Source organism: Chaetodon auriga, chromosome 14 (genome assembly GCF_051107435.1).
Source record: "Chaetodon auriga isolate fChaAug3 chromosome 14, fChaAug3.hap1, whole genome shotgun sequence".
In the NCBI taxonomy this organism is placed as follows: domain Eukaryota; kingdom Metazoa; phylum Chordata; class Actinopteri; order Chaetodontiformes; family Chaetodontidae; genus Chaetodon; species Chaetodon auriga.
This window is the reverse complement of record NC_135087.1, coordinates 2,957,415-3,101,593: the sequence shown is the minus strand read 5'-3', so window position 1 is coordinate 3,101,593 and position 144,179 is coordinate 2,957,415. Positions and strand designations below refer to the sequence as shown.

The window sequence follows — 144,179 nt, the reverse complement described above, 5'->3', positions numbered from 1 at the left end:
GGAGAGCAAGTATCCAGCCATGTGCTCTCCATATGCTTCACACAGTGAGGGAGGACTGTGGATTTCCGCTGTGATGCTTCAAACAGGCCCGTCTCTCCCCATCATTCTTCCACTATCACCCCCTCTTCACAAGTCTAAGCCTCACAGGCTCAAAGAGAGCAGCAGAGAAAAAAATTAGAGGCTGTGTGTGTGTGTGTGTGTGTGTGTGTGTGTGTGTGTGTGTGTGTGTGTGTGAAGCAGGGTGAAGTGAGATGAAATGGGACCAGATCAGAGATGTCAACCGCTAAAGAGAAAGATGCAAAAAGAGAGAAATTGAAAGTTCTACCTTCATGCAGGTTGCTTCATTTGATCAAAAACAAGACACGAACGTAAAGGCTAGAAAATCGCTTATTTTAAGGAACATATTGAGAAAAAGCACAGAGACGGAGAGAAGGGTGGAGAATTCATGTGCAAGATTTGTGTAGATCAGCAGATCAAGACGGAGTCGAGAGATCAAGACTGAACAAAAGCGTCTGAGAGAACAAGACGGGAAGGAAAACAGACTCTGGGGTGCTCAGACTGAGCGCTGATTGAACAAGACTCTTCCAAACAAAACATAAAATAATCCCAACTCAAGGTATTCTTATTAGGTATCTTACAGGCTTCTGTGTCACCAAATAATCCTTAAATTACTGGAAAAGGTAAATAACTAAAGGTTTTTAATATCTAGTGTCTGTCTAGAGTCTAACGTCTGTCATATTCTGCACATAGATTCCTCGCTAGCTGCGGCTAATATCTATGGAGCCTGTTAATTGGATGCATGTGGTGAAAAAACACCACCTGCAGACACAAATTTATGTGAACAAAGGGAGGCAAAATCTTTCTTTGTGTTCAATCTGAATGCACCATAAGACAGAGACGGAGATCGAGCAAGAGACAAACAGACCAAGAGGTTATACCACAATCTGAGCGTCATGTGCTCTCATTGTACTGACAGCGCTCTCTCTGCTTGGCTCCATATGGGGGATATGAAGGAGATTAGGACAATCCTCGTCGACCAGCGTGCCTGTGTGCCATGTGACCCCTGAACATCGGCTACAGGATTAAACTGTCTGCAGGTAATTTATTAGCAGTGATGTTCAGCAAGGCAGATGCTGCACAAGAGCCGTGCAGACGCGCAGAAACATGACAGAGTCCTCGCCACGCTGAGCGACGCCGAACCACAAACGCAAATACAAAAGTTATTCTTGATTTATTTTTTGAAAGTAAGGGGCAAGAAAGTCGAGGAAGGCAAGAAAAACTGGCTGTCGTGTTTAAAAATTCAAAAAACAAAACTTTCTGATGCTTCTTTCAACTGTGAAAAATGAAAGCGCCTCTTAAAATCACATCCGAAATAGCTTCTGTCCAAGTTTTTCACCAATGAGGAAAAAGTCCGTCCATGTGCGCCGATACAGTTTTCACCATCATTTCGATAAAGACATGCTTTTGTTCGCTGTTTGTGTTTTCATTCATAGATTTTCGTGTGTGTGTGTGTTCTAAAATGCACATTCAGGATCTGGTTTTATAGACGAGTGCATTTAGTAAAATGGGTTTCCTGTAAACGTATAATGAGCCCGAGTTCCTGGTGTTGCTGGTCACAAATGTGGAAAGGTGGCCTGTGGCTCGAGTGGTAGCCCACAGATTCCTGTTATACTTAATGAGCCACTTCTTCTCCTGTTTATTCCAAACAAACCAGAAACATTACTTAAAAACATCCAGGAAATTCCTCCCAGCGAGGGCAGAGCTCTAAAGACGCGTCATTTATTAGTGAACTTTTACTTGCTTGCTCATCGTGGACTGAGTCATTCTGGCTCAAATGAACTGAAGTGTGTTGAAAACTTCTGTGTTGTTCAACAATCCGCAGTGCTTTTAATCTGCATTTATAATATCACGTCTGTTTCTTCCTCTTTTCTAATGTTTGGGTGAAATTTCACTCACTCATGAGGCGTGTCAGTGAAACACGTTGATGGATGCTGCACGAAACTAAACTTGCATGAGAAAAATATTTTTATTTTTACTCGAATGTTTTCTGTTTTCCCCAAATGAGCATGTTCCACAGCAGCAATCAACCGGCTCACATGTTCTGCATTACGAGCCAGACCGTGATATAACTCCAGTGAAACAATATGACACAATGAGACGTGAGGTTTGAGTGGAACCAAACAAGACTGAGACGCGTCAAATTAAAGACATTCCTGTCAAATTTGCAGGCGAGAAGGATATTTTATTGTTTCCTAGTGGTAATTCTTCGCAGCTGCTGCAGTGCTGGTGGTGGCGAAGCAAACAGTCGGGCATAAATTTGATCTAAATCGAGGAAAACGTCACGATCAACAAGAGACTAAAGAGATGGCCAAGGAATGTGTGGATTTCCTGGAAACCTGAAGGGAGTGCGGTGATAGCGTGCAGCATTACTTGTTCTGTGAGGCGCAGTGAAAACACTTGACAGCGTTTCATGGATGAGTGTGTGTTACCTCAGGAGCTAAATCAGTCAAGTATTTATTTCCTCATTTTCCAGATCATTTGAACTATTGAGGAATCGCTCCAGAGGTCTAAACACAACTCCCCGCGATGCAGACAGTCAGCGTCCTCCCACTGCGGAGCAGAAAATGTTTCCTACTCCATTTCATGTCTCTCCACAGGCAATAAATGGCATCTCTCAAAGTGAGGAATAATTCTGCAGCGTGGGGGAAAAAAAACAACAACAATAAAGAACATAAAAGTTTTCACGTTGATCCTTTCTTAGAGGAGGAGTGAGCAGTCTGGGATGTGATGCTCTCACACCTACACAGGTATTTAAAGTGTGACTCATCGTCATGTTGTGTTTGTCTGGGTGTTACGTGAGCCGAGGAGCAGAGGGTGTGTGTGTGTGTGTGTGTGTGTGTGTGTGTGTGTGTGTGTGTGTGTGTGTGGGATGCGTTTATGCAAACTTTGAGGAAAACGAATATAGAAATGTCATCCAAGATTGTTGTGGCATACGTGTTGGAAGGATATAACTTTTTTATTTATTGTTGTTTATTCAACCTTGTTGTCTGAAACGTCCTGCTTGATATTTACCAATCAACAGTTAAACAGAGGAGCTTAAAGTATTTGGAGTTGAGTTTCAGTACATTTGCTCTAATGGCTGCAGATGCTGATATTTGTACGTGTTAGTGTTTTAGTTTTCATCGCATCATAATCCTCACCTCTGATCTGCAGCAGATATTAGAAGCGAGCTGTGCATCTAAAACAAATTAAGACTTTATTGTCACAACAGCAAGAATAAAAGGTAGAAAAAGAATAAGATCAACTATCGAGGCTATGTATAGACATAATATGCAAAGCAGCACGAAAAAAATTGCCTTGTGGTGAATGTTGCAGTCTCAGTGGATTTTAAATTGCACACGAGCAAAATATGAATAATAAAATACAGTGTCTTTGTACTATTGCGCATTAAAAATATATAAGCACAGTAAAAAAAATCTATAATATTGCACAAGATAAGCTGCACGACTTTGTATCGCACACATCAGTTAATGGATATCAGTGCATTATGTTGACATAAATAATGGAGCAGGTGTGCAGTGAGCTTAATGCGCTTCCAGCAAAGGAGGAGGAGTTTTTAATGGAACAAAACGGGGAGACTCTAACCCTAACCCTAACCCTAACCCTAACCCTAACCTTCAAAACGGCTAAACTGGGTGCAGTTACAGTATTAAAGAGTGTTTGACTTCACAATAACATGATTATTGTCTCACACGATATTTAATCATCTAAACTCGTGGTTTAATTCAACACATGAAATTAAATTTTGCTAAATTTTAAGTGTTTACTTCACTGGAGGCTCACAGGATGTAGCAGAAAAGCAGCAGAGCACATGCTGTGACAGAAACAACAGAAAAAGTGCTTTATGTGTGTCCAAAGGTCCAAGGTCTGTTTATGTGGTCACTGGGGTGGAGTTTCTCAGTGACGCAGGCCTTTATTTTGATTTAAATGCCTTATAAAAAGTGTCAGTGAGCCTGTTTTCCAATGTTCAAATCAAGCTTTCAACAATGTACAAGAACCCCTCCCTGCTTGAAATTTAGACAGCCAAATGAAGGCAGGACTGAGGCTGGAGACACTTTTTAACGACTCTGAGGGGCATATTGTCTCCGGTATAAACAAAGGTGCACAGTAGAACACCAGATATTGCTTTCTGTCATGCCAATAACATCTTAAACACACTGCGCTGAAGACGAAGGAGAGAGCCGAGCTAATCCGATTTTCAGAGGAGAACGACTCTGTCGAAAAGGGCCCGAAAACTGTAATTCAGACGTAATCCAATCCAGCAAATTACAGATTCTGCCTTTTATATCAACAGCAGAGAGAGAGTGAGAGGGGGAGAGGGAGAGGGGGAGAGGGAGAGGGAGAGAGAGGGAGAGGGAGAGGGGGAGGGAGAGAGGGAGAGGGAGAGGGGGAGAGGGAGAGAGGGAGCGCTGCTGCAAATGTGTGGCTGATATAAGAAAATAAAAGGCAGACAGAAATCTATGAGGTCTTAAATCACACAACAGCAGAGAGGTGAGTGCGATCATCCTCAGAATCTTTCACAGCGTAAACAACACAAACACGCCTCCACGGACTTTAGAGACGAATATTATCCAACTCCATCTCCACCATAACAAGTGAACTGATATGAGTGCACATACAAACAATCTGACTTGGACAAAAAAGCACAGACTGAACACTAAGTTCAGAATATAAAAACATTAAATAAAGAATACATACAACGACATTCACAGTGTGCAGGTATGATGTTTCAGTGGCAGTGAGTGATGGATGTACATGTTAAAAACTGCCTTCATGCATTATAATGCTACTGGAAAGGTTGCAAAGATCAAACTGGTTTCCATAACAGATGCAACAGAAGTTGGCGGTACAAGCTATATTATGCATGGCTGTAATAAACAGAGTAGAAGAAGAAGCCTCACCCTCCTGAGAGAAAAATGGGAGGTCTGCAGGAATTTGTTTCGTTTGGGGGAGTTTTAATTGTTCTCTCACGTCGGCGAGTGTCGGCCATGTTTCACACTGTCTGCAGACGAAGATTATGTAGACGAGAAAAAAAGACAATGAAACGTGATGGAAACAGCTTCTTCTTCTTCTTCTTCTTCTTCTTCTTCTTCTTCTTCTTCTTTGTAAATACTTTTTTTTTTACGAAATTGAGGAAGTTTCCATCAAGCTTTTCATATGTGATATTTGAAACATACATAAAACACCTCGGTGGAAACACGGCTAATGACACGTCCGACGCAATCTCGCAGTTCGTTTCTTCCTGAAGGAGGAAACAAACGTATCTGGAGGGAGAGAAGAGCGTGGAATATGTGGCTTTAATTTTAAGACAAATTAGCACCAACAACAACAACTACACAGGCAGAAAATAGAGGCTAGCAGTCGTCTCCAGCACCGTCTGTTTACACTTCACACGTCAAAGTGACAAAGATGGGTGGACGTCATATATGATGATGTTCAGAAACATTAATTAATCTAATAATCAACCAGATTAAAAAAACAAAATCAGCCTCGTATGAAAACCTCGTTGTGCGGAATTATTAAAAATATTAGCCCATTATGTGCACAGTAAGAACTTTCTGAAGACAGGATAATGATCTGTTTCCTTTGAATAGTGAAGCTTTAATAGCGTCTCAGAGCGAAAACCCTCATCTCCCAGCGGGGTGGTGTTTGCATACAGTGGGAGTTTCATTTGAGCGTCGGATCCTCCTGCACACACAGCGCGATCACACCTCAATAAATGACTGAACGACAGTAAACTGGGAGGGAAAATTGGAGGAAAACCAGCAGAAAAAAAGAAAAGTCAAAGAATTTCTCCGGCTACATTTGATGGCACGCTGTGAGTCTATACATTAAATAGAACATCCACTGATGCACAACTCAATGAATATTCATGGTGAGCCGTTTGTCGTGCTGTTCGCTTATATGGAAACGCTCTGGATCCGCTCCATCATTCAGCAGTGTGACACCCTGCGAAGCTTGTTTTCCTCATTAGCATGAAAAAGTTTGGATTCTTTAACTTTCTGTGTCACACGTTTGGTTTTCATGCGTATCCGCTCCTCTTCTCCTCCAACACACTGCTGCAAAGGGAAAGTTTCACTCCGGGAAAGGATGGATTTGTTGGAGTTCAGGCTGATTAAGATGCAGCTAATTAACGAGCAGCTCCTGTGACGCCTGCTGGGATTTTGTAGTTCTTATGGAGCCATGACGGAGGCTGCTGCACCGCAAACAGAACCATCAGTAACGCCGAGTAATTCTGACATATGTCCCGACGTTTAACATTTTCGGTTTTGCCAGTTAGCATTTACATGTGGGATCTTGTGGGATGTGCGCTCCAACAAGCAGGCCGCAGCTGAAATGAGCTCCATGACGCAGCTTTCCCACGGCCATGAACATCCCAGCAGCGCTATGGAACATGACAAGCCATGAAAGCTCGGTATGAAGTTTGGGAAAAGTGCTGGAAAAGTTTGGGAATTTAAATGTAAAGTGCGTGTGGGAACACCGATGATGTGGAGTTTAGGAGTACTTGCAGCATCCCCCGATGAGGACGTTTTCCCTCTCCTCCTCCCTCGCTCTCTAAATCCAAGCTTACGGAGCTCATGTGAGGTTTAAACTCTGAATGATACACGCACCCAGTGCCAGTGGATTCTGGGTATCTGATTTCTTGGCCCTAACAAGCCTGTGATTGATGAGACTTCAGCCATGGCGGTGCGGCAGCGGCAGCGAAGCAGAGGACGACCTTCCTCAGCCAACCTGCGACCAGTCCTGAGCGAAATACCACTCGCGAGTACCTCCCCGTGTTTGATTTATATGTTTTGGCCATCTGGGCCGGTGGCGAGTCAGGACAGTTTAAATAATGTCGAGTAGGTTGTCAGTCTACGAGATTGGCTCAAACACTTTCCTGAGATTGTCAAAATTGTTGGCACTTTGCAGCAGAACCGTCTTTCAGTTTGTCACAGACTCAACCCCATCTGGCGTCCACATATGCTAAAACAAACCACAGACATGACTTGCAAACAGTATGTGATCCAGGTTCACTGAACTCTGACAGCCCAACTTTTTTTTAGCCTAACAAGCCGGTGATTGATGCCATTTCAGCTAATGGCAGCGGAGAAACGAGCTGAAAGGAGCCTTCTGCAGCCGAGCAGGAAAACATTTGGATGTAAAATGTTTAATCTGCAGCCGCCGGGGGCACGCACCCCCGCGGCTGTGCGTGCGTGTGTGTCTGCAGAGAGTGAAAAGTTCACTCTGTGTGTGGACTCTGAGTCAGACCTGGGCCACGAGTGTGTGTGCAAATACTTCTTTTATAGTAGTTTGATTTAACCTACTTTAAAGCCAGATGGGTGGGTTTTCACCACTTATGACAACACCGTGAGCGCCAGAGAGTTATTCAGCAACCACAAGGGAGTGTTTGAAACTTAACTTGATGCTTTTTGCGGTGATTGACAACTTATCTAACAAAACCCGATGCTGTAAACTCCACCCATCTGGTACTGCAAGCAGATTACAACAAACACTTTAAGTCAGAATTATCTGCAAACAGCTTTTTAGATGGGTTTCAGGGAGAGAGTGTGCGAGAGGAGACGCAGCAGAGGAGGAGCGGTGTGGTTTTAATTAGGCGGCTGTTGCAGCGTTGCGGCTTGCGACGCGGTGCCAGGACGTCCCGGGAGAAACAGCACTGACGCCTTCGAGGCCTGCCAAGCGTGGCCACAGCCTATCCCAGAATGCCTCTGTCACCGTCACCGTGGGGAACGGCGGGGCCACAGAACATCTGAGAAAACAATCATTTTCGCCCCAGCGTCGCTACAGAAACGCTCCCATTTTTCTGCCCGGGGAGACGGCGGAGGCCAACAGGCCGGGGTCGACGTCTGTGTGGCAGACGTGCTGCGAAACGATACGTCACGTCTGATACCGTCCACGCTGATGCATCACATCCCAGAGAATGCAATGAAACAGGAGAGCGTTCAGTCCTCTGTGCACGGCGTGGTCACAGCGCCGCTCCCGCATGACCAACTCACCGATGAGCTTTCATTTGCCTCCACGGACTTCCAGTATAAACTGAGAAGCAGTGAGTAAGGGGTAACACTTCCCATTAAGGCATAATTAGTAGTTGATTAATCATTAATTAATGCTTTGAAGTTCACTCATAAGTCATTAAAGGACCGCTTCACCGTCTCCACACACAAAGATCAGCTCAACTCGACCTGTGAAAACAGCTGTGTCATGTTTTCTGTGGCTCTGAAGAGAGAGTTCTGAAGTCTGGGACAATAAGCCAGATGACGTCAGCCTCCTCGAGACATCACAAAGCCTGCGTTACCAACTGGCGGCGTCGGGCTTGAAAGACGAGGGAACTTAGCAGACATGGAGGGTTTAAGAAAAGAAGGCTGGGATGCATTATGGGAATTGTAGGATCCATTTTTGGAGTTTGACGCTCGCTGTCTGAGGCCTCGGCTGCATTGATATGAACCATTTAAAAACTGGAACAGTGCTTCACTAGAGCACACCTCGCCAGTGTTTGACACTGGAGCATCCAGACAGGAATTAATTTAACCATTAAAAACTATTTGAAAGTGAGAAACATATGAACGACTCATGAACGCTGGTTACTGCAGATGTGATGGCTTAGAGAGTAAGTAAGTTATTAATGATGTCTCATGAGAAACTCATGAGACATCTGGTCTGCATTTATAAATCTAAGTAAGCTATAATTACACATTCCTCCAATACAACACCCCATCTAATGTTTTAAATGTGAAAAGAGTTCTTAATGAATTAATTTTGGTCAGATGTTCTTGAAGATAGATGGTGGTCGTCCTGATGAGACAAAACTGTGGCAGGAGAGGAGAGAGGAACTTATCTGTACAGTGCTTTAATTATACAGCAGTAATTACAAAAGTGCTTCCCAGCTTTCCAGAGACAAGAGAGAAATGTACGAACCACAACTTATTAAGCTTTAAAATGATGAAAAAGCAAAAGAAGATCAGTCTTAAGATGCTTTTAGGGACGTGCACTGATCTGGCATTTTCTTCAAAACCTGAATCCAGGAGTTACTCTTACAAATGACTCATTACTGATCTTTAAAGCATTGAAAAATGATGAATACTTTATTAGAAAGTGTGACATGAGTGTTTGCAGGTGAGGCAGAAACACAGTGGACTAACAAAATTCTTCAATGACAGGAGATTTCCCAGGTATCTTTGTCACAGCTGGACCTCAACATTACTGGAAACTGCAGCTTGTTTTGAGCAGCGTTCAACTGGATTTTACGACGCTCCATCATCTCCTGATTAAGACGCCGTTGGCCTCGCCCTCAGCTGTCACCCCTCAAAGTCCGATGACGACATGGTTGCATCTCTTGGAGAAAGCATTCGCACTGTGCAGATCAAAACGCATTTTAGATAAGCTTCATCTGCCTTCGCGTCGCACGCTGGCGAGTGCAACGTGGACAAACCCATAAACACGGACGGGGAAGCGTCTCCCGCGGCGCAACGCCCACCCCCACCTCCTCCGGTTATTCGTTAAATCTCGGCTCTATTGGTATTGTTCGCGCTGTCCGCCGCGTCTCAACACAAATCAATAACACTGACAGTTCTCATAAAACACATTTCTCAGTATGGACTCAAAGTGGAGCCATTTGTGGAGCCCTGCAATTATGTGATGAGCAGAGGGGGGGCAGAGCGAGATGGGGAGGGGGCGAGGGGGGCCTGTGGGTCGACTAATGAATACCCCGGGGGATTCTCTCTCATCGTGGGGGAAGAATGAAAGTATGATGGTGCAAACGACATTCGAGCTTTCTTTTATGTGTGACAATTCCCGCCCTCTGCGAGCAAACATTAAAACAGGATGAGGCCGAGCACAGAAAACAAATAGCAGCCCTTGACTTTGATTACAGGTCTGAGCAAATTGGAATCTGGGTACAAAGGGAAAACCGCACTGTGTGGAGGACCCATAATGGATTCTTCATTAGAGTGTGTACGTTCACGTCCACGTCTGCGTTATCTGTCGACATCCATGTGTGTGTGTGTGTGTGTGTGTGTGTGTGTGTGTGTGTCCCATGAGACCAACTGTGTAAGTACATCTATTAAGACTCCAGTATAAAGTCAGCACTCACCCTGAAGTGAGCAGATGAATTTGATTTGCACAGATTTTGGTCGTTTTTCCTTGATGTTTGTGCTTCTGCCGTTGGTGAGTCGGCTTCGTTATGAAGTGTTTTGTCTGTTTTAATTGTGTTTATTGGTGATGTACATTCGGGAGTCTGCACAGGGTGTTTTATTTTGAAAATTTACCAGCTTCTGTACACTGTTCCTGCGTCTGACTTCCTGTCTGACTCGATCTGCTCTTTGCAGACTGATGCATCGTCCCTCAAAAATAGACTTGGCGATGAGCTCTGTTGGACACGTCACGGCTGAAATGTGGACGTTACGCCCCCGGTGGAACTTAGGGGGGTGACCTTTCAAAAGACGAAGACGACTGCTTTTGTTTCCTCTTCTTCCACTTTGAGGGCTATTGCCGGTTGGTTTCCGGTTCACAACCTCTTCTAATGCTATTATATCCATGTGTAACATAACCAATACCGTCACCTTCTAATGAGCACTGCCCAGTTTATTGGATCCAAAACAGTTGATGGAAACTGACCTACTTAAATTTTGCACTGTGTAATTTATTTCACATCCAGACAGGTGACACACCAAAGAAAAAAACTGAGTAAATGAGTGGAGAAGCATGAGGAGCAGGAAGACCCTGCAGGTGAAACTACTATGAAGACAAGATGCTGAAGATAAACTTGAGACTAAAATGATCAAAACGAATTGTGAGAGTCTTGCATTTATCCTCTTTAGTGTACAACAAGGAAAGTGGCTCTTCAGTGTTTTATCATTGCTTTGCTTTGGATTTTGAATATTTCGCTGAAGTCGGGCAGCAGGTGATGGGTTAACCACTACTGTTTGTTCAGTTTTGGACGGATTGCCTCTGTGGAGCTACAGCGTGATGGTCCATCTCTGCAGCCGAAGCGGAGGGAAGGCTCCACCAACGCTCTCATTTGATGGGTGTTCAGCTCACTTTCATCACGATGAATCATGCATTTGTCACGTCCCTGCAGCTGCGAACAGAAACTGAGGAAACAAGACAGGAGTGTTACAGTAAATTTCCAAGTTGAACACCAATGCGCCCGTGCATCTTAAGCAGTTAGCCGGTGCTTTTAAGCCACAGTGATCTGCAGTGAGTGCAGCAGCCCGCTAAGCCCCAAATATTCAACATCAGAAGCAACCATCATCAACCATCGAGCCTCGTCATCAAGAATGGAGATCATCTGCAGCGTTGGCGATGTGACGCCCGAAGATCAAAACCAGATTACGTCACTGTGTCAGCACTGCGAGCAGATAAAAGCACACGCGATGTTATTTTACACGCCTAATGAGGCAGCTACATTAACTGTGAAAGTGCCTTGCTAATTATCGTCCCTGGTGGATTGTTGTCAGCGCAGAGTTTGCCTTGAGAGGGCCGTGCCCAATCCGGATGCATAAATCATCAGGACACGGTTACAGGCACTCTGATTAATAGAGGTTAATGCGGGCGGGTGCTGGGACTTCCAGGAGATGGGTGGCAGGTCCTTACATGGTGGATGGAGAGAGAGTTGTGTCGGCTCTGTGCGTGCGTGATGTGAAGAAAATGAAAACTTGACATAAGCTTCCAGAATCCAGCTTTTAATGGTATTTCTGCTTCATTGGAGAGCAGAGTCGAGAGTGACGGGAATCTCAGAGGCACAGAGGGTGTGTGATGTGGGCCAAACATCAGACTCGCAGCAGCGCACCGACTGCACACACACTTTTACCCAAACACAACATATTAATTGTAGATGCTGTTAAAGCCTGAATATGTATTTTCTTTGGTAAATAAAAATAATAATAATTGGGATAGAGTCTGTTTTCGAGCTTCTGTGTGGTTCTGGTCACGAGCTGTGTGGAGCTGCTGCAGCCTGACATGACAGCGTGTGACGGGCAGGCAGCACGAAGGGCAACGTTAAAATAAATGACCTGTGACCTGGAAGGGTGTAAAATCGCGGCATAGTACCCAATCACACCTGACATCTGTCATATGTTTAATGTAAATAAATGTAAATTGCAGCGTATTATTCCCATGAAGCACTCTGCTGCGCTCATGCATATTATTGAGAGCTGAAACAGCAGTAATATTGGATTAAAGCGGTAAACTGCATCTGGACTGACGTCTCAGTGGATCTGCATGATGGCTGAATTGGGAGGTGTCAGCTGGTTCCTGGTGGTGCTGCTGCTGTGTCTCTATCCTATCTATGAACAGCTGACTGGCTGACAGGCGATGCAGGTAGGATGTCATCTAGTCCCCGTTTACATCTGGTATTAATGTGATCTGTATCTAATTAAATTATGTGGATAGTAACCTCTGATCGAAGGGGCTTTAGCGTTCAGCCCGTTAGCATTTCTGTTAGCTTGACTCCTGAGATCTGAGACAGACCACCTTTAGATGTGGTCATACCAGTGGAGCCACCATGGACACCTTGGACACCATGCTTGTGCAAGATTCAAGCCAATTTTTGCATGCAGTGTAATTGGCATGGCATCACATTTCGACCTGCATTTACTTACACTGTTGTCCAAAAAAGTGTTCCTGATGATGATGAAAACAACAACAATAACACCAATAATGATGATAAAAATAATAATAATCATACGCCTGAGTGAGCTGGGGTCGGGGTTGGGGTATCTCCTCAGGACCAGCTGCTCCTCACCTGCCTGGTGCGTCAGTCAGCGGTGGTGAATGAAAACTGTCTTTAATCAGTCTCATTTTTTAAATCTTTTTACTTGAAAACTACTTTTGAAGGAGGAAGAGTGTGTAAAATGGGAGCATTGCGACCCGCCCTCACCTGACAGAAAGCACCAAAAAGCAGAGAGTTGAGCCTCCTTACTGCGTGCCAACCACTGAGCTCCAGATTCAAGCCTTATCATCATCAGGTATAAACACCTTGCAGGTGTGCTGCTCGGCTTGCAGCCACTGCAGTGGTTTTAAAACAAATGGAGGAATCTGGACTGAACCGGGCCGTCTCGGTGGAGGAAGCAGACACAGCTGGCACTCTCTGTGAAGCTTGCTCTCGTCTTGGAAGGTGGAAATCTAAAACATTACCCATTAAGCTAAAAGAGAGCCACCTGATGCTGAAGACACAGATGATTACACTGCACGTAGCTGGAAACTCCAATCGAGGGCCTGCAATCATTTTTGGGAGAAATGGTGGATCTGTCACTTTCAAATGAATTTTTTTGTTTCCTCCCTCGTGTTTGTGCTCACAGGCGATATAGTGGAGGGTTGGGGGGGGGTCGGGCCGAGGGTGGGCCCCAGCAGTGCCGAGGGACATGAGGTGAAATGGAACCCACGCACTGAAAAGAGACAAGAGCCCCGAGGCGCACAGTGGACTTTTTTTTTCCGTCCCATCACACCTGTTTACAAGAGGAAACGGTGATGTCACCCACTTCACACTTGGGGACAATGGTGGCTGGAAGAAAGCAACAGGTCGTGAGGGGCGGTGGGAGGAGGGAGGAGGGGAGGGAGGGGTTGTCGAGGGGCCTGAAGAAGCTCTCTGTTTTATTTACCATGGATACTATGTTTTGGCCCCTTCGGCTTGAGCACAATAACACTTGTGGGTTCAAGTTCCTGCTATCCCCCGTTTCTCTGTCTCCTTCCTTTAATTCTGCACCAGCCTCTCTCTCATACATCATATGGCTGGGGCTCAAAGACATGAATTTCCCATCTATTGAGACTTCTCTGTAATTACCTTGAGAGGAGGAGGAGGAGGGGGAGGATAAAATGGGGAAGTGAAGAGAGGGGGGCACATATTAAAAGTGCCTGAAAAAGAAATACTCTGCATTCTTCTATCACTCTTCACAAATGCAATAAAAGAATGAAGAGGAGGGTGGAGGGGGGCGGGCGGAGGAGGTGTTGGGTATGAGGGTACATAAAAATGGGGTGCGTTCCAGGAGAGTTGGTCCCCGGAGGGAATCTGAATAAATTAATCACAGCGATTGGCTTTCTTTTTTTTTTTTTTCTCGCCTCCTCTCCTCTGGCAGGACGCTGTCATCTAATTGGGCCCTGCCTCGGTGCATGCTTCTGATTGGCCGAGAGGGAATGTGAGAACCTGGAGACCCCGGCCAACGAGGCTGACAGGGGCTCAAAGGGCAGCTTCTCTCCCCGACTTGAATGGAGGGGAGCCGGGGAGGTAGTGGGAGTGAAGGGGGAGGTAGAAGGGGGGACACTATTATACAGCTACTAATGGAGCGGCGGATTTGGAGTGGGATAATTAAAACCAATGGAGGTGGGGGAGGTGCGAGGGGAGTGTGTATGTGTGTGTGTTTTCATGTGTGCATGTTCACATGTTTGTAAGAGAGGAAGAAAGAGCGAGAGGCCATGAGAGGCAAAGGAGCGAGAGGAGAGAGAGAGAGAGGGTGAACCCCACCAACAAAAGCAGGGATGTGTCCCCCCCGCCCGCTGTGGGCTCCCAATAGCCAGACATCTGCCTCATTATAGCCTGCACTTCACTGCATGCTGCCCATTGTCCGCGGCCATTCTGTTTGTGCACACCATTCTGAGGCCGGCAGAAATAGCTGCACAGCCACAATGTCTCTTAACACAGAGCGAGTGGTGGCCCGGAGGAAGTGTTTTGTTTTGAAAAACCTGCCTTGAAATCGGCCATTGCTGGGGAGAGACAGCGATACCCTGGAAGCAAAGCGGGGAAATCACACAGCTTGTTCTGGGTTCCCTTCGCAGCGCGGTCAGAGGAGACTCTGCAGGTTGCGTTCGCGCCACAAACACTGCACCAGGTGGTTTTATTGATTATCAGTTTTAACGAGGCAGAGAGGCTCTAATCAGTGAAATCACCCGCTGCAGCGAGGTGAGTCTGCACTTTGTGGTCGCAGCCGAAACAGGAGCTTGAACAGAGAGGCAGCGCTCATCCCTGCAGAGTTCCAGCGTTTGTCCATGAATCTCTGAGAAAGGCACTTAAACCTTGTCAACAGAAGTTCATCGCTGCTCTATTTCACACAATAAATCAATTTTAAACAGATTTTCTCTCCAAACAATTGAGACCGTGTGTACACAGCGCTGAGATATCCTGCCCAGGTTTGCTCTGTTTAACCTGAGTCGTAAAATAATCAAATATTCACTAAAGCCCAAAGGCACTCGTGGTGAATGAGTGCAGGTGTTTTCACTCACCTTCCCTCTTCACAGGACTGAGTGTGTGCGCTCCTGTTGCACCTGTTGCAGGGGGACGACGTGCACCTTTGGGATTCTTGCAGGACTTTCCCTCTGCAGGCACAGGGTGAAAAGCTCAAGAGTAATTAACGTCTCAAATGATGATCGTGTGGACAGAGAAATGGAGCAGAGCCACGATTACTGTTAGCTTACACCTGTGCTTTTCCACATCTGTGAGTTTGCTGAGCTCAGGTAACTCCCAGCCCACTCCAACCTTAAACTAGCAGAGGTGTAATCAGCCAGATTAACTGTCTGCTCTTTGAGTTGAGTCAAACATCCACTGAAAAGGTTCAGTCCCACCAGAAATGCTGAACCTTCAGCACCTTGAAGCCACAGAAGTTAATGCAAAACCAGCCTGTTTGTAAGACTTTGCTTTTTTCCCCCCAATAATAGAATACGTTAAACTTGAAGCGCGCAAATGCCAATTTTACGACTCAACCAAATCTTCCCATTTAGAAGCACTTTTACAAGGCAGGATGAAACAAACATCAAGGCTCGATCTTCACAAACAAAGCTGATAGAGACAGAACATTTCAGAGGGCGCTAACGCTAAATTCAAGGAAGCAGAGCAAGTTCAGAAGTGTGTTGACATTTAGTGCGATTGGATCTGTTGGATCACAATAAAGGGAAAAGACTGACTAAAAACGTGGTAATGATATTTAACATTCATAACAGTCGCCTGCTGTGTCTGTGGCTGATTCACAGCTGCACCGTTTATTCACCCGAAAGCAACAAACTGAAGCTTCTGCTGCTTCTGTCACTGATTCACAAAAAACTCCAGGAAGAGCTCAGACTTTCCGGTCAGATGCACAGACAGCTTCTGTGTGTGTGTGTGTGTGTGTGTGTGTGTGTGTGTGTGTGTGTGTGTGCATAACTCTCACTGCGGGGATATAAAATTGTTTATGCAGTCACATTGTGAGGAGTCACCTTTCTTATGAGGACAACACAAGTCCTCATAATGTAAATCAGCAAGTTTCAGCCTTGGATTAAAGTTAGTTTAGGGTTAAGGTTCAGCCAGTGGTGGTTATGGTTAGGGTTAGGGTTAGGGTTAGGGTTAGAGTGAGTCTCCTATGTAATGTGATGGAAACTTGACTGTGTGTGTGGCCGTGTTTTGCTCACGTTGTGGGGACATAAATCTGTTTACAGTCACGTCGTGGGGACTCCTCATGGGGACAAAACACAAGTCCCCATAATGTCAGTCACTAAGTTTCAGGGTGAAGACTTGCTTTAAGGTTAGGTTTAGGGAAGTAGTGGTTATGGTGTGTGTGTGTGTGTGTGTGTGTGTGTGTGTGTGTGTGTGTGTGTGTGTGTGTGTGTGTGTGTGTGGCCGTGTTTTCCTCACGTTGTGGGGACATAAATCTGTTCATACAGTCACACTGCGGAGACTCGTCTTCCTCATAGGGACAAAACGAGAGTCTCCATAGTGTAAATCATTAAATGTTAGGGTGAAGACTTGGATTTAGGTTGGGTTTGTGTTCAGGTTTTGGTTCGGGTTAGGCTAAGCTTTGGTTTAGGGTGAGGAAGTAGTGGTTATGGTTTGGTTAAGTTTCCAAGAAATGAATGTAAGTCTATATCCATGTCCCCAAAAGTGATGGAAACACGACTGTGTGTAACTGCGTGTGTGTGTGTGTGTGTGTGTGTGTGTGTGTGTGTGTTAGAACGCCAGACCTGTCTGCTGCTCACAGAAGAGGAAATCAATCATGTTGTCATCTTAACTCTTCTAATAGATACGGCTGGACAGACACAAGGTTTTGAGAGCCAACAAGTTTTGTTGCAAGTAAAACTGCTGTTAAGGAAAAATTGACCATAACGGATATTTTATAGAGATAAAAACAACTGTCTGTACCTGCTCTGGCATTTCTGCTCTTGCTGTTACCGAAAAACTTTGCAGAACTGTTTTCTCTTTTGTTTTCTGCCAGTGCTGCCTCATACCTGCACCAGTCTTTTCCACATTATAAATCAAATATTTAGGCTTGAAACAGCAATTAGACCATCATGGAGCAATAAAACTGTTTGATTCATTAGGAGGGAAACTTGATTCACAACTAGAACGCACTTAAAATCAATCACAAACACCTCTGCACTCTGAACACACAGCTTGTGCGACTGTTATTTTGCTAAAAACTGAAGGCATCAGACTTACTGGTTGACTCTGGCGTCCAGTCAAAGTGAATTTCATTAGTCTGGTTGGACTCCACTGGGTGGGGATTTAGTCCAAGGCTGAATAATAGCTTTCTCTAAACTCTAACTTTCATAACAAGCTATGACAAGATAATCTGAGAGACTTTTGCTAATTCTCTGCACTAATTACATTTGTTGGGTTTGTGTGTTAAAGGTGTTAACGCGTTTGGCTAATTAATCACCGCAGTAGACTTTCATGCTGCTCTGCTGCACACGTTCAACAGAGAGGGAAGAGGAGAAGGCACCTTCATCACTGCAGATTTTTTAACCTTTTATTCCACTTTTCATCTTAAGGGTCTACAATGACTCAGACTTGAGCTCATTCCTTTGATGTTGCTGATGAACAAAACAGGCGAACCTCAGAGAGCCGAGCTTTTCATGTGAATATTTCAACAAGTGACAATTAGTCGTTCATTTTTTATTGCTTCTCCGTGTCTTCTCTTTTATCCATTATGCTGTATTTTCTGACACCATCTTACGTGTTTAGACAGAGATCAGAAGATGTGCTCGTCTCTGTCCATCGACAGATAGAAGGAACCAGTGACCATTCATGACTCAAACCTATCAAACGTCTGAACCACAGCTTGATTTGTAAGGAATGTGAGCGGCCTTCACCAAAAAAAAAAAAAAAAAAGTAAATAAATAAAAGCGTCAAGACAACCCTGGCCTGCCTGCACATACCAAACGGGCACTTAGTTTCAAAGTAGCGCTGCCCACCATGGCCTGCATACTTTCATATACCGTGCTCCCTTTCTTCTCGGGGGCTGAGGTGAATGTGGCCTTTGAGAGTGGAGGGAAAGCAAACATGTAGCCGGCAGCTCTCGCCTGGGAAAAGAACATCCAAACTGAGTGGGCTGTCTTCAGAGCGACAGCCTGTGCAAACAACCTGAGAGGGCTTCATGAGAGTGGGGGGACTGCCGGGTGACTGAGGGGCTTCATGGAGCCAGTTGGGGTCCTACCTTTCTTCCAACAGAGGCTCTTTAACGATATTCAGGCTGCCGTCGGGCTCAGAGATGGAGAGATAGGATGCAAAATGACATTTGAAAAAGCAAAAAACAAAATGATTGATGGCGTGAAATCACATGGCTTCACGTGGCACAAAGAGGGAACTGTTTTTCCCAGAAATTCATGCAATTATGATTAATCGTGCTGGGGTGTGATGTTTTATACCAAAGGTCGCACTTTATCAAATCTGGATCCAGGTTCAGACTGGTTTTCTGAACGTGAATTATCTTCCAAATCCCCATCGAGAAGAAGAAACAGCACAGTTTTACATCACATGAAACGCTGATCAGATAAACAAACCTTATTTTGAATTTCCTGCTCTAAACACTGAAAATCTTGATTTGGAACAACTACAACAAAAGTTTAATTCTGGCCTTTTGGTAACTGTCGACTAATCTGCTGCTGGTGAAGTTTGTCATTACAACCAGGACGAGCAACAGTTAGCGCAGACTTAACCTGAGAAAACTGCTGCCTGTGCATTTGGTGCAGGACTCTTCACAAGCAAAAAAGACAGAGAAAAGATAAAGGATTCAGAAAGAGATGAATCAGAGTATTTTAAATGTCCCTGGAACCAGATCCAAATGAACCTGACCAACTCAACCTCATCGAGACCAGAAGAAACCAAACATAAACCAGAGGAAATTACAGGATGGTGGTCGCTCCATCCTTTTTTTACTTCTTGCTTTCTCGGCAAGTTTGTAATTGACTGATGACTTTTTGGACCTGGACAAGCCTCCAAACCACACATCAGACCTTAATTTGTGCATCATCCTCACCATCCAGCATACTCTCTATTGAGAGGAGCTGATGCAGCTCTTCATGACTGCTGCTTCACTTCAGTTTGAAGCTGACAGCAAATCTGAAAATCTTGCCTTCTGCAGCTTTGGATCATTGTTTGTGAAAGCAAAACTTCAGGTAATGACTTCGTTGTAACTCAAGGGACTTTTTAGATAAACTGGAGTATTGGCTCTTGCCCTGGGCAGAGAATCATGAAGCATTTTTCACGCCATGTGGAAGTAGGTCAATATCTCATTTGTGGCCCCGACCCATAATTCGCACAACCACGCTAAAATTTTTCCTAAAAAACAAAGTAATAAACATTTTTCACACTATCTGACTGAGAAATCTGTGCTCCGCTGGTTGTGAAAACAACAAAAAGCATCCTGCACAGGTAGATAGAGTTAGCGAGAGAGAACAGACGCCGTGAAAAGAATCATTCCTCACTTTGCTTATCAATGAACAGTTGAAGGGGTTTGAATGTGGAGCGATGCGGCTGTGAGTGGTCGCAGGGGGTTTACTGGCTTGTTTATCCAGCGTCCCCCAAGTCGTGACTACTGTTCACACAGCCAGGATCAGAGCCCACAGATCCGGGCTTTGAGTGTTTAGCCCGTGGATTAGCTATTGTGCCGGCCTAGCAAGATCACCCCCCACCCGCAGCTCAGTGGCCACCCCACCCACAACACCAACTCCATTGTGGGCACCCAGCACCGAGGGGGGTCAAAGCCCGGTATTCATGCAGAATTTGAGAATAAGATGGCTAATTTGGGACCCAGTTGTCTTCTTAGTCAACTGAAGTTTATAATTTTTGCTGCATATCAGGCTGCATCAAGTTCAGGACGTTTAAAATTGCCAAATTGGCACATTTTAGAAAGACATTTTAGGAACTCCACTGATTTTACATGTAACCTCTGTGGCTCTGGAGACTGCATGCTGTAACTATTTCTGCTGAGCACACTGACGTCCAGGACTTGTAGAAATGCTGCAGAGAAGCACTGGAAGGATGGATTAAACTCTTCATCAAATGCAAACTGAAGCCACAGTTTGTTGATTTCCATTACTGCTTGTTTACAGATGAAACAGACCCGTTACGCAGCTTCAGAGGTGGAGGACGGCATATTTCTGAACTTTGGAAACGGCCGGGCTGCAGTTTCCCGCCTCCCGGCTCCAGCTCTGTTCTTAACACAAAGACAAGGGAGTGGTAACAATCTTCTCGTGTAAGCCCCAGAAAAAAACGATTTTCCCCAGATGTCACAACACTGCATTACAAAGTGGGTTCAAGCTGTAATGGAAAGTGTAGCATCAAGTGTTTTTGGAGCTTGACTCGTTTCATTTTGGCCTCTTCTGCATCAATTTTGACCACTTTTTACAATCTGTCTCGTAGCTTTATGGAAGCGAAATACTAAATCTCTGCTGTTTCATATTCTGTGTTCATACAAAATGAAAATATTACAAAAAGAAAGACTCCAATCTCTGAAAGTTCCTTCAGATAAGCATCAAGGCAAAGCTTTTCTGCACAGTTTTCCAAAAACATCTCATTTTGCACATCCCTTTTATTTGCTGGGTGGAAATACATGACATCAGAATACATGTGAGGATGTTTTCATGGCTAAATGGCCATCAACATCACCCCTTATCCAAGGCTGCTTTCTCAGTTAACCTAAAAGACAACACAGTGAAGTCACCTTATTGAGTCACATTGTTTGTCCTCCCTCAATAAATAGGGACAATGATATCAGACTCTTTTTTTAGGAGAGTGTTGGACAATGAAGTCCTCGTAAAGAAAGAAAACCCCTCAGAGGTTCGAAGTATGATGGTTTTGTCAAAAACAAACGCCACAATGCATCAAATATCTGTTAAAGAACCATTTTATAGTGGTCTTGAAATAATATTTTTCTTACAGCAAGTAAAACATCCAGCCGTAAGGGGATCTGGAACTGTTTTCTTACCCTTGTCACCTTGCGGATGTTTGAGTTTGGAAATTCTTGACATGAAAACAATGAATTTTACACCTAATTTAAGAATCTGATCGAACTATGAAATAGACTATAAAAACTAAACATTGAAAACTGACGTTCTTTACAGTGCATAACCATTTTGGGCCAGCAGCCTGTGACACTGCAGTTTCCAGCCAAAAAGATTTGTCCGCTCTTTACCAGGAGAATTTATTATTAATTCAAGTTTTTATGATTTCAGGCCCGGTGTAGTAAATCTGTACACCGTCCTTTCACACAGCACCACTGTTCATGCCACATAGCTGCAGTGCCGAGGTGATGGCCTTCCTGAGCACCGGGGGCAAACAGATGGTCGACAACAGCCCAGGAGAGATGCCTTTGACTGGCCGGCAGCGTCAGGAGCTGCCAACAAAAAGCTCTCCAATCCGAGGCCCGGAGAGGGAACAATGGGCCAAATGCAGGGTGAGTCAGTCCTCATTCACTCAGCAGCTGGCTGAGAACCAACAGGTCGGCGTAGACAGCACTCCACATAGACAAGAAGAGGGGAACCTCGCCACAACGAGGTGGAGAGGGAGAGCTCGTCGGCGAATCATCAAAATCATCAGAGAACCAATCAGTGATGGTGTAATCCCAAACCTCTTTGTTGGCTGGCGGTTTTGTTGTAGCACCTGCTTGACACCTTCGCACTTTGATCATTCAGTCCCTCATTTATGGAAGGGAATTCTCCTCTTTCTGACAATGCCCAGGTTCACGTCACTTCTGATGCATCGCACTTTGTTTCTTTTGGAATGTGAACACAACACTCATATGTGGATGGACTCAGACTTAGAAACTGCAAAAAGCAGAGACGCCATCACATTTTCCCTGTTTTGTCTCTGAGTGTGACCCAGAACAAGCCAGCAGCTCTGACTCTCATATGGATGTATGAGACAGATTTGGCAAATATTGAATCAGTCCATTTAAATGCACGTTGAACGCAAGTGGAAACCTCACAGGGCACGAGTGTTCGTTCCTGATGTAATTCATTCAGATTTTGATAATTATTTCTCCCAGGCAAAGAAAACTGCTAACTGAGTGTGTTACAAGCGAGGATGTAATTTCAGCTTTGCCTGCATTTCCAGCCCTCGACCACGACTGTGAAATAAACACTCACATATCACAGATACCAGTGGAAAGAGCCACCTCGTGTCTTTTTAAAGGGACTGTTAAGTGATTTATGCTGTGCAGCGAGATGTGTTTTAACTGCCTGTCTCCCCCCGTCTTGCTGTCTAATGACATTTCTGCCCACCGGTCCGTCTGTCTCACTCTCTGCTAGACGAGGCAGCCTGACTGAGCCCTGTTAAAGTTAATAGCTCTCCAAAAGCACAGAAGCCCAGACAGGCCAACACCAATAAAACTCAAGCAAATTATATCAGAGAAAAAGAGGCACCGAGGAGTCATTTTGTTATGGGGTTCAGCATTCCTCGGCTTAGGAGAAGGAGTCTTGCGTCACGCAGGAATAACTCTGGAACGCTGCAGAAATGATGCAGACTGTGGGCCTGAATATGCACACTGACTCTTGGCATGGCTGAGACATTGTCGAGGCCTGGCTTCGACATCCTGAGAGGGTGAAAAGTGTCCTGGCAAAGCCCCCGTCCTCTTAGCCTCTGTCATACACCGTGTCCTGTGGCAGAGAGCCATTATTAGACATCTGGTTGTTACTTTCCACCAATATACAGTTTGCTGAAAGTCAGCAGAATGTAGAGGTGAAACCGGCATCAGACTGAGTGTTAAGGAGACATGTTGTAGCCTGCTTTGAAAATGATTTGTGTGTTTATTAATGGAAAACATCACGGTTTTGAATCTGAAACACTGCCCACTTATCTCAACTCTTTCTGTTTCTAAGAGATCGATGTGGGTCGTTATAGATGAAAACATTGACCTTTTGAGGCTCGCTGTTCTGTTTAACCAGCAGTCCTCCAAGAAATTATGACCACACTGGATGATTCTGCAGCATGATTTCCATCCAGTGCCAGCATTCAGTGCCAATGCAGGAAGGAGTGTGTCCGGAACATAGCAAGGCACAAAACAAGTGAGGACTTAGAGTTGGAGTGTGGAGCCTGTCTGACTTTTATGCCAGAGAGCAGGGTTCACTTCCTGTCTCAGATCTAAAAATGTTTTTTTTCAATCGTGCCCCAAGTTCAGTAAGTAATCTTCAACTTTCCCTGAAGTAATCTGCAGCCGTGCTAGCAACTCTGTGCTTTGAGCTAACTTTGAACATGCTCTCAATGTTAACATGCTTATGTTTCGCTCTTTGCATGCGAACATGCTAACATTCGCTAATTAGCACATAACAAAACAGCTGAGGCTCATGGGGATGTTGTTTTGCAGGCATTTAGTCATGAACCAGAGTTAGAGACAAATTCACATTTTGACCTGATGGTGTTATAGATGGACAGCTAAAGGCTCTGGGGCCCTTGCAACATTTTGGGGAAGACTATGCAATAGCTGTGGAGATAGTTCAGTCTGGACCAAAGTGGTGGATGCACTGACTGACGCTACCATCCATTGAGCCACTTTGCTAAAAGCTTTGTCAGTAAGCATATTCTAGGGTCTCTGCTGAGAGGCCCCTGACGTCAAAGGCTGCAACTTATGACACATATAACACACCTTTCCATGTGTGTTAACATAATCCACCAGAGAAAAGTCAGACACGCTCACACAATGTTTCAGTAATCTGCTCATGAGTAATTTCCAATCCAGTCCAACGTCAGTCAGGAAGAGATGAGCTGTAAGTCAAGTTTAATATATTACCACCAGGGCTTTAATACTACTCAACAAGCAGAGGTTCATGTAGTGACGATGACACATGGTTTGGCTCGGTCTCCCAGTCTGGCTGTCTGTGTGGATCCTAGTCTGGACTGGAAGGACTGGATCCAGCATTCGTCAGTGATACAACAGACATCAGCATGTTCAGAGAGTGATAATACAATCAAAGACTTTCTACTCAGCTGGTTGCACAAACAAACATATGACATATTCAGCTACTATTGGACCCCTGTCTCGGGACCGCCTAAAGTCTGATTGGCTATCTGGCCTGGGAGAGGCGGGACCTTCATTCAAAGAAGTGTTAAACGAAAAAATTGAGCACAGAAATGTAAGAAACTGAAAGATACTGTAATGTTAGTAATGTTATTCCAACATGTGTGTATGCATGCTGCATTTGTACCTCATGCCACCCCTGCATAAATCAGTAAATCAGTACGCCACTTGGGCCACCCCAGTTAAAAAGTCCAGACACGCCACTGCCTGTGTCTGCGTAATGGCAGCTCACTGCTCGCCCAGACCCAAATCCCCGGGCACTGCTTCTGCCAAGCAGTGTAAATATTTAGGGTCACCCGTCGCACAATGGAAAATGAAAGCCATGACTTTCACTGTGTGTGTGTGTGTGTGTGTGTGTGTGTGTGACAGAGAGAGAAAGACAGAGAGCACTGTATAAGTAAGAGTGTGTGTCTGTGTATACATTTACATGTCTTTGTATTGTATGACAGTAAGTGCACATTTGTGTGTGTGCACTAAAGGCAGCTCATATCCATGTGTGTGTTCATGAGCACATGTCTTTGTGTGTGTGTGTGTGTGTGTGTGTGTGTGTGTGTGTGTCTGCCTGTGTTTGAATGCATTTGGGTTTCTGTGGACAAAAGCCAGCAGCAAATACCTGCAAGTGTTTGTGTGACACCCAGATTCCTTTTTTTCACTTTCAGTTCCATCGCGGGCCGCGACTCAGACAGGAGGCAGAAAGCCGTTATCTTTGTGATGTGGAAGCCGTGGCATTCGGGGCACCACATTAATCACTGCTCAAGAAATGGCTCCCCGCTTAACATAAACACCGTCCTCCAGAAGCAGAGCACGACACACTGCAACGCTCGCCTTTACTGTGTCATTCAGCAGCCTCGGTCCTTTAACTCTCACTTTACCTTCCATCTTCAGGCGTTTTGCTTTTTTCTATATAGCACCTGGTTTTATTTCAACAGGAGTGGAACCAAAAGAGAAAAAGCGAGTAAATTAACCACAGTTTCTTTAGACTGACTACAAATGACTTAAGTATTTACTGCTTCCCCTCATAATTTTGTCCTCGTCAGGGTAAGTTAACATTCAGACCATCAAACAACAGCAAAACTCTCCACTGAAACCTATGAAATCCATCAAGTATTTCCACGTCCTTAATGCAAAATGACCATTTCTGCCTTTTTAGCTGTTTGGATCATTGTAGGACACAGAAGGCCATTGTTCTTGGTTTTTACATTTGCACCCAAAAACTACCAGATTCGATCTGCGACAAAAAAGAAGAAGGTTAGTTTAAACAAATTTCTCTCACTTTCTGTCTCCACGCCCCCAAAAGTACCCACACATATTTAACATCCATATAAACAGTAATTTATGTTGTGATTTTCTTTTAAAAATCCTTAAAGGTTTGGTCCATATTTAGCAGAATGTTTTATATAGAAAGCAGCAATTTGTGTTCACAACCCGCTCATCATCATGTCATCAGCAGGATACGCACAATATACGCATAGTACACATACCAGCTGTGGATTACACAACTGATATTCTTAAGAAATATATGCAGGATTTCCCATTTCCCTGAAAGGAGCAGACATGATAGCAGCAGGCCAGGAGGAGAAAATGTGAAGAAATGCAACTCGAGGCAAAAAGGCTGAAAGGTTTGATATATTAGAGCACATAAACCAGGAATACTGTTTGGGGGGGGGGGGGGGGGGCAGGGGCGGGGATGTGATCCAGGAAGACAGAGGTGACTTTCAGAATAAAAAGAAATCCTGTGTTATTAGTGAACAGGCCTACACTGGGAGCATTTACAGGCACTTTGAAAAGAGCCTCAGAGACCTTGCGACGAAAGGAAAACTATCTGGAGCCGTGGGGGGATAAATATAGCTTAGTGTGTGTGGCCTGTGGTGGGTACGGTGGGGCCTATAGGGCTCCTTCACTCACAGAGAATAGACAGCTTTGACCCCACAAGGAGTCACAGCAGCATTGGCCTGAACAACTCATAACAGTATCATCGTTCAGCGTTTTTACAAGAGGTAGGACAAGGTCTCAGTCCCACATTTGAAACATATTAAACTGGATAAATAAACTACTGAATAAATACCTGTGTCTGTCGCCTGTGTGACTCACCTTGAATGGTCTGCATTCAGCTGGAACGCTAACAGGGCTCTCTTGTGCTCTCTTTACCTCAACACTCCCACATACAGTCACCCTGTTGTGACCTTCGCTGGTCATAAACAGCGGTGGAAAGTACCCAGTTACAATCATGCTACTGGGAAGTGTGGGTTAATTTATCCTCAGTTATCCTCCAAGGATGTACATTTACTTCTGGTGAAGAATTTCAATGAATTACTATACGATTCTTATTTAGGACAGTTTTGTATGAAGACTCAAACCAGCATCAATCAACATATTAGCATTGAGATAGAAGAGCCTTGCTGAGAATTAGCCTATTTTAGCTTTCTGTTTTGGTTTTACAGTATTTAAAGTATGACTCAATGGCACAACACTCATCAAACACACCAGTAGGCAACTTTTTCATGCAAGCAAGCTTTAGTAAACCCACTGAACGCTGCACCAGACGTACAAAGTTAGCGACTAGCTGTTGAAGAAGGTGGAGCATTAGCGGCTAAAGAGCCAGACATTTTTCTCAAGAGCTGCTAGAAACCAAACCAGAGTTAAACGCAGAGTGAATATTGTACTTTCATTCATCAGGTGGACACAAACATGACTTAAAATGAATGCTAACATTTGCTGATTTTTGTGTGTAAGTATGCAGCTGTTTGCTAACACGTTAGCCAGAACAACTTTGTTAGCTTATGGTCTAGAGTTAGCGGTGTGATAGCTTATTTTGATGTTTTTCAAGGCCCAAACTTTGATTTAAGATTTAAATATTCTTATCAAACCATAACAAATAACTGTGTCACATTTTTAAACGCTACACAAAGTAATGGAACAATAAAACTGCTTTGTCTTTTGTGTTGTTGCTTGGGAAAGGCAAATTTTGCGTGCCTATGAGTTAAATATTCCAACATTTTTTTGCAAATTTACTTTGACTTTGTGTTTATTTGAATTTTACATGTTCTTCACTGTGTTGAACTACTAAATATTGTAAAGATACAGCAAAGAGGACACTTTCTGGGATTATTGCCAGACTGAATCTTTGCATCCAGATCAAACTCATGACTTTTACCACATTGCATTCCTTTAGTCTTTCTCTCTTATGGAGCATAAAAGGCATAAAAATACCATTTCATCTAAACCTGAAAAAAAAAAAAAAAAAAATCTAAAAAATACATCTTTCATCATTTCAGATATCAAAGTTGTCAGTGGCTCTAGCTGCCTCACAACTTTCAGACCCTGATTTAAACAACTGTGACATAAAATAGTTTACCCAGCAAAGCTAAATTAGAGTCGGATGGAGATACGGAGATACATCTTTCATCGCTTTGAGCGGACTCAGCTCAAAGTAATTTAGGTCATCCTGCATTAGGGTCTTTGTCAGCACTTTGTCGGAGTAGCTGAGGTTTAGAAGACGAACGGCAGCTTTGATGACTGATTGGCTTAAGGGTTCTTGAAATGTGCATCCAAGAAGCAAAAGTGTTTGACGTCAAGAGACTTAGATATTGGTGTTAAAACACTGTGTAATGGGTTCCTTCTCCATGAGTACGAGACATGATGTGATTAGTGAAACATGTGGATTGTCCAGATTCTCACTTTGTATGTTTTGCATCACGAAGCAACAGTGCATCTTCGTCTCCTTCTCAGCTGAACGTTCGTAGAAAATGGACTGCACTAAACACAAAGTGCAGTGAGACAGTGGCCACAGAAAATACGATGAAGCATTGCTTCAGCTGATCTGAGGCATCCATGTTTGCTGACTTATTTAACGCCACATCAGGTACATCTATGCCTCCAAATACGTGAGATTAAATATGAGATTTCCCGTCAATAATTATCACTTGATTCCTGATATAAATTGTATTCCAGTCAGCCAGCTAATGTGGAATTGATTATTATGCAAATGAAGAATACGTACAGGGACGATATTTGGCTCTCATTTCACTCTGACAACAAGGAAACACCAGGCTCAGCAGAGCAAAAACATTCTGTATACATGTCTATGCACCCAGCTGAATACGGTCGTTTGCATATAGCATTGGTTCCTAGTGTGCATGTTGAAATACTCCAAACCTTTTTATCTCCACCACTTTGCAACCACATCTTGGCTCTACGTATCAATTAACTATCAAAATCTATTGATTAAGTTTTGATAAAACAAACACCGAACCCACTCCACAACTGAACTTTTCCACAGAACTTTTCATTATCAGCCCACCAGGTGTTATAAATTAGCCTGTGCTGAGTTCAGGGGTGCAGCACTTTTGGGGGCAAATCTAATCAGCTCTCTCGTGCCAGAGGAGATTGATGAATCCCAGGTAAAGCAAAGGGATCCATTCCAAACAGTTAATAGTGGTTTGACCTACATTTGCCGCAGACACAATGCTAATCTGAAGCTCATCTCTGAAGGGCTCTACCTGCCGGGCTTGGTGATTGGTGATTAGAGCTTTAATTTAAAGGGAGGCAGGTGAGCTATACAGCCAACATGTTCATTTATATTCCTGTGGGAGCTGAAAAGGGTGTGAATCAATACCAGTGACTCAAAGATTATCTCAGCATGTGGAAATTCACTGGCTTTCACAACCCTAATCTGTTTTGGAACAAACTCTCCCCGCCTATACAAATTTTGGACACGTAGTTCAACTGCAATGCTACTCACTGGTCTTACTGGTGGCTTTCCTGGACCAACCATTGGCTTTCAGTAAAAATTCAAATATCAGCAAGTTGATGCTCTACTTAATATGAACTCATATAAATTCATAAGAGGAAATTGGTGCACTCCTGTATTATTATTATTATTATTATTATTATTATTATTATTATTATTATTATTATTCAGGAAAAGTCATCCCTCCAGCAGTAAATAAGGACACAATCACCACATCTTGGTAATTTTAAATGCAACAAATAATAATCAGAATAAAACATTTCAGCATAAATTTGAAATCAGAGCATGAAGGATGCATGAAGAGCATCTTTTGAGTTATTTTTAAGAAATACTTTGGAATAAATTAGGTGAAACGGACAGAAAAGGTCATAATCCGTCAGTCCAAAGCTGTTCTCATTGTTTTCAGCTTCAAAATCTCATTCAAGATGAAGTCTAATTCTGTATCACTGCTGTTAACATCCTGTGGATCTTTAAATGAAATGTTTTGAAAGGGAATTTACAGACGCTCCGCTCTAATGTGTTCTTTCCTCATTTTTGTCCTCAGTCCATGAATCCGTGCTGCTGCTATCGGCTTTGAAGGGACTAAAGTTAGTATGTTTTTCTGTTCTTCAGCAGCGCAGCTCTTTCGCTCTCTCTAAGTTTTACTCTCTGGAAGCACACTATATAATTTTCTCTAAGCCAGCCGAGTCTCTATTTTTTTCCAACCACTAATTAATTATAATTCAGCACAGTTTGATGCAGTCAGGCCAAAGGAATGCCGGAGCCTGCAAGTCGAGTTTAGAGGAGAGGAGGAGGAGGAGGCTGACAGAGGGATGGATGGATGAAGGGAGGGAGGGAGTCTGTGGTTTCTATCTAGCTCGCAGGCTCTGCCCATTGAAGGGATTTGATTACTTGTATGACCAAAGTCTCAGAGGCAGGGACACAACACGCTGCTGACTGCAGAGGTGTGACCGATCACGCCGCAGACAATTACCGAGGCTGGTCTAACCTCGAGCAGTTAAAGGCTCCGGTCCCGTGTTGGTGTTTAGATAAATGAGAAGCGCCGAGGGACAAAACATCAAACGCAGCAGGTCCAAACACTGACAAACCCACAGGTCTCTCACAATGCAATGTAGGACGTGTTTTCACAGCTTTACACAGCATTTAAGGCTCAAATGTCAGTTTGGATGCCTTTTGTAAGATATTTCATAAAGATCATGTCCCATGATTCAAGTTTACATTTGATGCAGCATACATACAAAGGAGAAATTTTAATTTAGCCCTTGTTTCATTGTGACTGCTTAGAATATTTAGATCAGCAGCAATAACGACCGTAGCTGCAGAGCTGGCTGTGCACGTAACAAACCCGCTGCCAGGCAGGAATGTCAGTGCTGGAAAATTCTGCAAAAACCAAAGATTGTATTTCATGCTGATATTATGTTTTTAAGTCCAATGCAAAGTTTTTCAAATTCTTTGCAAAATGTAAAAATATCTTTGGTGACTCCTCTGTGTCTGTCTGCGCTGTAGGTGTGGTGATCCCTCTCACCCTGCAGGCTCCTGGATCTCTGATGATGAGGCACACCTGCTGAACCTGCTCACCTGTTGTTCATCAGCTCATCAGCCCGGCAGTTCTTCACTCACAGCTCTGCTCCCACTTGTTGATGAGCACTGTTGTAACCTCAGTGGATCTGCCTGTTATCCCTGCACCTCTCCAGCCAGCCACGCTCACCCACATCCTCTGGTATTAGAAGTAAACAGCTTTGCTTCACTTTATTTCTGTGTCTGTGTGGCGGGCCGCCACAGTCTGAGGAATGAATGGGAAACACTTCTACATGCCCATCCACTGCCCCAAATTTCCACATGTGCTTTCTGCCTCACTACATACAGGACACATTGCTTCCTGAGTTGGAGCTCAACGTACCGTTGGCCCTGAACCATGAGGTGCAGAATCATCCAGTATGAACGTAACATAACCCTCTCGGAGCAGATTGGAGCACGGCCCTGTCATATAGACTCAGTTCCCCCAGTGAATGAATGTGCTCTCCAGGCTTTTGGACATGCAGAGAAACGTATGGGTCTCATGATGACACGCAGTTCATGGGATGGCAGAGAGGCCGTCTAATGATGGCGGCCCATTTGAGATTTTCTCACTGTCAGAAATTATGGAGAGCCTCATTATATTTTTACTGCCTTGACATGAAAGAGAAGCCTCAGAAGGAGGAATCATGCCAGAACTGCAAAGACAAACTCTCTGTTGACACCTCCTCGGCCGGCCTCCTCGACCGCGCCAGGGAATCACAGCCTGATGAAACAGCTCACCATATGTTTCACTCTGCAGACATGAGCAATCTGTACTTAAAATGAGCCTTAGGTATTCTGATTGGAAAACTGTGACTGGCTTCATTTACATAAGTGGTCTTAATGAGGTGCTAAACTGAGGAAAGCTGTGGCTGTCGATTTTTTGCGCATGGTTGTAATTAGCACGGTAAATTCAGCCTTAAATCCCTCTGAATGCTCTGAATGAAGGTGTCAGCCGAGCGGCTGAACACTTAAAGATTTAATTTTGTGCATTGTGCAAATTTTTAAATTCCACCTTGCTTTGAAAACCATGCTCATCTGTCACTGAGGAGGCACAATTTACAGCCTTTGGCAGTAGCAAATGGAAAAAAGACTTTTCCGAAGTCTCTCATCTCCAACATAAAAAATACAAGTTTGTTGTGTTCCAGTGTTTACCACAAAACAAATGTCAACCGAAAGTTTTGAAATTACAAAGCAGCTTGATTTAAAGACACATTGAACTCCACTCTGTCATTTTTGCGGAATTGCTTTGAATACCCCCGTTTCCCATGTTCGACATTTTTGTGGTGATGCTACTTCTTTGTTCGTGCAGTTAAACAGCCTCAATAAAAATTTCCCTCATTGATTCAGCAGACGGGTCTCGGCTCCTCAGCCCGCAGCATCAGAGGGCTCGCTAACGTGGGCCCGTGTGGGTGGTCCGCCCGCACCGTCACACAGGCCGACTCGTTCTGAAGGGGCAACGATGTCATCGCGGCCACGTCTGCATCCACGCACACATCACACACACTCAGGGGCTGAAGGTTAGGATGAGGGTGGGACGGGGTTGATTTATGAACACTTTCAATATGTTCCAGAAGAGTTTTCTTTCACAGCGAAAGGGATCAGTCCCACCCCCATCAGCGACTGTAGTGCACTCAAGCTTTGCGATGCACATTATTCATCTTTCGCTCTGTGTTCATGAGAAAGAGGAGCACCAGCCCAGACCTTAACCGCGGGGCGCTTTGGTTGAAACACCGCAGACTTTAAATTGAGCAGAAGATTCTGTTATGCAAATATTTTGTAATGCAGAAGAAGCCTTAATAAAAAGCCTGCAGGGCTTTGCCTCGTCTGGCTGCGCGTCGTCTCTCTGAGGCTAAAAGCAGAATCTGGGAGGAACGGAGAAATCAAGACAACAGCAGATGTGGCCGAGCATCCCTGCAGGAGGGTTGGCTGCCATGACTGGATAGACCGGCCATTCCCGCTAAAATCAATATTTTGCAGCTGTCATTGAGCAAGTCACTGTCGCGTATTTGATTATGTTGTTGTGAGCTGGTGAGGGGAAGCTCCAGGAAAGCATTCTGGCAGCTGTTGAACTCTCAAACTTTCTGAGAGTCCTGAAAATGGAACAGACTGCTCTCATGACATTTTGGGAAATGAGTACAGTGTTTTAAAACGCAAACAACGAGCTCCCTGCGAGGGAAATGTTTTCCCACATCAGCTGCAGGAGACTCAACAAGAAACACTGTAAGTTCCTGAACAGGAGTGAGAAGCACAGGTGAGGAGGTGATGAGGTGCACCCCGCCGTGACCTGGGTGCATTTAACAGTTCACGATAAGTTTTCTGTGGGGAGGAAAGTTACCCGGCGTGGTTTCCAGAGCCCACGAACTGCAGGCTGCACATTTTGTTTTCAGCGTCGTTTCAGTCCACAAAATACTGGCCAACGTTAAAGCAACCACAAATCAAATTAAGTGTGAATCAAATCAATCCTGATGCCTTGGATGGGAAAATTAGTTTTCACTGATTTTATTACGGCTATGTTATTCTAATGAATTACAGAATTTTACTGGTCATTGCATTGTCATGCCATTGTTTTCCATCCAATCAGACGTCTCTGGTCACCAAATCAACACTGAACTGCCACATCATTTTTTTTTTTTTTTTTTTTCTGGTCCTGTTTGGTGACTTCTCTGCGATCGGGAGTCTGCACATTTTGAAAATCGGACAGATTGTCTACACCGTACCTGTGTCTGACATCCTGTCCGGCTTAACCAATCTGCTCGGTGCAGGTTGATTCATTGTAGACTCAGAGAAATGCTTCTGGGACGCTTCTGAAATGGACACAGAACTCGCCCTGTCGAACTGCTCGAGTTGTCCAGAATGGCAGCGATCAGCTCCATCGCGGACAGAACACTGACGTTACACGAATTAAATTCCAGTGGAATTTAGAGGTTACACGGTAAAAATCAGCCTTATTTGAGTCTGTTTTGACAAGCTCAGACTACAGGACTTTTGGACAGATTCACCCCTCCTGACAATCGGAGGAGAAACCCGATCGGGGTCCTTGGTCGATACCCTGCTTTGGCCAAGATCATTCGGTGAGGGTTCACAGATCCAGTCTCAAACTTCTCGAACTGCTCCAGTTCTGCTCCATCAGGGCCGCTCTGATCAGTTCAAACATGTTTGATATTTAGATATTTGGAGAGAGACAATTTTGTTAGTCCAGGAGCATCTGACCGTGTTGTGAAGCAACAGCCAAAGTTGTCTTGAGGCTAAAGTTAGCGAGCCTACACCCGTTGACCAATATTCAAACTGACGGTTAAAATCTCACCTCCAGTTGTGGCTGAAGAGGAGACGACCTGTGTTCGCAGCGTCTCCTGAACCATCTTCTGATCCAGACTCGTTCTGCTTTTGTTTTTTCTCCCTGCAGAGCTTCAGCACAGGAAGCTGTTGAACCACGTCAGCCTCCATTGTGTTTACATCGGCTTCTCCGTGATGTCACGAGGTGGTGCGCTGCTGCCTGTGGTGTGATGATCTTAATGACATCCTGCAGTGTGTGATGCAGCGTATTGTGTGCATGTTTGAGATCAGAGAGAAGAACATCTGTCAAGTGTCTCCTGATCCAACCTGATTTTATAATCAGGTAGGATTTTAAAACTCTGGTGGTCGTTCATTTTTAAAACCGGCTTCTTATTTAAAATGGCTTGAAAATAAACGACAGCAGCCATGTTCACTGCAGTGAATCTGGTTTCCATCATTCAGCGACCAGCCTGGCCTTTTTAATTCTGCAGCAGGGCGGCAGGAACACTGGGGTGAATCCAGTAAAGTGAAGCCAGTGTTTTGGTCGGAGGTTACGGTAAGGAGCTCTCTGAATTGCTGTCCAGTTATAGCAAACCAGAATAACATGCTGCCCAAACACCCCCCCTCACACACACACACACACATAGAACACACATGGTTAGCATCCTGAATAACAGCTATATACTTTCACGCAAGAACCAATGCAGCTTTTTTACTCTGCCATTTTGGGGAACGGCAGCTGTGCCGTGGGCATCGTCACCACAGGGCGGTTGTTTGCAGAGACCAGTTTAGGTCTGTTTGTCTCCCGGTCGTCCCTCTGGGCCCCGAATGGAATAACTTCAGCCCCGTCCTATTACTGTTCAACCCCACAAAACCTAGTCGGAGGTGCTCGATGCTGCCTCCCTTCAAAATAAAGCTGAGGAGAGAAAAACAAACCAGGGACATGAAAGTCTTTGATATCCAACTTTGAAATGATGGGTGGAGGCTGAGGCTGACTGCTTCATTTCAGTTTTGGGGGTAAAAGAGAAGAATATGGTTTCGTTCTTGGCTATTTGTCCTCAACCCACGGGCTTACTAACTGTAACTAAGAGCTGACTGTTAGAGAAGGAATCCATGCAGGATTATTTTAAGCTTAAATTCACCAGCAAATTTCCGCTGCCCAACTGTAAAACTCCCAATTACACTCAGCTCTGTCCAGCGGGGCATTAAAGGGTACCCGTTTGTTTCGGCCGGTCTGCAGAGAGGACTGTATTTGCACATCTTAATTCACACATGTGCACATTTCTCTGAATTACAAAACATGCACAGGCCTCTGAGTCCTCCCTCTGTTTTTTATTTTTATAGATATAAATACACACCCAGTTAGTCTGCAGTAAACCAGCTTTTATTGGGACATAAAACTTTTTTCCATCAACACCATGCAACTGCTGCTGCTGCACACAGGGGCATTTAGGAGCTTTATACTAAAATACCTCCATTCTGGCTCCAGAGGAATTTGTTCATCACAAATTCACTAGAATCACAGAATCACAATCTTCTCATTGTTTTCCTGACTTGCTCCTCTGAGCTCAAACTCTACAGGAGCTCTCGCCTCACTTTCCCTGCACAGATTATGTGTTTAACCTCTGTGTCCTAAAGGAAAAGGCTCAGCAAAACAAGCTTGGCAAAGAATCGAGGCGTATCAATTAAACAGTGGCATCACTGAAGGCAAAACGAGGTGCGGCAATACAGCTGTCGGCTGTCGCGCTATAAATAGATCCAGTTTTAGCTCTGATTGCTAGAAGTGGATCACGTGGGAACACGCCAAAGATGTCTCCAGACAGACAGCTATAAACAGGCCGTTTTTTTTCCGAGCAGTAAATCGACTGTAATTCATGACCCTTTTAACTGACAAGTCAAGAGCTGATTGGAGTTTGATCAGGAAACAGCTGAGAGTTTACACTGAAGAAATGACAGTGGCTCCACAGACTGAATGAAACAGTCAGAATGTTTAACATCATCTCTGCTGTCTTTAGGCGAGACTTCAAACTCATATCAGAGATCAAGCTTTACGAAAGCAGACCAATTACCAGGAAGAGAGGAGCTAATGAAAAGATGCTATTGAGTTGCATCCAGAGTTAAATTCATACGGACTGACAGATAGTAATCCTGCTTCATCTGCGTTACTCAGAACAGTCCAATGAATGTCTTCATGTTTAGTCTCTGATTGGAAAAAAACAACAAGAACAAGAGACAAACCTGAATTAAAAGGCATTAATGCATCATATTTTCCTGGTACGGACTGAATGAACGTCTCATTCCAGAGCATCAAATGCTCCTCAGTGTCTCATGCAGATGCACAGCGTACGCCTTCGCTTTTGTATGAGACGCATCAGGCCTTCAACTGACTAACTCAACTGTAAACTCGTCTGCAGCAGTATTAGACACTCAGAGAAAGGTGAGGAATGGAGGACGGTGGGGTGGACGGATTCTAAGTCAGGATGACTCCATCTGCAAAAATATTACCTGTATAACCTCATGTGTGCATATGTTCACATACATCTTATCTCATCTTATTTTCCACTGTGAATCTATTCAGACATTATGTTGCTGCTGCTGCTGCAGAGTCATTTTCGTTGACTGCTAAAGCGAAATGAATCCCATTCTTACAGTGGAAGCTGCCATTACGGAGGAGGTCAGAGGTCACGACATGCTCAGATCTTACAGGATTACAGCTGACAAATACTCGAGTGTTCCTTTTTTTTTCTCTTGTTCTACACGAGTGCTTTCTGAAGAGCAGTTTGTGGTCGACGGTGCTGCTGTGTTACAGCTGAATTAGCGAGGATCTGCAGCGTGAGTCACTCAGCGGGTGAATCATGTTTTGCCATTTCGAGGGATTATCTTAGACTGGTACATGAAAATTCTCACTTCTTTTGTTTTGCTCCTTCTCTTTTTTTTTTTGCTCCACCATACCTCTCCTCCTCCTTGCTATACGCCTCAGCTTCTTTTCTCCCTCTTTCACCTCCTTCTCACCTCTTCCCCTCACCTCCTCCATCCTTCGCCACCCCATCAGCTGCTGCTGCTGTGGCAGCTTCTTGGGGGTGGGGCGGCGGAGGGGTTCGGGAGATATTTTCGTGGTGCCAGACAGACATAATAAAAAATAAAACCAGAGGGGTGGAAAGGAAAATCTATTAAAGGGGCTTATTCACATCTAACGTTGCAAATATTGCTTTTGGGATCCCTGAATAACATCTTTATAATCCAGGAACAAAACATCAGCCAAAGACACAAAGTTTGGCGGGCAGGAAACAAGAGGAGGCACTTTTCCTTTTTTACTGCTGAAGCTCATCCGCACTCTGAATGAGTCTGCTGTGTGAAGAACACCAACAGTTGATTTAAGCATCTCTGAGTAGCACACGCCAAAATAAAACACCTTTGTGAGCACACTCATTATGTGTCTGGTGGTGTTTTTTCTATCGCTGTCGAGGAAGAAAGCTCCTCCAGGTCAAGATGACAGGTTTGTTCTGGAGGAGGCGTCGAGTTTATTTGTACAGTTTAATGAAACACAGAAAATCTCAGACAGACTTAAAAATGCAAGAACAACAAGGCTGTAAGTCTACAGACATGCTAGCAGCTCTGTCCCTGGATGTGTGAGCAACACGTCGGTCCATCCACTCAGAACAGGCTAAAAGTAGTGAATTAAAAAGGTTGAGCGATGTGATCATGTACATGCTGCTGTCTTCAATCTGTTTCTCCCCTTGTCGCTTGATGTGTCTTGTTTCTGTCCATCTCTTCATGTGATTTCTTTCTTTTCCAGCGTTGCGCTTGCAGCAACATACGGCCTCACATCATACGTCTTCATATTCAGCGTTAGCTCGAGTGCAGCGTATGAAGCCTGTAAGCTCTTTGTATTCTTCTGGCCGTGTGAAGGCGGTGGCCGTCGAGGTGACAGGATTTTAATTTGTCTCGCTCAGCCCGCTGTCTGGCAGCGTGTGTTAATCGCCTAGACGCCACTCTAATGGTTTAACAATAATAACGGACCTGTTTAATAGAAATGAATTACCGTCATTATACAGCGAGGGCCTGCCAATCCCAGCGACTCTGGGCAGCGGCTCAGGCGGGGGGGGAGGGGGGGGTAAGCAGAAAGCTGGAGCTCACTTCTCGCCTCTGCAGCTAAGTGATAAGTGAGGCTGTCAGAAGACTGAAGACCTGCCTCCACAGACAGGCAGCTGTCAGGTAAGAAACATGGGACAGGAAGTGCTGTTGACCAGGCGGGGCCGCGCACCAATCAAAAGCAGAGTTCATCTCAATGATAAACGAGTTACACGCTCTGAGTCAGGACTCACCACTACCAGGGGAAATGAAAGTTTTCTCCAGTTAGAGTAAACAAATATTACTTTTAACAGCCTGCGTGCATCTAAAAACGCTTTAAGTCTGATGTTCAGCTTGTCTTTACATCTGCGTATTTATACAGGACCATTAGACGGTTCATAAAACTTTCTGTTGTTCATAACACAAACAGACAACCAACCACTTTATTGCATGCGGCCGGGATGGGAAAACACCCTTGTAGCTTAAAGAATAATTGGATATTTTGGGAAGTTCACTCATATTGATGCCGCTCTCATGTCTGTACGCTAAACACGTAACTGGAGTTAGCGCCCACTTCGGTTAGCTTAGCGCTGAAAACACGGACTGAGGACTGAAGACAGGTGGAAACAGCTAGCCTGGTTCTGTTTGACAGGAAAAAAATGTCTGTCCTCTATCACCTCGAAAGGTCATTACAGGTTATATCTCTGTTGCTTAATCTAACCAACAGCTTGCAGGTTTGAGGACTACTCGTTGTTCAGACTGCTGAAAAATGGTCGGACAAATTTCAAAATGTTTGGCCTTTTTTCTGTTTTTCATGCTAAGCTAACCAGTATTCTTATCTAATTCCTGGTAAGAAAGCGGGTAGGCATTTCCCAAAATGTCAGACATGAAGGAATACAGCAAAGTTAATGCTGAACAAAAGCCAGATTACACATAAAAAAATGACAGTTTAGATGTGCAAGTGTAATCTGCACTCGACTCCTGTTAAACCATGAAAGCATCTGCTCAGCACCACATTAGCATTAGCATGCTAACGCTCAGCTCATGACAACTTAGTAGGCTAATGTTAAGAAGGTTAGCATGCCATATTTTTGTATTCTAACACTTCAATCTTACTTGTTAGTGTAAGAGTGCCTGTGAAGAGAAGTTCACCTCCATGAAAGCTTGGCGCAGCGAGTGTTAGCACGAAGCTCAACTGGCAACAACTGAAAGAAAGCCAAGCAACACAATTAATTGGTGCTCGATGAAATGCTTCAGTTCAGGCAACAGTTCAAGACAAATTATGTGATTAAAGTGCAAACCTTAGAACTGAAAAAAAAAATACATGAGCAGAAATGTTGAAATTAGCGAGAACACACGTGTCAAAAAGAGGAAAAACACATTTTTCATTGTTCAGCGATTGTTGCAGGTAAACGTTTTAGTCTGACAGCAGCTCTCTGACGGATAGTTAACAATGACTGGAAGCTCTCCAGCTCTTTCCTCCAGCAATCAGTAAGCAGCCTCGCATGCCTGCCTGTTTATGGCATGCCACCCAGCCAAAGAGGCATTGTTTTATTGTTGCTTTACACAATGTGAGTTGTTAAGCCTGAAAATGAACTCAGATTGTATCAACAGCATCTGGTCTTGGTTCGCTCTCTGGGATTGCTTCTAATGGGGAAGAATGTGTCTACCAGCCTCAACAGACTTTTGCTGAAGAGCCTAAAATGTGTCTGCAGACGAGCTGGTTTAGTCTTTTCATGAGTGTTTTTTTTTTTTTTCTTTTTTAAGTTGAATGCATGCAGTAAATTGAGACAAACATGCTTAAATGATCATATTTTGTTGTCAGTTTGTGCTCGCAGTTATTCTGTTTTCATTTGCTGACGTCTCGAATTGCGCTCTTCACATCCGTCTTGCACTTGTTATATTCTGCATTGAGCCAAAAGCACTTCGGGCCTGCTGATAGAGGATCAGCTTTCGCCTTTTCGCATTTATCACTGAGATGATTTCAGCTATAATCTCGTCATCGCTGTGTTTTTACTCCCACGTCGTCTCAGAATACCTTCTCTTGTCCGACGCTGAAAGAAGATGGAGACAGGCTGCAAGAGGCTGATTCAATCCTATCGCTTTCTCTGCTGTCAGTCTGAGGCTCGTCTGATCTGATAAAGTCATATACGTGAACAAGATCCTATGCAGCCGAGCCTCTTTAGGGAGCGAGGCTGAGCGATTTTCTTTTTGTCATCTCTCAGGTATGTATAGGTTGTCGGAACAGGTTTGCGCTCCGGTGCTTGGCAGCTCGGCTCTCTCTGCTCAGCTGCCGGAGATTAATGAGCTGTCAACAGCGAGGGAGGCATTAAAAGACAGCCTTCCCCTGGTCAGAAAAGATAATTACTGTTGATCACTAGTGCTGTAAGAGTAATAAGTGTCTGCCTGTCTCTGCGCTCCTCTGTCTCTGTCTACCTGACTGATTTCTTGCCAGCTCTTCTCCGTACCTCTGTCTGTTTTGCTGTCGACCTGTCTGCATGCATGTGCTGGATCGGCCTTATTAAAATCCATCATCTGTGATTTCCTGTCATTCGTGATTGTGAATAACAGCTTCACCGATAGTTTTCACTGAGCTCCAGCACAGGATGCTGGAGCACATGTGGAGAGGAAACATGATCTTTCATTGTGTCTATTTCTACAAATCGAGACGGACGGATGTGTGTTGTGCAAAGTATCGAAATTACAAACATTTGCATTTTACTTTTATGCAAATATATTAAGTTTGCAGCATAATTAAAGGAAATTACACATTAACCTCAGACAGAAAGGCAGTTTCAGGCTCAGGCTTAGGTTCAGGTCAGGCTAAGACAGGGTCAGAGACGGGTCATGTTCAGGTTAAGGCAGCCAGGTAAGTTCAGGCTCAAGGCTGGGCAGAGAGACAGTTCTATGCTGGGGCGTAGGCGAAGGACAGGTTTAGGCTCAGACCTCGAGGTTTGGGTGCAGACAGAAAAACAGTTTCAGGCTCAAGCACAAAGACAAGTTAAGACAGAGAGACAGGTTTAGGCTGAGGCTTTTACAGAGAGACAATGTCAGGCTCACAGAGAGAGAGACAGGCTCAGGCGCAGACAGTGAGACAGGACCTTGGTTTAGACTTTTGGCTGTAGAAACACAGGCTTAGGCTAAGGTTCAGAGACGATGGATCAGGTTCAGGCAGGGAGAAAGATTCAGCTTCAGGCTTGGACAGTGAGAAATGTCCTGGCTCAGGTTTAAACAGAGACATGGGTTTAGGCCTAAAAGAGACAAGTTCGGGACCAGAGTCAATCAGCAACAGGTTGAGGCTCAAGCCAAGGCCAGAAGAGAGGCTCGGCGAGGCAGGCTCAGAATCAGGTTCAAGAAGAGATGATCAGGCAAACAAATCCAAAAGGCCAGTGCAGGAAGACACAGACTCTGACATGAAGGTGGATGTGTTGACAGAAGGCAGTCACAGCAGTAACAGGTGAACAGGTGAACAGGTAACCAGGTACAGGTAATGACCGGAACATCACACCAACAACATACTGGACCGCCATAAAGCTAAAGGTGGTGAGCTCAGCATGATCAATAATGCACAAAAACACCTCCTCAGAAAGCTTCCTACTATATAGCAACTGGGTTATATAATCAGAGTCCGCAGAGCTGAGACGCCACAGAGAATCTGTCTCTGCTGAACACTTCAGGAAGCCTTCAGTCGCCAAGACTTTGCTCACAATCTGAAGCTTCTCAGGATAAAAACGCACTCGGAGCTCCCGCGGCGTTCTGCGGCACAGGTGCTGTTTATTACCCGATGTAGCCTACGAGCTGTATTCATTACCGATCCATACTGTAAACTACGCGCTGACAGAACCCGCTGCAGACAAATTGGTTGCTTACTGAAACAGTCAAGTCATCCATCTTAAAAACTGGCCCAAGTAAGGGCTGAAAAATCATTCGCTCCCCTTCCGAAGTGTCGAGGTCTGCGTTCAGTGCAGCTCAATGAAGTCAGGGCATTTCATTTGAGACGTGGCTCCTCATTGTCCCTGCCTGAGCTGCGGCTTTCTAGAAGACTTTTATTTTCCTCCTCGGCCTTTTCATGTCTTTCCTCCCAGGTGATGGTTTCCCGTTCTGCTCAGAAATATGAATGTGGAGGAGAAAAGGAGTGAAACAGCTTACGTGACTTCATTTTCCAAACAATTGATATGTTGATAAGTGTGATAAGTGTGGCGTGATAAAAGTGTGATAAGTGTGGCGTGATAAAAACTGCGTTTGAGTTCAAAGTCTGTGTGTGCAATGCAAACATCTTTTATGTCTCTGCGTCTTTCTCCGACACGTGTTTCTTCTTCTGTGCTTTTATGAGTATTTCCTTCCATTCTGGCCCGTCCCCAGCACATACAGTCACTTTACATTCAGCTCTGCAACATTACAGCTGCTGCTTTCCATACATTAGCCCGTATGATTCATAGCATTGACAGCAAAAGGCCACAGAGTAATGACCTCCCTTCATGTGGCTTCTTCAGAGCCGGCCCTGGGTGCAGATACAGATGCAATTGCTTCCAGGATGACATACTTTTCATGTGGTGCAAGCTAAACTGATTTCTTCATCTTCCTGTTGGACTATTAGCAATTTGGATTTTCATGAAAACTGTGCGAGCGAGTGTTGAATGGATCACATTTTTCTATGAGCTCCCATACAGACACATCAACCAATGAAAGTGTGTGTGAATGAATTCATTTGAACATGAGACATCAATCAGTGTATCTGCACCTTTTTGAGCAGAATCTGATTCATTTTTCAGACTTTTTCAACACCTCAAAAATGCAGTTTGTGTGGCAGAAGGAGCTGAAGAAGAAAAGACGGTTATTTTAAAGGTTTTTTCTGTCTCTTCAGGGTTAAGATGTAGATCACAGCCACAGAAAGCACGCATGACTGACAATGATCCCAATTACACTGATTATATCGACATGAATAGGTACACTTTGCTAAAATGGGTGTAATTTCAGTGTATTTTTAAGATGATTTAAACAGCCAACGCATGTTTTTTAAAAAATTTTTGGTGGTCCAGTGGTGCAGAAACAGCAAAATAACATTAAGAAAACATTATCTTGACTACAGTCACTTCACACTGTGTGATCCTGGACTGTCCGAGATGAAAGATGACTGAAGTTGAAGTTGAAAGTAACTCTTAGTGACGTCAAAAACACATTTACAAACCAACTAATCAAACTACGACATGATGCAGAAATGATGCAGAACTCCAGAACGGCAGAGTCATCCATCCATTATCTATAAGAAAGATTCTGCTGTGCCACCTCACTAATGTAACTCTATCACTAAAAACATATACAACTGAAACTAGCACTGCAAAATCTGTATGTTATGATGCTCTGACAGCAATCAGGTGTTATTTTCCTACAGCAATTCGTACCAAAAGATTTCAGATTGACAGATGTGACATTTATCATGAAGTGTTCATCCTCAACAAGACAATTAGCATTTAGCATCATTAGCCCTTTAGTTTACCTGGGAAGGAGCTGTGGTCATAACATAACATGCACATAACTGCTGTGGGTCTGAACAGTTTTCAGGCTTTTTTCTGCGTTTTTCTGACATTATTTACACAAACTATCAATGTAGAATATGACTTAATGTTTTTGGAGCAATATTCCAAACACATCTCCTTCACAGTCATTCAATTTGTCACATTCATATTTCGGGCACAATCTTCCCGGTATGCTACCTATAACCCAAAGGGAACTGCAGCAAACCTGCTCTGTGTGGCTGTAACAAGATGAGAAGTGTTCGTGTTTACGTTGAAGAAACCAATCAAAATCTCCTGTCAGCTTCTTAAGTGGATAAGAGTTGAAACGACAGAAATCCAGAAATTTTCTATATTTTCCAATACAAGATCCAGGGACACTCTAATTTTTCATTTCACTCTCTCTTTGACCTCTTGGTGTTTCTTTTGAACAGCAGGTCATCAGTTCAGCACATGCCTCTGAAATTGGTTGCCGGCACCATCCTGCATTATTAACTTTGCGGCTGGAAGCAATATTCCTCCTCACCGGGAGAAGCCGCGGCTGACTGGGAGATCCTCAGCTGCCGGAGTCTTATACAAACATTAGTTCCTCTAATTAAGGACGGCAGCAAAAGTGCACAGTAATTAGTCACTGCGAAGGTCTGGGAGAAGCGTACATGCAGCTACACCTCCAGGCCGACAAGGCTGGGGAGGATCTGAAGCCGCAGAGCTCCACGACGGCACAGTTCCTCCAGAGCAATAATTGCTCCATATCATTTGTCTGCCATAAATGCCAATATATGCTTTATGAATTAAACATTTTCCCTTCCCCCATTTCTTTGTTTTGGCAATAAAATTAGTTTGAGCCATGAAAACAAGGATTAATTACCCACAGTGAATAAAACGAGGATGGAATCAAAGAGCGCCACGTTTATGAGCGTTGTTTGCCTGCCGACGACAAATATGAACAGCGATTTGATGGGTTTTTGATGACCTCAAGGCTCTCGAGCAACTTCAGATCTTTGAAATCAATAATAGCTCACCGGTGGAACCCGATATTCAAAGAGCCTCCGCTGCTGCCAACCCACATGCATGTGCAAGCAGCAAATTTGGCTTCTTGAAATACTCCCAGAGAAATTAGCTGTCACAGCCAGCAGACGTGGGTATGTGTGGCTTACAGGGTGTTGTCTGGGTGTGTTTATTAGTGGCGGCGATGTGCAGTTTCACTCTGCTTCTGCTGGGTTATATTGTTTGGGGTTAGAAACAGTCGCTGCCGAAGGACTTGGCGCCCCATCTCTTAGAAGTGCAACAGGCACGGACATGCAAAAATATGTAATTACTAATGTCAACTCTCTTAACAGCAAGCATTTTATTTAAGTGTTTTCTGTCTAAAGGGGTCTGAATAGTGCTCAAAGTGGGTGTAAAGGGGTTTTGGGATGCCAGGATTTACAGTTGCAATTAAAAATCTGTGATCTGTGATGGGATTTGCTCACCTGAAAGGCCCTAAAACGCCTCACAGTCAGCCAACACCCTCCTCCCTCATTCATTTTCACATTCACATGCCATCCTGTTTGATAGAACAAGGCACAGTTAAATCTGATCCAGGGGCCTGGGAATTGCAGAGTCGTCCAAAAATAAGTCATCCACCCACTTCACATGATTGACGGCGCACAAAAACCTGTTGATGTAGTTCTGTTGGAAAGCTATTTTTAGCCTTGGATTGATTGAATGGGGAAGTGGATTCACAAACTTTCTCAAACCTGAATAATAATCAGATTTTTATTAGCTTGAATTGAGGTTTATTTATATTGTAGAACACTTTAAACCCAAACTAAGTTTACAGTAAAATGCAGCCTTTGTGCCAAATATGCAAACAAATACATCATGCATGTTCATACCTGCTCTCAACATGCTGCGTTATTTGTATTAATGGTCAAATTAGATCGTACGTATGATTGGAAGTCTGCACAGGGTGTTTTATTTTTACATTTTTTGTGTCTCACTTCCTGTCTTGCTCAATCTGCTCGATGCAGATTGATGTGCCGTCCATCAAAAGTCGTATTCTCAGCAGGTAAAAGTTGAGCTTGATGTTGGAATTGCACGCATTGTCTAGAAGGGCAGCGCTGTCGGACACGTTGAGGACAGAATGTGGACGTTATGCTTGGTTCATTTAGGGCTTAGTTTTCATCAGGTGCATCAGGATGGGACAGCAGGTGGTCGTGTATTGAACCGTGTAAAACAAATACAAACAGTAGCTGTGATCGTACCTAAAGGTTCAGCTTCACTTCAGGTTCAAAACTTCTGCCTTTCAAAACAAAAATGCTTCCACCTGCAGAGAAGGTCATCAAAGATCATCGATTCCTCAGTGCTTATATCAGAAAATCCGAGCTGAACTAAAGTCAGCGTAACCAAACTGAGGAGAAAGTGGACGGTGAGTCTTGAAGCACTGCTCCATGTGCAGAAGCCCCTCAGAGGTTACCGCGCTTCACTGCTCTGTTAATTATTTCTCATTGCTGGTATTTCACACCTGGCGGGGAATGTCGGCGCAGGCCCGGCAGCCGGCAGCCGAGCCGGAGCGTGATTGATATCTGTGGCTGCTTCGCTCTGTCCCTCCGCCCGAAGGCGTGGCTACACAATGAGCTTCTTCTTCTGCTGCTGTCTCCCACGCGTGTTGCTGCAATTCTTCTCTGCTGATCGCTCTGGCACACCTTGAATGCTGGGAGGGGAGGCGGGCGGCTGGATTGATGTGTGTTTGAGTGTGAGTGTGTGCTTGCATGATTCAGAGCCACCCTACCTGTGGCCCAGCTGACACATCCTGACAGCGTTATTGATCTTCCCTCTTAAGTCCACTTAAGGCATGAATGAAAGGTGCAGGTGAAGAGGAGGAGGCTGGTTAAACTGAAAATTTTAATCTAGAGATGATTCAGCCAAAATGTGGCCCAGAACACACTCCTAATGTGCGGCTCTCAGCCAACATTAGGATCGTGTTCTTAATGTTTTGTCTTGTACAAAGCCGACTAATGGCAGCCCTGTGGGGAAGAACTGCATTAAAATATGATATTTACTTGTAAGCAAAGGAAACTGAGATCTGCGATGTGTGTGATGTTGTGGAGCTTGCTGATGCTCAATATCTTTGTCAGCTGTTTCTTGCCCTGCATGATAAGTATTGTCATGAAGTGCTGGGAAAGAAGTGGTAGAAACTGAATCCAAAAGAGCACCAAAAATCAAACAAGTGCGAAGGCAGCACTGTCCTGGAAAGTCTATGAAAGCAAGGGACATGATGCCTATTTCGTGCACACATTTGAGGGTCTCTTGCATGAGTTTAATAATAAGCGGTAAAAGCAGAGATTCAACAGATATATATAAACTTTAATTTACACAAATTGAATCAAAAAGCTTTTAAATATTGCCAGACGATGAGAAGAGAAAGCAACGTTTTGGTGCTGTTTAATATCAGATAACAAACACGCAGTTTTTCTGATTGAAACTTAACTGTTGTCACCTTGCAATGTAAATTTTTCTTTCCTACAGCCACTTCCAGCTTTTGCAATCATGCTCCGCCAACCTCCACCCTCATCTGCACAATAAACCCACAACAAAGTCACCTATATTGTGAATATGTATCTGTGTGCTTGCGGCAGAAATATCCCGAGCAGGTTAAACGAGCATCATTGTGACCACAAGGCGAACATCTGACAGAGAAAGGTGAGTAATGCAACTGCCAAGCTGCTTTTGATCAGGCTCGTTAGCACCTGAACAGCACAGGCTGGTTCTCCTGAGCTGGGCTCTGGCTCCGTTTCATATGAAATACAACACAGTATCCACAATTTATTCATAGTGCAGCAATGAATAATGAATTTCTAGAGGCAATCAGACTGTGCCTCTGAACAGAAAGCTAAATATTTGTCCACGTTTTAAAGTAATCGTTAAACATTTTGGGAAATTTGCTTATTTGCTTTCTTTCAGAGGGATATGAAAACAGCCTCTCTTGTATGAAGCTAAAGCCTGAAGGCTAGCTAAAAAACGACATGTAAAAAATCCACACGAGCTAAAAAATACATCATTTGTGTATTTTTTTACATACAGATTGAACAAATAAGATATAACGTGTTAGTTTGTGAGCTTTAAAGGTGTCGATAGGTGAGTATTTGAACGTTGGAGAAAGTCAAGCTAGCTCTTTCTCTTGGCTCTATGCTAAGCTAGGCTAATGGCCTCGTCGCACTGGTTCCACGTATGACAGACATGCATGAAAAAAGTACTGATCTTCTCATCTAACAAACCAAATAAGTACAAAAACAGCAGCTGCAGCACATTTCAGCAGTTTTCCATATAATAAGATTCTGGTAGTTGTTTTATTGGTGTGGTCATAGGAAACCTAACTGGGAGCCAGTAAGGAGCAAAAGGAGGAAACAACAAGCTCATTCTAGTGAGGCATGATATGTTTAAGTTTCTTCTTCTTCTGTGAATTTTATGTTGTCTTTTAGCAAAAAAAAAACTTAGTCAGTGACTTTAGCTTACCTTTAGCTAATGTTAGCTAGCATCAGTCACTGTAGCAAGCGGCGAGTAGCCTAGCCTAGCCTAGCCTAGCCTAGCCGTGACAGCAAAAACCTGAGGGCATTTTTATGCTTATTAATGTGACATTATGTCAAGATAAATGTCCTGTTTCTTCGGTCAGATGCTACATGTGCTTCCTTTAATCATTTTGCTTTTTTAGTTTGACTAAACGCTGCTGGAGCCGCCTCACAGCAGACTTTAGTGCTCACCACAAGACCCAAGCTTATAGAGTATGCTTCATTTTTGCTGTACTATACTCGAAACGGAAATGATTAGTAGGAATATAGTCAGTTGATAATTTTGATAAATGTTTAATCTTTTAAGTCTTCTCTTGAAAACTAAACGATGGAACGATTAATTAAAAACAAGATAAATCAACAGTCAACTGTCTAATTAGCTGCTGGCTTCAGCCCAGGTGTGAACGTGCATGAACATGAAGCCGGATGTTTCTGAAAATTATCATTCATGCTCGGCACCCAGCCAGGATGAATGATGGGTAAATAAAGGCAGACGAGAGGAAAGAAAGGTTAAAGATGGAGTGCAGCTCCGGAGTCAGACCGGGGTCTATCTTTGAACAGCAGTAGTCAATCGGTTCAGTAAATCCAGCAGGATTGAAACGTAATACTTGTGGGGTTTAAGGGGGGATGGACTGCCTGACATTAACACCCCCTCCTCAAAGATCCTTTTTGTCTTTAGCGTTCGGTGGTGGACAGAGCAGAGCGAACAGGCTGCTCCGAGCGCTTAGCCAAGCAGTTGTGAAAACACACAGATCCCGGCGCCAGGGATCTCGCTGCGCTTTTTTGACCAAAACCGAGAAGCTCTGGCTCAGACCAAGGGGTTCGGAGGGGGCGGCGAGGAGGCGAGCGTGAAGATGAGGGGGTGGAAATTGAGGAAGACTATTGTCCAAGGCTTTAATCGGGTTTCTGAGGCAAGACTGGGCGCATTTAAAGGGGGAGGTCTGGAGTCAAGTAATACTCGGTCCGTCTGGAGCGTTGAGCTCCTGTCAAAACATGCTATCGTGAGAATGCAAGGCCCGGCTATTGAAGGGCACGGGGTGGAGAGGCAAGACCAGCAGAGGTGGTTCGTACCAAATCACAGCTCACTGGCCCCTATTGCATATTTGGAAAAGCACATCAACGCATAAAAGATGAAAAATGATGTTAGTAGTGGATTTTTAATTCGTACAAAACACAAACAGCCAATAAAAAGTAAAAGTCATCCCTCCTTCTAGTTTACCTCCTTTATTGTTTAATGATGATTTAATGGTGGGGGGGTTTTGTTTGTTTTTTTGTTTGTTTTTTTTACACATTTTAATACCAGTCAGTAACAACAGTTTTACAGAGTCAAATAAAATTAGTTAGTAATGTAAAAGACAAAGTAGTCCTTTGCATAAGTCAGTAGATGCATCTTTGGCATCAATTGCAGCCTTCAGTCTCACTCATGTGTCACGTATGGACACTGCAGTTTTTTCTTATTTTTCTTGGTAAAACCTTTATATTTCTGTTAAAGTCCTTGACTTTGTTTATTGTTTTGCACAGTATTGTATAAAATAATGTTCTAAAACCTACATCTTCATCATGTTTTTGATTCAGTTTGTACTTTAGTTTGCTGAGTGTCTCAAAAACGTGACAAACTTCAATGAAGTTTGGTTGAAAATACACATTTTGATCAAAAACTGTTTTTTCTCATGAACTAATCAAACCAGGAGAACATGCATGTGAACCTGAAATTTCTCTGAGATCATTTAGATGCAGATTAAGAATACTTTCCATGATTAAACAGGTGAGGTTAGAGCACTGTGCTGCCTCGGTGCAGCTCTGCGCTCTCTGAGTGCCTTTTACATTCTGTTGTTTTGCAGATTTATTATGTGTGATTGTCAACGCTGCACAGGCTGCCGTTAGTGACACCAGTGACATATTAGCTTACAGAATTAAATAAGCCAAGCCAACAGAGAGAAGCCGTGGGCTTTTATATGAGAATTTGTTCTGTATCTAAAGCACTCTGCAGCTAGTGTTGTTCATGCTGAAGTGCTCTCAAAGCTCTTTCTATTACTGTGGGTTATTTGCGGTCTTCTATTTTGGATGCGACCTATTTAAGAGTGATGTGTGTGTTTATGCAGCCCTTTCACCCCCGCAGAAACACTCAGGTTACTGTGCTGCAGTAATTACGCTCCCTGCTTTTAGCTGTCATAACACAAAATGTTTGGGCTCGGGGAAAACAGGCTAGGCTGTCACACCGAACAAAACCGCTAACCAGACATAGTAACCCGTCTTTAACTGCAGCGGCCGGCTGGGCTGCAATATGGCAGCGCTGACAGCAGGAGGGAGCATGAAAGTGGGCAAACGTCCACTCACGCCAGACAATAAAAGGAGGAGGAGGAGGGCGAGATATATATATGTGTGTGTATAGAGACGGAGAAGAGGAGTGGACTGACAGACTTTGAACTTGAGCTCAAAGAATGCTTTTGAACGTTGTTTATCACTTTTTAAGGGCAGACAAAGGCAGCGATACAGAAAGGCCGTCAGACACAGAGGCAGATGAAGATGAGTAGACGCGCAGACTGGAGGAGACAGAGGCAGAAGAAAGACGAGAGAACCACCAGCAGCAAACTGAGGATCACCGGTCCTGATCAGGGTGGGCTCCTGTCCAGGATCCTGCTTCATCCGGCCCCGTCGAGCCTGGTCCGCTGAGGTGTGGGATGATGGATGATCCTCAGGATGTGTTGGTTCTAACCCAGATTTGAATGTGTTCATGTCTCCTGTGCGCAAATAAATCTTTAAATAAAGATGTTAATACAGTGAGTTTTGAGGAGCAGCCTCGGATCCAAAGGGATTCTGGGATAAATTGCGACTTCTAGCACCAAAATCGACCATGTGTACATTTTCCGGGTGCATGACGTGTGTGACCAAAGACTGTCGGATGGTCAGAAGCTTCAGCTCTATGTGTTGTCTTAAATTTATTGTTTTTTCAGACCTGATGAGTACAATTTGCATAAAAATATGAGATTTTTTTTTCATTGGAATCTGTATTGCCCTTTGTTTTCCTAGGATGGTTAAGTCACACTACTCCAATCAATTGGGTTAGTTAGGCTTAGGCATGAGGAGTGAGACTGGTTCAGCTTAATGTATGAGTGTCATTGATCCTCACAGACGTTAGCGATGCTCGGTTCGTGTCCATTAACTGCAAATGTACACGCTCATGCATTCATGCAAAACACTGCTTAGCAACAAGAGGCAAATTTGAGAAATACATCAAAATAAAACTTGACATTTGGCTGGAGGATGAAAGACCTCAAAGACGTCTGTAGCATTTGTCTTCTGAGTTTACATAAAGTTAAAACTTAAGCTCGTGTGCACATTTTTACTGAAAGAGGGATCAAGAGTTAGCCTGTGAAATGTCAGCAGTCTGTATGACTGATGTCTGCTGAGACGCTTTTGTTCAAGTCTCGCCTGTCCTGCTAGACAACAAGAGGAATCAGGTGGAAGAAAAACTAACGGTGAGATCACAACGATAGCTCGTCACCTTGAGCCAAGACGAGACTCGCATATAATTACTGTTTTTACACTTCTGTCTTTGTAGAGATTAAACAAATGAGACGTGATGTGCTGATTAGTGAGCTTTAGAGGCGCTCATAGCCTGATTTTGTTCTTTCTCCTTTATGCTAAGCTAAGCTAACCAGCTGCTGGCTCCAGCTCCACGCTGGATGGACAGACCTGAGAGTGGACCTGACCTTCTCATCTAACCGTTGGCAGGACTAGCTGGATGAGCTTCAAATGTCAAACTGCTCCTTGAAATGCAGCACATGTTTCTACAGGGTTTTGTTTTTACAGTATCCTGTAGGATCTCCTACGCTCAATATTTGTTTAATTTTCTACGGCGCATTCCTAAACTTGATTTAACAGATCTGTCAGCCAGCTTCGAGTCCTCTCAACTCACCAGAACAGCCAAAAATGCTTAACATGTACATGTCAGGGTGAAACAGCGTGCATGATGATAAAGCGATCAAGGAAATAACGAGCTGAATGCAAAGACAAAGTTTTAAGAAAGACTCCGCTGCAGTAAACTCGACACTTTTTGCCTTATAGTTCCTCTTTTCTTTCTAAGTGCATTAAAGTCCAATATCCTCCCTGTTAAAGGACCATCCTCGGCTGTTTCCAAGGTAACCAGCAGCTGCCATCCCAGTGAACCTCATCCACAACCCAAGACAAACATCCTTACGTGTTTTTTCTGTGTTTATTTCCAATTAAGGTTACTCACCATCGTTAATCACACCATTACCCTCGGGACCGCTGGGAGTCTGAGAAATTGATTTTCAGTGTTATCGTCGTGATTGCTTTAATGAGACGGTTTTCATAATCAACTAATGAAGCTCACTTGTTTGTTGAAGTGAAATTTACACTCTAATAATTGTTTTGCTGTAGCACTATTTTTAAACAATCCTCACCAACAATGCACTTATTTGTCTGAGCGTAGTCTGATCACACAGCGGAGGAGCGTGGAAACTGCCTTTAATGCTGCAGATGTTTGCAGACATGCAGGGAAATATCACCACACAAATCATCCAAAGTTTGGAAAGTTGTGTGCGTCCGGCGCGGCGGCGTGCACAGACTCTCCCTGCCTTCGCTGTGCAGAGACTTGAGTGCACGCTGAGCGGGTGTTTTGAAGGTAGCAGCTCGTCCCCCGGGGCAGAAAGACACAAGAAGAATCTAAAGACTGTCACATATCCGGTCCGAGCGCTGAGCTGCTATCCAGCTCAGCTTAACACCACATATCTTAGATTCTTCGCTCTGAGGTCTCCGATCGAACCCGAACACAAGTGAGGAGGAATGAGAGCGGTTCCACAAAGTGAGCCATTGTTTAGCAGACGCTCATGAGGGAAGCTTGTGCTGCGTATGTGTTTACATCCACCTGATTCGCTGACGCTCAGCTGCTTTGACACCTCACAGAGAGGCTTCAGGTAACGCAATCAAGGGATTTGTAGACAGGTTTGGTTTCCAGTAGCTGTTTCCATTTCCAAAATACTGGCCATAAAGAAAATATGTTCCACAGCTTGGGGACATCTAATAAGTCCTATAATTGTCATCTGTGATTGAATTTCATGTTAATCTGCCGTGTCTGGAATACGTAAATTAAAAATTCCACCCCAGATTTCACCAAACACAGAGGTCATGTGATGATAACTCCCATGCAAATCAGCTTCTTGTGATTTTTTGGGTTGTATCTTTTTCATCTGTTTTCTGTTGTCAGATAACTGAAAAAGTGTGAAATTTGATCGCGGCTCGTAATATGTTGAACAGCAGCCAACAGCTGTGCGGTGACATTGGCTATATTGACGTTGAAAATGAGTGATGACAGAGAAGGTTAGGAGCGACGAAAGGTATCACGCAGCCACAAATGATCTGTTACGTGATACAAACGAGCCGCAAATTTGTATTGAAGCTTGTGAAACATGCAGAAAGTGAGTAAAACAACTCTGAGCTATGTTATCAGTGTGGCTGCTGAAGAGCTGCAGCTCTTCTGAAACAGGATTCTCCTAAACTGTGACGTTACGCAGAGCCTTGGCAGCATATCCGGGGTCTAAAGTCTGTAAATTCAAGTCAAATACAGGCAGCACTGTGACATAACGTGAAGTTCACCCAGGTCTTTTCCTCTTGGATGCAAGCAAACTTTATGCAAATATGAGCAAGATTTGCCTGAAAGTTCTGCAGCGATTTGTCCAAAACCTGACGACAAAATGTATTTATATAAATATATTTTTCAGTGGTGACGAGCTGAGAGTGAGAACATGTCGGACCATCACATTAGCATATTTTCAAAGTCTTTAAATCAGAGGTGTTTTCCAGCGATCCAAACCCTGGAGAGCTTTCACAGAATCGCTGGTTGTGGAGGTTCAGGGCAACAAAAACCCTCCGTACACATCACAACTGCAGCCGTGCTGCTTTTCATCTTCATCTGCAACATGCATAATGTATAACATTGATTTCCATCAGGCTTTGAAGGTTGTACATAAAAGGTTATGTGTTACATAAATGCGGCACTAAAACGGGTTTATAGGGCCAGTTGTCTTCTTATTGCTCCCTGCTGTTATACTCATTACAGTACACCATCATTATTGGGGTGCGGGGCGTGGCTCTTCACATGTGGTCCCCGCCGGCCTCATTTACTCGTCTCAAATGAGCGTCCTTAACGCCATGAAGAATCTCCTAGTTAGGACTTTGGACAGAATTATTGCTTCCCAATGGTTAATACAGCTGTAATAAAGCCTGTGTAGAGTGCTCGAGGACTTCAGATCACATTTAAGTCTTCCTTTGTCTCTGAGCAACAATTCCAGTTTATATGTCATTCTTTCTATAACTTCTACTGGTGTTTCATTCACTACACAAACATGTAAAAAGTACACAGACAGCTCACGTATGGAAAAGAAACGACCAATGACGGACAGCCGGCCAGCTCACAGAAGTCTGTGAAATCTCTGTGTCTGCACTCGAGTGAGAGAAACTCAGACAGAAACTTTCCTGATAGAAGAACTGAAGTAAAGGACTTCACAGTAACGCGCTCCGCCTTTGACTGACAGGTGAATAAAGGGCAGAGATTAGCTCTTAGCAACGAGGATGGAGACAAAACAAAATAAAACACGGTGCCACGAAAGGAGTCACCATGAAATCTGTGTGGTTGTGATTTTATTAACAATATCATTAATAACATTATGTATGCACGATGAGTGAGAGCGGAGCCCTCAGATGTTCATGCGTATGTTTGGTCGTGTGCTGAGTGACAGAATAAAACAGAGGAGGCGTTATTCTTGCTCTCATTAGCTCAGTTTGCAGATATTTTATTCATCCTCACTCTGCCGATTAAACATTTGTGAGGACAGGTTTGCATAAAAGCTCGTCCGTCTCTAATCTGACGTGGATCTTCTCCAAGTAACACCGGTTGTCCGGCGCTGCACACACTTTCCCACAAGTTAGCCCATAAAGTGGAGAATGTGCCTAATCCCGTGCAGAGTTATGACATATGGTCAGTGGCTTAAGTGATCCGGGGCCATCTTAAGATGTAAGTGGAATGCTATTCCCAAAGGGCAGAGGGAAGGTAAATAAAGGAGACAATGCTGAGCAGATATGGGAAAATATTGACACGGCTGACCTCGGTGCTTAACTGATTAAGGGCGGTAACATCTCGCAGCTGTTTACCTAACAGCTACCAGAGCGATTTCTAAAAGCGTGAGCTCTGTTCCGAAATCATCTGCGCACATGTTCGAGGAAAAGTCATTATCTGAAGTTTATTATTCAGTCACGGAAATAAAGAGGATCTAGTCAGCATGCATGCAAGCATGCAGGTGACATGACGCACAGCGAATGGGAGAAGAAGAGGAGGTCCTCCAGCTGATGTAAACATGCAGGGTCTGAAATATTAATAAAGACTTTGTAATTAATTTATTAGTCATAAAATGATGTGAAAATGATTTTTACAGACATGAGGGTACATGCTGTGCTTCTTCATGAAAAGTTAAACGTGCGTTTACAATCAAAACTCTGCAGAACAGTAGCTCCTCTGCTCTCTGGCATCCTTTGGTTCACTGAAGCGTGATGTGATTTACATGATCACATGATTTCTGGTCCTCTTTCATCCTTAAATGTGCAAAGATGTCCAGTGTGGTTTTGAATCAGACCTCGTTATAAGACCACAGCCCTGCTTTTCTGGCCTCAGTCCTTCCTCACTAAGTCTGCACAGGCCAGACCAACGAATCACAGCACATAGAAATGACAAATAAATTGCACTTCCAGGGTAATTCTCTTCAGATCGACTCGTATGGTGATCAATATCGTTCTCACTTTTCAAGTTTCAGCAAAACTAGTTTGAGACAAACTGATGAATGTTCGAGGACCTCAAAGAGTGGGACCGCTCCTCACATCCAATACGCTCCAGCCGAAAAAGCGAAAAACAAGCACCGGTATGTATTGCATGTGTTTCTCTCCTGAACTCATGATTACTGAGCTCCTGCTCTGATCAATACAGATCAATACTGAGCAACTCCTCGGCTTGTTTTTGCTTGAGGAGAGGAAGGCCGAAGTCCGCTCACAGAGGAAACGTGGACAAGAAATATTACCTCCAGAGAGAAGATCGGCCAAAACTGTGAAACAAACATGGAGCAAGTTCACACACGACGGAAGAGTTTGAGATAAAAATGAGGCAAAAAATGAAAAGTGCAATTACATTTTGACATTTTCAGAACAAGACGCTGAGAAACTTTTTGAAAAATGTTGATTGACGCTTGAGAAAATATTCAATTGCCCTTTTAACTGACAGCTTTGAGTTACGTTTACTGCACCACCGCTCAATAAAGAAATATCTGTTCTCATTAGCAATAAATGGCCTAATTCATTGTTCAGGCTCCCTTTACATGATGTGATTCTGGTTCTATTTTGCATAGACGTGATGAAAATGTTGCTTTGTGTCGCTCTGTGTTGGTCTGTTTGTGGTTTTGTCTTGTTTTCTTCACCGGCTTGCTGCTCCTTGTTTCTCAAACTGTAAGTGACTCAGTGATGGGCCTGCCTGTACCGGGGAATTTGTCATCATCTGAATGAAGACAAGTGACAAACAGTGACGAGAACAGCCTGCAGCGTAGCCACCTTCCTTCTTGCTTTGTCTTCAGACTCCTCCAGAGCTTCATCGTGTGCATGCTGCAGATGTGACGACACAAACTTTGTGGAGAACCATTGGGGTAAATTTGGAGGTTTGAAGTCTCTGAAGCAGGAGAGCACAAACTCAGCTGCACTGCGGTTTTAAAAGAGACGTCTCTAATTGACATCTTGCTCCTCCTCGGTGTTTCAGACGGCGTCTCGTCGAGGGTTCTTCTCCGTTACGCCTGTTTTCTCTGCTGGTCCGGGACTGATAACAAACCCCCTCATTTAAACACTCCACAACCCCCTCGCATAAACCCACGAACACACATGCCTGCACGCAGCGTGACACACACACGCACAAAACACCCACACGCAATCCTGTGTACGCATCATGTTAACACACTCGTACATGCCTGCACAAACACACTTTCTATCTCATCCTCGTATGCACACACACACTCGCAGGGAGGGAGGAGTCGGCGCTAAAAGACTTGTAATTTGTGTTTTGCCAACAAAGGCTGGCTAATCCTGCAGAGGGCTTTGTCGCAGCTGCTATTGTGTTTGTGTGGTGTGTGTAAGTGAGAGAGAGGTGGGGGGGGGGGGGGGGGGGGGGGGCTGAGGAAAGAAAAATGTGAGGGAGGGAGAAAGAGAAAACACAAGGGAGAGAGTGTGAGGAAGAGAGAGAAAACTGAGCTTGATTGCTGTTGAGTCTTTTTTTTTAATCTGTGTGTGAGTGTGTGTGTCACTCTTTGTCCCAGCTGTGTGTGCATATCTGCGGGGGGTGGGAGTGTGTGTTCGTCGCCTCCCCCCCCTGCAGTTTTCTGCATGACAGCACTCATTTCAGCCCATCTCCTTCTCTTCCCGTGGCCACTCCTCCTCGACCGGGCTCAGACCTCTGCTCCTCAGGCGGCCCGTGGTGCCGAGGGGTCGCGGGGGTCACGGGGGACGGGAGGGGAGGGCCGCAACGCTTGTTGGAGTCGTTTAGCTTAAGACGGAGATGATCTCTCTGATATCTGCCAGGGGGCCTCGGCCGAGTCGAAATAAAGTCACCAATGTGTGACAGGTGGAAAGAGAGCAAGCTAATAGCTTTGGAGCGGCAAGGGGCTTTTCTCCTCTGCCCTCCCACCCGTCCCGTCCCATTCACAGACTTAAAGAAATCACTGAATCAGACTTACCTTCCAGGGACAAACAGGGAGGCAAACCAGCGGGAGGCTAATCAGAATTAGGCAAATGCATCAGCTGTCACAAAGTGTCTCCAGAGGGGGAAGCACAGGTATCAGAGGGCTTATTTGCCTTTTATTCACAGTTCCAGAAAATTTCATTGTGTCAGATCTTTTTGTAAGAATTTGCTGACGGGCCTCGGCGTTCGATCCAGCGGCCTCGGGGAAGTAATTGGCATGCAGTCTGCACATTTCGCTCTGTGCAGCGAGCTCCGAGGTGCTGAGCTGCTTATGGCAAATTCCCTCTGTCTGGGAGCAGAGATCACAATCTGCATGTGGAGTTCAGTGTTTGCGCGCTGATACCATGTGACAGAGCGTGCAGCTGTGGGCATGTGCGAGCAAACAGATGTGCAAAAGAGGATTTCAACACTGTGGCACATTCACCACTGCGGGCAGATAACAGTTGTGTTTAACACTTAAATGTGATGTGGCAACAAACCGTCTGCTGCTTCGCTTCTCTCTGTTGTGCGTGGTCTTGTTTCATTTCTTGGTTGGACTTATACAAACTTTTTTTCCCGAATGGACCGATAATGCAAACTTGAATTAACTTGCTATGAGCAGGTGAGCCATCAGAGCCTCCAGAGATGCATCAGTTCCACAACTATAAAACCACAGAAACTCTCCAAAACCAAAAGCTTTAAAACACGCACCGCCAGAAAAATAAACAAATTAAAGGTATTAATAAATAAATAAAGTGCTGGAACAAATAACTAATTAAGTGACAACAACAGAGAACCCAGACAGGAAAAACTTGGTTTGACTCGATTGCAGATGAATTAGCATGTGGATGTTGTAGTCCGAGAGACGAAATACAAGTTTCGACACTTAAAGTGGACCTGAGCTGATGATCTGCAGCCAAACCTGCTGTCCAGTGAACTGAGCTATGAGGGCTTCCTGAGCTTCATCAGCTCTCACAGAGACACTAAACAGACATGGAGAACATCAAAATCAGGAGCATAAAAAGATGAGCACGCGCAGATGACAGCTGAACGGAGGTGTGGATTAAGACCAACCACATACACACACACACACAAAAAAAAACCCCTAAAATTAAATAAAGTAATAAAAACACTTTAAAATCAACCGTAACGCCGTGTGAACACGTCACCGACGAGCTGCGTTCGCTGTAGATCATCTGAGAAGCACAGCTCGTCTCACTGTGAAAGCTGCGCCTCCACCTACAAGCAGCCAGCTCACATCAGGTATTTCAGTGCCTTTATGTGACAGATCGGGGCCAGCTGAAGGGAGGCGATGATTGATAAACGCTGTGACATACCTGCCGTCTGCCAACAGCACTCCCTCACAGGCATGCAGGTAAAACCTCCTCGCAGCACTCGCCTCTGAACGCATGCACGAGGCTGTGTGCAAACTTAAGGCTTTCTGGTCATTATGCATCCACAAGCCTTTGATTCCATGTGTTCCTTCCACTGTTTGCACATTTGAAGATGATCAGTAACGTCTTGCATCTGTCTGAACAGACTGCATACAACCATGAGACAAAGTCTGTCAGTTGGTGGATGAAACTCCAACACGCGCTCGTAAAATCTTGTGAAACGTTAAAAACCAGCTTTCGTGTTGTGTGACATGAAGATTTACCTTTCGCCACCTCCACGCAGTTTGTTATGAAATAGCACAAAGAATAAAGTTTTATTGTCACAAAAGATGTTGCCAGATAGTAAAGTTTAGAGTTTATGTGCAAAGAAACGGGACAAGTTGAGACAAAATGTGCGACAAAAAGACAGTTTAGATGAAAAGTTTTACAGCGACACGTCCATGAAGAAGGTTTGATAACTGCTGAGCCGCCACATGAAATACAGCCATTAAAGATGCAGCAATCGTCAGTGAACTGCTCCACCGACAAAGGCAATAAGAAAGGCTGACTGAGGCTCCGGGTGAGGAGAAGCCTCCTCAGACGTTTAGGATCTTGGATGTTGGATGTGTTCGAGACTTGGTCTTTGTGGCCAAATCTAGATGGAAAACATCATTTGAACGAGCGCTTTCTGATTTTCCACCTGCAGAGTTAAGGTTTGGTTAAGTTCAGGCATCTGAGGCTCTTGTGACTGTTGGTTGGAGATGAGATGGAAAACAAACTCGGTGTTGAAGGAGGACGCTTCGTGCATCCAACCATCCACCACTCTGACCTCCTGATCTAACAGTCATGCTGTTGTTTTTCTGGTAAGAACTTAATTAAGAAACAATAATTAGAAACCTGAAGATTTCATCTGCAGTCTCCAAATTGTTTTATAGTTAGTTTCATCCTTGTGTGATAAAACACAACACAGTGGAGGAACCCAGGGAGTGTTAATAACCACCAAATTATTCCTTTAACTCGGTTCACTAGAAAGCCTTTTATACTGTGCAGCATATATTATATTGTGCAACTCATGTGTTGAAATGGTGATTAAGGACTTAGCGTGTCACCAAACGCTTGTCAAGCTCACCTGTGTGGACAGCGAGGAATTAGCAGCGCCTCGTGTCGCTTCACTGCAGATGAGATAACATCCAGTTTGAGTGGCGGATTGTAAATCAAGTGGAGGTGAAGTCTGTCATCGAGGTGCTTTACGAACAGGTCTGACTGGCCTCGTGAGTCTCTCCTCCACCTCTCCACCCACGCCGCTGCGCCTGCAATCTGGCGGATGAGCCCGGCGGTTCTGCGCGGAAAAAAGAGAAACCCGGGGCAGAGATCCGCCTCTCCGCCCTCCCACACAGCCATTAAAACAGCCACATGCAGCAGAAACAGACGGAGAGCGAAAACATCTCGCTCCTGTCAGATGAGGGCAACATGTAACGCGTTCATGTGATGAGAGTTGGCGGAAGTTTAAAGGGCATCGAACTGCCGCACAGCTGAATCATGGGAGAGAGAGGATCATCTCCATGTTTAACCCCTCTTACATCAGCACGCACAAGCCCCGCCCATCCAGCACCTGTTCACTTACCTCTACAATGCTGCACGCACACACACACACACACGCACACACACACACACACACACACACACACTCCTCTCTCGACTGCATCTATCTTTCAAGCCCTCAGTCGTAGCGGCGGCTTTTTGATGTTGGTAAGAAACTGAGGGAGCAGTTATGAAAAAACTCGCAGGTTAAAAATAGCCTTTGGATGAGAAGCGGGCAGAAAATAGCCTTTCATCTGTGTTTGCTGCACGCTTTCCTTCGCTGTCTTCTTCCCTGACTGACAAAGAGGAGGAAATCCTGAGCTGGAGACATGCAGGATGAATGATTATTAGTACAGGCAGAATTAGGGAATAGGTCAGCTGTGTAGAGCCTTCAGGTGTGACACACTGAATATTTACACCTTTTATCTATTAGGTTTCAATCAGGAATCCAACTTGACTCAAACACTGACAACAATCTTTTTTGTACTGGATCTTTATCAAATCAGTCTTAAAAGCTGAAATTAAAAGCTGGAATTCGTCATTTTCCACATGTTGCTGGTGGATGACATGATGACCGAGCCTGTGATGTCTGAAAAAGTCTTTGGCAGCTAATCTGCTGAAGCTATGAAATGACAGTAAACCCTTAAAGCAGCGTGAGATGAAATAAACTGTGTCAACGTGAAATAATCTACGTTTCGGCCGCATTTTTCCAGACACCGAATCCCAGCCTGGATCCAGACTTCTGACTCGCTGCCCACACCTTAGATTTAATCAGCCAGTCAAATAGCTCTGCTTCTGAGCTCACTGCCATCAGTTTTCACCAGCTGGTGACCAAACAGAGATTTGTAGGCAGGATTAAGAACTGGGACACGTCTTCCAGCGGAGCTAACGGCGTCCAATAAAAATAAAGACAAAAATGGCCACAAATGTGTCGACGAGCGTGGATGAGACTGAAGCAGAAACTCTTACATTAGCATGTTTCTGAGCCACAGTTACAACAGCTTCAGTGACACGACATGAGGTTGACATGAGACATGAAATAAAATAGCCATGTAGATGACAGGAAGTGCTCATTTCTTCCAAAAATGTGCTTGAGAATTTGGTTTTGTTGGTGAAATCAAGCTTCAGTGGTCTATTATTTGTCATATTCTGCAAAATGAAACCTGGATGTTCCACTTATTCTGTGATAATTACACTTATTTCTTGTGAAAAAGAGGGACTATCTATGAATCTCTGCATTTTTGGTTGCATTTGCAGCTCAGCTATCATTCGCTGAGTGTAGATATGATAAAGTCATGGATCTTTCTTCGTCCCTCATGAATGTCCAGTGTCCCGCAGAGATCGGGGTGTTCCCTGCAGGGTTGTTACCGTACAGAATACCTGTCAGATCTTTGACTCGAGCTGTATTTGCATTGGATTCTGCTGTATTTTGGTTGTGTTTTCCACCCTGCTGGTGTGGAAATGGTCTGTGTGCTTCTTCCTCCATGGATTCCTCCTTCCATTATCGCTAAACGTTGGCGCGAAATTGCACGAAAGAAGCCCTCGCTCTTAACTTTAGGGGTACGGCCGCATATGCCACCATGACATGAAGTCAGTCGTGTTGGGCGAGCGCAGCACCGAATGCTGATGTGTTTCCCGCCTGCTTGAGGTTTCCACATGATATTTGCACCAGTCAGTTCATCTTCCTGCAGCTTATCTCCGTCACCGCAGGGCCTCCACCTCTCTGCTCCACTCCTCCGTCACTGTATCAGCGGCAGCCTCAGGTGAGCGCGCCACCCAGACGCCTCCGTGTCATTGCCGATGCGGCGCTGTGATCCGAGCGGCGGCTAGATAAAACTCAGACGCTCTGAGAGGAGCAGCTGAGCCGGAGAGAGGAGGAGGGACAGCTGAGTTTATGTAACCTCAGTGGAACAGCTTGTATACTGTTTTGGCTGCGTGCCTGCTCACGCTGTGTTCAATGTATGTTTGCATAGTGAAATGTATAGTCTGCTGTCTGCTGTGTGTTTTTGGACTGTTCTGTCTCTCCAACAGGGATGGAAGAAAACTGAAATTAATCATCTCGACACAGAAAAGTTGCTCAAAAAAGTTACTCAAGTATCCGAAGCAGTGAAGACACGTTTTGGTCAAAAATGACCAGTTATCTTATTGGTTTTAATACTTTTAGAACAAGAGGGAAGAAGGGATACAAGAACAATAAAGAAACATAAAATAGGGAGGAAGAGCACAAGGAAGGAGACAAGAAAAGATGATGAACAGATGGAAAAAGGTGTAAGAGGAAAGCAAAGAAGGAATAACGGATGGACAAAAGAAATCAAAGTGAAGAAGAAGAAGGCAAGAAATAAGAATAGAAGGGTGAAAAAAAAGGAGGAAGGAACAAAAGAAGAAGACTAGATGAGAGGACAGAAGGAGCAAATCTGGAAGGAAAGAAAGAAAGAAAGAAAGAAAGAAAGAAAGAAAGGCTCTGGTCTCATCTGAATGTGACATCTCATTTCGCTGCACTTAACCAGTAAGAGGAGCCTAATTGTGATTTGACTCAGTTTAACTCACTTTGGTTTCATTGCACTTCATGTTGAGATCCAGTTTGGACGGAACGAGCGCTGAGAAAGAAAAAAATCTACATTTCGCTCTAATCCAAGCTCAGATCAGTGTCTCCAACATCTCCACCTTGATTCAATAAAGTTCAATAAAGCTTTTTTCTTTTCACACTGTCTGGCTGGCAGCGAGGCAGTCGGCCAGCTCCTCCAGCTCCTCCAGCTCCTCCAGCTCCTCCAGCCTCCCCACAGCTGATACGCAGCAGGCCCAGCTCCACGTTTTCTTAGATATTTTTTTTCTGCCTCGTGCTTCTTGCCAAACTTTCGCAGCTGCCTATTTAACCAAGATATCACTTGACGTTCAGGTCGAACGATTAGATAACGCTGCTTTGTTTGATCAGACCGAGGCATTTAAGTCTGCGCTGGAGTAGAAGAAAAGCTGCACGGGAAGAGAAAAGTACCCAAAATTGTTGCCTCTTTTATCTGATTGTGCTTTTCTTTCCTCATTTCTACAAATCTGTCTTTTTTTTTGCTGCCATGCAAACAGTCAGAGGCTCTCATGGCCAGACGTTTAGCTTGCTCTCTGTTCTGCTCTTGTTTGATTTTGTGTGACTTTAGTTTATATATAAATGCATATGTGTGCTGCAGTGCTTCTGTTGTTTACCTCCTGTAAACACCAGATTTTCTCCAAGTTTTCTGGGAAGGGAAGGCACGTTGGTAGAAAATAAGAGCGCTGCTTTTTTGACTTTTTCGGGGTGAGTGCTAATGCAAACACAGCTGAGGGCTTGTTTTGTTTGCTCTGTTGACTCTCAGTTTTACACCTCAGCTCATAATCGGAGCATAAGGGAGGTAACGCCGAAGCTGGAAATGGAGGAGGATGGAGCGTGCCAAGGCCCGGACGCAGAACAACCGGCCTCTGTGTGCTGGGACAACAGAGACAAGATTTAGCATCTCGGCACTTTTGTGCCAAACAAGCTCTGAATAGGGGCAAATAATCTTTAACGAACTTCTTTTAATTTACTTGGAGGAGCACATCGGTGGGTTTTTACTGCATCACGAGGAGTCATGTCCTCAAATTCAGAAGTTTTTAAAAAGAGAAGATTCACAACCCTGCGAGAGCAGCCCCAATAGGCTCCTTTGTCACAAAACTCCCTTCAGAAATCTCGCTATTTAATTTTGCCTTCACTGGGACAAACGTTGCATCGCCGGTGAAACACTTTCTCCAGCCTGTTCTTTACTGTAAGCGTCTGTTGATAAATTCTGCACTGAAATATACACATCAGCATCATCAGCCAGCTGAAGAAGCACAGCTTACATTACGCAGAATCCTTCCCTCCCGTTTTCTGTGTGGCATTTTTCAGTTTGTCCTGATATGTTATCGCCACTTGTGATTACTGTGTTTATCATTTAATATGTAATACTCAAAATTCCAGTGCAAAGTGTATCTAGAGTAAGCACCTGCATACTCCACTCTGAGTGTTCACAAACAGCTGCAGCTCGGCGGATTATTCACTGAAATACCCAGAATGCAACATGACATGTCAATGATGAGCTTGACACTACAAACACATTAAAGACCACTCTGTTAAGTACCTGTAGTTTTACGGATGTGCTTTCCTGTTTCTAATCCTCCCGCCTTTATATTCAGGAGGTTTGAGTCGCTTCTCATAAATTATGTTTTCTGTGATTCCATTTGGTTTAAATGTAAAATGCAGAAATGCAGAAATACTCGATCTTCCCATACACAAGGGAGCCAATGCGGAGAGGCTAAAAGGGGAGAAATATGATCATTTTTCCGCGTTTTTGCAAATGTTTGGACTAGTTTTTCCTGTATTGTTTTGAGACAGGATATGCCTGATTTTTGAAATGTTCCATAGCTGAAAAAAGGGAGCTCTTGAAATTTGATTTACGTGCTGAAGAACACATCTTGATCAAAGAAAACTCCTTCGATTCCTTGCAGTGGAGCTGGAGGTCAGCGCAGTGCAATCCGGAGTAGCTGTACCTTAAGACGCGCCTAAAGTTTAGTTGATTGGTTTCGTCTGGCTTCAGTGATAAATACAGTTAGGTATCATCTGCATAGAAATGAATATTTATGGAGTGTTTGCTGATAACATTACTTAAAGGAAGCAAAGATAAGGTGAATAGTTTTGGTCCAGCTGTTTCTAAGGTTCCTGTGTTTGAAGATAATGTGTCTCCAGTTGCGACTTTGGTCTGTAATAAGAAGAGTTTATCATTAAAGACGCTCATGATGTTATTACTATTGACGGCTGTAGGAATACATGGCTCAATAAAGCTACAGCTCTCTGTCACCTGTTGAACTGAAAAGAAAACGTGGGTTTTCAAAGGGAATTCAACAGTTATTTAATGATGGAGTTTAATAAATGTTCAATTTCAACACCATATGGCTGAACACGGCCTCCGACTCCACCTCCTCTGCAGGTGCCTTCAAGACTGTGAGTATTAATATGACTGAGAAGGGAGAAGCTTTATTTAGACTGATGTTCTCTTCCAGGTTTCAGTCAGTCAGACAAAATAAATCAATATTATATCTGATATTAAATCATTACTAATACAGCTTCAGATGACAGTGATCTGGCATTTGATAGTCCACATTTAATTATCTCATCTTGTACTGTTGCGGTGGTGGTGTTCACTTTCATTAAGCTTTTAAGCATAACTGCTCTTCTGTTTACATTTGATTTAATTAATGCACGTGGTCCGGGGGGTTTGGGTGGGTAACAGCAGAGAAGTGTGCAGGACTGCCGCTCTGCCTCCTGGTCTCAGCTCTGAGCTGTCATGGTTTTGGTTCACTAATAAACTCGGTCAGATTTCTAGAAACGAGAGCTGCTCAGTCCAAACTGGGATGAACGCGTCTCTCCTCATCAGAACAGGTCTTCCTGCCAATTAGCTACAAAGCCCACATAGTTTGCTGGGTGTCATTTGCTAAAAGGTACTAATTAACACATGATGTCGGGTTTGTTCAACATGCACAAAAACCAAGAGTGTGGCATCGATCTTCTCATCTAAATCTCAGCAAGAATAAACGCATTCTCCAAGATGAGTGGCTCCACTCAGCCTGCTGTTTCTTTGGAGAAGAAGCCTGTCAGAGATGCTTATTAGTGCTGTAGCACATTCAGAACTCTTCATTATTCCACCGTAGTTGTCAAATTCATCCAAGACACAGTTGGACTTGCTTTAAGTTTCTCCAAAGCCAACAGTTTTTATTAGGTTCCACGAGCCGTTAGCAAAGCATGCAGCAGAATTCTAAGCCCCTGATTGGCTGTTTCTTATCAAAATGCTTGTTAGGGGTGAAATTTGACGTCACTTTTGATTCTTTTTAATCAAACGACCAGATATTTCCTAATTCAGTCATTTATCTTTATTGCTAATGATCAATAAGGAGAATTTCATGTCCGTCGAAGCTTCAACTGCCAGTCACCTCAACGCTGTCTACGCAGAAAAGTGATGTTGACCTTTGCTTCCAGACGCCAGGACACCCACCATGTGCCCTCAAACTGTGCAGTAAATGCATGACAGCCAATGTGGATGGAGGCCCAGCTGGTCCAAACCTCACTTTGAGGAGCCGATGAGTGGAATCAAAAGGCAAATTTCTAAATGAATCCCCAGTAATCATAAATTTAAATTGGGCTTCTAACTCCAAATCCAATCTCCTGCTGAAATTAGTCCTGTGTGAAAGGAGCTATTGTCTCACATTAATTACATTCAGGCGGTTTCTTCTTCACAGGTCTTATTCGGAGAGTTTTGAGCACAGAGATCCAGTTGTGCCTGAGCGACTCACTCTCTCGGCCTTTAGATGTATTTCTCTGAGCAAACACCCGGGAGCTCCGAGTCAAGCTGTCAAACTGCTCTGCGCCTTCACCAACGAGCCCTCCTCTCTCACAGCGAGGAGGACGTCAAGCCACAGCGCGAAATGACTCGCCGCTCGGTGGTCTTCAGGAGAAGTGTAATGGGAGTGACTGTGCCGAGCAGGCAGACCGGTTCACTTCTCGACCCTCTCCTCCAAAAGGCTCCCATTACTGAGGCCATTACACCCAGCAGAGATGGAGAGACAACACAAACAGTGTGCTGGAACCCCGCAGAGCCACAGCAGAGCGCCAGGCTCACCTCACATCCTGCTTCAAAGCCGCTGATCTCGTTTCGTTTTCAGGTGTGGGCGCTCATCGCAACTCGTGGTTATGTGAGAGTCGCTGCACGCGGTCCCCAATCGACTGCATCTCCCCGCTCAGGGGTTGTCGTTGCATACATCAGATGCTTGTGAATGAGCGCATGTGTGGATGCTTAGCTGCATAAATATACTGGAAAAGATCCAAACAAAATATCTGCAATGTGGAAAAAATGTGCTGCTATCAGACTGAAACATCTGCCACTGAGGTAAAGAGAAAACAGGAGATAAGATTTCCCGAAACAGACATAAAAATCAATTAAACAGCTGTTCGTGTGGCACCCTCGTGTGATTCCCGTCGGACTCGTTTGTTATAGCTGAAAGGACATTTTTAAGTTAAGATGGATGGAGCAGTTTCATGAATGAGATTTTCCCTCCAAACTTTCTGGTTTCATTTAAAAACCAGAAAACATCAAACTCACATCTGTCACTAAGGCTCTAAATGTGAATTCCCAGTAAAACTCATTATCTTTCTGTTAGCTGTGTTGGATGATATCTAACATGCTATTAGAAATCAATGAGTAGTTATCAGTGCTGCTTTATGAATTACTACTCAGTGTTTTGTTTCTGCTTTTTTTTCTCTTTTGTCCTTGTTGACCCCATCTCCTTTTTTTTCCACGTCCGTTGATTGAGTGCAGCGTTTAAACCGGACTCGATAAAAGCGACTCGGACTGGGATTCTACCTTCACTGTCACCTCTCCGGCATGTCACAAAAGAGCAAAGACGAGCGAGGACAGAATGAATGAATGCCAGTTTCTTGTTTTCTTTACTTTCCCATTAATCATCTCTCGACCCCTCCGGTTCACCTCGTGACCCGCCGCGGGGGTCCCGACCCCCGTGATGGGAACCGCTGGCATACAGTACATGTTTGTGCGTGACGGCGGCGGAGACGAACTGCGACAGTTGTGTGTGGGTCAGCGGCACAGAGCAGCATCCAGTCGAGTGTGAAGTGGCCTCATGATCCCCTCCCTCCCTTTGTGCTGCATCTTTGTCTGGCCGGAGTCACTGGTGTTAATGATTAGTCCTGCTGCTTTTGTCCACCTCTCGCACACAAAGCCGGTGCAAGTCAATTGGTTGTTGCCCACACAGGCGATGTGCGAGCCCGCAGAGCAGCCAGCCAACGCTGCCAGCCGCTCAGGGTTATCAGCGAAAATATGCACCCTGATAACGGCGCTCCGAGCCCACGGCCGGCCGCATTTTTCTGGATGTTTCCCTCTTTAGATCATCGCAGCTTAGTCATCAAACTGCACTCTGAGGCTTTCTTGTTGTTTAATTTTTAACTCCGTTTTAAATGAAAAGGCCTCACCTTTCATCTCCTGCTGATCTGTTCCCTGGGGGATGAGGAATGTAAGTGGAGGGGATGGGTGTGTGTGTGTGTGTGTGTGTGTGTTCATTAGAAGTCAGGGTGTTGCGGGGGTGCAGGGAGGAGCTTTTGTTTTTCTACTAACATGAGCAGTTGTGGAGGAGTGTGTGTGTGTGTGTGTGTGTGTGTGTGTGTGAGGAGGAGGTCATCTGGTCAGTTTGCCCATCAGTACTCGAGCTGTCTGACTGAGCATTCTCACCATCTGTATGACCTCTCCTCCTGACCGGCTGGCTTTTGTTCCCGAGCTCGCCTCCCTCCCGCCGCCGTTTCTCACAGAGCGCTGCAGCCCGAAGGGTCACCGAGCCCGGCCTTCATCATCGCTCTAATCTGTCTCCTCTTCTTCACGTGCTTTAACGGGAACGAATTGCTGTTTCTCCGTTTGACTTTCCCATGAGGTTGAGCACAGACGCAAAATCACCTGTTGGGTGTTTTTGAAGGAATTTATGAAAAGTTTAAAGTGTGGTGAAGCCACACAGAGTGAGTTAGCTTAGCTTAGCTCTGATCGCTTTGTAGAAATCTGTTTCCACTTTGACATTAAAGCATCTTATTCTTTTGTTTAGTGTCCAAAAAGCCACATTTAATCAACTTAAAGGCAATGCTGCAAACTAATAAAACATGCAAACTTCCAAGAGGGGGCTGAGTGTCTTTTATTAGGACAATAAATGAACTTTATTGTCATTATCGTTCAGGTTTGAGCCATTTGCTTGTTTAAAAGCCAAATGTGTCGAGTAGATGCAGAACATGCAACCACACATGTGATAAAACTGAAGCCAGAAAAAAAAAGGACAAAGAGAAGACGGGATGAAGCTAATATGTGAAGCTTACAGTAGCAGCTGAATGCTGTTCAGGTTATAGTATTAGAAATATCATTTTACAACATGTAAATGACATTCGGGTGAGCGTTCCAGTTGTAAATACTGCTCGAAATTTCCTAAAAAGTTCACATGGTAGAAAGAGCAAAGCTTCATGTTAGTCAAGGAACTCAACTCTAATTTGACACAATCATGTGCACAGCTTTTTTAACTAAAACTGAGAATTGACTGATGATTAATCGATTAACCGTTTAGTCCAGTGGCTCCAAACCTGGAGACCTTGCAAGGTTCGTCCAAAAAGAGATGCACAGTCATTTGTAGGAAATTAGAAACTCTAAATCCTGCTGCACAGAATTAGGTTTATTTCACAGGCTTTTCTTTAATCTTTGCTTCTTGCATGTGAAACACTGAATAATTTCAGCCCACCTCTTCACGCCTCTTAAAATTATTCAAATGAGACAGTCAGTTCTCCAACTGAGCTGCTCACGCCTCATAAACATACATGAGCAGTCTCGAGTGGATGTGGCTTCACGTTCAGGGGTCACGCATAAATGAGAGGCATCGGTTTAGTCGATAAAAGGTCTTTAATGAAAGTATTTACTTTGTCAGACCGACAGTCAAAAATCCAAAAATATTCAATTTACAGTGACATGAAACAATGACGTCTGTGTTATTTATGATGCGTTGACGCAGATTTGCCACAGATCACAGTGAGCTGCTCACCTCTGCAGGACAAACACAGATGGATGACAGCGGCACACTCCATCCAGCCTCCACACACTCACTCAGCTGCTTTATGGCGTCATAAAGTTGCCTTCTCAAAACACACTTTAAGAGATGACGGTAATTGGCGTGCTGTTTAAAGCAGCGCTGAGTGCTATCACCTCTGTCCTGACGGCAGTAATTAGCCCGAAGGCTGCAGTATATGGCAGATTAAATGGGTGGTTAATGGTAATTTACTGTTCACTCAGCACACTGTAGGGCCGGCTGGTCAAACTTTGGCTTCAGCTGGTGGCAATCTTCCAGTGACTGAAGGGCAATTCTGCCTGAGAGTCGACATGATTTACAGTTTAACTGTGTTTAGCATGTGACATGAAACAGGGGATACGGATGGACGAGCTGCAGAGGATGTGCAGCAATTGAAAAACTGATTTGAGAAAAATCTAATTTGCCTCTGTACATTGTTTGGCTCAGAAACTAGAACCAAACGAATGATTTCACAGACAGGTTTGTCACATTTGGGCCCTGAACGTACGCAGAGCCACATCTGTGCCGCAAACCAGTTTTATTAGACACGCCAGTTGCTTATTTTAATTGTCTGTTCGGGGAGACGACCAGTGACTCCCCAAGAGAAAAGTTCAAAAACAGCTCTGACACACAGATAATCTCTAATCCCTGACATGTTCCAGGGCCCCTGTGCAGCTCCGGGCCCCCAGATTCTTTCAGGATTTTATGCCCTAATGGCGCCCCTGGAGATAAATGCATGTGAATTCTTTGGTCACAGTGACTATCTCGAGACATTCGGTCACTGTTGAACTCGACGGAGAGGCATAGCTTGCAAACGTACTTCCCTTTTCCCCCACGGACCACCTCCAGTCCCCTCCAGGTCCCCCCGTGGTTGCCAAACCCCACCTTGCCCACATCTGATTGTAAACAATTCAGAAATCACTTTAGGCTCATCCAGCCGCTCTGGATTCTGCAAGAACGCCTCGCTTGATTGAGTTTTCCTGACCGGAGTTAAAGAGATGGGAGGCGCTTGGACCAAGCGGCACTTGCTGCCTCCAGCGGCCCCGGAGGGGGCGGTGCGCCGAAATCTGATCTCCCTCACCCCGCTGCTGCTGCGCGCAGGCCGGCGGAGGCATCCCGGACCGCCGTGGTACCGGAGGGGAGAGCAGCTTCAAGCCCGCAATACACACACGCACGCACACACGCACGCACGCATAAACGCACGATGAAACGCATGTGACGGCTCAGCCTTCAAAATAAAAGTCTTTGAGTAGTTGCGTGGCAGAGTCACCTTTGATGGCTTAATCATGATCCACCTGAGTGACTGATGCTTGTACTTTTTTTATTTATTTACTTCTACAATTATTCTCATGTTTTTTATCTGAGGTTTTATCATCATTTTTTTTGCACATTTCAAAACATCAGAGTGCCAAGAAATCGCTTTAAAATAATGTTTTCATGAAATAATGAGTCCAGGTGAAGGAAATGATATATATTATTTATAATATATATTATTAAATATTCAACACATGATTTCAAGATCAGGAGTTTCAGCAGCCACGGTCGTTGATTGAACATAATGTTGTGCAAAACGTATTTTCCACTCTATATTAAAACTACTTCAGATTATGAAATGTGACTTTTACATGACATCGTTTTGACAGCTGCACAGTAACAGTGAAATCTGTGGAAAATCTGAAATTTATATTTAGGCCTAACGCTTGACTGAGCATTGCGTCACTGGTCCGTCGCCAAACATTTTATTTTGAAGGTGCCGACGGGAACTCCTCCTGCCTCCTCGCTGGTCTCTCTTGACGGCTGCACCGCGCAGCTCCTACTTCACAGGCAGCCTGCGGAGGAGAGCCACCAGTCCGAGTTGGTCGATCCGAGGCAGCGAAACGCAACGACTGGCATCCGCGCCGGAGAGGATCGAGGAGCCGCGTTCACTGCGTCCAGTCCGCCTCGTCCTCACCGCCCCGCGCACGACAGGATGAACGCGTCCTGGAGGTTCGGACACTTTGGACCGCAGCGCGCAGTGGAAAGCAGGATTTAGTGAAGAAGTTGGCTTTCGCAGTGGCGGTGCCCGAGCCCTGGACTCTCGCTGTCAAGTCGTGAGGGGGATTTCTGACTTTTTTTTTCCACTGTCGCCAAACGGCTCACTGAAGCACGAGGACTTACGGATTTTAAAGTAGTTTTGTGGGTTTTTATGAAGTTTAAAGGAGAGCAGCGGCTGGTTTTCTTCTTCTGAATGCTTGGTGACATCTGAAAGGCTGATATTTACAGTCAAAACGGGATACTTTGGGTAAGTGGTCCACGTCATTATTATTATTATTATTATTATTATTATTATTATTATTATTATTATTATTATTCACTATCGACTCCTTGCAGCCTCTGAGCCATTTGAGAAATAGCTTCACTTCCTTGTAGAGTCAGACAGGTTGAGCTCTCCAGGCGCTCGGCGTTAAGTCGCTGTGTTGTAGGCTACTTCAGATTGTGTACGGTGTGTGTGTGTGTGTGTGTGTGTGTGTGTGTGTGTGTGAAGCGTGGGGCTGCAGGACCAGCCCCGCGGTCGTGCCACCACACAGGTGCCGCAGAGGGAACGGCTCGTCCTTCCCCGGGCTGTGCGCACTCGGCGCGCCTCGGCCGGAGTCAGCGGGGCTCTTTCTGCGCGTATGTGGATCACCTTGGTTTGGAGGAAGCGCGCATGCCGTTGGCTTCTTTTTCTTATTAACAGTGGCTGCGCCGTGTGTGGCGCAGGTTCGTCAATTTACACACACCGCGGGGCTGAAAATTAGTTGGTTTTTTGTTTTTTTTACCTTAGAACTGGTGATTGGTTTGACCAGTTCTCACGTTTTCAATGGAAATCAACTTGCTTAAAGAATTTTCTTAAAATGCTTCTTCCAGAGTGTCTCTCAACGCCTCCAGTTTTAAAAATATGTGATTTCCAGAAAATTCCTGGAATGAGGGAAAATATGTGAAAGCCAGTGGCAGCATCTGAAGAAAAGGCAGATGTATGAATTCTGGAATTACGCACGTTCATGTGTCTATCGGGATGGCTTGAGGTTCCCATTAGATGCGTCCAATCCGAGTTTGGCTTCCATGTTTCATCAATCAAACGTTTCCACGTGTAATTTCACTCTCTAAAAGTAAAATATTGACTTTCATCGCCATCCTTCGCTCGTTTGGATGAACACGCCTTTTCTCCTCACTGCAACAGTGACGTCTTCTCTGGTTAGCAGCAGAAATATGAATTACACATCAGCCTCTTTCACACAGCCGCACTCCCTAATGCCTCTGATCATCTCTGAAGTTTCTCCAGAAAGCAGCACATTTCCCCCCCTCCCTCCCTTTGAATGAACGAACTGTGCGGTTCTCTCCCCTCAGCAGCAGATCAGTCATCCCCTCTTCAAACACATGCGCTTCAATGGGATTCAGATGCTGATTTTGGCCACTCGTCTCAGCTTTGACTCCCACCACGTCAAGTCATCACCGGAGAAAATTACCGGATTATAGCATCCTACGAGAGAGGGGACCTGAAATGAGATTGGAGACTTGTATTCCATTAGCCCATTAAATGTCGGAGCCGTAAAACAAGCGTGCGCATGATAATAGTTGGGCTAATGCTGCAAATTAATTGTATCTATTGACCCGAGAAATAACGCACGCCAGTTTGCAGCGTTTTCAATCAGAGGCGAGCCTCAGACACATTCGGTTCCAAATGAGACTCTGATTGCCTCTTTTCATTACCGAAATTGGCCTGAGACCATCCCTCTGCGTGGAGGTTGGGTGCCTTTTTTCTTCTCCCCTTTTAGAGGGAGCAGAATGGTGCATTAATTGGCTCCAACTTGCCTAATTTGAGAAGAAAGGCTGATCTTATTCACACACAAACACTAATTCACGGACATATTCCAGTAATAACAACCAATGTGTTGCAGCAGTGACCTTATCCTCATCCTACGGAATCTCTGTGGGACTCCTGTCTCTCAGAACATGACTCTGGTATTTTAGTTTTGACCTTCATTTGTCTTAATTATTTGCATTTAATCTCTTCACAGTCCTACATTTCTTCAGGAACTTGCACTGCACCCTCAAACACTCAAAACTGTACTGGTGCACTGTAGTAGTATTTACTGGTATTCCTTTACTCCACACAGCCGCTGTAATGTCCCTGTGAGCTCCTTTAATGTGTCTCATGCAGTTAAAGCAAAGATTATGAAACTTTCTATCTTTCTTCTATATTCTCAGAGGGACTTAAGTGTCCCTCTGCATCCTCTGTTTCATGCAGAGGACGTATGTGTGGACAGGTTTTGCAGTGTAGGACACATGACAAGACGGTTTAGCCCCCCCGTCTCAGTGTGGGCCCAGGTGAGCTCTGTCCACCGCCTGCAGCGCTTCACACCTGGAGTCACGCTGCAGCTCTGACAGCTTTAAAACGGCTCGGCCGATCGATATCTCTTCTCACCTGAGGGTGCGTTTGAAAAGAGGGTGAAGTGATGAAGGCGGGAAGGAGCAGCGAGGGGACAAGAGGAAGGGAGACGAGTTGAGGAGCGGAGAGACGGGAATATATGGGAGAAATTTCAAAAAAAGGGGAGCAGAAGAAGAAAGAGGCTCTGATTCAGGAGTGTCTGTCTGTCTGTTCGGCAGCTGTTTGCACTTGTGCTCTCCCACTAACCTCTGATCCCCCTTTTCCCAAAATGACGAGTCGATGCGTCCCGGCTGTTGATTCTCCAGCTTACTCATTAAAGATTACTGACACTCCAGAGAGGTGTGACTAGCATGTGACCGCCTCGCATTGATCCTCGCTGAGGGGAGCGGGGATGACAGGGATTTGAACCCCGGTTAAAGCATTTTTCTGCCTCCGAGCGATTACAGAGTGAAGATAGTTCTGCATGATTAATGTTCATGTATTATTCACCGCTGTGGTTGTGTTTCCCTTTCATGCTTAAAGAAAATATTAGCATGAAAACACTTTGGAGGCTTTGAACTCCTCGCTGGGTCTTTGGGATCCCCATCGCCTCCTTTTCTTCTTCTCTGCTTCTTGAGGTTGTTAAGTGGAATCAGAGTGTTTTTAGTTGGCTGCGGAGAGTTTAGTGCCAGTGTTCAACTTGTCCACTTTGGGGTAAAAAGTTCTTAGTTGAGTTACTTGAGGTTACTATGCTGGCAGGGCAGGGCATGTATTACCTACTGCTCTTACACAGGATTGAACTTTTTTCAGTTTCATGCTATCAGTCATGTTGCAACACTTGGCTGCTCCTCAAATTTAAGGATTCACGTTGTACACGAGGCGCTCTTAACTATTACCTGTCACCAAATTAGTCTGCAGGCTGCACTGTTTTCCAGTTTCTCGTCCCACGTCACCCTGCTCGTCTAAACAGATCTGCACGATGACACGAACCGACCCCGAAGCTTCATGAAGTCCCTCAAAAAAAGCTGAGATTTTTTTTTTGCATGCGTCCGCGCCTGCCAGAGAAAACGAAAGCCTCAAATCAGAGAGGCCTGCAATCAGCAACCTCCACGCCTGGAGAGCGAAGGTCTTATCGGGCTGTATAAACAAACCGCAGCAGCGTGTAGGCGTCTAGTGTTGTAAAGGTGAGGATGAGCCGGGAGAGGAGAGGAAGAAGACGCGCGTATGGAGAACATGAAAGGCTGCACAATGTCGGAGCATGAAAGGTGTAGTGGCAGTGTTTAGATTGGCCTCTGTGTGTGCGTCTGTGCTGCTTTATCTACCCGTGTGTGTCTTGTGAAGTTCCCCCAGTTGGTGTTTTCTGTGCTGAAGAGCGATAATGTGCAAACAGAGCCTCGCAGAGTCGGCCCGGGCTTCAGTTTGTGCTGAGCAAGGAGTGGGTCACAGGTCCTCCGAGGGAAAGAAAAACAGTACTGTTAAGACTTAAGACAACACAACCTTTCTCTGGACTGTGTGTGTGTGCACAATACACCTCTGTGTGTGCAAGCTAAGCCCACTCTGAGATGTTTGTGCGTGTGTTTCAGCAAACCTGCGCGCGTGTTTTTGTCGGGGTGGACGTCTCGCAGCCAAGGCTATTCTGAAGCTGGACAGAGCCGCTAAAGTTTAAACTAACAGACGTGTGTGTGTGTGTGTGTGTGTGTGTGTGTGTGTGTGTGTGTGTGTGTGCGTGCGTGTGCGTGCGTGTGCGTGCGTGTGTGTGTCCGTGTGGGGGGTTTTGTGCTTTGCTTTTCTGGGCACCTCACTCAGAGCTTTCTCCGCGAACCTTGGTGCATTCCAGCTTCTCCCTGCTTAAGCAAACAGAGAGCAGAACACTCCGCCGTCGCTCGCCGTAGCCGTCACGCTCCCTCCTCCTCCTCCCCCTCCTCCTCCTCCTCCTCCTCCTGAGAGCCGTCGGGCACGTTGGGCAACTGATACTGTAGACTTCGGCATTCCTCATCCTGCAGGAAGATTAGAGAATTCGTGTCAATCTGTTGCTAAACCATGCAGAAGAGTTTGTCAAGCAGAAAAGACTCCTGTGGAAGGAATGACGGCCTGTTTAGGTCTAAAACAATGTGATTCTCTCCTCAACTAACGCTGCAGCAGCAGAGTTAAATCATTGCTTAATGAGCTCATAGTCTAGGCTGGAGGTATGCTACAAAAGGTCTCCTTCGCTGTCCTAATATCAGAGCTCCTATCCATCCGTCTTAACGATCAGGTGCTCTGAGAAAGCTTCTGAGAAAAGCTGCGAAGATGGATTTCCACCGTAATCCTTGAAATCTGTGTGGAATGTCAGGTCAAAGCATGGTAGCATGTGTGCAGACCTCACCGTGCTTCTTTTGTGCTGGTCGTATTTTTCACATTTCAGTTTGATTTGTTCTCGATTGTATGTTCTGCTTTGTTCAAACCTGGGCTCGACTCTCATGATGAGCGTCCGGACTTCTCTCTACCTCTGAGCTCTGATTGATTTTTCCCCCTGTTGGTTTCCAGGTCAGTGGCGGGGAGTTGGCGGATAGTTCCTTGCGGCGTCGGAGGCCGCCCTTCTGCTGGACAGCATGCAAACGGAGGATGTTGTCTGAGTCGGAGTCGGGCCTCGCTGCTCTGCGTCTCGCCTCGTCGTCCAGAGGAATGACGGCGCTGTGGTGCTCACTCTGGCTTTCCTTCCTCCTGCCTCTCTGCGTCGCTCCGGCCAGGCTGCCCACTGCTCAGCCCACAGGTAAGCAACGCCGAGCCGTGAGTGAATACGACACTGGCAGCTGTCTGCATGGAAATCTAATGATGAGTTCACAGACGCCAGGAAGACCCTGCAACATTTTCAGTTTGAAAAAATGTTCATGAAGGCATCATGGCTGTTACATTTCAATGAGACTAAAACTCACATAGTTGCACAACTTGTCATGAGCACATGTGCTGCTTGGTTGTTGTTAGTGATGACATTAAGGACGTATTAGTCATTTAACAAGCAAAAAATAATAATATTGAAGGTTCCAGCTTCTGAAGTGTGGAGGGTTTTCTGCTTTTCTCTGTTTCATGTCACTGTGGATTGAATATCTTCTGGTTTTGGGCCGTTGGTCAGACAGAACGAGCGTCTTTGCTCAAACGGGAGGTGAGAAAAGGAAAGTTGAAGCGCCACTTTTCTCGCAGCTCAAAACCAAAACACAGCTGAGAGGAATTCTCCTCACGTTGGTTTTCCACTCAGTCACAGAGCGGGATAAAAGCCGGCTGAAACGCTGCTTGTCCAACACCGAGGACGATGCTTAGCTGCTCAGACACATTCGCTTCTCTTCCTCAATCGTCCCTCGCTTCATTTTCCATGCTAATATGACATCTGCCGAGAACCGCGCTCCGCTTTCTGTGTGTTCATCACTTCAAATAAGGGCCTTTCAAAAGGCACATTTATTGTTTATATGAATGCTCTGGAGTCTTTCTTTTTTTTACGAGGAGGATTTAATTGGACTCTTCTCGGTTCGCTGAGCTTAGCGCGATTTTCCCTCTTTGTTCTGGAGGCAGAGAAATACCCAAAGATCAATCCAAAGTAAACGTCGACTGTGTTTGCTTTAATCTCTCCATATTGCGCAAAAAAAAAACCTAACACAGCAGAGTAATCTTTTTCTGAGGCGTTAGCCAAGTGTTGTTTTTCCCTCCCCCCTCCCTTTTCTCTTTTTATGTGAGAGTTATTTAAAATGAGTCTTTGACACACTTTACACGCCGCAGTGCATTAAGAAAGACGAGGCGCTTTCTGGAGACGACCCAGCGTCTTATGCAAGCCGAGATACCCTGCACGTGTGTGTGTTTGTGTGTGTGTGTGTGTGTGTGTGTGTGTACTAGAAGATGGACATGCAGTTTTTTTAACTTGTGCACGAGACTTTAGATTTGAGACGTGGACTTTAGCCTCAGAAATGAGGACTTGGGACTTAACTTAGACTTAACTGCTGCGGCTGACTTTACGTTCTGACCTGGAAAGCGCCTGCAGCGGTTGAAAGTCGAGCTTGTACGTTTCAGTTTTAGGCCTCTGCTCTGAAAGGATTTGGTCTCAGCTTTGCAAAAGACGCTTGGTGAACGCAGCTTTGGAGGGAAAGTGTTCAGACGCCATGTAAACGCATTTGGAGGCTGAAAAAAACATGCATTCTGACTCCACCTTGAAACGAACTTCACCCAAAACATCTGAAAGCAGCTCTGTGTCGGGCTGGACTGGCAGCTCCTCCACCTGCCCCCCCTTTGCCCTCTCTCATGTAAACCCCCCCATGTTACAATAGACGTGTTGTGATTCTGTCCGCCTGATTGCCTTCCCTGCTGGGAGCCATCACAGCCTATCATGCTTGGCATCAGCCAAAGAGCAGAGTGTGTTTTTAAACCCCCTCGGGGTGGCGGGTGTTCGGGCTGTGATCTCCGTGTACCTGCGCCGTATGAAGACAGGGCCAAATACAGCCGCGGCACGTCGCTCTGAAGAGGATACTGTTTCAAGTCGCTAATGTTTGTCATGTTGGAGCGTGGTGATTAATTTGAAGTGAAGTGCGTGACGGTCAGGTGAGAACATGCAGCAAGTGCAGCCATGTTGGTGTTCAGAGAGGTTTCCTGGCGTTGACAGTGACAGAGGTTCATTTATGGCCGCAGATGAAGAAAAACGAGGATGTCTCCGCTTTTAAAAGTCATTTCCTTCGAGAAAGCTGATGTTTTTTTATTTGTTTGAAATTAATCTCATCAGCTGGGCAGATACAGGCCCTTCAGTCACAGGAGAAATCAATGGAAACACTCTTCCGTGAGCTTTCTGTAATAACATCCAGTGCATTGTATGTGCAGAAATATCGTGAATCGCTATATTTAACTGAAGTGTCCTGTGCATTCAGGAGGCTTTTACCAGCTGAAGGAAGCGTCTGCACAAATGATTCATCAGCACGTCGTCCTGTAGCCAGAGTGCAGAGGTCAAAGGTTGAGTCCCATTTGAAGCTTCCCTCCTCTACAAACACAAACCCTGATGCACTGTGAAGTGAAAATATTCAGGAAATTCAATTCAGGAAAAAGAACACAATGCAAAAATACTCCAAAATGAGAAACTTGAGTTTTGTCACGTGTTTAGTGTTGAGAAAGTTGAGAAAATGAAATGAAATGAAATGTCTAAGATTAATTGCTGTCCAGCTGAAAGTTTTGAGGGTTTTACCCAGCAGGCACAGCAGCAGCAGCAGCAGCAGCAGCAGCAGCAGCGATAGTTTATTATCTTTTCTCATGCTGAGCTCATCACGTGCTGCCTCTAATAATAAAAAAATAATCCTGAAATCACGCAGTCGTGGAACCCTTAGATGGTCATGATCAGACTCCAAATGAGACAAACTTGACGGTTACTGAGCTTCTTAAGCTTTAACCTACAGGATCAGAGCCTGCACATTTTTCTCCACGATAAGGAGGTGAAGGCGGCGGTGAAGCTCACGCCGCGGCCTCCGGGCCTGGTAGGCATCTCTGGCCCGCCTCTCGTCTCCCGCGGCCCCCTGGCCTCCAGCAGCGTTCCCCCCGTCCACAGATGGACGAGCAGTAGGGATAAAATGATGTCGTTTGCTGGCAGATGGCACAATTTCCCCTCAGCCACCGCAGCGCTGGGCTGCAAAGTTGTCACTTAGGTTTGTGTTTTCTGTGTGTGTGTGTGTGTGTGTGTGTGTGTGTGTGTGTCGGGGGGGCAGTGGATTAATGTGTGTGTCTGTGTCAGGGTCAGAAATTAGCAGGAGCTGAGGACAAAAATGCCCTTGAAAGTTTACTGCATGCCAGTTAATATAAAAGTAATTGTGCTGCAACATGGACCGCCTTAGTGATGATTGTAAAATGCTTGTTTTCGTGCAGATGTCATCGTTTGATGTGTGAATGTGACGATGTGGCCGACTGACGGTATTTTTACCGTCAGTCGGCCACATCGACTGACACTATTGCTTTCTATCACAGAAAAACAGCTTTTATTGATGAGGAAAGAACACAGTGTGCATGATAAGCTGTTCAAGTCACGGTGTGTAATGACTGAAAACAAAAACCAGTGTGTGTGTGTGTGTGTGTGTGTGTGTGTGTGTGTGTGTGTGTGTGTGTGTGTGTGTGTGTGTGTGTGTGTGAGGTGTAAATCCTTGTTTCCATTAAATCCACCATAATGTTTATTCCTCCAAAGGCTGGTGGCATTTCCAAATGTTGTGGGGGGGGATGTTTGAGAGGCCAAGCTGACACAATATGAGGGACTGATGACAAAGAGCAGAGGCTGTGTGTGTGTGTGTGTGCGTGTGTGTGTGTTATCCCGCTCCACTCTGTATTTACTGACCACACACACTCCCACCGGTGCCCCCGTGGAGCTCTCAGATGAAATATGTGGCTCCTCTGCTCTGATGTTTTCTGTGAAACGGCAGACATATAAACTCTACACATTCAGTTTTGCCATTACATCTGTGTGTGTGTGTGTGTGTGTGTGTGTGTGTGTGTGTGTGTGTGTGTGTGTGTGTGAGACGGAGCAGGCCTACGTGGAGTCTGCAGTTAAGTGAATGTTATGTCTGTACGAGCAGAGGCGGATTATGAGAGGGAGGCTGTAAAAGATGAAAAGAAAGAAACATAAAAATTAAAGGATAGTAGAGAGTCTGTGTGTGTGTGTGTGTGTGTGTGTGTGTGTGTTTGTGTGTGTGTGTGTGAGACAGAGAGAGAGAGAGGCAGATGATGTGGGTGTGTATGGTCAGTGTGCCTTTCAACCAGAGAAGAAAGCAAATCTGTGTTGTTTTTAGAGACAGAAAACGGCAGTGTGTGTGTGTGTGTGTGTGTGTGTGTGTGTGTGTGTGTGTGTGTGTGTGTGTGTGTGTCTGTTTGTGTGGGTGTGTCTGTGTGTGTGTGTGCCTCTGTGTGTTTCTCTGTGCATGTCTCTCTCTCTCTGTTTGTTTGTGTGTGTATCTGTTTCTGTGTGTGTGTGTGTGTGTTTGTTTGTGTGGGTATGGGTGGGTGTTGGGGGGGGGGGGTGAGGTCTCTGACATCCCACCTCCCCCCCCCGGCAATGACTGTAAATGTCAGCAGGGGTTGTTTGGGTCGTTAGGCAACTCGTTAAAACCACGACATCCACAGATTTACACTCAGGCTCTACAATTCACACACACACACACACACACACACACACACACACACACACACACACACACACACGTCTCTCCCCTCTCTCTGTCATTCTCTCTCCCTGTTTTTTGTTTTTTTAGCATATTTCATCTGTCTTCAGTACCCCCCCCCCAGCACACACACCTGTCTTTTGAAAAGCTCTCCTGTGCTCTGTAAGTCTTTGATAGTGGCAGTGTTGTCTTGAAGGCAGTGTGTGTGTGTGTGTGTGTGTGTGTGTGTGTGTGTGTGTGTGTGTGTGTACTGTAGTCAGTGTTTTCAGCCGGCAGCTTCAGTGAAAACCTGCTGTGGGCTGATTTCAGTGTGAGAAAGCAGAGAAAACTGGCTGGTTCCTGTTGGTGGAAGCACTCTGGATCCATCTCAAAGTGGCCTGTTTTGAACCAGGATGTGTCTGAATCTGTTCCATGGCGTGTTCCTGTCAGCCCTGTGGGGGCGCCTCTCGTCACCGAGCGTCCACCCCCCGCGTTGCCCCTCTGCTCGCTCTCGTCCACCCAGGTGTGCTCCTGGTCAGACCTCCCTCTGGTCTGCGTCGGTGACCCTGTGGTCACTCCTTCGAGTGTCCTCCACAGGCCCCTCTGGTCTGTGCAAACGGCCCTCAGGTCCACCAAAGTTCCCCTCCGGCAGCTGAAATTCCAGCGTATCTCCATTAAATTTGACTCGCCGTCATCCTGACAGCTCCATGCAGTTTGACTCAGCAGGTCTGGTTGACAGCTTTCTTGTCTTCCTTTTCTGAAAGTGAGATGTGACAAGACGCTGCAGGCCGCTCCAATCACGGCTCTGCTCCTTAATCATCCTGAACGACAGACTCTGAGGCCAACCGAACAGTCGCCCCCAACCCACCGGTTCACCGCCAGCCGGAGGCCTCCAGCTGAGCTCCCTTTGGCCAGCTGTTTGGATCCTGAGGCGCTGAAGTGGCCTGTAGTCGTGAACAGATCGTCCTTTTGACGGGCGTCAATCCGCTGAGGATCCAGAAAAATCAGCCGCTAAGCAGCTCAGACCGTGATCTTCGGTTCACAGGACGAGCCCCCAGCCGTGGTACGTTTCAGCTCTGCAGGTGTCCAGGAAGTCGTTTAACACGCTGACAATAATAGAAATTAAGAAGGTACGAGCTCTCTGCTCAACAGAGTTTGAGGTGAGGCGAGGAACAAAGTGGAAGAGCCGCCGGCGGCGCCAAAAATCCAAACGCACGGACAGATCCTGATTTTTCCCTCCTGAACTTCGGCGTGTTTTCACCCTGGAGAGATGCTGCAGCTCTGCCTCTCGTTTATAGAAAGGTTATTTTCTGGAGTATGATGGCAGTGTAATTTTCTGCAGGGCACTCAACATCACCACCCTTTAATCATCCCATTATGTAAATGAGCTGCGCTCCATGTGTGGGCTGCACACGACTCCCTGAAAATTGGAGCGTTTATCGCAACTTAAGCGTAAAGTTACTCCAAGTGGATTCTCTTCTTCTGCAGTTTGGCTCTCGGACGCTCTGCACCAATGTTCATTTCCCTGGCAACACTATCAAGCAATCTTTTGGCGAGTTTGGGAAGCGCGCAGGCCAAATACTGTACGCTTTGGAGGATGATGATTCATTTAACAATGGCTGCTCTGTCCTCAGTCCATCAGGCACTTAATCCAGCAGACACTTTAGACACTTAGTTGGATGAGAATTAAGCACTGAACACAACTCAGAGTCCCATTTGTCAAGGGATCACAGTGGGATGCTTCTGCTGGACTCCTGTAAGAGGATTTACAGCAAAACAGCGTCACCTTTAAGACTGAATTCACAGATCAACCTGCAGAAGGTCTTACTTTCGCACGATGATCAAATTCTGAACAACACGTTATTGTAAACTCCACATTTTCAGCAGCGTTTAGACACATTCTGCTTTGTGTCGTCTCATCTCTCTAAGCACATTATGTATTAGGGAGATTTTCATTAAGCACTTCAGAGTATTACCGTCTAGACGCTGTGTTTTTCCAAGGATAACACACAGCAGAGCACAAGTGGAAAAAGCCTGTCGCTAAGCAGAATGTTTCTGAAGGTGTTCGTATCAGATCACAGCTGAAGTGAAAGTGCTGAGATCGAATCGGACGAATCCACAAGCATGCTGGGAGTTTGTGGTACGAGTTGAAATTCAGTTTATCTGCACTGGAAGAACCAAAGTCTGGTTTTAACTGTGAGGTCAGACTCGCTCACCTGATGCATTCAAGTCCAGTACGAACTCTCCGTTTAGCTCTGCTTCGCTCTCCACCTCCTGAGGGGAGTATCCGGCTCGTTAGCCGCTAAATGCTCTGCACTGTTTGCTAACTTTCTCTGCTACATGAACAAGCGATCCCTGGTTTCACATCTGTTTGTTTACGGACTCAATATGAAGGTAACCTGATTTCGATATTCACTGTCATCCCTTCCTGAGTGTAAAATCCTCCCAGACGTCATCGGCCTCTCTCAGGTTTAGGTTAAACACACGCCTGGGCGGGCCTCCGTCGTGGATGGAGGGAATTAGCGGACAGCTGTAGATCAGCAGGTCATTGTCAGCCGGCGGCCTTCGGACGAACCCGGTCCGCAGGCCGCAGCTTCGCACGTATTAATACGCCTCATTACAGCCCTCTGAAGCCCTCCCTGCGCGTCACTCCATGAATTATGGATGAAAATACAGACCCGAGTGTTCAGCTCACGTCCAACCCCTGCCACCTTTCCCACAGCGGGATTTTTTTATGTCTCTTTCTTTGTCAGCACACACACACACGCGTCATGTGAGACCCGCACAAACACACTTTAAGCCTCAAGTCTTGCCGGATATCTGCTCATTTGCTCCTTTTTGGCGCGTTTTCAAATCTCCATCTGTGTCCGAGCCCTCTGATTGGCCGCCTGTGTCAGCCTTTGCAGCACTTACACATACTGGATGTTACACACACACCTGTACCTGTCCTCTGCTCTACCTCTGGCTGCGGTTCAGGGCGGTTCTTATCCCGCCGGCTGACAGCGGCGTTGACATACGGCGGGTTTTTAATTACAAAGCTCCCCTTAAGGAAATTGTTGAGATACTTAACAGATAAGGCAGACATGGAGGGGAACAAAGAGGCTCGTTGTGCCACATCAGGAGGACTATTTTTGGAGGGCGCTCGGGGAGGGGGGTAGTTGGGGGGGGGGGGGGGGGTGCAGTCAGGTGGAGCTGCAGTTAAATCTGACAAAATATTATTGAGCTGTGAAGTGACTGGTTGATGGTGTTTTACTGAAAGTCATGTGTCTCCTTTCATTCATCTCTCTCTCTTTTCCATGATTTCTCAATGTCTCTCTCTCTCTCTCTCTCTCTCTCTCTCTGACACCTGGATTTATGGCTACCTTTGCTGTAATTGCATAATTTTGGATTGTTGAGATGAATGGCGATTGCAAAATGGAGCCAAAGTACACTGTCCTCACGCATGTATAAACATGTTTGCGTGTGTGTGTGTGTGTGTGTGTGTGTGTGTGTGTGTGTGTGTGTGTCTGCTTTGAGCCAACCCCTTTGGAAGAGTGTGTTTTGTTGCTGGCAGAGGCAAACAGATGGCAGGTTGTGTGCCGAGCTGTAAGGAGTCCAACACGCACACATGCACACACACACACACACACACACAAAGCATTTCAGGCGTGATCAGTCCCACACATCTCTTGACTCCCCATCTACACCCCAAATGCCTCTTCAGCCCCACACACACACACACACACACACACACACACACACACACTGTCGTTCTCACCCTGCTGCTCGTGTTGTCTGTTTCAGGGTTTCCGGTTCAGGGTTGAAGCTGGTTCAGGACTTTTAAATTCACGTCTCTCGGCATCGCACACCTCCGCGCATCGTTCGATAAGCCGTCAGACTCATGGATCTATCAAAGAAAGTGAACTTCATGAATCCTACCGATGCGAATGTCAGTCTGAACACACTCTGAGCGACGTTCTTCCTCTCTAATTACCGCTCATCTTCCGTGCTCATGTGTGTACACACCTCCGCTAACACGCCAGCATGCACGCCGTTGATCTGTGGGAGGAAGCCCACGCAGCGTGCACCGAGCAGGGCGCTCTCCTCCGCTGAAGTGTTTCAAACTCACGCTCCTAACGTTAAATATTTAATGTTTGAACCGATCCACGCCTCCCACTCCCCGCGTTCATCTCTCTCTCCGACCGCTAACCAGGAGCAGAGCTGTCCTGTCTGGCTCTGCTGCACCCCATTTACATTTCTGTGAATGGAAACAGAGCGCCAGCAGACAGCGTTCACTGTGTGTGTCTTTCATCCTCTTCCTCGCTCTGTCCTCCTCCTCCTCCTACCTCCCCTCTCTCTCTCTCCCTTGTGGTCTCACATCTGCTCGCTCCGTCCCTTCGTCCTGCGCCTCCTTCTCTCCTTCTCTCTTTCTGCCACGACAAATTTGAATTAACTTTATTGGCTTGACCGTAATCAAGCATTGCCAAAGCGTGATGCAGTGTGAGTATGATCATTCCTCCTCCTCCTCCTCCTCCTCCTCCTCCTCCTCGAGGGTCTCCTCGCAGCCTCACATGCGCCTCTGTTTAAAGCCCCCCCACATCCAGGGCAGCTGACACATCTAATATTGAAACCAAACTCGGCCTCCATCCCTCCCACGTCTCCCCTCCTCGGCCGTCTCTCCCCTCATGTTATTTTGCCAGGAGAGCTAAAATAATAAACCCTTGTGCAGAGTGTGTCTGCAGAGCGTAATGGAAGTTCTCCTTGGAAAAAAAGGAGCTTTCGGTGTTGTTCTGGCGAGCGGCGGAGCAGTGACAGTCGAGCTGACTCGAGCTTTGGTTTTTGAGAATAACCCAGGTCAGAAGTTTTTTTTGTTTTTTTTTCACATTTTGGTGTAATGTTATTTTTGAGTGCGGTGTATCTGGTAATTGGCTGCATTTTTTCCTCGTGTGACAGCTTTCTCCTCGTCGCTGGCGCAGCGTCGCTTCTGTGCATCACCGCAAACTCGGGATCGGAAAACACGCGATTATTTTTAACCGCGTCATCGTGTCGGTTTTCATTCTTGTTTATCCAGAGAAGAGCTCTGCCTCCGTGTGCCGGTGGTGTTTTTAAGCTCTCTTCATCTCAGACTTCTTAAAGGGTCACCACGCCGTCCTTCTGCCTTCATCGACCTTCGGCGCTGATGAAACATCTGAGCTCCTCTTTCAGTAGCTGCTGATAAAACAGCCTCTAACTGACATAAACTATCAAGTCAGACTTCCACAACAAAGAGACACAAAAAGAATAACTCAACAGACTTTTGTTGGCTCAAATGTTCTGCAGTGCATCAGCATTTATACACCAGTGGTCCACGAAGGGTCCAAAGGGCCAAAATTGTGAAATAATCTCTTGTTCCGAATTCTTAAATTAAGATTTTCTCTTTTATTTAAATTTAAATATAATTGTTTTGTGTTTGGGGCTGTTTTTTTTCACAATTTTCTGTCATTTTATAGACTAAATGATCAGTTCCTTAATAGAAAATAGAATAATGAGGCGCCCTGGCAGTCCGATGGTTAATGTTCCCGGTTCAGTTGTTCAGAAAAATTCCCACCTCATCAAACAGTCACCTCACCAGTCGCTCATATTCCTGCGGCCCAGCAGCCCTGAACCGTCGGCCAATCGGCTGCTTCTCTCGAGCGTTGTGGAAGTCAAGTGCGGTGCGTTTTGCTCAGTGGCACGTTGGCGGCGGCTGAACGTTTTCATGTGTGAAGCACTGCAGGCGCTAACTAGTTAGCAATGCTAACGCTGTCTCTTGAGATGCATTAGCATTGCAAAGTGATGGTTTTGTGCGTCTTTTCTGATTTCCGGTGGAATGAAACAGAGCATGTTTTTGTCTGTTTAAAGTGAATTAGAGTCATTTCGTGGCTCCAGAGGACTTTTGTTCAGTGCTCATTCGGTGTTCGTATACATGTCTGGTATAGATGTCTCAGGACAACTGCGCTCCAGTTGTTCTTTCTCTCTGTGGCCTGTTTGTGCTGTAAGTGAAGGCAGATCCTGGAGGGAAGCAGGAGGGAGGGATCATGGGATTACAGGCTTTCCTGCTCTCGTCCTGCTCTCATGAGCAAACACGCTTTACACACCAGTTCAAGAGTTTCGCCATGTTCAGACGGGCACCCAGGGGAGTCTATTAGTGTTAATAACATTGTTATGTTTTGCTTTCTCTTCAACACATTCCTCAGCGGTGAGCTGATAGTGACAGAGTGTGAAAAGGAGAAAGATAGAAGAAGAGCTCGACGGTTGTTTGGTGGCAGGCCGGAGGCTCAGGAAGTGCTTGTGGGTGCTGGCGGTGATCAGAAGCACATGGCCGCTGAGACCCACGGCAGGTTTCACGTCAAAGGGTAACGACCAGGGCGAGAGAGACGGACCCACGCGGTCCCACCGCGCTAATAAACAGCATCATAAACAGAGCCATAAACACTTTTATGTCCCGCTGATCGCACACACACACGCACACACAGAATCCACCTTCAGATCCTCATCACGTCAAACAGTCTCACAAATTCAAGTCAGCAGATGAGAGGGATTCTGGAAAACCTGCAGAAACCGGGGGCAAACTCCTGCATGTCTGTGGTGCTGGTGGTGTTTGTTCACAGTGAGACAACATGTAGGAGGCGTCAGAAAAGCTGGACGGACTCATTAACAAAGTCCAGATCAAGTCCTGACTTTCAGTTCAAAGCTTCTCTCGGTCGCCGCTGTTGACTTTCTGAACCACGAAGTCAGTGTGAGAGAGTGTGAGCACGATTACTGAGAGGTTTACTCAGAGGATGAACGCACGGCGCTGCCTTCTAGGTTTGTAGTGTGGTCACTGCGACACCTCGATGCAGGCTGGGCTTTAGTCTTTGTGTGTGTGTGTGTGTGTGTGTGTGTGTGTGTGTGTGTGTGTGTGTTCAGGTCCATCCCTCTACACTGATCACCTCTCACACACACTAACACCAGAGCAGGACGTCAGGTGTGGGACAGGTCGTCCCAGCTGGAGAGTATCAAAAAGTTATGTGTCATTGTGTGTGTGCGTGTGTGTGTGCGTGTGTGTGTGTGTGTGTGTGTGTGTGTGTGAGGTCAGGGCAGGGGTCGGGGTCAGCGGGGGTCAAAGTTTAACGTTTCAATCAGGCGACTCCTCGCGCTGTGTCGGTGTGGTCGGAGACGGTTTCCATCAGCTGTTTCTTGTCTTTGGGGTTTTGGATACGACTCATTCAGACTCGCTTTGAACTTCAGAAACTCCAGACTCTGTAATTAATTAACTCAGTTCAGCACTGGAAGAGGTTTGACTACGAATCTGTGCAGCTGGAGATGTGACAGCGTATTCCATTCGATGATAGAAAGATCTCGACTGTCAGAGCTGCTCCTTTAATACAGTTGTATTTGGCCGGTGCAGAGACTATTTTATGAGGGCGTCTTAATTTTTAATGTGTTTAAATCACCGGGTTAGCCAGAAAACAGACGTTCCCGTCCAGTTATCTTATCCAGAAACTGTTTCCCAGTTGAGTTTCCAGGCAGTTAACTGTATACTTCTATATGCGTCAATATTGTGGAGTAAAATTACAAACCGTGAGTTTTGGAAAGCTGAGGAAGTGTCGCCGCCATCGGAGGACTTTGGGGCAGCTGTGGCTTAGAAGGTCGGGGGTTCGATCCCCAGCCTCAGCAGTCTACGTGTCAAAGTATCCTGAACCCGAAATTGCTCTCGAAGCTGTGCCATCGACGTGTGTGTGAATAAAAACATTATGAGTGCAGTTTGTCTGGATTTCATTACTTATTGTTGCAGCTAATCCAGCACAAACGTGTGTTTTTGTGCTCCATGTTCTGCGTCTTTGTCGTTATCTCTGATCCCTGGTGCTGCGAGGCTTTCAGGGTATCGTCGTGCTGACCGTGTGATGTCATGTGGCGTTCCCACAGTGACCACGAATCCAAACACTGCTCAGCTGACTCTAAAATATCACCTCTGCTGTCTTTGTGAAGGGAAAATTAAGACCAAAAAAGAGATCCAAAAAGCCGCCCTGTAATCGGATTGGTTCCTCCATGTTTGTAAGGGAAGTGTAATTATGTTGTATAGTAGCCCCACACACACTTCGCAGACATCCTGGCTTTTGTGGGCCGAGCTTCTTACACTTGTCTGCTGAATTGAAACTAGGCCAGTTCGTCTTTGGAATGACAATTACCATGGACCAAACCCAGGCCCTATTCTGAGGCTGGAGGGATGGAGGGCAGGTGGGGGCGATGATGTGGGTATGAAAGGAGCAAAGACGATTGGACGCTGCCAAGATGCTCTGGACGTACAGTAGCTTCCGATGCTCGTTAGCGCAGCCGAGCGGAGGGCCGTGCACCGGGGGGGGGGGGGGGGGGGGGGGCGAAGGAGGAGGCAGGGAGGAGGGTGAGGCTGGCACAGGCCGGGGCGGGATGTTTAGAGGCAACGTCTATCTTTAACTTGATTTTAGGGGCTCTTTTGATAAAGCGCGGCTCAGCTCGGGGAAGAATGGAGGCAACAAGCTGGGGAAGCCCTCCCTCGCTCCCCCTCTCTCCTCCTTTCTCCTCTCCTCCTTGATCTCCGCCGAGCCATCCCTCTTTTCTCTCCATCTCCTCCTGGCAGGCTTCTCCGCAACGGTGTGAGGTTGTCAGGCTGGCCCAGATTAAGGGCATTGTCCGAAGGTATTTACATCCGGCCAAACCATATTAAACAGAGATTAGGGGTTTTCACTGCACATCGCAAAAGAGAAAAAAAAAACAAGGGGAGTGAAAAAGAAGAGGGAGCTTTTCCAGGACGAGCAGGGTTTACAATTGGCATAGCTGTGAAATGGAGGAAGAGAAATGTGCTCTTTATGGAGGAGGGGGTGATGGTTGGTGGTGGTGGTTGGGGGGGGTGGGGGGGGCTCCACAGATCCTGTTTGAAGGTCATGTGATGCTGGCTTGTCTGAGGGGTGCTGAGCGTGCCAAACGGTTGGCAGCCGGTCCAGTTTTTCAGCATAGGAAGCAGAAGTGAAAGAATCTGTTGGCGGGACGCAGCGAGCAGACGGGCTGCTGTGGAGGACATCACGCTCTCAACCGGCCTGCCTGTCTGTCTGTCTGTCTGTCTGTCTGTCTGTGTGTCTGCCTGTCTGTCTGTCTGTCTGTCTGTCTGTCTGCCTGTCTGTCTGTCTGTCTGTCTGTCTGTGTGTCGCCGGCTCTTCTGGAAATTTCTTTAAAAGCCAATCTCGTGGATTTGATTTTTTCCTGCTGCTAAAAACACGACTGTACTCAACAGGTTAACTGCTGAGATCTGAGGTCTGAAATTCTAAATGACAACAAACAGGAATTCAGAAACGCTCACCCCAACTGTCCAGGTTGAACTTTGGCCTATCTTACTTGCCGTAGTCGTGTTCACGCACTGATATTTCAGGTGTGCTCACCTTCTGTCTTTCTGTGCTTCAGGGAATGTTGCTTCTTAGCCGGCTAACTGTTAGCTTACTTAAAGGGAGACTGTAACTTTAACAATAAACAAACAATAATATATTTTTTCCATTATTTGTAAGAGGAAGAATGTGTTGTAAGTAATAAAACACACTTTGGGTCAATTCAGTACACTGAGAGGTTTTTCTGCTACATCCTTACTTGGTCTGGTATGACCACTAGCTTAAAGTGGCTAATGTTAGCCAGCTTAAGATATAAACAGGAGTTCTTCTTTCGGGTCAATGTGCATATAATTCTTTTTCTCTGTAAAACGGTGCACAGAGACACGTTTTGATTCATGCAGGCATTTATATAACTTTACCCATGTGTACACGCACATGCACACCAATTGGCCCTAAGTAATCACAGAAATGTGGAAAGCATTTGCTCCTTTTTCAAGAAGAAAAGGAGAGTCCAGTCTTTCTCGGCAGCAGAAGCAAACAACTAATTACCTGCAATAAAAAAGGCCATTTATCGCTGAATTGTTTGCCACTGGTTTGGGAGCAGGCCGTTCTGCAGATGTTGGAAACGTGGTCCTCTTGTATTATTAGCTCGGCGTAGTGAGGAGGAGGAGGAGGGAAAAAAGGAGGCTTGATAAAGATGAATGTCTCCTCAGCCCATCTGGAATCCGTCACTTTCAAAAGCGGTTTAAATGCAGATACGGTTTAAAAAGGTATGTGTTGCTGCTTTTCTACCAGATTCAATAAGAGTAGCTGTTCGGCTCCCCTGAAAAAAGGGAGTCTTGTAATCTTTTAGTGTTTATGATCCTTCGTGCCGGCCTGTTTGAACCTGCAGGGATTCTTTATGCAAAGCAGCCTGGTCGAACAAGGAGACATCATGCTGAAAAAGCTTTGCAAATCAGTCTGGAGAGCCCGTCGGAAGTTTAAAGGATGCTAATTTGTCTAAACTTTTTTTTCTTTCTGAGGGTATCTGGTATAATTGAAGACCCACAGGTTCAGTGTTTCAGCACAGCAGAGATGAAACTCCCCGTTTCTCTCCTCCAGAGCAGAAAATGAATTCATCAAACTGCCGACAGTGACGCCGTGATTTAATTGTTTGCTGACCGATGTGACATTCAGGAAATACCTTCCTCGTTGAATTTTAAAGATGGTGCACATCGGGAAACACCATGCACACCCTCAGGCACCGAACAGTCGTTTTCGGAGCCCGGTCGAGGTTCACAGTGGTCTCGTTCCATTTTTACCTGCTGGACACTCAAACCTCGGGCGGTAAAATACGTTCAAAGCAGGTTAACAAAGCCCTTCACACTGAGTGAATTCTGCAGGTCCAGATTTCCTTCTGAGAACTGTCAATCTGCGTCAATCACGTGATCCGTTTGACTGATGGTTTTCATTCGTTACTCTCTGGTTCAACTTTTGGCCAAATGTAAGTGAAATCAGTTTACGGCTTTTAAAGAATTCCTGATTAAAACTCCCTCTGAGTAAAGCACAAAACATCAAACACAGCAACCCTGAATTTCCACCGGGCGCATAACGCCCGCCTTCGTCCATGACGCGTCCGACCGACTGATCGCTGCCATCCTAGACATTGGGTTCAACTCCACTGGCCGATTCCATCTCTGTTTCAGAAGCGTCAGAGAAGCAGATTGCAGCTCTGCTCTGCGGAGAAAACGACCCAAGTCTATTTGTGACGGACGACATGTCAATGTGCACGGAGCGGATTGAGGGAAACAGGAAGTCAGACACAAAGTTTTCAAAATAAAACACAGTGTGCAGACTCCTGATCGTACATCAACCATAAAAGCAATTAAAGCAGACATAAAAAGGAAACCATTTAACTACGAAGCCTACTCACTCATGACAACCAACCAAATCAGCAAAATCAGGCGGGCACAGCGCTCTGCTTCCAAATCGTTTTCGGGTCTGCAGCCAAGTGGAGAACGGAACAAGAATATATGTGATATCACATGTGAAATCTCGGGGTGACAGAACAAGCCTGGAAATGCATTTTTTTGAGCCACTGATATTAAAAAAGCCTCGTGATCAGCCTACAGAAGGTCAGTCAGTGCTGTGAACGAGTATAACTCTTTCTATCGCCTTTCAGATATGAAGCATGTTAGCCTGAAAAGCTGGATAAACGGGATTTAAACGTCATGTTTCCTCCTGTGACCTGATACGACAGCAGCCGTGGCGACAGCTCGGCGGTCTGGTCTACACTCCTTCCTGTTCCTCCAGGATCCCTCACTCAGTCCCTCAGTGTGTGTGTGTGTGTGTGTGTGTGTGTGTGTGTGTGTTAGAGAGGCAGGCGTGGAAAGGCTTCCCACATAAAGAGGCCTTTTTATCCCTAGGGCCGCAGCCTGCCCGCCGGCCCCTGGAGGAGTTTGTGGAGGATAAATAAACCTCTTCAGACGCACAGAAAAGATGGAGTCTGTAAGCGGCGCTCTAACGGACGCAGTATCTCAAAGAGAGACTTTATATTATTCTGAAGGGCTATTTGTTATGATATTGAGCCGAGAGGGTAGGAAGGGCCAGAAGGGCAGGGGCCTCTTGATTTATGGAGTGACCGTCCAGCCTGTACTGCACACACACACACACACACACACACACACACACACACACACAGTTTACAATCACAGATACACACACATATCAGAACCCACATTCATGTTTACACACACGCTCAAAGAGGACATATCACACATTGCTTCCAGCTGGCTCCAGGTTCCGGCGAGAGAGACACACACACACACACACACACACACACACACACACACACACACACACACACACACACACACACCAGGCAGCAGATAGCTCACACATGCCGCACCGGACGAAAAACAGCGGGAGCGTCTCGATGTTGATATGAGGCTGGACGGCACCAGAATGCTGCAGCTGAGCTTTCATTTATCTGCTTTGTCAGATTCACTTCAGGTCTGATTTATTCATGAGGCGCTTTTACATCAAACGGGTTTGTCACGGAGAACAAAGAACTCCAAAAGACAAAGCCTTTGAATTAATGCTTTTAATCCCACACAACAAAGTGCGTACAGGAATTTCTCTTCGTGGCATCAGTCGAGCCGATTCACGCCGTATCCGCCGTGCAGCCACGCCAGTGAACGAGGCCATCGTCGGACATTGTTTCATATCTGACGTCATGTTTTCATCTGACCGCGGCCACGCCAGCAAACCTTTAAAGGCCTCTAATTTTCTTTTTTATTTGTTCGTTTCAGTTTGTGCAGTTGGTCTTTGCAGCATCATTTCTCTCCGGCCAGGACTTCCTCCTGTGATGGTCTGAATGTTGTTTCAGACAGTTTTCATTGAGTATTTGTACATTTCTGATACAGAAATGCTTTAATTTATACCAAATCTAAATAAAACTGTTGTGTGACTAGTTTGAGAGCTTCAGCTGTGGCTTGAATATCAGAAATCTGGAAAGAAATCCAGATCCCTGTTCCCAATCTTCAGCATGTTTACAGGGTCGAGAAACCAGGTTAGACTGGTGATCAGACGAGGCCTTTAAGTGCACCGTCGTGAGCTTGTGTGCTTTCAAACGCTCAGACTGGAGTTTGTTGTAGTTTTTGCAGTTAGCAAACTTTTTGGTCAAAATGCAGGTGAAGACCCAGAGTTCCTTTTAAGGGTTTCTGTAAAACATCCTGGAGTGAAATTATGGACCTTGCTCTGGTTCTTCCAGGACTGCGGTTCATTACGCCTCGCTGTCGGACGCACAGACCTGCAGGAGGCAAACCGGCCCGGTTTGATTTCAGCCCTGCGCTCTGCTGCAGCTTTGATTTTTTTAACCTTTCCTCACATGCAGAGGAAGGTGACTGAGTGACGCCCTGTTTCGCATTCATTCAGCTCCACATGTTCCCACCTCGGAGCCGCTCAGTAACACATCCTCCACAGCTGGACGCACAGCAGCTGGAACCTTCTCTTCGGGAATTTAAAGTGCTGACTGACTAATGAGGAATTCCGCTCTTTGCATATCCCTCCGCAACACTTACATGACCAGATTTCAAAGAACTGTCTCCTGTCAGTGTGATCAAACCTGTGGCCGCGACGTTACAGGACGTTGGCTTGAAAGGTACAACGAGGCAGCTACAGTGTGGACGAAAGCTCAGCGGCTGCTAGATCTGTCCTGAAAGGTTGTACAGTGGCACAAAGTGAAGCCTTTCAAACCAAATCCACTTTTATTCAAAGCAGCTTTTTTTTTTCACGTTCAAATCTGCATTTCAAAGTGCAGGATCTGAAGCGGAAGCAGATATTTTGTCATTGACGGTGACCACAGAAAGCAGGCTTTGCTCTTTTGTGCGACACCTGAGAAATGGAGTTTTTTAATGTATGAGGGATGTATCTTTGTTTTGTTCTTTCGGTAAATTGCATTCGTTTAGCCTGTGGCAGTGTAAACATCCAAGCGGTGCATGAATGTTCCTCCTATCTATTTTCCCAGGATCAAAGCCAAAGTGTTCCTTTTACAGCAGGATCACAGACTATTAACAAACCCTAATTAAATAAGCAGCAATGTCTAATCCATATTCCCCCTCAAAGAGGCCACAGTTTGCTTTAAATACACGCATAAATCAAGAGAAGAGCAACAGATTCATGCAAAAAGGCTAATTGTCTGCCAAATATTATACTTTGCAAGCACAGCAGTTCTCCCTCTAAGCAATGGTTGTTATTTAAAGGTTCGATTCACCCAAATTACTTAAAAAAAAGGGAGAAAAGATAGATTTTTGAAAGGCTCAGCACGTAAAACATCTTCATGGTCAGAAACCATAAAGTGTAAGTGAGAAAACATGTTTGTGTAACTTAAGGCAACTAAACCTTTAAGCAGGAAATATGTGCCTCATACAAAGAAACAGTTCTCGTCTGTCCGCCGTGCCGCCGCTGCTCATTCAGAGCTGCCAGAGGAGGCTGCGCTCGAGTGCTCGGCCCCCATAAAACCCAAGTGAGCTACGAGTCTCTGGAGATTATTATATCTACTCCATAAAGCCCAATTCCTCACGTTTAAGACCTGAAGATATTCTAAGACTGATTTTCTCCTTTTCTTTCACAGAGGTCGTAAGTAATACACCAAGGTAGCGAGCCATTCATGCAGGACTTGAATTTATGCTCTGTGCGCCGTCGCCTCGCTGTTTTTCTTCTTCCCCTCATTGGGCCTTTTTGCTTGGCGAAAAAAAAAAGCGCTGTAAATATGGTTGTCAGAGGCAGCACAGCCACATTCAGCGCATAACATCTCCAGTGGTTTTAATGGGTGCAATAAAACAGAGAAAACAAATCTGCTCAGTTCATTTAAGACCTGAAGCGCACAGAAGAAAATCTTTAAGAACGTCTGAAGCATTCGAGGCTGAGATGAAACAGACAGAAAGACGTGATGTTTCTGCTGACGCGTATTTGTTTTCCACTGCTCACACTTCCTCAGAAACTGCACATTCGAGCTCTTCTTGAGCGTTTTAAAGACTCACTTTTACTCCACTGTTTGTCTACGGACTGTTCTATTATATAGGTTACATATAACCAGTGTGTCAGCACACACTGAAATACTGTCGCATGTACCCTAGAAATCTTTGCATCTCTTTGCGTCTTTGCACACATAGGTTGGGATTTTAAAGCCCCCCCCCCCCACTCAAAAATGAGTTTTTCTTCTTCTTCTTCTTCTTCCTTTGGATGTTTGAGCCTCGCTGTGCAGAATGACGTCTGCAGACGCTGGAAGGCTGTTTTCACGCTCGCTGCTGGGGGTTTCTATTTTCTCCGTGTTGATTGAAAAGCTGATTGTTGACATCACAAATAGTTTGGAAGCCAATCCTGATCCTGGGAACATATTTGCATATTCATATATTTAATGAGGGAGAAGGAAAAGGTGCCATTTTAAAGATTTTAAAGTTTGATGATTGATGTGTTTTTTGCAGGAAAAACCACAGGAGACAGTTTTTATGCTTTAATAGGTGTGTGGAGTGGATCTTTCAGTAAAAAAGATGTAAAAATCTCTAGTCTTTCAGCTCAGTGACACAGTGAGGACGAGTTCTTAAGGGGAGTTTTTCGTCATTAATGGACAGTAAAGACATAAAGGGAGACAGAGAGGACTGGACTGATGATATTCCGACATACAAACACGTCTCAAAGCGGCTCCGTCATCGTTACCTGCTGGTTCTCCCACACCATCAGCACCTCCGTCTGTCTGCGAGGGTGCGTTCGTCTCTTCTTCTGGCGCTCGTCCGCACCAGCAGCCTGCCTCACGCTGAAACAGCTCATCTATAATTTAGAGCATCTATTATGTATTCCCCGGGAAGATTGTCTCGTCTGGGCCGCTCCTGATTTCAACCTTGCATCTCAACTCCAATTTCCTAAACCTCGGTTCAAGGCTGCCTGCGAAAGGGCCGCGTTGCCTTCGCTGCTCGTCAGCGTGCCTCTGTAAGGCGGCTGCCTTTTCAGCGGGTCAACAGTGGGTGTATTTGCCATCGTAAATCACGCTCTTAACACACCTCGTTCCGCCTTTCCCATGGGCGGGTGGGGGTGCATCTGTGTGTGCAAACAAGTGCGTGTTGTGTGCTCTGTTGCCCAACAGCTTGTTGAAAGACTCACAGCGGTTGTTTGTGCTACAAGCCTGCATATGTGAGAGGACGCAGATGAGAAACTGGTGGTCACGTGACCATGATGGGCGTGGCCTCCATTACGTTATGTTCAGTGTCAGTGAACAGTTCAACACGTGAAAGTCAAAACTCAACGGCGAAATGGGTTTTGTTCACGAGGCAAATGTTTGTCATTAGGAAATGACAACATGTGTAAATCATCATCCGTGACACGAAACTCATTCTATTTTATTCATTTCATCTGTAATCCATCACAAAAAAGCACCAGAACAGCCACAATTCATGTACCCTTAAATGTAAAAAGGCCTCCCTGCAGTAACTTCTGCAGCCAGTGGAGAGCTGGCACTGTGTGCGTCTGTGGGCAGCATCGAAAAACGATCAGTGTTTAATGTTATTTAGGCCAGAACTGATCAAGGTTTAGTCAAATTCTCGGGGGCAAACAGGACAGGGTTAAGGACTTGGGACAACTGTCCAGAATTTTCCGGGCCGTCTGGTCAGCCTAATGTATGCGTCTGTGTGCTCATAAGTGTCCTTGTGTTTGTGGACATCATGGCGTTCCCCTGAATGGCTTCCAGAGCGCGCATGAGGTCGTCCTTTTTGTCTCTCCCTGACGGTGATGATGTGTAATTGAGGTCTGGACGAGAAGACGCCCCCACCGAAGGACGAGAGGACACACAAGAGCACACGCTGTTTATTTATCCAGACGTGTCCCTCCATCTCTCCTCCATCTTCAGCCGAGGCCGGCATCCTTAGCGAAGCTCGTAAACATGTTGATTTTTCCCTGGCTCTGACCGAGCTGGCACACGGAGCTCCTGGAGTAAATGAGCTGGTGTTTGACAGGGACGGGTGGAGAGGAGGGGGAGGTTCGTCTCCGCACAGCCAAGATCTGTCTCCGTCTTCGTGCTGGACTATAAAGTTGCACTTTTCTGACTTCCAGAGGCAGATTAGCTGATAGCTCGCCAGCGGGTCGGCGGTTAATTCTGCATCACTGCCTCTTTGTTTCGGAAGACGGGGGGGGGGGGGGTTTATTCTTATTCTGAGAAAACGCTGTGTCTTAATTACACTGTGGAAAAAGGGAGAAGGTGTCTACACAAGATCTTCATCCCTCAAACATTCTACAATCTCCACCTGATTCTGATTTTACAGGTAGACAACCTGCCTGGTTTTAGCTCAGTATGGCTAATATTGCCTCCAGATGTCAGCGGGCGGCCATCATCAATCATTTAGTCTATAAATGTCACCACGATGTCCTCAAATTTCCAACAAAAAGTCCAACCTGCATTAAGTTTTCAATGTGCAGTGATATGAAGAGAAAGAAGCATCTCGCTGTGCAGATAGACAGAAGCAAACCTTCACATTTGGCATTGCAGGAAAAGAGAATATTTGATACACTTGCTTGATTAATGACAACTAGACTGATTCCCACGACTCCCATCTGTAAATTTAAGCTTTTGTTCCATTGTGAATTTAAGTTTTATGGCATTAAGTGCTGAACATACATCAAGTTGGATGTGTACTGAAATGTATTGAAAACAGCTCTTTCTCATAAACCACTGTGTCCTCTTCCTGTGTGCAGACTCTGTGTCCAGCGAGACGGCCTTCCTGGAGGATGTTCTGGTCATGGGGGAAACCCTGGAGATCTCATGTGACCTGGAGGACCGCTCGGAGCCCGTCATCTGGTTCAAAGACGGCGCCGGGCTGGTGCCTGGCAACCGGACGCGGCTGGGCCAGAGGATGTTGCGCATCATCAACGTGTCGTACGAGGACTCGGGCGTCTACTCGTGCCGGCTCGCCCACAGCAAGAAGCTGATCAGCAACTACACCATCCGGGTGACAGGTGAGAGCAGCAAGAGGGTGATTTCTAACCTGTAGCTCTGCCATCAGCTTTATTCCAGTGAAATTCTGGCAACTTTCACCTCTTCAGGCATCCAAAAATCCTTCAAATTTAACAATCTGTGAGGAAACCAGGCATCACATATGAATACTGCCTCAGTTTAAGGGGTCACAACAAGCTGATTAAGTTCAGAGTTGCTGCATTAGATGAGTTAGTCCTGCCGGTGCTTGCAGATCATCATGCGTAATGTTAGCAATGTTGAGATTTCCAACAAAAACTGCTTCCTGCGCAGGATTACAGAAAAAGGTGAATCTCATGGTTTTTAAGCTAAATGCTTTGTTGCATGTTTTATGATTCAACTACAGCTCTACTAAAACCTTTAATGGTGCTTATAGGTGATAATTTGTCATGTAAAAGTCATCACATACATAAATATTAAAGCACAAGTGAATTTGTAAGCATTTAGATATGAGTTAACTAAAGAAATCATGTTTAAAGACGTTAAAATGAAAGGCATACTAATTTTAAGATACTACAGTCACAAGCAGAGCTCCAGTGGAAACTGAAAATCAGCCTGCTCCGGTGTTTATTCCCGCCTGACAGAAAACTGAGAATAAGAGTGTTTTCCATGAATGAACGTCGTCGTCAGTTACAGCGGTGACGTCTCGACATGACAGCTTCTCATAGCAGTTTATAGAAAAACAGTGAAAACTTAGCTCAGGAGGAAAGTTCTATCATTTTCTCCTCGTGTTCGGTTTCAGCTCCTGGTTAGCTGCCTGCCAGGCTGCACACACACACACACGCACACACACGCACGCACGCACGCACACACGCACACACGCACGCACACACACACACACACACACACACACACACACACACACACCGGCTAACACCCGGCCAAGTTTCACACAGATCCCCCCTCCTGATGCACAGTCAAAGGTGAAATTCATTATCGTATGAGGGGATGAGCAAAGCCTTAAACAAGTGTGATGCAAGCAGAGCTCTAACACAGGAGGGGAGGAGGTGAGGGGGGGGAGTGTGGGTGGGGGAGGTCAGAGGGGAGCGAGCAGTAGCTTAAAAGTCTGGCGGCTTTTTCCCGTAAAACTCATGGACACCAGCTGAGCCTGTTATTGACAACTAATTAGAAAGCAATTAGCTCGAAACATTTCATCATTGAAAACAGATGGGGTGGCAAGAAATGAGAGGGTTCGCTCCCTCTCAACTCAAGCCCCTCCTCACACACACACACACACACACACACACACACACACACACACACACACACGTTTGGCTGCGAGCCGAGGAGAAAATGGTCTTTTCCAGGACTGATCAGAGGTGGACAGCCTCTCCTCCTGGACCCACAAATCATCTCCAGACTGCAGGAGGACACATGCAAACACGCACATCCTCGTTTTAAAGGAAGAAAACATCCATCGGTCCGAGTCGCGCTCGCCTCTAAAATCTCCCATGGAGGCGAAATAACTGCGTTTGCTTCCAGCTCAGCGTGTTTCAGGAGGAAAAACCACACAGGAAGCGAACTCATGGCAGCCCATTGTCAGACATTTCATATCGTTTTAACACTCAGTACATGTTTAAATTACTTGTCAAGTCAGACTTTTTACAGTATGTGGCGGCAATATCCTGTTCTCCCCCCCGCACGGCCCGTTCTCCGCCCTCTACTCTAAACACCGAACACTCAGCTCCATCTAAAACACACATGGACTATTGTGTTTTCCCTCAAATATTTGAGTAAGGTGTCAGATATTTAGGAGCGGTATCAGATTTAGCACCTGGACGGCGTCCAGACGGCGGCGAGCAGCCAGCTCATATTGTACACATACCTGGTACACATGTTGGAAGCAAGAGGCTGTAATGTGAGGATTAAAGTTCATTTTGATATGAAATGTGTGAAAATGAGCAGCTTTTGTTGAGAGCTATCGCAGAATTGGCTGTAAGCAAACGAAAGTGAGTGAAAAATGTCGTATACGTTAGAGAATTAACCTTTTGTTCCTCTAAAGTTGAGCAACAGGTTATATACAAATCCCCAGCTCCGCCATAAAAGCTGAATCACTCATTCACAAGCTGAAACACAAGTCAATGCTGAACCTATTGAGCTCGAAGGTTCATGTTTGGAAATACTATTTCAGTTCATGTTTACGTGAAATAAACTCAAATTTGATCAGAATGATCAAATTTGCTGATTCAAGAAATTTTGTGCATTCGCCTTTGTTTTCATATCTTAAAAAGTTTGGTTGAGCTAATATGGTAAATATGTTTTTGTATTAGATACGCTTCTGATTGTTGATGTTTCCATATTTATCAATAAAATAAAAGTGACAATCCAAGTTGAAAAAGTTGTAATCTTAGCTAAATCAGAACTTTTAACTTTGAGCATATTGTTGCTGCTGAAATCAGATTTTTTAGCCAGTGAGTGATGTTGCTCTAAGGATGGTGATGTCTGATGGTCCGTCCGTCCACCGGACTGAAATATCTCAACAGCTACGCTCTTTGGTTTATGACCAAAATGCCTACAAATCTACCAGTATTCCTACTCCTACTCCTACTTTGTCTTTTGTGCTAATTAGCAAATGTTAGAATGCAACAGGCGAAATAAATCTAATTAACACAGTGAACATTCTACCTGCTAAACACCACATCATTGTTAGCAAGCTAATGCTAGCGTTTAGCATAAGTGCAGCCTCACGTAGCCACTAGCATGGCTGTAGACTTAGTATGCTAGTCTGAAGTGACCCTGCTTTCTTTGGTTTCGCTCGTTTCAGTAAGTCAGTATTCAGTTGAAAGAGCAGAAATATTTTTTTAAAAGGCATTTTTACAATGATGAAGCTCATTTCACACGAGTGAGTAATAGAAGCTAAAGCTGCTCGTCAGCTCTCTCAGGAGCTGTTTTAGCTGTCGAGCTAACAGCTGGCTCTCATTAACCAGACCTGTGGAGCTGAACCAGAAAAAGTCAAGGTCACATCAAAAATAATTACAGCGGCGGCGTGAAAATGTGCGACACAGTGAATCTAAACAGTCGTATCTGTGGCTGGAGAGTCATTAGATGTCATCTGACACGCTAACTGCTAGCGAGAGTTAGCGTGTGCTGCAGAGATAAAGAGTGTTGTTGCCGCCGCCGTGCTAATGACCCTCTCATTTTTAACGTCTGTGGAGATGTTTGGGTTGTAGTATCTGAGCGAGCCGCCACGCTGCAGAGAACTGGAGACTCATTCATGACTTTCTCAATGAGCGGTCTTAACATGCAGTCATGCACATGCGTGGGTGTGTGTGTCTGTGTGTACATATGCCTAATCATACTTGTTTGTGAACACACACCATTTAAGCTCCACTGGGCATTCAACATGCACACAATTCCTGCTTTGTTTTTCCTCTGTATTTGCAGCTTGTCGTGCACAGAACAGATTTCTGGCTACCAGCCTTCCAGATGTATTTCTGTTATCTGATGGTTGACATAGTTCAACCAGCGTAAAGAATAAAGACTTTCTGTTTATTGAAGTTGTCCACATTAAGTGCAGATGCAAAATAAGATTTGTGCTCCATATTTAAACTCTGCTCTGTTTGTCTTTTAAGATTCGCCGTCGTCTGGTGATGATGAAGATTATGATGAAGATCCAGAAGATGCAGGTAATGCAAATGGTGAATTCCTAATTATTCTTTTTTTGACTACATTTTTTAAAGTTGAACAGTGTCGTCTGGTGTAAGTCAGGCAATGTTTCGGAGCTTTTCCTGCTTAAAGAGCTCATGAAACTGTGTGAAATCAGGTCTTAAAAGCCTGAAAAGTTAAAGAACTTAAGTGACGGGATACAAATAGAATCAGGAAGGAGTTAAACTGCATATATTTTTCAGATTTAACAAAAAAACTTTATCCCAGCAATAACTTGGAAGGTCAGACAGCTCAAACTTCAATTTTTACCTGATTTTTTTAATTAGTTTTTTTATCTAAACATGACATTGAAATGTAAAAAAGAAAAAAAAACACACAATCCTCAAAAAAGAGAACAAAGCCACCTTCAGCAGCAGGATCCTCACACGAAGCATTAATGTGTTCTCGTGTCAAAAATCCAACCTGAGCTCCATCAAGGCAGCATGAACTGCGTCGTTAAGCTGAATGTGTAGCACCTGCCTCACACACACACACACACACACACACACACACACACACACACACACTGCTGAATGAATGCAGGAGTGTAGGTGCTGTGGACGCGTTCAGGTAAAGAAGTTTTGTTCATATTGTTCCATTTTTGCAAAAAGATAGATTTTAGGCTCAGGCAGGAGAAAGATTGATTTTATGGGTAAGAAAAGCTGCAAATGGATCAGTTCACTCAGCTGGTCCTAACCTAACTGAACCACAGTGTTTGTTTACATAAAATGTAAATTATGATTTTTTATTGGCTTTTACTGGAGACCATGAAAACAGTTAAATGGAGGTAAAACATTACTGAAAAGGGAGTTTAATTCACATGTACTTTATCTGTTTACCTGAAAACACAGTTCAACTCGTATGCCGGGGAATAGTTTTTCAAACAGAACATGATGTTTCCCTCCAGACGTTCTTCCAAAGCTCAGAAACCCTCTGATTCCTAATCGAGTGTCTGTTTCCTGGTGTTGCTAACTGTGACTTACTAGAAAACCTCATCGCTGAACAGGTGAAGAGTGTGAGCAGTGATTCCTGCAGTTCTTTAGTGCAACGGAAATGGTCTCTTCAGATTATTTATGTCAACAGTTAATCTGTATTTTAGGATTTGGACTCATTTCACTTGTCACTGTGATAGAAGATTTGGTCTGCAGGAGCCACAGGAATTGCTTTGAAAGGAGCTTTTATCGGCAATTACGTGACTCTCATTGGATTTATGCAACTGATTAGAGTTTTATATCTGTAATTGGAATTATATGGCTCTTATAAGCGCTCGCTGTCTCGCTGTGCTCGCATTAAAGTTTCCCCCCAGAGCGCTAAACTAAATGCCACTATCGCGCAGATCAAAAGCCGGCGGTGCTCCGGTGGGTAACACCCCTTTCAGCGCTCTCCTGTGATGTGAGCGGCTCTGGCATTCGGAGGCATGCGGAGTTCAGGTGCAGGTGAACAAAGAACGATGAGGGATGGCTTCTGCCGGCTGCCTGCGCTTTACACGCTCCGCTCTGTCAGCTAGCGTCGACTCCAGAGAGACAGAAAGCGTCTCCACCCCTCGGCAGGCTCTGGACCAGCCAGACGCCACACTGTGCTGCCTTTGTTGTGCCGTACGGAGGGAGGCAGCGGAAGGTGAAGCGCAAACAGACGGAGGCAGACGAAAACAATCATGAAATGATGGAAATATGGCCAGAGAGGAAGAGATGTCGGGATAGAAGTGAAGACGATAGAGAGCCAGAAACCTGCAGAAAGAGATATTTTTAACATTGCAAATGCTTAAATTCCACTGTTTGCATGCTTTGACAGTTCACAGTAGTTCAAAGAAGACGGATTCGATCAGACGAGCCCACATCTTGACAGTGGGCTGCAGCCGAAACACTGAAGAACTTGCCAGCAGTGTCAAACAGTCCATCATGTCTTGAACTGGATCCCAGTCCACCTTAACTGCTCGGCAAAATTGGTGCCAGAAGCTGAATATGGAACTGTTTGGATGACGGCGCGACAGGCGGACTCCCAGCCGAAATCAAAGCCCCTTTGTAAACGTCGCATTCAAAGCTCCGACCGAATCCAGCGTCGTCACACGCAACTCAAAGTAAAATCCAGAGACAGAGGCTCAGACTGGGGCTGCTGAGACGGCCCAAACTCCGCGTGTTCGCCTTTAATGTTTCACCGAATCTGTTGTAATTCAGCGACAGTAATTACGTGGTGAGACACACGTGTAAAAAGAGGATCGGCAGGCAAAAAATTAGAGGTTCTCACAGCTGAGATGATGTGACAGCTCAGCAAATGTCTTCGTCCGGGGTAGCGACGAGAAAAACCATCAGAACAGGACTACAGAATCTAAATATGGTCAAGTCTTTCTGTTATTTCGACAGTTCAAATTAATATAAAGGGGGGTAGACAAAATAATAGCAACGCCCGTCAGTATAACGCAGTATGGCTCATTAGCACCACAAATTACATCTCCAAAATGATTACACAGTTGAATGAACACCTGGACAAACACTGATTCCAGCCTTCATGAAGGAGCGTGTCCCCCATTCGAGTCGGGCTGTGGACCTTCTGCTGTCATCCCAGTCTCTCTCTCTCTCTCTCTCTCTCTCTCTCTCTCTCTCTCTCTCTCTCTCTCTCGCTCTCTCTCTCTCTCTCTCTCTCTCTCCCCTTATTTCCTGTCACCTTTTTCTCCTGTCAAAATAAAGCAAACACATAAAAAAAAAGATCCTTCAGCAGAGACGTCTTGTCAAAACAGCAAAAAGGGAATTTCCATTTTAGTTGTTGAGACTTTGGGGTGCTGCTGCTGCTTTTCCCGTTTTAATGTCAAGTCTTTCCTCACTGTTGGGAGTTGGGCAAGAAATCCGTGTTTTAATGAGGCAGTTGTTGCTGATGACGGCGTGCAAAGGGAGTTTTGAGGAACACAAACTGTCAAAGACAAGTGACAACTGTTCGTAAAGATGCTGCTTGGAAAAAACCTGACTGAAGGCCCAGCTACAGATCACCAATCGCCATCTAATTAATCCTATTTCTCTTATTTATGAGTTTTACTTTTGTTCCCATTGTACCACTCAAGCCCTCAATCACTTAATGAACACAGGAACGTCTGTTAATTTTCTTTGTTTTGATGCTATCACTTTCGACGTTTAATCCCTGCATTCTGCTCACTTTGGATATTGGGGGATTAAAAACGTAATCTAGCCTCATATTCATACGGTGTTGCTTTTGCCTCGCAGACATTTAGCTGATGCTCTTATCCAGAGCGATTACAGAAGAAAGCAGCAGAATTAGCTTCCTGTTGCTGTCTTTGTGCTGAAAGTCGCTGTGGATGATCTGAACACCTGCGATGTAAAACCTGAATGTGTTTGAATGCGCGGCTTCACTCGGTGCTGAAAGCCTGGAGTGTTTTCTAAACAGGCCGAAGTGGCGGCAGCGGCTTACTGCAGACATCCTGAATGCCAGTAAATAGCCTCAGACTGCCAGACCTAATCTCTGGATGTAAGTCTACCTCATGACATACGAGGCTCCGATTTCCTGGCCAAAAGGAGAGGGATTAGCCCAGAAACGTTAAACCCCTATCGCTGCTTAATGTCCGCTAAGCCACCGCTAATTAGCCGGCTGTAGCAGGAAGGAGCCATGTGACGAGCCACACAGCCAGACGGAGAGTCCCCGTCGGTGAGCGGAAGACCGTCCACATCCACATGCAGAGAGGACGATAATAGAGACGTGGAGATGGTGAAAGAGGCAGGCCGTTAATGAGGGAGAGGGGCTGGAAAACATTCGCTGATTGACGGCAGGGCAGGGAGGAATGCAGCGGGAGAGAAGAGGAAAAGATGGCACAAAAAGGCGAAGATTTGAGCAGTTGAGTCACTCTGAACTGTCGCTGTAGCTGCCAGTTGAAATGATGCTGCTGGCCACAGCTGACTGTTCTCACAGGAGAGACAAACACACAGAAAGACAGACAGACGGACAAGCTGCTGCAGTCATGATCTCATTCTCCACCAGCCTCCAGAACTCGCTCAGCTGTCTCCCGAGGCCTTCTGGGAAAAGGCGGAGAGGATAGATGCCCGCCTAGCGGCCACGGTAATTCCTGTGGAGACTACGCTGCGCAAATGACATTATCAGACAATTTGTAGGATTGACACCAGATTTGTGTCTCGTTTTTGCTGCAGAGGGAAAGACGGCAGCCGTGTATGTCACCTCGTTCCAGCTCACGCTTGACTCTGAGCGAGGTTCAGCAGGCCTTCACACACAGGAGGCACAGCGTGTTACTGACCCAACTGTGAGGCTGCAGGCAGCACATGGGTCAGTTCAAATCATGGTCGAGTGAAAACGATTACTTATAATGAGATCAGCAAACAAGGAATACACATCAAAATGTGCAGAATAAACTGGCACCATTCAATCTTTGCTGACCTTTTATTGTCCAGAGAAAGGTGAAGAAAGTCATCTTTACAATGCAGATTAAGTGTAAACTGAAGTGTTGGGACAGTGTTCTTGGATGGTTGCATTGTCTAAATGGGAAGAAACTGCAGTTAAAAACATGAAGGCTGTGAATGGACTTTTGCTTTAAGAAACTTTTTGAGATATTAAGTGTGAATGCAGCCGTGCAAAAGGCAGTATGATCCCTTATGAGAGATGCAGTCCTAATAGAAGCGATTTCACCCGCTTTGACCTGAAATATTTCCTCCTTGCGACCTCCCAGAATATGCTTAAAAATGGCAAATCCAACCAGTAACATGTAAAAAGCTTCAAGATCACGTGGACCTGACAGAAGAGCAAATAAAAGGCCAGAGATAGAACCGTCGTCCGCCCTCACACGATGATTATGAGTTATTAAAGTGGGCATTTTTTGCAGTGTGGAAAGCACTGTACACACTCGGGCCTGTGTGAAGTGAAACGTCAGTGTGTGTGTGTGTGTGTGTGTGTGTGTGTGTGCGTGTGTGTCGGGGGGAGGAATGTTAACAGAGCCTAATCTGTGCTGTGCTCCTGAGCTATGCAGCCTCCTTGTTTACCCTGGCAGGAGAGCAGAGAGCCGGACGCCGGGCCACGCTACGCTGCTCCGCGGCCGCCATTCCTCCGACTCTGTTTGCCTTGAGTCCCCGCAGGCCCTCCGGGGCAGCGTGCCTTCAAAGAGCCCCAGTGTAATCTGTAATGAAATCTGCCTGTGTGCTTGCAGGCGTCAGCGAGGGCAAATTATACAATTACACAATTAGAACCCCCCCCTCCTCCTTTTCCCCAGATCGGTGTCTGAGCGCTGAAGGGCCTTACGCCGCGGCGATCGGCACCGCACTGTGTCCTCCTCCAGCTAATTGTTGCCCTGAAGTCGGGCTGATACAGAGCCACAGTCACGCTCCTCCGACCAGGAGCCAGGAGTCAGAGGAGAAGTGAGCTGCAGGGGTGGCGTGTGGGGGTGTTTTCGTGTGTGTGGAACACTTGTAAGGGCAATGCTTCGTCCAAATACAAAGAAAATGTAATCACGCTCAGACAGCGCGTCCCCCTGCCAAGGCTGCACGGTCCTCCAAACCTGCTATTCTAATAACAGAAAGTATGTGTACAATGTTAATCTGCATCTGGATCTGCATCAGAATACACACAGTGGCTGACAATCAGGCCAGATTTTGCCTTCTTTGAGTAAGTGCAGGAGTTCATGAGAACATATTTTAAAAAGCAAGAAAATAAATCGTTTTCTGAGCCCAACTTTCCACCAAATCTCACTGAAATTTGTTGCAATTTTCAGACAACCGAGGTGACAGAAAATATCACCTCCTCCGCAGTATCTTGTCCAACTTTGACAGAGAAAGAAGGAAAATCTAGCAGGCATTTAAGTGGCAGCAGGTGATGCAGAGCATGCAGAAAAGCTGAGATGTATTTCCTGAATCGTGCGCTGGCCGTCAGATCATTTGAGTTTGGATAATAGCTGGAAGCTTTCGCTCGCCAACAGTTTCCGTGCATGTGCGTGAGGTATGGCCTGCTGCTGTTATCGAATGTAAACCAAACAGCACAACAGGAATACAGTCGTGTATTTTTAGGCCCCCGCAGAGATCCCCCTCCTCAGTTAACCTCTGCAGCTGACAGGTGGACGTGATACTGCTGAGCTGAGAGGAGACGTTACGGTAAACCACTTTCCACTACAGTGATAGCACATCCACGCAGGCCAGGGTTATCTCCAGACCCCGTCCCTGCGGGGTTCGAGGGGTATCTGCTCTGCCCCCCCCCCAGCCTCCCGACTAGAAAATCCCACTCCCCTCTGCTGAGGAAATACCATCCAGCCAATTAGACACGGGATGGGATTCCTGTGTGTTGCTGCGCACACCGAGCAAAGCTGCACAGTAAATCAAACGCAAGTCTGAAATCCAGCTATCGACCGCTGTTTCTGAATTGGAAAAGGCTGCAATTTGTACTTTTTCTGACGGTGCGCAGTGACTGTGAGAGCCTCCAACAGCAAGCTGAGAATCCAGAGCCAACGAAACACATTTGAATAACAACCATCTATTCTCATTTGGAATAAACACCTCGTTATTCACACCCAGCAGCTCATTTTGAGTTTGTATTCTTAAAAAATGTTCACAACAATCGGACAAAATAGAAGCGAGCAGTTTATTAGATTAATGCCAGTGCAGCTTAAACAATTTCTTGTTTTTATTTGTGGGAAAATGGGGAAAATAAGAGGCCTCGCCTGAGCTGTACTCTGAGCACAGGAAGTGATGGTGTTTCTGCTGTGGAATAAGTAGAAGAAGAACAGGGTGGTTCTCACGAGCAGCTCCGTCTCTGGGTAGAAAAGACCAAGCACCACTTTCTCCACCAAGAAGATGTCACAACACCGCCCACTCAGTTTGATTGACAGGTGATCTCGTGCAGAAACACAGCAGTTAGCGCTTAGCCGCTAAAGGCCAGCGAATAAACCAATCTCAGTGTGTTTTTGGGACAAAACCATAGAGACGAGACGAGCGCGCCGGCTCGTGCTGAATCCACGCTGGCGTCTATTTCGGGTTAAAAACGTCATCGCGGCTGAAGGATCATCAGCTGCAGGAAGGTGTTTTCAGGCCCACACGAGTTCAGGAGCAGCAGGAGGAGGAGGAGGAGGACCACACATCAGGAAGGAGACTGTTTAAAAACTCAGTGTGTTTCTTTTTCACCAAGTGTGTGTGTGGCTGATTACGGTGCCAAGAAAACAATGTGTTCAGACTCCTCGGAGGCTTTCGCCAAGTGTCGCTCCAAATACGCCGAGACAGAGGAGACGCACGGCGAGAGAAGTAATGAAATCTAACAGATATTTCCCTTTTAAGGTGGAGGCACTTTGTGTGTGGTTGCACGTGGGGAGCGTTTGTCTTAGCGAGCTGGGGAGTCTCGAACTCGAGCGGGGAGCGGCGTTCAGCTGCGTCTGCAAACACACTCAGACACACACACGCAGGGTTTACGCTCGGCTCAATGGAGTGAAGTAACGTTGTGTTTGTTTGCTTTCTAAGAAGATGCGTCTGTCTCTTTCATCACCCGATCTCTCCGCGTCTGCTTGTAATTACTCTGTGAAGCCGCAGCCAGAGTTTGATGGCAGGAGCCAAAGAGATGTGTGTCAGAAATATATCAGAAGACATGATGATAAACAGACACGCACACTCACACCAGGCGGATTAGAGCCAATCACAAACACGTGGTCGTTTTAGCGGCGACGCCTCCCTGATTGACGTCTCACCTGGGTCGTCCTGATGAGATAGAAACCCGCCCGCGTGCAGCTCGAGGGTGAGAGTCTGATATCGCCTCACACACACACACACACACACACACAAGCGCAGACATTGAGATGGTAATTAGCTCCTCTCTCTCCTCCTGCTTTTAGAAAGTAAAAGAGACATCTGATGACCGGTCAGCCACCTCCCCAGCTTTTGTCCTGGGAAACACACACACACACACACACACACACACACACACAGACCTATAAAGGGTGAGCGAGCCGTGCCTCAGCGCTCTCACCCCTCCACACCCACACAGCGGGAACAATAGGCCTCTCTGACTCGCTACACTCTTTGTCCACCGGCTTCTCAATACAACTCAATAAATCGCCCTGACAGCTTTCCAAACTCCCGGGTTCGGACGATTCAAATGAACTCTTGCATTGTTACCGAGGCAGGAAGATGATGAGCATTGTTTGGTCCTCGTGACGCTTCACGCACCCATTTTGTGTCCTTTCAGCGTCCGTCAAACTGTTTTACACCGTTTACGCATCTTGAACTTAACTGTATCTCTGCGGACAGAAGGGCTGGGCTGGACGCTGGAGGGATGTGGGCGCAGGTGCTGTGTGTGAGGAAGACCTCCAGTGAAACCACAGCCTCACATCTGCTCTGGCAAAGTACATAACTCATGCAAGATGGTCCAATCTGGAGACAGGGCAGGAGAGCAAGTTTTCCCGTCTGTGCCGTCTTTTAACAATTACAAAAACATGTAACAATGAATTTCTGGAGGGTCTTTCCCAAAATTTCTATGATCTAAGAATACACCAGAAACCGGACACCGAGGGAGGGATCTGTTAGGATGAGAAAGCGTTACGTCTTGGTAGAGCGAGTCAGATTCATGTATCAGGTAATATCACAGGACCGTACTTGCTGAGAGGACTTGGTCTCAGCTACATAACAAACACTGTTAACACAACCTTCAAGGGAAACTTCTGTCATTGTAATGGTCACAATCAGACTTGGTTTGTGTCTCAAGTTGCAGTTTGCTAATAAAGACTTAGGACTTGACTTGGACTTGAGACTTTAGCTTATCGCCTAAGACACAGCAATGAAGTCAAAACTTGTCTTGGACTTGTCTTGGACTTGGTTCAGAGGAATGGAGACTTGACGTAAGTCGTGCTTTGACTTGCTCAACAGACTTGAGACTTTTCTCAGATTAGTTAAGACTTGACTTGGACTCATCTGAAATACCTTGAGAGTCGACTTTTGAGATTTGATGTAGGTAATCTCAATTCACTTGAGACTTCTTCTGGACTTGTCTCAGATTCGACTTGGACATCTTGAATGACTTGATACTTGAGACTTCCTTCAAATGATTTGAGTCTCTATACAGACTCGTCTTAAATGACTGGACACTCAGGACTTCTCTCCATTGACTTGACATTTGACTTTGACGCCTCGAATGACTCGATGCTTGAGTAATTTCAATTGACTTGAGACCCTTAAGTAGTTTTCCATGACTGACAGAACACCCTGTCTTGTGTTTCACCAACAGAAGCTCCATACTGGACCCGGCCTGACCGGATGGACAAGAAGCTCTTGGCCGTTCCAGCCGCCAACACTGTCAAGTTCCGCTGTGCCGCAGCCGGAAACCCAACTCCAACCATCCACTGGCTGAAGAACGGCAAAGAGTTCAAGGGAGAACAGAGGATGGGAGGCATCAAGGTGAGAGAACTTCAAACTCGTTAACACCTAAAGGTTACGGGAGCAGGGCCGTGATTTAAGGATTCAAATCCTCACACCAGCTCCCAAAGAATCTACCTGGAGGAGGTGATGCTCTGCCCTCCTTGAGCTCTCATCAAAGTGCCTTTTAGCAAGGCATCTTAATCCCCTGCTAGTCCGGTGGAGCTGCTGCGTGTCCATCAGTAGATCAGTTGCGATGCTCCCTGGTGTGAATTTCTATAACTGGAGGAGCGTGAAGGAAAGTGTTGAAAGAGCGCTCATGCTCGGTGAATCTTCTCACGGTAAATAAAGGTCAGAAAACTCGCCACAGGACCGGACGACCCCGGCAGGACTCTAAGCCGACCGAAATAAATTCAGGGGGTCGAGCTGCAGTGCTGAAAACAGAGTGGCGCACAGATACATGCGTGCTCGCGTGATAGCTCGGCGTTGACAGTAATGCAGTGCAGCAAACAGCTGTTGTGCTCAGTTTTGTCATCGGATTCACTCTAAACACTGAGCTCTCATGTGGAATGGCACTGCTTAAAGTAACAGGGCTTGGTTTACTTTTGTGTGCCTTTAATGGCCCTGAGCCGTAGGATTAAAAGACAAACTCGGTGTGGTAAGAACATCGGAATTCAAACAGTCCAAACGTGTGTTTTGGTTCAAAATAAACTCAACTTAATGACATATGAATTCTCAAATATTGCCCAGAGATGTGAATTCTTCCAGGATCATTCTGTTGTGTCTCCCTCCCTCTTAGTACTCACGCTGCCTTGTTACAGTTCGGTTTTAGCAAAACATCCATCCCATTCACATTTAGCAAAATTTCCTGTTTGATGCCTTTGTTTCTTACTTTGTGGCTTTGTAAAGTGACTGAAGTTATTTCTAATTTGGAGCACCCAGAGAAAATGAACAAAATACAATATAAGCCAATAAATCCAGGTTCATATACAATACAGGTGTTATCACTGCAGTGTTCACTTTAAAGGGAGCCCATGTCACTTTTGCTAAACAGCAGCCTCTGCAACTTAAACTGGCAATTACAGCATAATGCTAAATGCTGAAGCTAAGTGTAACATTAGCACAAGAAGAGAGGAGTCATAAAGTCAGTAGTGACTCATTAATGTCAGTTATGGAGCACAATTTACCTAAAGTTTGCTAACGTTAGCGACCATGAGCTAGTGGTCATACCAGACCAGATGTTATTATCATATACTGAGTGCACTGAGGTGTTGCATTGCTCCTGATTTAGACTGAATGAACTATATCTTCTTCCTGATGTTGCATCACCTCACATTAATTCAATGCCGTGTTGCTTGAATATAGCAGAAACATCAGCATCTGTGAAAAAGACGGTTGCATCTTTATACTCGAGCGGCGTAAACACGTGTCAGTTTGGTACTGAAGCAATGAGAGACGCCTTCTCCCTGGTGCAGGTTTGGCATTTAAAGAGTTAAATGTAATGAGATCCTGCAGCTATTAACAGTTTACAAAGATCTCCAACATCTGCTCCCAGCAGACCAACAGCAGTTGTCTCCCTCCCTCTGTCCCCACTGTGTCTCACACATACACACACACACACACACACACACACACACACACACACACACACACACACACACACACACACACCTGTCACCAGCCCTCAGGACACTGGAGTGGCTCCCCGACAGCAACTTTTAGCGTGTTTAGCACGACTGAAGATTTGCTGATAGTAAAGTTTGGGTTTTTTTGCAGCAGCGAACTAATCCCAAACTGAGCGGTCAGAGCACTTTGATTTTTCTTCCATCTGTTCACCAAACCTCTGACTTCTCCTCCAATCCCTCAGTGTCCTCCTTCTGTAGAAAACGACTCACCAACGGCGAGTTAAGGGGCACAACAGAGACGTTTTTCTGGTGTTGGAGGCTGTATTAATGTCTGCCTCATCAGTGTAATGCCCGACCTGTGCGGTGCTTACCGCTGGCTTTTTGTCCCTGAGCAGCAGAAGCCATATTTCGTTCTCCCCTGCTTCAACACACGCTCCTATGGGATGTTGAATGTATAATTAGAGAGAGATACAGCATGTGTAGCTGGCTGTCCATGGTAAGCCTTTGCAGCGTACGTGAGGTCCGCTTGGCCTTGTACTGTTTTGTGTCAGCGTGAGCCGTCACACTTTAAGTTTTCAACAAGCCACCAAGACGAACTCCTGTTCATTCTCCGCTCCGAGCAGCTCAGCCGACACCAAGCACTGCTGTGAGTGTAGTTCCCGCCGTGACCACACATGCACAGACGGCGCTGTAGAAGTGTTTGGGATAAAAGCGTCCGATGGCAGGATGTTTTATACGTGTAGTGTTTGTTAGCCCTGTGGAGGTGTTGTGATGGTGAACCTTGTGTTTTGATGTTTCCTCGTGCTTCCCTTCTTTCAGAATCAGACGCTTTCTCCAACTTTAATGTCCTTTATTTTGTTTTTCAATCACAAACGAGACACATTTCTTTATCTTATCATGCCGGTCTGACCCTTTGGGTTCACTTTCAGTTAAGTCAGCTTTGTACAACTTGCAGACTTTATATCTTTAAAGTACCTGCAGAGGCTGATTTCTCTGTGATCAAACTCGCTCTGGTTCTAATGGTGTTCTTAAGAGGCGTGATCAAGACATTTCTCGTGTTTCTCTAACCACCCTCCATCCCTGCAGGCTCTGACCTCTGTGGATCCCCGTCAGCCAAATTGCGTATAATTTCTGTCCTTATTATGATTCAGTACATGATTTAACTGATGCCGTCTCTTATCTGGAACAAGCCGCTCTACAGCTAGTTTAAATTCCTTGATCATATTGACCAGTGACCAAGGAATCATCATATAAAAGAGAAATGGCAGAAAATTCAGGTACGGGGAGGTGTTTGATAGAACTGCAGTGTCTTTAAGCACATTTACAGCCATTTAATCTAATGGAGATGTAGTGTTAAAGGTGGCAGTCATTGAGACGTGTGCGGGAGCTGTTTTAAATCCAGTTAGCCGATCACCATGTGGCCACTGTTGGCCTCGAGGGAGGTGAGCACAGAGGTCGTCCTCTATAGAATCAGGCTGCCGGGTGACGGACAAGCCAGTGACACGGCCCAGCTTCAGAGGGGTCAGGGGTAACAGCTTCATCCTGGAGTCAAAACCTCCAGGAACCCCACCGCCGCCGCCACCCTGCACGCTGCAAAAAATCACTCAAAACTGTCCACAATGGCTGGTTTTGCCCTGAAAGACGTTTGCACTGAAGATCAAGTCACATTATGTGCAATTAAGTTGAGTGATGTGCCTAATGCCATTATACCGCCACCTAATTTTTAACACAGTTATCCTTCAGATCGACACTTTTCCTTCTGCCATACGGTCATTGTTTGCATTTCCCAGAGACCACCTGTCTGTCAAACACCATCTGAGCACTCTTCATTCTTCATCTTTATTCCTTCTATAGATTCTTTTGCCTCTTTTGTCTATTTTGTCATTTTTCAGAAAAATCATTACACTGTGGAAACTCAAAACACAGACTGTATTTAAGTCGTGAGTAGAGACTGACTCGTCACTAAATGGACTGCTGCGTGTCTGTTGTCCGGACAGACATTTTTTGCAGTGCATTCAGTTTGACCGTGTCACAGCCTTCATCACCCCACCTCACATCTGCCTGTGATGAGGTCATCCTGCAGGGCGAGGGGTAGATGGGTGTCGGGCGGGCGGGCACGGCGGGTCCTGACAGCCTGACAATGGCCTTCTAAAGACTCTATTCCTCCGGCAGGGTCCTCAAGGTGAAGCTGTCTTCCTCTCGCATCCATATTGAAACGACACCGTCATTTTTGATTTGACAGCCGTGGTTAATTTCAGCTGAATGAATCGCGCCCGTGTCTGATTTTTAAGGTTTGGACGGGCGGTGGGATGAATTTGTCGCACGCCTCTCGAGTCGGCGGCTGTAACTGACGGGGCTGCTAACTGATCCGTGTTGATCGGCACAATGCATTCCTCTCCACTCAGCGCTGCCTACCAGCAAGTTTGTCATTTACGCTGAGTGTCTTCAGATCTGCACTCGTGTGAGAGGAAGTTACTGACTGAGGGGACCATTAGGGTCCATTACCCGCCTACAAAAATACCTCCTGTCTTCACGCTGGAGTGGTTGAAAGTGGCCTTTCTGAGGATGCTCCGTGTTCTCCTTTGTTCCTTAAAGACATAGTTTTAACAGCCATCTCATCTTCTCGACAGGCCTGAAATTCCATCTGTTTTTGTAAAATATGAAGACGCGTATAGAGTCTCATCAGGTTCACTTCATGCGAGCAGCTGTTTTAAAAGTGAACATGAGATTAAATGGCACTGGATGAGATGGACTTGGACACTGTCGCCAGTTATTTATCTTGCAAGTCTCTCAATGGACACGAAAGTTGCTTCAGTGTCCTAAATCAAGGATAAATGTGCTTCATCGAGCCTGTTTTATGAAGTCAGTCTAGTGTTAATGTCAGCCAGGGCAGAAAAGATGAATGAAACAAAGAAATAGACTCACAGAAATGATTATTTATTCTCATAAAAGATAGAAAACATTGATTTTATTGTATATCAGATATTAGCCTGACAACAGCTACAGAAAACTTGATTTTCTTTGCAGATGTTGTTAAGATATTAACATTTTAAGCACTTTTTGTGGCATTAAAATGTCCTAGAAGCTGTTACGGTCTCACTGCGTTTCAGAGCCACTGAACAGCACGTTATCAGTCTGGTTTTCAGAGGACAGTTGTCTCATGATGGTCTGGATAATTTTCACATGGAAGGAAAGTTTGCTCTGCTTTAGTATCTGCAAAATAAAACATCTATCAGCCACTTCAGTAGGAAAATGTTAATGCTGGTGGTGCAATTATTCAGACAAATGCAGTCATTATCCCGTCCTGCAGGCCTTTGTAGTTATACACGAACGTCTTCTCTGTATACTGTCTCCCATGAGCACACTGGAGGTTCTTTGACGTTCACTTCTGTCTTGCAGCCACTTCGTGGGTCCATTGAAATGCAGCGGAGAGAACGAAACGGCACGTTTGTTGAAACTAAATGAAACGGTAAATAGGATGTGCGGCTCATTTGTAACGTGGAAAATAAAGTTCAGGCAGGGCGACATGCCAGAGCATTGTGCGCCTTCCCAGACAACTGTGGCGCTCCGCTCTGGAGGGGCAGGGCCTAAAGGTCAAAGTTCACCTCTCTATTGAGCCATCAGATGGAGGTGGGGAGAGATGGGCGTGTCGCCGGCCTATTGAGCAGGCCTGAGTCTTGGACAGCCAAAGCCAACGCTGTTGTGTGCTGCCACATATGGTGGAGGGGATTTTATTGTGTTCATGCTAAACCGCGGCGGCACAAGCGAGACAAAAGTTGACAATGTAATTATTGTGTTTCGCTCCGTCCAGGTCGCTCGGCGCTTAACTGATTTTTCAATCCCTGTTTTGACAGCTTTCCAAGGCGCTGCTCTTAAACTGGCTCCACTGTTACTTTTTAAGACTTTAAGCACTTTAAATCCTTGTTTTTCCAATCCAGATTTTAACGCAGCCTGGATTGTGGGTCTCTGTAGGCTGCGGAGGAATTTCGACACTTTGCAAGGTTATTTTTGGGCTCTTTTTAATTTTAGACCTGACACGGTCATCCACGTTTCTCCCCAAACACACACAGCTATCAAAGACAGATTATCCTGTTTATTTATGCTCCTTTCAGCTCTCACACTTCCAGTTTTACCCTTTCCTTCTCTTTGTTGATGCAGCAGCATGAAGCGCCAAACTCAGGCAACAGACCCACAAACTTCCCCAGCTTTAATAGCGAGCCCTTAGGACTGCTTTTATCTGTTTCCGCTTTCTCTGTGGGTCAAATTAGACGGTAGCGCAGATCCGGGCCACTGGTCCGCTCTGACACACTCATAAATTCTGGTAACTGGCCCCGCTGGTTCTGACAGGGCCATTATGTGAGGTGAAGACGGAGGGTTTGGACTATAAAGGGAGCAGAGCTTCCTGTGTTTTCTCAGACAACTGCTACACTGCAAAAAATGTCTGTATCTTTATGAGCTGGCGGTCGAGCTGTGAATTCTTGTTTTGACTGAAATAAGCGAAGGAATCTGCCAGCAGGGTGAGGTAACTCCTCTGTTTTCCATGGCAGGCTCTGCAAGGAAGGCAAAAATATCTTAAATAAGGCAGAAAACTTTATTTGTCTTTAGATAGTTCATGCATAAAAGGCTGAATTCGATTCAAATCCTAACCAACTCCTCTTCTCTTTCTCCTCCATGTAAAAACTCTGTGTGTCGGTTTAAGTGGCACTTTTTGCAGTGTAAAAGCTCCCTGTCCATTCCCATGGCTTGTGCCCTTCTGTAGGTCCACAGCCAAAGCCCTAAAACCTTTAAAGCCTCGTATGACTCTAACGTAAGCTCCTTAATAATTTAATTCTGTTTGGAATCTGGCGTGATTGGAATGGATGGGATTATCACGTTTGGGGACTAATGCTGCAGGTTCAACAGGGGTTAGCCAGTGTAACATGGTAATAAAAGCAAGTGGCATGGATGAAGAAAATAATTAAATGTGCCAAGGGAAAGACAGAGGGGAATTAACGCTGGAACGTCACTCAAAGTTAATAATTACCACAAGTTATTAACTTTGAGCCTTTCAATGTGAGTGCGCGTTGCACTTGAATTGCCTTTCTGTAAGAGTTATGCACACGTTAAGCTGCTACAGTCGTGGTGGCAAGTCCAGATTTAAACCGCTGATGTTAAAACATGGTGTAACAGTAGCAGAGTTAGAGTCAAAGTGTGTTTAATTGCTCATTAATTCTGCTTTTGTGTTATGTCCTATTTCAAAAGTTGCATAGTCTCGCTGTAAAATAGATAAAAAGTAAGCAAGTATTCAACCCAAAGTTACTGGAAAAATTACTTATTTTGAAGTTTTGTTTTTGTCCGTAAAAACTACAGAATAGTGAAATAATCCAACACACAGATTTAAAATAAAATGAAAATCTGACGGGTTATAAATGTCCAGTTTGGGGTTTTTCATGCTGTCAGATTAGGTCAAAGGATTATGTGCCACTCTACAGATTGTGTCAAACATTTGTGTTTTATTGAGCTGAAACTAAGCTGCGATTTATGTCTCAGAGTGGCAACAGGCTCGATTTTTTCCTTGACAGCAGCCATTATGGTCTGAAGCTGAGTGTAAAATCTGAACAGTAGTCGCTGTCAGATAAACGGAGCAGGGTCAAAAGTACAAGTGAGGTCTGCATTTGAACTGAAAGTACTCCAAAGTACTGCAACGAGCCGCCACTTAGAAGGTACTTCAAGGCTGTAGGTTATAATGAAATGAAGACTTGTCATGAAATGAAGACCATAACGCTGATCCCAGCCTCGTTCTCTTTCTGTTGGTGGTCTTTGCCTCTTCTGAGCTCGTGTTTTACCACCTTTTAGCTCGCCTCCTCGTGCGTCGCCGTGTTTTTCCCTCCCCCCTCCTCTCTGGGCTCGGCGACCGCAGCAGAAGGCGTCACTCATCTGCTCATGAGAGCAGCCATTGACTTCAGTTTGACTCCTCGGCTCTGAGAGGGGGGTAGACGGGGTGGAGCCGGCCGCGATGAAGAAGCGTTTGCCAGCGCTGAGCGGGCTGCCTGGTCTACGTTACCACGCAACTGCAGAAAGCACACACAGGCATAATATTTACACTGTTCCATTATTTTCCGCATGCGCCTCCAAGAGAGGGAGTGAAGGAGTGTGTGCTGTAAGACAGAGGGAGAAGAGTGTGTATCTACAAATATATACGTCCTGTGATTGGCTGGCCGCTCACCTAAACGCGTGGGGTTAATCGTTTGTGAAAACACTCTCCGGGTCGCCACATTTTCCGACCCAGGTGATGTGAAGCGTTCCACCCTGAAAAGCCTCTTTGTCGACGACGCTCGCTGCCGTCTGCAGGAGTTCTGACCTCTCTCGGAGGTGTGTTCGCGCCACGCTTGTCGCACAGCGGCGCATGTTTCCACTTAAGCCGCGGAGGTCGTCCCTCTTGGCCCGTGGAGACTCTGCCAATCGATGCGTAGCAGGTTCTCTGTTCTCGCCTCGCCGTGCCGGGCCGCTCGCTCCGCCTCCGAGCAGCTTCTGAATCTGTCGAGTTAGTATCTGTCGGCTGCTGCCATCCACACGCACCTGGTTTGAGTTACTACGCAGAATTTACCCTTCGACTCTCCGGGGATGGATTGCCTTTGACTGGCACAGTGGAACCAATTTCAGAGGTGCAAAAAAAAAAAGAAAGAATCTGCCTGAAGTGAAGGCAGGGGCAGAGATATGCTTTCTGAAGAAATTCTTTTAAGAAACATAAGTGAGCTCTCCTATGAAAATAAATCTGAACTGTATATCATTGTTCCACTGAGCTGCAGTGATTGCTGCTCGAACGTTCGGGGCTTCGTGGCGCTCTGTTTTCAATACTCTTGCCATCATTGTTTACCCGTTTAGTCACCAGTCATCAATCATCTGGAGGATTATTAAGTTTGTCCCATCATATTTCTACTTGTCGTCTTGTTCAGGGTAAAAATACTTCTTATAAAATATGATCCAAAGGCGGCAGCAGACACCTCATCTGACCGCTGTGGGCGCTCAGACCTGTTTCCCGTCAACGTCTGCACCACGTCAAGAGATCTTTTTCTGCTCTGCATCAGTTCATGAAAGGAGGTTAAAGTTGGATTGCCGTTTTAAATGTTTGTTCAAAGGGGTTTGCGCCTCAGTGAACACACAGCACACTCCTGTTTACCGTCCTGGCCCGTCTGTGATGTTTAAAACCAAAGGGTATCCAAGGAGGGAGTGAGGGAAGAGATCTGAGGAGGGTTTTCTCCGGACAAAGTTGCATTCAGTTTGTGATTTGGTGTTTTTTTTGTCACTTTTTTGAGACTTCCTTCCTGAAAATAAGTAAACGTGCTGTCATGACGTATCCTTCTCCCTTTCGCCTGTTTCCTCCCTCCAGTTGAGACACCAGCAGTGGAGTCTGGTGATGGAGAGCGCCGTGCCGTCGGACCGTGGAAACTACACCTGTGTGGTGCAGAACAAGTACGGCGCCATCACCCACACCTACCAGCTGGATGTGCTCGGTAAACAACGATTACTTTCACTTCTGCTTCTGTAAACAACGAATGCATTAACAAAACCCCCGAGAGCTTCGGAGACTACCTCGCATCTGCATTTCCTGCAGCACATCGTTCCCGTGCGTGACTTTGCGCTAATGACTCCACGCTTTCTCCCGCAGAGCGTTCCCCACACCGGCCCATCCTCCAAGCGGGCCTGCCGGCCAATCAGACGGTGGTGCTGGGCAGCGACGTGGAGTTCCACTGTAAGGTCTACAGCGACGCCCAGCCGCACATCCAGTGGCTGAAACACATCGAGGTCAACGGCAGCCGCTACGGCCCCGACGGCATCCCCTACGTCAACATCCTGAAGGTGGGTCCGCAGCCCGCCGCTCTGATGAGTCCGAGTCTCACCTGCGGTAGATTTCCGCCTGCAATAATCTCACTCATAATTAATTCCTCCTAAATGTCTTGTTTAATGAGTTTTTACAGTAGGTGGGTCTGCAGGGCCCGCGGGCTCTTTTCACTGCAGCGTATAATTGACGAGCTCATTCCTCCATCACCGCAGCTCCACGAAAGAAAAGCTTCACCTGCACTCTCCGACACACTGCAGCACGCAGAAACGTCCGCTCATTAACCAAATCATGTCGGTGTGAATCACAGTTTAGGTTTCTGTTCTCATGTGTGACAGCTGCTCTGCAGCAGTTTGAACTTCAGGACGTGTTTGCTCTTAAATGTGGTGTTGAGCCGAGCTGGCGAAGGTGGAGTGAAGGCGGATTTTTGTTTTTCCTTCGAGGTGTTCCAATTAAGCATCCACTGTAGTTCAGTTTAGAGTTGATTGTTATAGCACAACCTCAACAATAGATGCATATATCTGTGTGATATTCACCTGAAGTAATCGTGTTGTTTGTGGTGTAGACTGATAATGGGAAGAGTTGCACTGATGATTTGGTTAAAAGGCTGCACATGATCAAAATCTCTCAAATTACCGACGTTATGAATCTTATTGTTTTAATAATTTCTATAAACTGTACAGTACAGGACAGCCCTGATGTGCACAATTTCCCCTGAACTTTGCTTATTGAATTTTCAGACAAATAATAACAAACAGCAAACATCAGGAGTTTCACTGAGCGATTAGACAAAGGGCAGACAGAGGACGCAAAATGCCAGAAGACAAAACGAAAACTGAAATATATGAGGATGTAGCACGCTGACAAAAGCAGAACTCCACCTTAAAGGTCACATCTGCTGCACAGATAGTGAAATCAATGATGCGCCTTGTTGCTGATTGGCCCGTGTGTCTACCTGGATCTCCAGGTGTTCCTTTTCCTTTTCCTTTTTTGGTGTTCCGTGTTTGGTCTGCAGCCTCTCTGGCTGCTCCGATGCTGCATCTTACAGCTCTTTAACGAGCATTTCTCAATCCCTGCTGAAATAAAGGTTAAATAAACGCGGTCGGGGAAGGCGTCAGATGGTCGTAGGGCTCGTTAAAGAACAACTCCGGAGGTGTCATCGCCTCCCCAGAAAGCGCTGGTGTTAAAGAATGGAGTAGAAAGCATTCCTCAGCAGGCAGGACAACACCCTGAACCCGCTATGAGGCCTGTTTTTTTTTTTTATGTGGAGTCAAGAGAGGAAGACTCCCATTGAAAAACCCAAGAAGGCCTTTTGCTTTCTTCTCTGGCCTCTCCCTCTTCTTTTTTCTGCCTCTAGAGAGAGCGAGGGAATAAAACAAACATCTGGTTTGGACTAAGTTAACTGCCGTGGTGGCGGCAACGCAGGGAGAGAGACGGGCTCTGCTAACCGCCGCTGCCGTCAGATGTGCTGCGTCGCGTGGTTTGAGGAGGAGGAGGAGGAGGAGGAGAGAGGAAAGAGGGAAGAGGCACCCAAAAAAGCCATGGAAAAAATGAGTGGAGGAACATAAGGAAGGGCAAAGTCAGCAGGGAGAGAGAGTGTGACAGAGCGGTGGGTAAAGATGGAGGGCGAGAGAGAGCGAGTTGGAGGAGGGGTGAGAGAGGCAGGAAGGCGAAGAAAGAAAGGAATACGAGGTTCAGTTCAGAAAGAGAGAAGGAAGGAAGACGGGAGACAGACGAGGAATCTGTAGCACCGAAGTGACGGAGTGGAGGCTTTACGTTATTCATCAGCGAGTTGAAAAATAATGATGTGGAGGTGGAGGAGCGTCCTGCGGCTCTCTCTCCTGCAACCTGCTGCATCAATGATGGATCATTTTGCTGCTGACGCCTTAATTAATAATCTTGGCGAGGGACGCTCATCGCCCCGGCTTCTCACAAGTTTTCTAATCATTATGAAAATCGTTTATTAGATGAAAATAGACTGTGAAGTGTTGGCGTGAAACTAGGCTGATGATTATTGTGCTTTAGCTTCCTGTTGCAAGGTTACAGAAGTCAGTGAAAACACGGAAATATGAACAGAATGTAATAATAAAGATAGAAGAACAACTTCAAGGAATAGTTTGAATCACCTTTCTTGCCAAGGGTTCGATGAGGGGATTGACACCAGTCTCTGAGCAGTGAATATGGAGCTACAGCTGGTTAGCTTAGCTTAGCATAAAGGCTGGAAACAGGAGGAAACAGCCAGCCTGGCTCTGCAGAACAGCAATAAAACACACCTTCCAGCACCGCTACAGCTCACTAATTAAACGCTGAACTGTTCCTAACTATTTAAAATGGCCTCATTCAAAGTATTTTGTGATTTATTAAACTGCCTGAAACAGCCATTAAACTTTATTTTCTTTGTGCATGAGAAGTGATAATTAAATGACAAATTTATTGGTGTTCCAAGAGCTCAGAACAAGATGTACGTCGAACATCTCTGTTTACTTAATCCTCTGCGTGCTGTGGCCTCCACAGTAATGCTGCAGCGGTGGGTTCAGACTCGTTGGACGGGATTCAGGAGTGTTTCTAGATCCGATTGCTCACGACTTTTAGGGGACTCAAACATGAGCTTTAAGAAAGGAGGTGGATGCCTGAAAGGGGAGGGAAAGAGAGGAGGAGGAGGAGGAGGAGGAGGTGACACGGTGAGAGAAAAAGGAGCAGGATGGGGAGATGAAGGAGGGAGAGACAGAGAGAAAGAGGAGGAGAAAGACAGGCCAAAAGAAAGAGAGAGGGGGGAGAGCGAGCCTGTCAGCCCAGACCGCGGCTCCACGCTCTATTTTCGACTACCACATAATTGAAACAGTATTTACAGAGATGTGTGTGTGCCTCTCTCTCCGGCCCACCACAGTTCATTCACACTCTCTGTGACATCTCATGTGTGGCATCTACTGCAGGAGTTAAATACAGCTGTGGGTGGGAGGAGGGGGTCATGCAAGATATTTTCTTTTTTTTTTTGCCTGAATCGCTCTTTTGATGGCTGGAAAAAGAGTTAACGATGAGCGACTCGCCCCGGCGTGGGGAGGGAGGGAGGGAGGGAGGGGGAGGCGTCTGGAGCCGAGCCCTGGATGTTCATTAAGCAGCCATAAAACATGATATGTTTTCTCCTTTATGTGCTTTGCCCGTTTAATTATTCATCTGCAGTTTCTGCGCCGGAGAGCCCGTCGCAAGCTGCGTGTGTGTGAGCGAGCGCGGTGTGTGTTTATGCACGCCGCGCACACACTTCGGGGAGATTGACACACTGTAACGCCTTTAATCTACCAATAGACAGCTTGTGTTACTGTGCACTGTACGATGTGTGTGTGTGTGTGTGTGTTTGTGATCTCACAGGTTTAATGCTTTTCAGACACACAGCCTGCTTCATCGTGCTTCTGCAGTGTGTGTGTGTGTGTGTGTGTGTGTGTGTGTGTGTGTGTGTGTGTGTGTTTCCATGTAAATTAACATGTTCCTGTGACAGTATGTAAAAGTAGAAAGTTACAAGAAAAAGTTCATCATTCATTCGTTCATTTATTCTTTGAAACACGCTTGTTTGGGTTACATGAGAATGAAATATCACCTTTGACCAACAAATATTAAGTGAAAATCACAAGTTTGCTCATTTCAGGCAAAAAGAAAGCTCATATCTGAAGTGTTTTCACTTGAATTTGCAGCAACAAAATGCATTAAATGCTAACTATCAGTACACATTATCTCCCCTTTTGGAATGAAGTGTAATAAAAGCATAAAAAAAGAAAGTGCTGCTTGCAGTGTGTTTGCATGCGCGTGTGTGTGTGTGTGTGTGTGTGTGTGTGTGTGTCAAGGTTTCTGTGTAAATCAACATCTTCCTGTCGGCCTACAACATGTAAAAGTAAGAAGAGAAGTTCAGCATTTGTGTTATACTTAATGGAACTGTTTGATATTCAGGGAAACACATTTGGCTTTGATGAGAATATTCTGTATGTATCTCCTGCTTGCAGCATGTTTGCGTGTGTGTGTGTGTATGTTTGCGTGTGTGTGTGTGTGTGTGTGTGTGTGTGTTCTACAGGTTTGCACATGTGTTCTTGCAGGACTTCGCTGTAAAGGCCTCACTGTGCCTCTCGGTTTTCCCTCTGCAGAGTGTTGTCAGTACACAAACCGAGGCCCACTGTAAGTTGACACTGTCCAACGTGACAGAGAAAGACGAAGGGAAGTACTGGTGTCGCGCCTCGAACTTTGTAGGCAAGTCGGAAAACGCTTTCTGGCTTAAGGTACTCAAAGCAGGTAAATCCTGAGCTCCGAGCAACAGCCGCCTTCTCCACGTTTGATCCTCTGCTGCGTCTCCTCCTCTCTGCGGGGCTCCTCTTGGTTGTGGGTTTGATTGGCTCACTGGCTCGCTAATAGGACACACACACACACACATACAGTTTAAATGCTCACATTCTGTTAGCTAGTAGCTATCATCCATTTGAACAGCCAGCGCCACTTTGTCTTCCTTCCCGATCAATAACAAACACAATATCACACCTTTAATTACTGCAATAACTTCAAAAGCTTTGCCCTCGCGTTCCCACAAACCACCTCTGCACACACACACACACACACACACACACATTTAAAACCCCCCACCGACCAAAGCATCCCACACGCTCACCGAGCGGTATCGATTTCCCCGTGAGTGCATTCTCCAGCTGTATTAATGTGCTTTTATATGAAATCATGCAGCAGGACTCTGATTCATGACTGGGTCTGGATGTCACTGTTCATTACTGAGGCCTGGGGAACCAGAGTCCCCCACCCCACCCGCTGCCAAGCCACATCAGACAGTGGGTTTGAAATGGACTCCCCCACCGGTCATCACACCAGCCATTAGTCAAAGGGGAAAAGCCACAAGTGATTTTTTTTTTTTCTTTTGAGTAATTTCACGGTTTATACGTTTATATGTAACCATGAATATCCATTTGGAGTCTGTCAGTGATAAAAGGTCTTTATAAACCATCCAGGTTTGAATTTATTTTAAAAAAGCAAGGGACCCAGAGTACATCCCTGAGGCGCCCCTACAAGACAACAAACCCCAAAAAGTGTCGAATATACAACAACATGCTAAAGTGCACGCTCAAAACTCAAAGATAACAATGACAAGAGGTCTGAAAATAAACAAACTTTGTTTTTCGTCCACATTTGAGTGGACGCTGCCTGCGGTGAAGGGATCTGCTTTGCTTTGGCGTCAGGTAAACCTTCTGCTGGTTTAATTTAAACTTGTGTCGAAGCTGCAACTGAGAGAAAGCAGCACTGCAAAAAACTCACATCTTATCAAGTAACTAATTGGACTTTGCAGCCTGTTTTTAATGCAGCTCTACAGGAGTGACATACTAAAGAAAGAAAAACGAAATGAACTTGATTGGAAGCTGGTTAAAATATTCTTTTTCACTTGTTGTAAGAGTGTAAGGATGTCCTCACAGTAAAACTACTCGATTAGAGGAGATTTTTTTGCAGTGTGAAAGGTCTCTGGGTTGTGGTTTTAGATTGAACCAGCAAACTGCAGCTTGGGTGTTTTCAGGTTTTGGTGGCGGCGCCGTCAGCAGGAGAAATCAGCAGTGCTGACTCCTTCAGATCCTCGCTCCTGTCCTTTCCTCCAGGGTGTATTTGGTGTTTCCTCTAAGAAGCTTTGGGCTCACGATATCTCTCCCCTCTCTCTTTCCTCCCTCCTCCATCTTATCCCCCTCTCATCCTCCACAGACGGCCGGTATTAACACTACAGATAAGGAGCTAGAGGTTCTCTTCTTGACCAATGTGTCTTTTGAGGATGCGGGCGAGTACACTTGCCTGGCAGGGAACTCTATCGGCTATGCTTACCACTCTGCCTGGCTGACGGTGCTTCCAGGTATATTCCTCTTCTTTCTGTGGGGCTTCGTCGTCCGTTTCTTCACCTCAGATGTTACAGGCTCTGACTGCCGCTGTGCTTTTTCTTGACAGTTTCATGTTTTGCTCGGTAGCACAACCTTTGACGTTAATGTTCAAAGCTAATTATTGCAGATTGTCGCTTGTTAGTGCCTTTTAAGGGCGCTGCGACTGTGTCATCGCCCCTTTAATTGGGCGAACCCAACATGCAATCCAGCCTCCACTGAAAGGCACTTTTTAATCAGAGCAGCTCGTCTGTTTAAATGTCTCAAGGCTACGAGGCAATTTAAAGACGTTTCTGTGTTAGGTGTTCAACACAATAATTACCTCCCTGGGGAGAAGCATATCACAGGTGCAATTACCTGCTGCAGGATAAAACTACGCACCGAACTGTTTATGTTTTGATTTATAGATGTTATTACATAGAAAACTGCTTCAAAGAATCTGTTTGAGTGCTGCTGAGCAAAGCAACATTGCTTAATTATTAAGAGTTTGTATAAAAATGATGATGATGATGATGTTGTCACCTCACTCGATGTGTGCATTTTGACTGACGTGCCACATTTGTGACCTCCTCCTAAAGCAGTGAACCCAGAGAAGGAGGACTACTACGCCGACATCCTCATCTACGTGACGGGCTGTGTGCTCTTCATCCTCGCCGTGGTCATCGTCGTGCTTTGCCGCATGAGGATGACCACGCAGAAGACGCTGCCCACGCCGCCCGTGCAAAAACTGTCAAAGTTCCCCCTCAAGAGACAGGTAACAGAAAGTAGATACAAGATTCGTATAAACACTTTTCCCTCTTTTTCTCTCTCCCGTCTGTTAGCTTAGCTGTTAGCATACATACTGTTTAAACAGCATTGGTCCAACATGTTGTGGTTGAAAGTATGTAACAATGGGGCCTTTTTCCCACTAAACTGTGTCACAAAAAGCTGTTTTCAATTCACCAGCATTTCAGCAAACCTATCAAGATGTTTAGAAACATTACAGGTTTCTGCGAGTCCTTGAATTCCTGGAAAACCTTTTAATTTCCAGGGTGCAGTCTAGACATCCAGACTTGACAAATCAAGTCATATCAGGAACTTGTGCAACACGTTCATTACACTAGAAGCTGTTTTCAGCAGTTTTTTCCTTGTACTGAATTGCAGCAAAATTCTTCTGAAAAACCTCAACAGTCGAGGAAGGAGCCACATTATTAACTCAAGGAAGCACCGAGAATTAGTAATGGAGAGTCATGGAAAAACAGTGTAATTTGTCTGCATCAGCGCCACAATAAGAAACCTGCAGAAGGGTTTGTATATGCAATATCTGTCTTTTCTGCTTCTATAACTTTCAATGAAGAGCTGCACGCAGGATAAGACTCACGCCAGCTCAGATTATAAACAAATAGAGACGGTTATTGTGCGTCTGTCGGTCGTGGATCTGTCTCCGTCCTGCTGTTCTGATGACGCTGTGCAGACGCTGGAAGGCATCACACTGGTGACATGTGTTCACATTTATCTTGGAGCAGATTCAGCTCAGGGATATTTATGCCCTCCTGTGACTGTCAGTGTTAGTTTTAGATTTCACTCCCTGTGTAACGCACACTCGCCCCTCAACTGTTTGGAGAGAAACATAAAGTGGAGCAGCTGCATCGCCACCGCCTGCCGTCTGCAGAGCTCTTCAGGTCATCGTGCCTCATGCGCGACGGGCCTCAGTCAAAGTTCAAACAGAATGCAGACCAGGATGGGATCAGTCTCAAGGATTACAGGAAAAGTTTTGCACAAATATGCTCATTAGCTTCCTTGCTGAGCATTAGATGAGAAGGCAAAAATGAAGCCAAGAGGTAGTTAGCTTAGCACAAAGACTGGAAACAGGGGGAAACAGCTAGCCTCTCTAAATCTCACTAATTCATTTAGAACAACCAAAGTGTAGAAAAGTTTAGGTCTTACCTTTGGACAGAGCCAAGCTAGCTGTTTCCCCCAGCTTTCTGTCGTTATGCTAAGCTAAGCTAACTGTTTCTGGCTCCAGACAGATAACAAGAAAGCAAATAAGCAAAATGTCAAACTATTCCTCTAAGGACGTTTTCGCAGGTTGAAAATCCTCGAGTGTTGCGTAACTCCAACATGAGACAGTTGGGAAGGTTGTGTTTCCACCTGGAGGTTTAGAACAGACCTGCAAACGTGGAGGACAAACATTTCTTGAGTCGTTGGTTTTAATTTGCTATAAATCCACATGTGAGGGTTCTGTATCTGAAGATGTCAGATAAAGTGTGTCTGATAAAGAAAGCAGTTTAACTTGTGGTCTGAGGGATACTTTAAGAGGTAGGAATGATGTTTTTAGGAAAACACTGGCTTTGAAAGAGTGTTCGGGAGGTTATGCTCTCCAGCCTGCAGGACAAAATGTTGAGTCAACATCCATCAGCTGCTCGAGAAGGACAAGTCTGAGTCAAAAGAGCAATGAGAATGTCCAAGAGGGGAAAAGGCTCTCTGAAGACGAGGCCAGAGCTCCTCTCCTTCTGCCGGCTTTCCCTCTCCACACTAATTAGTTTGCCCTCACCCTCGTCTCCTCCTCTATTCACTGCTTTACTCCCATCAAAACACTCTATCTGAGCTCCTGAGCTTCTATTTCTTTTCTTCTTCTCTGTCTTCTATAATCCCCAGAAAACTCAGGCAGGCTCACGTTCTGCTGGTCTCTTGTAATGTTGGTGATCCAGATCCAGTCCTGCGTGTCGTGATTGCACCGTGGACGCAGAGACCATCTGCATGTTTAAAATGCAGATGAGTTTATCATTATCCGTCCCGCCCCACCCCGCCGGACTCCCGCTGCGTGCAGGACAACCGCTGCGTGGTTGTTCTGAGCGAGCTCCAGCTTTCCAGCTTCATAATTGAAGGGTTGTGCTCCTCAAAATGCAAAAAAGATGCATTTTTAGAAAAGAAAACTATGACTCGAAAGTCGTAATTCAGTTCTTGGAAAACAAACACATGACTTTTTAAAGCCGACGTCAGGATTTAGCTGGAAAGGCTGGAAAGTGATGTGTTTTTTGAATTAGGCCTTGTTACATAAAAGCTTCTTGTAAGGCTGTTTCAGGTATAAACCTCGTCTTTTTGAGAGATGCTCTAATTGTAGCTTCTAAATCTGTTCTATTCTGCTACCTTCATATAAATGCTCTTATAAGGTAATGCAGGGGAAGATCTTATTGCATTTTTCTGTAATCTTTGCTTAGTTTTTGTAAAGCTAATCTCCTGGTTCTCTCCTTTCTTTTTCATAACTCTGAGTAAATCTCCCATAAACCTCTGGCATGTTCTATCAGATATTACTTTTCATGCCTCTGAAATTGTGGTCGGGGCTGTTTTTTTTTAAGCTCCACAGCCTTTTTCTCATTTTCCCTCAGTGGAGAACTTGGGGAGGGACTCTGGTAAGTGGACATGTTTGTTTCTGGACCCCACCTGAAGGGGCCGAGCTGGCAGACTGTGACACAAACAGATTCATCAAAAGCAGGGCGGCAGCCATCAGCTCGCCCCGGCGCTCAGATAAATGGCGGGAGGTCGTCGAGCCCCCGGGCTCGGCGGCAGGACCGCCGGTCTGGGAATGGAGCTCGCTGATGGATCGAGATGTCCATCCCGCCTCGGCACGCGCTCGCCCACCTCTGCATCCTCCTCCATTTGTCTTTGTTACTGCCTGCTTCCTCCTGTGCGCAGCCACAGGCCAGCTGTTTGTAAAAGTCACCGCCGGTGTCAGAAGTCGGGCCGTTTTTCAGAGAAACCCTGAGCTGCTGAAAGAGCTCTGACGTTGGCCCCCGAGACGTGTGATGTTTGCAGTCAGAAAGCATTCAATCCTGACAAGTTCTTCACTCATTTATACTCCGAGAAGTTCAGGCCAAGGTTAACCAGTGGCTGTTTTAAATTGTTTTTCAAGATGTTCGTCTCTGGAGTTTCCCTCACAGTTTACAGTCAGAGCTTTAACATTTTTCAGCATCTGACAAATATTTGTTTTAATGATGTTTCCAGTTTCAGCTGCTGGGTTATTCGCCTTGACATTTAAAATCAATGAGACTTTAAACAGATGAAAAATTCATCCGGCAGTGAGGTGAGATGAGGAGGTAGATGTTCTCAGTCGGGTCAAAGGTCCAGTTTCTCTCCTCCGTCTGTCTCCTTGTTTAAACACACATCATCTCGCCTTTTTCAGAGACTATAACAGTTTGTTTTTGCACCCAAGCAGGTGTCCTTGGATTCCAACTCCTCCATGAACTCCAACACGCCATTGGTCAGGATCGCCCGCCTGTCATCCAGCGACGGACCGATGCTCGCCAACGTCTCGGAGCTGGAGCTGCCCTCCGACCCCAAATGGGAGTTTCCTCGAACACGGTGAGAGACTGAAAAGTAGCTGCACGGATCTACATTCATCACTGCCGTTTAAATTCCTTTCAGAAAGAAAACATGGCGGTCGGTGGCTTCTTTCACGCTGCCAAGCAGCATATTTCAGAATTGACAGATACCGTGCTGTCGCCTTTGCCTCGTTATGTGCTGTGAAAACATGTGAGCCGTCGATACATCAAGGTCACCGTGATGCCGTCCTCACACTTATTGTACTTGGCAGTCAAATCAGTCTCGTTCAGAGCTGCAGAGAGAAATTAAAAACCCAAACGCTGCTCGTGGTCAGAATCCGAGCGCTGACTGTTTTCCTTCTGTTTCAGGCTCACTCTGGGTAAACCTCTGGGCGAGGGCTGCTTCGGTCAGGTGGTGATGGCCGAGGCCGTCGGCATCGATAAGGAGAAGCCCAACAAGCCGCTCACCGTAGCTGTGAAAATGTTAAAAGGTTAGTTAGTTAGTGATTGTTGTTGCCCTGCAGGAATTAAAGCGCACGTTTCTGTGATTACCTGCAGGAAATCAGCAGTCCTCAGCAGTCTCTCGTCTCCCATATGCTCAAACTGAAGTGTCTCTTCTTCTTCCTCTTCTCCTGATTCTGTGTATTTTGGCGCTAGCTGTCCACCACAGTGTCATTCATCGTGTGTTCTGATCTGCCTTCATTCTCTTTAGATGACGCCACAGATAAAGATTTGTCGGACCTGGTGTCGGAGATGGAGATGATGAAGATGATCGGAAAACACAAAAACATTATCAACCTGCTCGGAGCGTGCACGCAGGACGGTGAGGCCGCGGGGCTTTGCAGACGGGACGATAAGCACAATAATCAGCCATGTTCAGGAAGTGACTCTGCGCTCTGTGTTGCATGCAGGTCCTCTGTACGTCCTGGTGGAATACGCTTCTAAAGGCAACCTGAGGGAGTACCTGCGGGCGCGGCGGCCGCCGGGCATGGACTACTCCTTCGACACCTGTAAAATCCCCGACGAGCAGCTCACCTTCAAAGACCTGGTGTCCTGCGCCTACCAGGTTGCCCGAGGCATGGAGTACCTCGCCTCGCAGAAGGTCAGCCGCCATGACGCCTTGTCGCTGAAATGCAAATGTGCAGTTTGACTGAGCTGAGCCTCTGTGAGTGGATGCAGGCGTGTTTTGGAGGCATTAAGCTGCCTTCAACTTCAGCTAATCCTGAAGGAAATAAAAAGACAAGGAAATTCTTCCAGCGTACGGATGCTTTCGCCAGCACCTTGCTCAACTTTCTAAGAAAATAAGGAAATTAAAAAGGTTTTTGGGGGCCTGTGAGACAAGGCCAACAAACTGTCGTTTAAATGTTGTAATTATAACTGCATTTTCTTTAATTTTTATTAAATCTTACAATCTTGGTGAGAACAGAAATCAAGTCCAGGAAATGTCACAGCTTGAGCTTTGCTGTGGTGAAGGCGTGTTTTAAGGTATGAAGTTGGTGTGTAACTTGGGATTTAAGGGTAGTTCAGGTTTTCGGGTTGGAGTGAAGGTCGGTATTCGCCTTGTAAGGACGAGTAGTGAAGTCCACCAGTGGTAAATGAAAGTTGTCAGCCTGCAGTGCATCGGTGTACAAGTACGTGTGTGCGTATGTGAACGTGCTGTGCAGTGTGTTTCGTCGATTTGTGTTTGATGTGTTTGTTCTTCTTCCCTCAGTGCATCCACAGAGACTTGGCAGCCAGGAACGTCCTTGTGACGGAGGACAACGTTATGAAGATCGCCGACTTCGGTCTCGCCAGAGACGTGCACAATATAGACTACTACAAAAAGACCACGAACGTGAGTTATTCCATCAGGACTCTCTGTCAGAAAAGTAGTATTGGCTAAACATCTTGCCCAGAATTGAATACTCTACGGCTCCTAAAGGGGAGGTAGTAACTTCAGCTTGTTGTTGAAAATGAGCTTTTGCCTTTCAGTGTTTCTGTCAGGTCATTGAAGGAAAGCCAGATCAAACGTTTGATAAGTCAACCAATTAAGATTCTTCTGGGCAAAAACATTTACACTCAAGAAAGAAGCAGACATTAGTCATATGGATTTGATGCTGACGCTGGTAGACGACTTCAGTCAGAGCAGCTTATCCAGAACAGTCCAAAGAGCTCAGAAGAGACAGACCTGGAAAGACTGCGTACAGTGAAATGAGATCCTCAAGCTCGTGAATCTCAGTATGATGAGTTGTCAAGATTGTAGTCTGAACACTTTACACCTGCCGAATGAATGTGGCTGAGATTCTGAAGGCGATGCAGCTGAAGGTCAGTCGCAGCTCCGTGTGTTTGGGTCCATGTTTTGCCGTCTGCTCTGTACAGAATGGTTCTGCTGACCGAAGCGCTTCTGTTGTACCTCTGTTGTTGCAGGGTCGTCTGCCCGTGAAATGGATGGCTCCGGAGGCTCTGTTCGACCGGGTCTACACGCACCAGAGCGACGTGTGAGTTTGCACAAACCCGCCGTCACATGCCGCCGGTCCACTCATGTGGAGCTGCCGTACACCGGAGGAATCCGGGTGTTGAAATATCGTGACTGAGCGCGTTAGCATCAAAAGCCCAGTTTGTGCGTGTGAATATGGACTGGTAGCGTTCCCTCTCCAAATATCTCCCGCTCGCTGTCATCTGCGCTCGCTCGATAATCCCGAGCTTCTTGCGAATCAGCGGCTTCACATTCCTCGCTGCGTTTGTTCTTTAATCTCCCAACACGACTTCAGAGAGAGACAGAAACACAATGGAGTCCCGACATCTTTCTGTTTTATCAGCGTAAATCCAACCTGCCCCAGAGCAGAGGGAGATGAGAGGGTCAGTGGATTTATCGCAAGGCGTTCCCCTCAGGGCGCTTTTCCACAACACGTCAAAGGAATCGGGCCGGCGGAGACAAACTCGCCCTTTACGACCTCTGATCGCTCCCGTTGGCCGCGATCAGGAGGAGAAAGGTGAGTTCAGGCGAAGAGGTCACAAAGTCAACCTGTCTTCGGTAGCCGAACCCCCCAAAAACCGCTCCTCGCCGCCCCCCCTTCCCGTCGGCTGCAGCCAGACGCTGTGTCCCCAGCGCGGCCGTCCAAGCCAAACACGGGCCCCTGTCAACACTGGCTCGCCGTGTGATTACACTAGACTGGGAACGGGCCGAGAGGAGAATCAGCCCGCTCTGTTATTTCAGCAGGTCTGGATTACAGAGTCAATCCTCCCGCCAAACCTCCTCCCCCCTTTATACAGTAGTCGCTCTGCAGCCAGTTTACTCTCACACACCCCGGGGGACCCTGACTTTTGACCTGTGATGGTTTTTACTGAAACATGTTACACAAGGAACAGACGGGGGACAATTCCAACAAATTAAAACAAATGTGTCACACGCTCACAGCGAACAGCAAGGAAAGGAGGGAATCTAAGGAAAGTTTTGCGTGCAGCAGCTCGCACGGCAGAACTGGCATCGCAGCCGAAGCACTTTTCCAAACGTTTGCAGCTCTGAAGGCAGAACTGGCAGCGAGAACCCTCAGGGAGCCGTTTTTGTAGGATTTTTACAGGGTTGTTTCACACAGTTTCTGTGCAAACAACGTGCAGAGTGTGAGGAATTTGCATCATCACATTGTGTTTCCAGCTGACGGTTTCTACCAATAACTTGAATTCACGTTATAAAATTCATATACGGGGGTTGTTGAGAGCCGATATGGACATCTTAATTCTTCAGCCGCTGAGTTTTTAACACTGACAGTAACATGGCAAAATCCAGGTGGTGTAAAATGAAAGAAAAGTGCAGAATAAGACAAGAGCTGTTGGCACTGACTCATTCACAGAAATGATTTATAGGAGAGAAAACTCCTCGGATGAATCAGTTCATTGATCACTGTCCAGTAGATCTGGATGGTTTAGGGAAGCTCTGAATCCAACCAGCAATCACACGATTAGATTCACTATCATATAATCATCTCAGATCTTTGGGATTTTACAACTTCAGTATATATATTGTGATATATTTCATATTCTGGAAACACAATGCAGACATCAGATGTTTTTTACTCTTCTGGAGACTTTAATAGCCTAAAATTAGGTTTGTCTTTACAAAGATCCAAACTCCTGTAATGAGGTGGACCTCGTGTTTCCTAACCTGTTTGGTTTGGTGGGTTTAATCAAACCTGGGTTGGACCAGACCAAGACCCTTGAAAAAAGCCTGTGAAGATTCATCCCTGACGCCTTGCAGCGAACGTAAACAGCGGCTGTTTGTTCCGCTGGTCGTCCCTGACCCTAAAGACCTGATTTGTTCATGTCCAGAATAAAGATAATGACTTCGGTAGAGTTCAGTTGTCCAGTCGCTTATTCTCATGTCCTGCAACTGTCCTCAGTTTGCGTTTTGTCTTTTCTGCCTCTGAATATAAATGTTTCCCTTCACTCTTTCACTGTTTGGACTCGTTGGCTCAGGCAGTAGCGGCTGTTTTCAGCCCTCTGGACCGGAGCATGGATGATTAGATAAAGCCTACTGAGCGCTGCAATGGGAGGAGGGCTCTGATTCTGATTCAGTGGGCGAACAGACGAACCATCGTACGCGGGGTTCATAGAGCGCCATTATCTGATTACCTTCCCTCATTTAACAATTTAGGAATAATGCAGCAGTGAAGTTGAGCCACAGACGCAGACCTTGTCCTTACGAAAACTTGAATTTGTTGTTCCATCAGAGCGAAGATGATTACAGTTCTCTCATTAGGGATGCTTCGTCCTTTTGCTGAACAGCATGTGATCATTGAAAGGGTTTGTTCACATCCATGTTGAAATATGAACGGCTGTAGTTCATACTGGCCCAGTTTCATTTAGATCAAATGTCTCTGTTCAGCTCACCTCTGTATTTATTAACAAAGCTAAATCTGTCTTCCATTTCTGTCTAATGGCTTCAAGCCTTCGCTCGTCTCCTTTCTGGCTGGAGGGATGAGTTGTTGATTTCTACAGATATCGACCGACCGTCCCAGACAATAAGAATGTCAACTTGATTCCTAAATTGGTTGCAGTAAACATTATTGAAGATCAATATTTCCCCAACCGGAGTCATTGGTTTATCTGTGGAGCACCATCCTCCTCCTGAACGCTGACTGCTGCAGGCCATGAGTGCTGTTTGACCTCTAAATCTGTCTCCATTGTGTGTGTTTGTGTGTGTGTTCAGGTGGTCTTATGGGGTGTTGTTGTGGGAGATCTTCACCCTGGGGGGTTCGCCGTATCCTGGAATCCCAGTAGAGGAACTCTTTAAGCTGCTGAAGGAAGGACATCGGATGGACAAACCTGCAAACTGCACCCATGAACTGTAGGTTTCTTTATGGATTATCACCAGAAAAGCAATAAAACTGTCATTTGATCATTTCCAGACACAATTCTTCAAAAAGTAATTCAAGGTTTTATTGTTTTAATGTAAATAGAAATGTAAATGATTCATGAATTTTCACCAAAATTGGAAGTTACATCAAGTAACCGCTTCCAGAAACCTCCCAGGACATGACCTCAGTGTCTTCATTTAATCAGATTTTAGCCATTTTAAACATTAAAAAACATCCATTCGTATCACTGGAAACGTCCCATTGAAGATCTGAGGATGTTTGTAAATGTGTATTTCAATGGCTGAGATGTGGATTGAGACCTTGTTGCTGGTGTTTCAGGTACATGATCATGAGGGAGTGCTGGCACGCGGTGCCGTCGCAGAGACCGACCTTCAGACAGCTGGTGGAGGATCACGACCGGGTTTTATCAATGACCTCCACCGACGTAAGTCTCCCTGCACAGCTGCTGCTCACTGGTGACATGGAAACACCTGGAAGAACACAGAACTTTACCTCCAGTTTCACCTTGGACCACCTCACCCGACTAGAAAACACATTTCTTAAGCATAAAGCATTTAAAGTCAGAGGGAAACAGCAGGTGGAGCGAGTTTATCTTCAGTAATGAGACATATTTCTCAGTGAAACAGAGGAAATCAAGGAGTGGGAGTCGGGAGGATGGAGGAAAAATCACTTAATACAAACACAACCACGAAATGTGAAATGTTTTACCAAGAAAAATCATATTTGAGATCTTTGGTCTTTGTTCGCTACAATCACAAGCTAACAGTCAGAGTTAGCTCGTCGGCTAATATCACATTTGATTGGATGAATTTATGTTAACTCCACCAAGTTCAGCATGAGTCATCAAAAATCCTTTTTACATACATTTTACAGGAAGAGAAAACACAAATTTGTATATATAATCATATATTTCTGTCATATATTTTGCATGTAACAAGAACCACTGACACAGGATCAGAACTCTGAAAACAAAACAAAACAAAAACGAATATTACATAAGAAACAGTCTCCTTTCTCCACAAGTTAATTAACATACTCAAAATGCAGTAAAACTATATAATTCGTCACTTGATTGTGTGACCACAGAAGAGATTTGACTGTGTCACCCCCGTCTGACCTCTGACCCCTCCCCTGACAGGAGTACCTGGACCTGGCGGTGCCCTTCGAGCAGTACTCGCCCACCTGTCAGGACTCCAACAGCACCTGCTCCTCAGGAGACGACTCGGTTTTCGCCCACGACCCGCTGCCTGACGAGCCCTGTCTTCCCAAACAGCTCCCCAGTAACGGCGTGATTAGGACATAAAAGCTGAGCTGGGGCCGGGAGGGGGTCGGACTCTAACCTCCTCTCGCGGCGTGCGACTAACAAACGCCTCCCAGCGCTCCTCCAGATATGGAAAACTCTGCATGCAATACTTCCACAGTGCTTCAGCTCTTCGATTCGTCTTAAACTCTCGGTCGAAACCCTCGTTGACTTTTCTTCCTCCTCCCCAAGAGACTCCTGAAACATTGAAGGATTATTTTTTTGCCGTTGAACCATGTTTGTGTTCTTCTTTTCAGAAATGAAATTATATTTTTGTACTCGGGCCAGTCTTTTATTACGGACAATCTGTGGGGCGAAACCATTCCGTGCCTACTGGGATAAAAACCTCCTGAGACTGAAAAAAAGACAAAGAGGATATAAGAGGAGGGAATGAACGGCATTGGTCGGGGACTGGTTGGCCATCCAGTGGGCGAGGATCTCAGATTTCTATCCTCTCGTCTGCACGGAGCCCTTCGGTGGCGATCTGAAAGAAAATCCGTTGACAAGATACCAGCAAAGCCAGAATCAACTCGATGATGGGACTCGTTCTTCCGAAGACACTCAGTGACTCGTCTCAGCTCCTCCAGAAGACGTTCACCAACAGAGAGGATTACATGAGCATCTAAATGTGTTTTCTCATGAGTTCGTACGCCATCGTCACGTTTAAGCATCCCGAAAAAACAGTTTTGTGATAATCATGGAACAAATTCCTCATCGGACGTGAGGCAAAGTTTCAGGGCCGTTCAGTAATTAATACAGTAAGCTTCTGAGGTTTTTTATGTATCTAGAAAATGATTTATTGTAAATATATAAATGCAAATATGTATCATATTGCTGTCCACAGCCATGTACCTAAACAACAAAAAATGACGTTTTTTAAAGTATTGTTTTAGGATGGAAGCATTGCAATCTAGAAGACACTGTCATGAAAGTGTAAATCATTTAATCATTTAAAGTGATACAGAAAAGGTTTATTTGAATAATTAACGTGTATATTTGTAAAGATATTTATAGACTTAACATGTGGTTCTTAAGTACGAAAGGTCTAGTTTAGGATTTTAGTACTGTACGCAAAGATTTTTATTTCGATTTTTTTTTTTGTAACTTATTTTACAACAGAACTGCGACGTTATTTTTCACAACTGGCAGACTCCTCTGGTTTTTGATCCATCTTTTTTTTTTGTTTTTTTTTTTGTTTACAGTTTTAAAAGATAAGAATGTATGACAGACGCGAAGATGATTTTTGAGAGCGAGTACGATTCGACCGCCAGAGGAGGACTCGTGAGGCGAAGGCTCCTGCAGAAGGACGCCGGACGTTTTCCACCGAGTTCAAGCTCTGGTCTGAAAAGTTGACGTTTGCAATATCAAAGCAACGATTAACTCTTGCTGGGCAAGAAGTAGCAGCGCTTCGAGAAATGTACCAGAGAGGCCTTTTAGTATAACTGAAGTACTTAAAGACGTGTTGAACAACAACAACAACAACAACTACAACAACTAGCTGTGAATCATAAAAGCCTTCAGAGACCCTCAGCAGCCTCTTCAAGGAAAATAAATAACAAAGTGCATCCAAAATCCTAACAGTGGAACAAAAGATGAGCATAGCATGTGCGCTACTGTACCCCAAATCCCACAATGCAATGCGCTTTACACCTGACTTGCACATTAAAGGTAATGCTCCCGTTAGCAAAGATGCTATATGATTAATTAGCCAGAGGAAAATCATTAGATATTAGAAGAGTCAGTGAATGAACAAGGGCAAAGCCAGATTTCAGTGATGAACTGCATTTCCCAGAATGCTTTGCAGATTTCAAGGAACACGTTTGAACTTTGTTGCATCCACAAAAATTTGAAAACATGCTCAAGAACTAGTGTTAGCAATAGATTTTTAAAGACAAGTGAATGTTGCTTTGCTTTCCCAAAGCCTAGCTAGCTTAGCTGCAATGCATTTTGGGATTTTGAGTCCAGTAACAGTGCGGTGCAGAAATTGTCCCCTGTTCCCCTTTAACACTGGATTTCCTCCCGTATGATAGTTCAGTGTCAGTGGGTCTGCTCCAGAAAGAAGGTCTCAGTCCTCGATTCAGACTCTTAATGTACAGAAATAAATGAAATACACCAAATTACCCCAGAAATTCAAAGCATATCAACGTTATCAGGTGTTATTAACAGTGTTAAATCATGTCTAGATGGATTTTTTTTAAAGGTCTCTGTAAAGGAAAGGTCACGAGGATGACGCTAACAAGCTGCATGCGGAGTCAAAGTGCCCTTGAGCAAGACGTTCAGCACCTGTGTGCACACTCGTTTGTGAAACCATCGGCTTGAAAGCAAAAACACAAAGCTGTTCTGTCCTTTTGTGCTTGAGTGTTACTAAAAATCCTGCCCAGAGGCTTGAGATTTTATCGCTGCTCCATAGTATTAATACTGAAATGAAGGCTTGCTGTGCGACTAGCAGATCACACGGCAAAAAAGAAAAAGTATATATACAGTATATATATATATATAAATATATATATCAGTTTGTTAAAGTAGACTCTGAAGTCTGTGGTGGATCCTTCTTCAAGCTTAGTTTGCTTCAAAAAAAAAGTGCCAAATTAGTCTTAAAAGTCTATTTCACCGAGTTCTCAGATCTCTGAACCAAATACTGCACTGTCGAATGTAGGCGAGCGGAGGTCACGCGTGCAGGGAAGGATCATGGGATCGCCAAATGGATGTCTCCCCTTCCTTTTGTGCAGTCATCTCTCCAGCTGACCCCAAAAAAGCGCAAAGGGTTGAAATGTTTACAGAGTCTGTTTTTAGCAAAGTCACAAAAGGGAAAGCGACGTTCGAGTGGCATCGAAGGGTTCAGAAACACGATTCGCTCGCTGCTAAATGGAAACGGTGGTGACGCTTCGCTGTGCAACGGCCTTTTTCCGGCGTGTCAACTCAATCTACGCACCCGACACGACTGAGTCAGTACTTCAACAAATCTCCCCAATATTTAAAGTACTTAAAAGTGTGAAAATTAGTATTTAATTCTGTTGCTACACTGGGAGATTTTTGTGTTTTTGAGCACCAAATGATGTCCTTTTCCTTTGGTTTATGCACGGAAACAAGGTCTCTGTAAAGTGAAAGGTTACGCTCACTTCTTCTTCTGTCTGTTTTCAGTACAGTTTTGCAGTTTTGGCCCAAATCTCTAAAGTGCCTGGAATAATTTAGCGAACAAAAAGGAAATGGTTGATTTTGATCATGTTTTGAATGTATAATTGCAAAAAAAAAAAGAAAGCAGAAAAATAAAAAGCAGTTCTCAGTAGAAGCAGGCTATGTACATATTAGCCAGATTTTTTTTTTTTTTTTTTTTTTCAAGTGAACAAGACGGACAAAAAGGCACTTGTGTAAAGGTTGGATGGATCTAATGAAACGGATGGTGTTTTGTTTTATTTATTCTTCCATGCTGGGTAAAAGCTTTCCCTATGGTGAGAGTATTTTTATTCATAGCTACCTGCTTTTCAGTGTTGTTTTTCATTAAAGAGCCAGAAGATGATGATGTAGAGTAGTCATTTACTAGATACTGATGCCCCATCAGGCTTTGCTCCTGGCTTAATTTATCCTCTATTTTATTTGGACGCCCTCCCTGACCTTTTTCTGTGTCCTCGTCGAGCTTTTTCCTCTGATGCTGACTAACGCAGAGCCTCTGTCTCTGTGTTAGATCACTTTTAAGAAGAATGTGTTGTTTTTAACGTGTGTCTTGGTGAGAAGAGAGAGTCAAATCTGAACTCGCAGACATAACAGACAAACATCCAAACATCCTTAAATGCTGGTAGGAAAACCTGATCCTTATAGCTGCAGAACTTGCCTGAGAATCAGCACATTTTGAAGTTTTCTCGAGCATCAAAGTAACACTGTGACAGTCTTCTGTACATCCGTGGTCACGCTGCAGACAGGAACTGTTAACAGCTAATCCGGCTTACTTTTAATTGTGCCAAAATGTAAAGAAATAATAATAAAATGCTTCTGGCTTCAAGAGCGTTTCCTGTGGCAACTGTGGACTTGACATTTGAGCCAGCGGTGCTAAGAGACAGTTGCTGTGGTGAGCTAGCCCGTGTAGCACTGGTCATACACAGCGAGTGATCTGCCCCTTTGCACCATGAAACAAGTGGAAGCTAATTAGCCTAGCTTGCTAACATTAGCGCTGAATCCCGCTCAGTGAAATTGGAGATAAATGCATTTCGTTGGACAGCAGCACAGGATGCAGGAGGTTTATTAAAGAAAATGTGATAGTTGTAATAATGTTAATGTTGAATTATGATGCGGCTCAACCAGAATAAAAAAAAAAATTAAATTAGAAGTCTCTGGGGAGATTCAGCGTCAGTTTCAGATGCTTTTTCATCGTGACAGGACGAACACTGAATACTCATCTTAAACTTAACGGTTTTTGCACCAGCAGCACATCCTCAACATCAAACATCAGTGTTGAAAAGCTGAAACAGATGTGTGCTGCTCCACAGACAGATGTTAAAAACAACACATCTTCTCGAGAGCGAACGTGTTTCCTTTGCTGTCGGATGAATAAACAGCCCGGCCTCAGCAGGGAGGGGCTCTTACTGTATGTACAGTCACACACCGGCCTTCGACCGCCTGTCGCCTCCGCTCTGACTGACTTATTTATTGTCTTTTCCGTTCAACACAAAGAAAATCAGGATTGAAGATGAAGCTGGGAGGAGAGGGCGGTTGCTCGGCCTCCTGCGGTGCACGCCTCTCCTTCCAGAGGCTTCAAACTCCACATGTTTCTGTTCATCTGACTTGCTTTTCCAGGTCGGATCGGTTAGCCTTCACGCAGCTCTCCTCCGTCTCTCACCCCGCTTTCATTTCATCGTGCAGTCCTAACCTGACGGCGTTAGTCCAGATTAATTTATAGTTTGAAATATGCTTTGACGTTGCTGATGTACATGAGTAGAGTTTTACGTGTAGCCGTGTGAGCTATTTTGTAAGAATCGTAGAGAGGAAACGATTTTCACGTGCAGTTTATTTTCTCGCGTCACGTTTCATTTTGCATTCCACGTCAGGTTTTTCACAGCAGCAGTGAGACAAAATCATGTTTGTCCTTTGTTTTTTCAGTCCCACATAATTTATTTTTCCTCCCTCTGTATTCATGTTTCTAACATAGAAAGGTGGAACTAACCATTTGGCATTATGTGATTTTTTT

At 45.4% G+C, this 144,179-nt stretch overlaps 1 protein-coding gene across 7 annotated transcripts; it reads left to right on the top strand.

Annotated features, from left to right (window-relative positions):
• The first annotated feature begins 72,197 nt into the window (after positions 1–72,197).
• On the top strand, positions 72,198–142,584 carry fgfr3 (fibroblast growth factor receptor 3). Of its 7 annotated transcripts, none has more exons than XM_076748331.1 (18): positions 72,198–72,665; positions 77,298–77,523; positions 99,454–99,714; positions 103,303–103,356; positions 112,577–112,746; positions 121,699–121,822; positions 121,978–122,168; positions 127,879–128,023; positions 128,624–128,799; positions 132,238–132,386; positions 132,716–132,837; positions 133,059–133,169; positions 133,258–133,448; positions 134,058–134,180; positions 134,753–134,823; positions 137,532–137,669; positions 138,019–138,124; positions 138,839–142,584. In XM_076748331.1, exons 2-18 carry the CDS (start codon positions 77,376–77,378, stop codon positions 139,001–139,003), a joined length of 2,445 nt encoding a protein of 814 aa, XP_076604446.1. In that variant the 5' UTR covers positions 72,198–72,665; positions 77,298–77,375; the 3' UTR covers positions 139,004–142,584. The 7 variants fall into 7 exon arrangements, with proteins under 7 accessions (XP_076604446.1, XP_076604447.1, XP_076604444.1 ...); XM_076748332.1 differs by lacking the exon at positions 127,879–128,023 and adding an exon at positions 126,279–126,423; XM_076748329.1 differs by having other exon boundaries at positions 103,303–103,368; positions 128,627–128,799.
• Positions 142,585–144,179: the final 1,595 nt, after the last annotated feature.

Bases quoted from the DNA above. Each gene is read 5' to 3' on its own strand.
- fgfr3 (XM_076748326.1), top strand. From the start codon at position 77,376: ATGTTGTCTGAGTCGGAGTCGGGCCTCGCTGCTCTGCGTCTCGCCTCG. The intron at 99,715-103,302 runs GTGAGAGCAGCA...TTGTCTTTTAAG, and splicing joins CTACACCATCCGGGTGACAG to ATTCGCCGTCGTCTGGTGAT. The intron at 133,170-133,257 runs GTGAGGCCGCGG...TGTTGCATGCAG, and splicing joins CGGAGCGTGCACGCAGGACG to GTCCTCTGTACGTCCTGGTG.